The 131020-nt window shown below is 41.1% G+C and overlaps 2 protein-coding genes across 3 annotated transcripts; one reads left to right on the forward strand and one right to left on the reverse strand.

Moving 5' to 3' along the window:
* Positions 1–1708: 1708 nt before the first annotated feature.
* LOC125461088 (peptidyl-prolyl cis-trans isomerase FKBP4-like) lies at positions 1709–47409 on the reverse strand. Of its 2 annotated transcripts, none has more exons than XM_048549463.2 (11): positions 46819–47409; positions 35940–36040; positions 32966–33110; positions 31495–31637; positions 30882–31002; positions 25646–25802; positions 22885–22975; positions 22317–22400; positions 13090–13275; positions 11150–11386; positions 1709–4386 (listed from the first exon to the last, which is right to left on the reverse strand). In XM_048549463.2, exons 1-11 carry the CDS (start codon positions 46835–46837, stop codon positions 4234–4236), a joined length of 1437 nt encoding a protein of 478 aa, XP_048405420.1. In that variant the 5' UTR covers positions 46838–47409; the 3' UTR covers positions 1709–4233. The 2 variants fall into 2 exon arrangements, with proteins under 2 accessions (XP_048405420.1, XP_048405419.1); XM_048549462.2 differs by having other exon boundaries at positions 1709–4389.
* Positions 46718–113441, forward strand: itfg2 (integrin alpha FG-GAP repeat containing 2). Its single transcript, XM_048549464.2, has 12 exons — positions 46718–47106; positions 49143–49238; positions 50825–50866; positions 54340–54514; positions 55701–55828; positions 57398–57546; positions 68121–68215; positions 72076–72129; positions 83658–83749; positions 86459–86576; positions 94222–94392; positions 111301–113441. Exons 1-12 carry the CDS (start codon positions 46909–46911, stop codon positions 111408–111410), a joined length of 1428 nt encoding a protein of 475 aa, XP_048405421.1. The 5' UTR covers positions 46718–46908; the 3' UTR covers positions 111411–113441.
* The last annotated feature ends 17579 nt before the right edge of the window (positions 113442–131020 follow it).

Below are 131020 nucleotides of genomic sequence, written 5' to 3' on the forward strand. Positions count from 1 at the left end.
AGAGATGAGCTCCACAAGATGGATGCAGCCAGAAACAATGAGTCTACTTATACAGAGATAGTAAGCACTGCTGATGCTGGAGTCAGCAACAACAGTGTGGAGCTGGAGGAACCCAACAGGCCAGGCAGTCTCTGAACAGTAGTAAAGTTGATGTTTCAGGTTGGGCCCCTTCCCGACCTGAAACATCAACTTTACTACTTCTGAGGCTGCCTGGTCTGCTGTGTTCCTCCTGCAAAATGTTGTGCTGTTGTAGTCTACTTGTGTAGTTCTATTTGGGGATTTTGGGAAGAAGGTCAAGCTTGTAGGGTTGATTGGTATCTTGACAGCTGATGTTCAACTTCTGCAAAATAGTAGTCTGTACACCACACAACAGCACTACCTTATCAGCAGACTTGATTATACAATCAGGGTTGGATCTGAAAGCATCAGTCAGTTTAGAGGGAGATGGGTTTTAACGAATGAGGAAGGTAGCATGGTAGCTCAGTAGTTAGCACTGCTACCTCATAGCATCAAGAGCCTAGGTTTGATTCCAACCTTGAGCAACTGTGTGGAGTTTGTACATTCTCCCCTTGTCTGTGCAGGTTTCTTCCTCAGTCCAAAGATGTACAGGTTAGGTGAATTGGTCATGTTAAATTGCCCATACTGTCTAAGGATTTGCAGGCCTGGTGGATTAGTCATGGGAAATGCAAGATTACAGAGATAAGGCAGGAAGGCGAGTTTGGGCAGCATTCTCTCTGGAAGGTCACTGTGGGCACAATGGGCTGAATGGCCTGCTTCCATGCTGTAGACATTCAATTCTAAGGCAGAGAAATTAAGCCAACCAATGTCATATCAACAGGTCAAATGCAGGTAAAAGGATAGAGAGAAGGAATGTGGTGGAAGCTGGTGAAGGTGTCTGTAGGACAAGGAGAGGACTTATGTCTACGGAAACTGGCATGGAGCTGAAAGCAACAGAAGAAAGCTTTAACACTATATTTTGCCTGAAATTCAGAGGCAGGGCCACAGATGGATAACAACTAGCCTTACGTATAGTTGACCTCCCTACTGTGGGCATGAATTCTGATTGATGGGTAGTGTAACGCAATGAATGAGAAGCCAATCTGTGATGAATAAATAGACAACTTTGTGATGGTGCTTTGGAAAGTTTGGATAAATCATTGAAAGGCTGGGGTGATACCAGAAATTAGACAAAAGGAAAACAGACTCCTTGACTTGCTAGAAAGAGATGTTGATGAAGTAACTGATAGTTCCACCATATAAAAGGTTATTTGGAGATCTGGTGATGCACATACCAAGGCTTTTAAAAAGAAAATTGTTTTAGGGAATTGTCATTAACAGCCTAATCTGGATTAAAATATTTAGTCATCTGTCTTAAACATTTGAATACACAGCTAACGTTCGAGCTATAAAGTTATTCACTCCTCGCCAATAAAAATGTTCCCTTCCATTTTATGATTGTTTAAAATAATAATTCTATTAGTTTGTTTTAAGTATTAGTTAGCATTGAGTGACTCATTCCTGTTAAATTCAGATTTGTTCTCTGGGAATAAGCTTGTACCAGGGACACTCACCCTACTATGCAGTTTTTTTTTGGAATGTGGGAACAATGATCATCTTTGAAGGAAAGCCATCCTAGTCTGCAAAATTACATTTCAACATATCTATGCATGTATATAGAGACAAAACAAAATATTCTGCAACACGTGTGTAAATTCCTGAATTTTTATTTTTTTTTTACTCCTATGCTGCCCTCAAACAAAAAGTATTTACATACATACAGTCACCTTTTGGTTGGTAAAACAAGCTGGAAATCAAAGTAGTACTGGACACAAATCGTGCACAATATTATTCCACTGTAAGGTCAAGCACTTAAGACACATTACCGTATTGCATAGAACTGGAACCGCAGCCCCTTTCCTACAGATTTGAAAAAAAAAGGCCCATTAAAGAGTACCCCGAAGCAAAGCAAATAAGTCTTTTGTGCGTTTTAGCAGCAAGACAAGACCTGCAGTAGTTAACAATGCTAACTTGTGAATCTAAGAAATTCTAGAACTTACACTCATAGTTTGTGTATTTCTAGAAATGATTATTAAAGTTTTATTTTGAACTGTAAAAGGCCAAGCAATTAAATCAGTGAAATATTAATACTACCAAAAACCTCACTAAAAACGTTTTTACTCTTACTGGGATAATTTTAACCAGTGCAAACACTTTTACTCACTCTCTAATCCTGGTTTTTTAAATTTTAATGACATTTAGCTACATTAAAGTTCTATTTAATAATATAGAACTGAAGGGATACACACAGTCATTACTTGTGTCAACTGTCCATCCAAAAAAATTCGATCCAGGTGGTTTTGTGAGCACTAGTTTTGAATTAGATTGGGTGTGTTTAAACTAGACTGTTACTTACAACTAAGAAAAGATGGAGAGCCAAGCCAAGGGAGTCACAAAAGTCAGAAGGCAACAGTTCCAAGGGGTGTTAGTAATTGGATTAAAACACATCCTCCACTTTTTAAACTATCAAACCTTGGGAAAGAAATCAAATGCATTGTACAGGATCAATCTAGTATGGTGAAAGTATGCTCATTAGGTGGAAACTTGATCACCAAGCACCACACCAAGAAAATCATTCAGGTGACTTCAGTTCCTCAGTGCAAGGTGCTACGTATGTGGTTTACTGGCAAAATTTTTAACCCCATGTACGAACAGTGATAGAGGTATGGAGACCATCACCGCATTAGAGTTTGTCAAAACAAAGAATAATTTAATTTGGGTACGGTCAAGGCACGTGCCAAAGTGAGCAGAAATGGCAGAGGGGGAAGAAACAAAGCAGATCAAATCTACATAAACCAAAAATCATTAAAGTGATACTTTGTGCTAAACTCAGAATGGACTAGCTGAATGCACAAGTGCTCTGTTAGATTAAGCCATTTAAACCTTAATGAAAGATACAGTGATGATATAGGCCTACAAAGTGAATAGACTTTCTTGAATTAAATTCCACTAAAACAACCTCCTTTTTGGGCATTTTGAAATATATGGTAGATCTTCTTTCTCACCACATTATGGGGAATTTTGCGTGGAGCAAAGACTTGTTGGACATAATATAAAACAGAAAAAGGCACTGGAAAAATGCCGTAATGATGTCCAGGAATAAAGGGAGTGAGGAATTTTAGACCACAGTGGCAAAGTAAATGGGGCTTTCTTCTCTAGAAATGGTGGTTGAGGTGGTTCTCTCAGAACATTGATATTATAAAGAGTACCAAAGGATACAAAGATAGTGTTAGGGTTGAGTGTTAGTAGTAATTAATAAATCCAACACAAGGAACTTAAGTGAAGTTTCTTTACCCAGAGAGTGAAATAGCACACAGAATTGCTGCAATTAGGTGAAAGCTGGTAAATAACATGAGGGAAGTAAATATAAATGGAAAGTGAAGAAGCAGGTTGCAAGCACAAACAGTGGCATTGACCAGTTGACTAAAACGTGTTGCGGAATATTTCCAGTACAGAAACACAAGAGCCTTTTCTCTCCATATTTGACATATTGAAGAAGGATAAGGAGTAATCAAATGCAAGAACAAAATTGAGCCATTCCGTGGAATACAGTAATTCTACAATAAAGCTGCATTACCTGGTGATACTTATACACAAGTTACAAACAGCCAAACAAATTTCCTCAAAAAGTAAGAAATGTACCTCAGTCACACAGCAGTAACAACACCATCTATACATCTTGATCCAAGTTCCAAGAACATGTCACACTGATCTAACAATTCCCAGGCACAGCCTACAAAGCTGAAAAAATTTATTACTGTATGTCCATATACTGGGCAGGAGCAGGAAATGATACCACTTCTGCTAGGATGAGGAAATGTGTAGAATTAAAAATAAGAGATAAAAACTGTTTTTCAAGTCAAAATAATTCAGAGCTACCAACTGCTTATTCCAGTTTCTACTTCCTACATGCTGACAAGAGTGGGGTCATCTCATTCGTCATCTAATAATGCCATGGCAGTGCCATAGGCAGATCATAAAAACCCAGTGTGACTCAGACGCTCAGCAATTCCAGTATGTGTTATCATTTCTTTTTAAATAGCTTGTAACACTGAGGCAAGTAAGTAAGTAAAACTCTTTTACTGGTGCATTATTGATACACACAGAATACCGTACTATAACAAAGCTTTAAAAAAAAATCAAACAAGTAATGCAGCTTCAATCTCTACATCATCTTCATGCTGTAGCATCCAATTCCTGGGATTTGTGAATGGTTTCTGTTTCCATTGGCTCGCCTTTACCTCCTTCATCTAGGTTCTCCTTATTTGCTTCCTCCTCTGTTATCACCACAGCAGCTTCCTTTTCAGAAGGTGTTTTGAGTATCTCTTTCTGCTAAAAATATAGTTGTGGTTATAAAATACTTTGAGAAAATTATAATTAATTATTTTTAGTGCCAGATGCTGCCAGGTGCACTCAGCCCACACTGCAGTGCCTGGTGCATGTTTGGATACTCCCACCAAAATGGTGGATGCCCGCCATTTTGATATCTGCCAGTTTGATACTGCAAACCGCACAAATAGAATAAAATTAAAGATGGCTTTTCTTCTGACCTTCAGTATTCGCGTTTGAAAATTATTTCTTCCAACTTTAACAGTACAACTGCATCATCATGTTGGCTTTGAAATTTACTGAGCAATTCAAATCTTATTGTTTTGGAGAAACCAAAATGGGATGTGAAATAATACATTTGTAGGATGCGCAAAGTTTTACAAAATTAGAAAGGTGATGTTAGAGATGGTCCACGCAGCTCAGTCAGCTGCACTGGTGGAAAATTAGAGTCACAATTTCAAGTTAAAACTTTCCAGATGGAATTTTATTTTTCCTTCACATAAAATTAAAACATAAAGTAAATATGAAGCCGAACAGAATGACACTATTGTCTGCACATGCACTTGGTGCTCCACTTGGTGTTATATGAACAGCCACAGGTAAAATCTTTAAGAACATTGATAGGAAGTTTAAATATTACATGGTTTTTGAAAGATTTAGTTGTTGACAGCTGACAAGACTGCTTTGCAGGAAAAAGTTGTTTTGTAGCTGTATTTTTACAGCTCCATTTCTGCATTTCTTTTTGCCTTATATATTCTATGCACCTTACACTGGGGTGTAAATCCAGACAGACAGTTCTTAATATCCAACTGACCATTTTTATATGATTACATTTAGTGTTAAGTATCTGGTGTTCATATCATAGTAAAGCCCAGTTCTGACCTCTGTGTACCAACAAACATCCAGTTCCAAGTGTTGTGGGGGGTAGTAATATCACCGAACCGCATTCAGGATTGGGAACTCAGGCACAATTTGTTTCATTCCACATGGAAACCAACTGATGCAACTAAGCCAAGGGATTTAATAATTTAGTATTAACCAAAGATTAAACATGCAACTTCTTGGTCAAGACAGTTCACTATAAACAGTGCCAGGTATGGGGGTATAGGGGACAGAGTATAGCAAGACCTCAAGATTCAAACAAGCAAGGAGGGGAGACAGAGTGGTCTATTTACAGTTCAGAGAGAGCGAGAGAAAAAAAAAAATCAAATTATGACATCATAAATAGGCAAGTGATTGGTTGGTGAGTATTTTTCAAAACATGTGCAACTTACAAACTACTGTAAAGCTTTAGTGGCAAGGTTTACTTGAAGTAAAGCTTATTGAGGGGAACAATTCCTGATAAGCACCTAATAGATAAAAAGCAATAACATTTTTATTAACAATAATTAGGTAGTTGGTATTAGAGTAGGGCTCATAATTACTGCCAAAATGTGAAGTGTTAGTGGAATTAATCAGTATTTCTAAGCTTTATTAATAATATGCATTGCTGTTTATTAATGTGAAGTTATTCTTTTATTGGCAGGTTCAATTAATGAAGAAATGACAGGGCTATTCCAACCTAATGAAAGCTAATTGTCATTCCATGCAGTGACATAACCCCAGGTGTCGGAAGTCTTGTTCTGTTGCATCAGCCCAAGATCTAGGTTTTGGAACTTGAGAAGCAGCTGGCATCATATGGAACATCCATGAGGTTAACAGTTACATGGCAGGGCACTTGTGTGACCAACACGCCAGTAACACAGGTGCCCTCTAAACATTTCATTTCAAATGTTTAGCTTCACAGGCTGCCAAAAGTGATGTTACATCTCGTGAGTGTCTAATCACATCCATGTAACTTGCTGGAGCTTTTTGAAATGCTGAGAGGGTGATGAGGGGAAAGCTGGTGACATTTTGGAAGTCCACGTGCACAACGCATCTGAGCAGAGCTACTCAACAGACTTGACAACAAAGTTCTAGCTCACGGTATAAGAGGACTGTGGTAACATCGGCTCAGGGATGGGAAACAAATGTTTAACGTTCTAGGGACCGTATTGGGACTCTTGTGCAGGGTACAATTTCAAAGTTTGCAGACAAAAAATTTGGCAAAATTGTAAACTGTTGAAACACTGCAGAGTGTCATAAGGGCACTGACACATCATTGGAATGGGTGGACAGGGATTAGATGAGGTTCAAATGGGGAGAAATGTATAATGCAAAGAACATTGATGGTGAACATAAACTACAGGCTATTATTTGAGGCAAATGTGCACAAGCAGACAGACCTGAGTACATAAATACACAGGACATTAAAAAGCAGAAAAGGTACACAGAGTACTGTTAATAATGCAATAGTATTCTAGGCAAAATAGAGACATAAGGTACGACGAGGAAGTTACGCTGAACTTAAGTATAGGATACTGTTTGGACCTCAGCTGAGAATATGATATAGTTCTGGATGCCACAGTATGAGAGGATTTTGAATGCACCAAATAGCATGCAAAAATAGTTCAGAGGATAATTATACAGGCAAAATACTTTAATTTTCAATGAGGAGAGGAAGACACAGAGACATGCAGCCATTAGATTCTTGTGATATTGAGCTTTGATGGGTGCTGAACCTGTAAGAGGTCAGAAAGTATGCATCTTCCAAAGTCTCAGTCTTGGCAGGACCTTTGTGCCTGTGTCATTGAGGAGATTTTAAACTGCAATGGCAGGAGTGTTCCAACCAACAGAGAACAAAGCTCAACTATGTGTATGCAACTAGCTTATAAACAAAATCATGCTATATTTCATTAAACAGATGGACTTCAAATTAAGATAACTGGACCTGAAGCTGCTCAACTTCCGAAAGCATATGACTTTAGGACATCTGATCAAACACAAGGGGAAGTACAACATAATGAAGGTCTATAAACACTGACCTAAGTAGTTGTACTTTGCTTCAGTCTTCACAGAAGAAAACACGAAAAGCATTCCCAAATTAAATACTCAAGGGGCAAAAAAGGAGCAAACTGGAATAAACACAACTAGCTCTAAAGAAAAAAAGTGCTAGATAAGGTAATGTGGTGGGTGGGGGAGTGGCTTAAATTTCCTGTATCTAATGGGAAGCCTCCTAGAATGTTATAAGGAGGTACTTACTAGAGATACTGGATAGACTGGTAGTAATCTTACATGAATCCTTAGATTCTGAAAAAGTGCCAGAGGATTGGAAAATCTGGCAATGTAACAAAAACTAAAAGAACTGCAGATGCTGTAAATCAGGAACAAAAACAAAGTTGCTGGAAAAGTTCAGCAGGTCTGGAAACATCTATGAAGGGGAAAAAAAAAAAGTGTTAACGTTTTGGGAGTTCGGCGATCCTTCCTCAGAAGGGTCACTGGATCTGAGACATTAACTATTTTTTTCTTCACAGATGCTGCCAGACCTGCTGAGCTTTTCCAGCAACTGTTTTTGTTTCTGGTAATGTAACAGCCTTTATTTTGAAAAGCAGACAAAAAAAGGTCTCTATAGATAAGATTGCTTAATGTCTGTTATTGGGAAAATGTTAGTTTGTTATAAAGGGAGTTAAAACAAAATCATTTAGAAGTGTATAATATAAACAAGTATAGTCAGTGTGGCTTCTTGGGAGGTCAAGTCATGCCTGACATATTTACTGGAATTCTTTTAAAGGTGGTAACAAGCAGGATAGTAAGAGCAAAGTAACGGATGTTCCTTATTTAGATTTTTAAGTTGCTGTTTGATAAGATGCATTACACTACTTAAAGATAAGAGCCTACGGTGTTGGGGGCAGTACATTAAGAGGAATAGAGGACTGACTAACAAATGGAAGACACAGATGGGATAAGGGAGCCATTTTCAGGAAGGTGACCTGTTGCTGGTGGTCTGCCACACAGATCAATCCTGGGCCACAAATTATTTACAACATGTACTAATGATTTGGATGAGGAAGGTGAAAGTACTTCAGGCAGGTTTGCAGATGACAAAAATAGGCAGGAAGAAAAGTGACAAGGATTAATTGTCTGCAATGAGAGATAAACGGGTGAAGTGATTGGGCAAGAACTTGGCGAATAGACAAATGACAAAAAGCAAATGTTCAGAAGGTAGTAGGAAGGCAAATGGAATGTTGGATAAGGCGTACAGCTGGATGAACATAGCAGACCAAGCAGCAGAGGATCAGGAAAGCTGACGTTTCAGGCCTACACCCTTCTTCAGAAATGGGGGAGGGGAAGGGGGCTCTGAAATAAATAGTAGGGGGGGGGGGGGGGAGAGAAGCAGATAGAAGATAGATATAGAGGAGACAGGTGGAGGAGAAAGGAGGTGGAGAGAAGACAGACAAGTCAAGAAGAGGTGGGGGTGGAGCCAGTAAAAAAAAGGTGAGAGTGTAGGTGGCGAGTTAGGGAGGGGATAGGTCAGTCCATGAAGGATGGACAGTCAAGGGGGGGCAGGATGAGGCCAGTAGGTAGGGGCATACTGAGCTGTTTTGGGATGTGGTCAGGGACGGGAGAAATCACCTACACTCATCTTTACTGGCCAAGCTTCAAAAAAATCTCCAACCCCAACCACATCCCAAAAACCAGCCCAGCTTGTCCCCACCTCCCTAACCTGTCCTTCCTCCCATCTCAAGCCCCACCCCCATCCCCTACCTACTCACCTCATCCTGCCCCCTTGACCTGTCCATCCTTCCTGGACTGACCTATCCCCTCCCCAACTCCCCACCTACACATCTTTACTGGCTCTACCCCCATCTCTTTTGAGTTGTCTGTCTCCTCTCCACCTATCCTCTCCTTTATCATCTATCCGCCTCCCTGTCTCTCCCTATTTATTTCAGAATCCCTTTCCCCTTCAGAAATGGGGGAGAAGGGTACAGGCCCGAAACGTCAGCTTCCCTGATCGTCTGACGCTGCTTGGCCTGCTGTGTTCATCCAGCTCTACACGTGTTATCGCAGATTCTCCAACATCTGCAGTTCCTACTATCTCTGAAACAAATGAAATGTGGGCTTTTATTTCAAAAGCGGAGGGGAGTGCAAAACCAGGTTTTGCTAAAACAGTACAAGGTGCTAGTCAGAGCACAGTTGGAATACTGTAAAAAGCTTTGGTCCTCTTATCCAAGGGAAGATGAACTGTATTAGCAGGTTCATTAGTCTGGTATCAGGTATGGAGAGACTGCCTTTTATGTTCCAACGAGTACAGAATATATAAACGAGGTGCTACCTTAACAGAAACATTCAATGATCCTTAAGGGGCTTGACATGGTACAAATGGACAGTCATTTCCCTTGTAGGAGTGTCCTGGAACAGACTGCATAATCTGAATCATGGTCTCACATTTAAGACAGAGGAGGAGGAATTTCTTCTCTCAGAGGACAGTGAATCTGTGGAATTCTTTACCACAGATACTGTTGAGGCTGGATCAATTTAAGTGAAGGCTGAGACAGGCAAGATTTTTTTTAAAATCAGCAATAGAAAGGGAGGAAAAGCAGAGCTGAGCATTATCAAGTCAGCCATGATCTCACTGAATGGTTGAGCAGGCTCAGTGGGACTGATGGTCTAGCTTCTGATCCTGTGTCTTATGATAATTCAACACTTGAGTAGGTAATATATGGCTAATGACCCCAGATTAGGTTAAAAATAACCTTTCCTCTCATCCAGGAGAAGAAATTTGTAACTACTGCTTACTGATAAACACTAATCAAGGTTAATGATGTGCTCAATGCTGGATTGTTGATACATTTTTGTGCAAAACTTTCTGTGTTGAAAACAAGAAGTGTATGGAACGTAATTAAAATTTTAAAATGATCAGCTAAGAAAATAGAAGTTAACCGCCCATCTCAGGAGTCTGCTCCAAGGATCATGTGCATTAGCAATTCCCAAAGTGCACAATATGACAATTATATTTTCTCACTTTCATGTTTAGAAAAATATACAAAAAAAAACTTAAGGGTGCAAACTGAAGGCTGCTTAAGTTACCCAAAATCAAAATAAAAATCTACTTCAACTGATAATGTCAAATATTTCACTGGGAAATTAGCTCAGAAACTAAATGTCAAAAATGGGAGCTTTTTTTAAGTTGGATTAGGTTGTTAATTAAAGTGGGGCCACCCAGTAATAAACTGCAAATCTAAACTTCAAATCAATATATGTACATTAATGACTTGGAGTGAGAAAGTCAAGTTTGAAAGTTCACGAAATAGAGCAAAATAAGCGGAACAAAAAACAGACAACCAGATTCAGGAAGATTTCTAACTAAACCAGCAGGTGGCAGATTCAGAACAATGTGGACGGGAACCAAATGATTACTTATTTCAACACATGCGAAAAAAGGAATATATTTGCTGACTGGGAAACAAAATGAATACAAAATCAGATAGTAAGCATTTGTTTACCTGTAGCAGAAAAGGCAAAATCAGATGTGGTTTGGATTTCCAAAGAATTACAGCACTAAAAAGAATGTGTTGAACTATTGCGTAAGGTAGGAGTCAGGTCCTATTATTAAAGATTGCAAATGCAACACTGTGATTTGGACGAGTTGTTCACTATAGTGAAAATGAACAAGTTAAAAATTTAAGAAGTTTGGAGTTAGATGAATCTTCATTCCAGCCAAATAGTGATAATTTGTGTGATATTATTGATAGCCACTGCAACATACAGCACAAAATTAGTCGGAGCATATAAGGGTTTAAGAACAGACAGTTTTTTGGTTTAAATACTTGCCTGTTTTTAAAAATTTTCCTGTGCTTACCATATCACTTTACTCTTTCAAAGATGAATATTCACTAACACTTACCTTACTATCTGTATTTGCAAATTTTGGAAACATTTTAGCATAGATCTTTTTCTCTAAATCCAACTGTTCTCTTATTTTTTTCTGACATATTCCAATCTGGACTTTGGCTGCTTTATTCGGATAAAGTTGCACAAGCTTCTGGAAGTTTCCTTTTGCCAGCTCATAATCGTTCATAGCAAGTCTTGCCTCACCCATTCTGAAAAGAGCTTTTTCATTGTTTGGATCCAACTCTAATGCCTGAAATTAAAAAAAAAGCAGGAGCTTTAGTTGTCGTCCCAACAAGCAATCCCAAAGCCAGACACAGGATCAGCAATAGGACATTTAGCTAGCTTCTTGAGCTTATTACGTCATTTGCTGAAATAATTTAGATCGTTAACCTAACTCCATATATCCACCTCTTTCCTAGAAGAACTGTGGTGAGTTTTAAATCTAAGACTCAGAATTCTTACCAAATATTAGTCTGGCAATGATCATTTGCAGAAGAGAGTTTCAAGTTACTATTATTCCTTGCATGTATATGTATTACTAAACTTCATTTCTTAAAGATATGAACTGAAACTGAGAGACATGGCTTGAGGTTACTGAATCCTCAGCCAGCCGGAAATTAATTTTTATTTACCCTATCAATTTTCCACAGTATCTTAAAATCATTCAACTCATCCTTTTAATTTTCTAAATTCCAAGTTTGTGCAATCTCTTCTGGAGAACTCTTCAAATTCCAGTTATTGTTCTGATAAATCTACACCATACTTGCACACCTTCCTCAGATAATGTTGCCCAGAACTATACAGGCTCCAGGTGTAGTCTAACCAGAACTTTGTGCAGTTACTTTAGGAGCTGTAATCCCTATTTGTCCCCTAGGTATGAATGCAGCATTCATTTTTCCATTCTAATTAATTTTTCCACCAGTTCATTCCACTTCAGCCATCTACACACTTGGATTCTCAAGATACATTTAATGTCCAAAGCTTGGAGCTTTTCATATTTAGAGATATTCAGTCTCTCCTTTTTGGGCTAAAGAAAACAATAGCACACTTGCCTACACCAATTCATCTGCCAAAGTTCTGCTCTCCCATTTAATCAAGCATTATCATCTTTGTATGTGCTTGCACCTATATTGCTTATACGTAATACTACACATCAGGTCTCATTGCAAATGTGACTATGACAGTTTAATCCCAATCAAGTAAACTATCAATAAGCATACCAAACAGTTCAGATTCTCACCACAAATTGGTTTGGGACATTCTTAGTCACATATACCATGCATTACAAGATAATGACACTATAACTGCAAGTTATATTTGCTAAAGTAAATTGACAGTGTTATGGACAGGTTTGTTGGAATACCTGGATCATCTAAGTGCCATATATACAGTAAACCTTACAAATTCCCCTCCTGAATTCATGTAAGACAGTAACAGATAGGACCTCCATGGTTACCCTCCAGTATCAAGGTTTCAACATAGAGGAACAGGAGCAGACAAATCAGCCCAGTGAGCCTGCCATTTTCCCATACTACCTCCATGTCCTTGAATGCTGGCTGATTTCTGTTTTGAGCCTGTTCAAAGATGGAGCTTCCAGTGCTTCTAGCATAGAGAATTCCAAAGATTCCACACCCTCGAAGTGAAGAAATTCCTCAAATTAGTCTCAAAAAACCTGTTCCTTGTTCGGAAATTAAGTTCCTAGTTTTCATGTCACCAGCCAGGGGATACACCCTATCTACAGCTACCCTGACATAGAGAAGTATTTTTTAAATTTCAAGGAGATCACCCCTTATTCTTCAAAACTCCAAAATATAAGCCCAGTTTCCTCACTCGATTCAAAAAAATTCTGCCATCCAAAGGGATTGACCATAAAATGAAACATCAAATTGAAATCCCTTATCACTTACACTTACTGTTGGTTTTCACTGAGGTGACGTAAAGAAGTGTCCTCACCTTTTCACAATTCTCTACAGCTTGCAAGTTCTCATCCATTTTTATGTAGCACATAGCAAGGTTGAGATGAGCTGCTAGTCTCAGAGCACTAGATTGTTTTAGGTTTTCTTCAGACAATCCACTCTCATGTTCCAGCCAAGACACAATTTTCTTGTAATGGATGGTGGCCTGCTTGTACTTTCCCACCTGACAATTATAAAATTACAAAGTTACACAAATTATGCAGATACAAGGCAAGGAGGAACAAAGGTTATTTTCAATACTTGGGGACCGTAAGATTAAATCAACTCTCTTCTCTGTTGCATGCATCATATTGTTGCCAGTCCTTAGACAAAATTTCTACATTCCATAATTAGAAACTCGTTAACAGATGATAGCTATTAAGTTGCTTGTAAGGTACTAACATGTTAAACTGCACATGGAAATGAAAAAGGATGTCTATGCCAAGCATTATTGTTTTCTTTAGTACTCATGCCCATACAAGTTATGGAGCATCAACCTGAAAAGTTTTTTCACTCAAATTGCTAATAGACATATTTAGTTAGTTAATCAGGCATCTATTTCAGTGCCATTAACAAACTGTATCAGACCTGAGATCATATACAATTTTTTTGTGCACAAAAACTTATTCACATGGTCATGATTTTCAATCACTACTTTGAAAGTGAGTTATAATAATGTTTGCACCAGTTTTCAATTAAGTGGGTTTTACAAATATAGAAGTTTAAGTTAGCGAGTTGAGAAGATTTGTAGCTCAGGTTGAGGTTCTGGATGTGAGTTTGCTCGCTGAGCTGGAAGGTTAGTTTTCAGACATTTCGTCACTTGTTTTTTATTTGAAAAAATATACTTTATTCGTAAGATGTATGAAAAAAAATATTTACACACCTACCTAGTCATGCAAGCCGCTCTGGGTTACCCAGGGGGTACATACACCAACTAAAGGAAAAAAAACAAAGGAGGAAAAAAAACAAAGCAAAGAAAATACCCCGGCAGTCGTCACCCCGCACAGTCGCCCCGCTGGCCCCCTGACCAGTTGGGGAAGGCGCCAGCTGGGCTCAGTTACCAGATAGGGTTCTTTTTTCTATTCTGGACGAGGGGTTTCATACGGTGGTCTTTCCCCACCGCGCCTTGGCGGCGGCTGTCCCAAGCTTTAGCACGTCCCTCAACACGTAGTCCTGGACCTTGGAGTGCGCCAGTCTGCAACACTCGGTCGGGATCAGTTCTTTCAGCTGGCAGACCAGCAAGTTGCGGGCAGACCAAAGAGCGTCTTTCATCGCATTGATGGTCCTCCAGGCGCAGTTGATGTTGGTCTCGGTGTGCATCCCCGGAAACAGCCCGTAGAGCACAGAGTCCCGCGTCACGGAGCTGCTCGGGACAAACCTCGACAAATACCACTGCATCCCCCTCCAGACCTCCTGCGCAGAGGCACACTCCAGAAGGAGATGATCGACAGTCTTGTCCCCCCCCGCAGACACCTCGAGGGCAGCGTGCGGTGGCGCAGAGATTCCGGGCATGCATAAAGGATCTCACTGGCAGAGCCCCTCTCACCGCCAGCCAAGCAATGTCCTTGTGCTTGTTTGAAAGTTCTGGCGATGAGGTATTCTGCCAAACGACTTTGGCAGTCTGCGTGGAGAACCGCACGACGGGATCCACCCTCTACTTTTCCCGAAGGGTCCCGAGGATACTACGTGCTGACCACTGCCTGACGGCCTTGTGGTCAAAGGTGTTTCCTTTCAAAGATTTCTCCACGAAGGAGAGGTGGTACGGGACGGTCCAACTACTAGGAGCGTTCCGCGGCAACGAGGCCAGGCCCCTCCTTCGCAACACCGGGGACAGGTAGAACCTCAGTAAGTAGTGACACTTCGTGTTTGCGTACTGAGGATCTACGCACAGCTTGATGCAGCCGCACACAAAGGTAGCCATCAGGGCGAGGGATAGTCACGCCCTTCAGGCTCACGTCCTTCCTGATAGATGCGGCAAAGGGCTCCACACGAACAAGGCAGGAGAGAGCGGGCAGCCCTGCCTGACTCCAGATCTAACAGGAAAACAGTCTGACTCCCACCCGTTGATCGAGACTGCACTAACGATGTTGGCGTAGAGCAGCCGGATTCAATTGCGGATGCCCTCCCCGAACCCCAATTTGGAGAGGACGTCCCTCATGTAAGCATGAGAGACCCTGTCGAAGGCCTTCTCCTGGTCCAGGCTGACGAGGCAGGTGTCCACCCGCCTGTCCTGTACGTAGGCGATCGTATCCCTGATGAGCACGAGGCTCTCAGCGATTTTCCTGCCCGGCACAGCACAGGTTTGGTCAGGGTGAATCACCGACTCCAGGACAGACCTGATCCGGTTGGCTATGACCTTGGCCAGGATTTTTTAGTCCACATTCAATAGTGAAATGGGACGCCAATTCTTAATTTCTTCCCTCTCCCCCTTCCTCTTGTAAACGAGGGTGATGATGCCCTTCCTCATGGACTTGCACATTTCCCCTGCCCGAAGCGCACTATCGTACACCTCCAGCAGGTCCTGGCCGACCAGGCCCCACAGAGCGGAATACAGCTCGACCGGTAAGCTGTCGCTTCCGGGAGTCCTATTCCTCTGCAAGGACTTGAGGCCTCTGGTCAGCTCGTCCAGGGATATTGGCCGGTCCAGCCACTCTCTCGTGCCGTTGTCTAAGACCTCCGTGATAGACGACAGGAACAACTCGGAGGCTGTGCTGTCCACGGGCTTCGTGTCGTACAGTCCGGCATAGAAGGATCTGCTGATCCTCAAAATGTCGGGCCGAGATGATGTCACAGAGCCGTCGTCCTCCTTCAGCCGGCTAAGCACAGACGTCTCTTTGTGCACCTTCTGAAAGAAGAAACTCGAGCACGTCTCGTCCTGCTCCACGGAGCGGACCCTGGATCGGAAGATTATCCTGGAGGCCTCCGCGGCGAAGAGCGAGGCTTGCTGGCCCCTCACCTCGCGGAGGTCCTCCGTGACGTCGACCCCCATCAACTGCAGAAGGAGCAGGTTCTGCACCCTTTTCTGGAGTCGCAACAGCTTTCCCCGCCTTTCTCTTGCCTTCTGAACACCCTTGGAGGACAAAGAACCTCTTGATGTTCTCCTTCACCGTCTCCCACCAGTCGCCCGGAGACTCAAAGAGGGGTTTCATGGTTCTCCAACCGGCGTACTCCCTCTTAAGCTCCTCGACGTTCTCTGGGGTCAACAGAGTCATGTTGAGCTTCCACGTCCCCTTGCTGGTCGGCTGGTTGTCCTGTAAGTGACAGTCGGCCAGCAGGAGGCAGTGGTCAGAGAAGAACACCGGCTTGATGCCGGTGGACCTGACCGAGAACGCCCATGACACAAACAGGAAGTCTATCCTTGAGCGGATAGACCCGTCTGGCCGCGACCAGGTGTACCTCCGCTGCGCTCCGTCTGCAGGGGTGCTGAAGACGTCAAGCAGCTTGGCGTCCTTCACCGTGCCCATCAGGAATCTGGACGTGACATCCAGTTGACTCCCCCCACCCGCTGTCCCCACGCCGGATCTTCCATCTGCATCGATGATGCAGTTGAAGTCTCCGCCTAGCATGACCGGCCTGGACGTAGCCAGCAGGGGTGGAAGCCGCTGCAGGACGGCCAACCGCTCATTCCGTACCACTGGGACGTACACGTTGATCAGCCTCAGGGGAGCGCTCCTGTAGGTGACGTTAGCCACTAGGAGGCCCCCCCCCACCCCCCAACCACCTCCTGAACTTGAGATGGTGAAGCCGCGCCCCTGCAGAGTTGCCAGGCCCGAGAAGCGACAGTCATTACCCCCCGACCAGATCGAAGGCCCACAGGTCCAGGCGCCCGACCATTTCCTGTACCTGCTGAGGTGCGGTATCCCGCACTCCTGCAGAAACAGGAGGTCTGCCTTGATGGTGGTCAGGTAGGCCAACGTGGATACACATCTTGCGGTGGACCTGACACTGCGCATATTAATGCTCGCAACTCGTACCCCCATTGTGGGCAGTGACCGCAGTATCCCCCAAGTCCAAGGTCCAGCCCCTCCATCTGTTCCCTTCGTGCCCATTGCCCAGGCTAACTGTTGGACGCTCTCCGGGCTCAGGAAGCCATTCATGCTGCCTTACGGGTGGCATCCCCCCATCAGGGGTGCAGAGCAGGAGGGCCCGGCCCTGGGTCAGGCTGGGGACGCGCTGATTCCTCCTTCCCGCCTGTAAGTTCCGGGGGGCCCTCCAGTGCCCCAACAGCACTTGACTGGGTGTCGGAAGGAGCCTCAGGATGCCTCCCGTCACCTGGAAGTGTGGTGCTGCTTTCCTTCTCTCTCGAGATCTTTAACTTCTGCTTCGGGCGGGCCCTCTCCGAATCCCCCTCGTCAGAGGAGCTCTTATAGCCCCCCCTGCAGCTGCCTCTTCCCGCCTGACAGTTGCGGTTCCTGGGCCCGTCGACGCAGCTTCCTCCTCGCTTTCCGGACCGTTGTCCACTCCATCGACTCCGGGTTTTTTTTTGGGGGGGGCGGAGCCTGCAGGGGAGCTTTGCTGGCCTCGGGCCCATCCTGCGGGGCTGGGCCCTCCTGCACATTAGTGGGGTCCTTGCAGGGTCCTGGTGCCTTCCTCTCCTCCGGGGGGGGCTGGCCCCGCATTGCCCCTGCCGGCGACCTGGGCATAGGTGGTCCCCTGCCGCGGGCATGCCCTATAGAGGTGGCCCGCTTCCCCGCAAAGGTTGCAGCTTTTCTCTTGTGGGCAATCCTTTGCAAGGTGTCCCTCCTCCCTGCAGATGGTGGCTTTGCTGTCGGCCGCCACGTGACCTGACCTACCACAGGCATGGCAGACTTTAGGTTGCCCTGCATAGGTCAGGTAGCCCCTGCTCCCGCCGATCGCAAAGTTGGACGGTGGGTGTACGACATTCCCGTCCGCGCCCATCCTCAGCGTCACCTTGACCTGCCTCTTACTCGTTCAGATGCCAAAGGGGTCCATGAAGTCAGTTAGGTCCCCTTCCACCTTCACATACCTTCCGAGGAAGGTCAGGACATCAACTGCTGGCACATGCGGGTTGTACGTATGTACAGTCACCATACGGCTCTTCTGTGCTGGCATCACAAACAGCGGTTAATACAGAGAGGGGGCCCTCACCTCCTTTCTCCTTGAAAACCTCCAGGAAGCGCTCGCAAATCTTAGCACTCCTGAAGGTCACATTGTAAAAACCTCCTCCGGGGAAATCCTGCAGGCGGTAAATGTCCGCAGCAACGAACCCACAACAATCCAACAGGACCCTTTTCAGGAAGAAGGTGCGGTCCACAGGTGCACCTTCATCCACTTTCTTTACGGAAACACGGATGGTGTTCCGGACCCCCTGACCTGGGGCACGAGCACTTGCCGCAGCCATTGTTGCGGGTTGGCTGCTCCCCTGAACCAGCGTTAGGCCGAAGCCAGCATTAAGATCCAGTGGTCGCAAGGGCGCACAGCCAACCCGACGTCCTCCTTTCACCTCCAACACGGCACTCTCCTCCTCTCGGTCCACAAGAGAGTGGGTCTTTATATTGTTCCAGATGTAAGCTGGTTCACTGAGCTTGAAGGTTTGTTCCCAGATGTTTTGTCACCATTCTAGGTAACATCAACAGCAAATCTCCGACGAAGCACTGGTGTTATGTCCCGCTTTCTATTTATCTGTTTAGGTTTCCTTGGGTTGGTGATGTCATTTCCTGTGCTGGTGATGTCACTTCCTGTTCTTTTTGTCAGGGGATGTTAGATTGATTTGGAGACAAAGAACAGGAAATGACATCAGCAACCCAGGGAAACCTAAACAGATAAATAGAAAGCAAGACATAACACCAGTGCTTCATTGGAGTCTCACTGATGACGAAATGTCTGAAAACTAAACTTCCAGCTCTGTGAGCAAACTCACATCCAGAAGTTTAAGTTTGCTGTAAAAACCGAAAGATCTGCAGACGCTGTATCAGTTGAGGGGGAGGGTCACTGGACCCGAAAAGTTAACTCTGATCTTCTCTTCAGATGCTGCCAGACCTGCTGAGCTTTTCCAGCAACTTTGTGTGTTTTGGGACTCTCCCTTTGATTTAGGGTAAAATTGAGGAATGAATGAGACCTTGTGACCTGGCAATGGATCCGGCCTAACAAGCTTTGGTGGTTTGGTTGCTGAAAGAGGTTTCTCAATGGGAAGATGATGCAAAGGGTTCATACCTACAAAGAATGGCAAAAAAAAATCTAGAAGGGCTCTATTTTGCACAGGATGGTGCAATGTCAAATTTTCTAGGCAATTATAGTTAAATTGTCTATTTAGTTCTGAGATAGAGTGAAGTAGGGGGTTCCAGAGGACAGTTACTTGGCAGTTCTAGCTAAACTCAAGACCGATGAATTCGCATTGCCATGGTGTTGGACAGAGACAAAAAGTCCACTGTAAGCCAGAGTAATGTCTCAGGATTTTCTGTGAAAACAGATGGACATACACACAGTCTCCATTGCTCACAATTTGGGACTGAAGAGGTCAAGTTTGTGACGATTTACCTTGCTTTAGTTAGAAAGAGGAATCTCCCAGGTAACCCTCATTTTGAAAGCAAGTTTCAAAATTACAATAGGCTGGAAAAAGAAGAACGCTACCAGAAGCTGAGAAAGTTTACACAGGTTCTTGGAGAACCAAGTGTCTACTCAGACAGAGAGGAAGCAAAACTGTGAAGGGTGATTTCAAATTGCTTTTGAGTTAAATGGGGATTTGTTTTCTGTAGATTAGAGTATATAGAATGTCTTCTGAAATGGTGTTTCGTTATTGTTGCTTTGAGGTCACATTAAAAGTAAAATCTTGATATCTAAAACCTTGCGTGCTCCTATCAGTCGCTGAAAATTCAACGTCTTTCTAAAAGGTTAATGTTCTCTACATGAATCATAGCAAGGCACTAAATGAAATGAACATTAATCGGATGATCATTACGATTTCATTACAGACCAGTAGCATGTTCGAATTTGAGAACTCAGGTGTTTACTAATAGAATAAAACTACGGGTTTATGGCCCTCTGGGGTTGGTATCACATCCTTCAGCTCTTCTTGATGCACATTAATGACTAGATCTTGGGTGTACAGGGCATAGTTTCAGGAGGTGCAGCTGAGAGAAAATAAGGAAGCATCATGAACTGACAAGGAGAGAGTAAAACCTCAAAAGAGCATAGATAAGTTCATGAAATTGGGGGGCAGGGCTAGGGAACAAGTGGCAGATGAAATTTAATATAGAAAAGTAGGAATTGAATCAGTTTGGCAGCAAGAATGCAGAGAGACAATGTACGAGTTATCTACAAACTGTAAAGGAGATGGAAGTCCCTCTGCTCTTCAGTGTATGTATATGCATAAGTCATAAAAACAGGATACATCAAGAACAAGGTCAGAAGTGACTTCACCTGACAAAGGAACAGCACTCCAAAAGCTTATGATTTCAAATAAACCTGTTGGACTATAACCTGATATCATGTGACTTCTGAGCTTGTCATCCGTGGTCCAGCACTGGCACCTTCACATTATGGCTAGGTCAATAACAGTAATGGTTAATAGTGCATACAGAATTCTAAGCCTTATTATGAGGACCACAGATTATAAAAAGGAATGGGATATTAAATTTTCATAGAACACAGGTTTAGTCTAAACTGTTACAGTTTGTCTATCTTGGGGTACAACATTTTAGAAAAGAGAGTCAGTGGGGAAAAAAAAATCGTCTAGAACAACCCCACAGAAGAATTTCAATTCCACAGATAGTTTGGAAAAAGTAGGAATATTTTTTTCTCAGAAGATTGAGAGATCCAATACAAACATTTTAAATTATGAGGGGCTTGGAGAGAATAGATTGGGAAAGCTTCTCACTTATGAACCACCACAACTAGATGATTTAAAGTAATTGACAAAAGAAGCAAATGCAATAGAGTAAAATATTTCATGCAGAGAGCAGTTGAGATTTCTCCACTGATCTTAATGGCAGAATGAATTAGAACATAGCCTGAAGGAGGTTGGTAAAAAGGATTCCTCCACAAAGCAAGAAGTAAAAAAGATGAACAGGATGTTTTCAAGTTGGCAGGCTGTATCTAGTGGGGTACCACTAAGATTAATGCCAGGGCCTAAACAATTTATAATCTGTATTAATGACTTGGTGACTCTTGGTCTCTTCATCCAAGTATCTAAGTTTGTTGACTCATAAGCTGAAAAGACAGAAAAAGGCTGTAAAGAGACAGAGATTGGTTAAGTGAGTGGGCTACAAAGGTGGCAGTTGACTTACTGTTTAGGGAAGCATGAATTTATCCACTTTGATAATAAGAATGGAAAAGCAGAATTTTTTTTTAAAAAAGTGTGAAAGGTGTGAAATGTCAATGTTCAGAGTTGGTACACTGGTATAAGGAACAAAAATGTTGCCAGGCGGTTACAGCACAGAATTAAGAAAGCAAACGGTTTTTATCATAAGGGGACTGGACTATAAGTGTAGGGAAGTCTTTATTACACATGCATAGGGCTTTGAACAGATGATAGCTAGAATACTGTACAGTTTGTTCAAATGTCTTATTTTAAAGAAAGGCTGTCCATGCATCAGAGTTAGCACAGCAAAATTTCACTCCATCTACTCCATGGTAATTTCTTGTTATAAAACAACCGTGACTAAGCAGAACCTATACTCCAGAGGTTAGAAGAATAGTATTCACCAACCCAGAGAACTGAGACGTTCCACTGTTAAATATATTTTTGGTAGAGAAAGAGATTGTTGATTCATCAGGGAAATCACAAGACAGTGTGTGCAGATATGGAACTGAAACAGAATATTATCTGTGATCACGTTGAATGGTAGAGCAGGCTTAATTCAGCATACTGTCTATTCCAGCTCCTAATATTTGGTCAAATCATCCTGCAGACTCAATTTTCCTGCACAGATCTCCACCAGGATGTCACACAAATAGGGTGGGGGAAAAGACTGTACTTTCAGTTGTAAAAGGGTTATTAGTTGAAGTATGACCACTGCAAATGCAAAGTTATGAACATGAGACTATATCTACAGGGAAGGCTATTAAAGGCCTGAGTAACTAGTGCTCTGATAACAGCTGAGATCAAGAATTCAACAGATATGGGTAATGATTGTGTGAAAACGTGCAAGGGTCAGTTTATGTTCAGTAACATTTCTTTTCTAAGTTCTAGGCAAAACCTGCACACTATAATCCAGCAAATATAAGAAATGTGACTGGAAACCTGTTTAGTTTTGATTGTGTTACCTTGAAATACAACGTCCCCTTCTCTTTAACAATAGCAGACTGTTCCAATTTCTCATCTATGTTCATCTCCCAAGACTCTTTAGCCTGATAAAATGTAAAAAAAAAAATTACAAATGACTGCAGGCTAATCAGTCATAGACTTGCTCCAAATAGAATGAGGTATGGAAAGGAAAATAAATCAGAATTTCATTTTTTTTTGGCAGTTATCCAGTAATCTGTGCTAGGATCGCACATACATCAACTTTAAGCAAGAACAAAAATAATACTGATAGCCTGACAGTTTAAGAAGTGAACATTGACCATCCAGCACCATGAATCCCCAACCACCAGCTTGCTCAAATTAGTTGAATGCTTTCAAGGGTGGTTGTCTCCAAACTTTCCACAATATAGAGCTACTAGTGAATCATTTTCTTCACCTTGGCTCCCCAGAAGAACTTTGTTGTTACAAATCTAGAATTAATTTGATCACCACATGTCAGTTACTGTGGCTGACTTGAGTTACAAACCTGAAGATGTTTTGGAACAGTAGTAGAATCACAAGGCAATCATTAATCAGATCCTTTCTTACCTTTTCAAAGTTTTTCAATACAATTTCATATACCAGGTTTGCATTTGGAGGAATATTCAATTTTGGATTTCCTGCTTCTCCAAATCCATACCTATATGAACAGAGTCAAAACAATATTTGAAATAATCACCTATAAATCTGTTATTTTCTTTGTAAATACCTTTTATCTTTATACTTCACCCACCTCATCCTTATTTTCTATAAAATAATATGTAAAAATTGTCAAAATTATAACTCTACATTCTTATACTCAGCTTGGATTTATAATTGCAGTTTCAACGTATCAACACCCTTTTGAGCAAGACACATAACATTTATGCAGCATTATGGCTATACTTATTGAGTCTTACTCACATTATGGTTCCATTTGATGAATATGTTCAATTCTTTATAATCAGTTCCCTCAACTGTCTCACAGATCCAAAAAAATTTATTAATCTTTAATGAGATTCTGGGCAAGGCAACATCTCAATAAGAGGAGCACTTTTAGAGCACACATTGAGGCTGGCATGTCTCCAATTTTCTGAACTTTTTGTTATCCTGTACCCACCTGGATATCCCCCAACTTCTACTTTAAGTATCCTCAACGCCATGTCGTGTCAAAATGGCACCTTAATGTCAAAGGCAGTTATTTGTGCTACCAACTACAGTTATAGTAGCATATTTTCATGTATAACTGAACTAGCAATCCAGAGAGACAAGCAAAATTCCACGGGAATTTAAATTCAATTCACCAAATAAATTAACTAAGGCCTGCAAAATTGTGGCTGACTCATCTGTTCACTAACAAGTGGCCTAGCAAGACTGTTAGTTCCTTAAAATTAAGACAGAAAAACAAATCTAACAAGAAAACAACTGAAGGACAACCTAACAGCAACGCAAACACTGGGTATGACATACTTTGGTCGACCCTGCAAACTACAGAATTACATCTAAGGAACTGTGCCAAGATTAGGAGGATTGTCCTGTAATAGCAAAACAGTTATGCTCACCTAATGATATCTTACAGCCAATATTCTGACTCCATCATTGTCCCCCTATACATCATGTCCCACTGACAGATCCACTAATGATGGCACAGTAAGTGGCTCAGAGTACTCAGCATTAAGCTACATGGAGTCCAGACTCAATAGCCAAAGAAACTTGGAACTGATTATCACTTATCATTCTCCAACCATTTCTTGTAGGCCTCCACATTAAACTCTACTTGAGAAATCCAGGGAAGATAGCAAGGAAACCGTATATTCTGGCTAAGGTAAATTTATCAGCAGAAGTTGACAGCAACAGGTTCACTATTGACTAACTGGCTAAATCTGAAGGTTAATTCTCAGATGGTGCCTATAGCAGGTAGACAGACAGCAAACATGCTAAAAACAACAAACTACACTTTGTCCTTAATAAACTTACACATAAATCAATAACAGTATTGGTAGAGTCCTTATGGAAGGAATGAGAACCACCAGCATGGTGCTAAATAGCACTAATTCAGAACAGATCTTTCAGTACAAAAATGAGATATTGTTAGCCAGAGCTATATTATGCAATAACCTGTAAACTACTGGCACATTTCTTATTAGACCATCACCGTCAAGTAGGATTAATTAAACCTGTTTCAATTATCAAGGTAGAAATCAATGCTAGGAACAACACGAAGTATGCCAAAAAGCAAAATGAAGTCGTGGTAAACTACAAGACAGCATGCTTGCTAAAGTGGGCTAGCAGTGTGCTCGAGCTATACAAGTCCAAAACCAGAAGATCTTATCAAAGGTAATGGGAAGTGCAGATGCTGGAGAATCCAAAATAATAAAGTGTGGAGCTGGATGAACACAGCAGGCCAAGCAGCACCTAAGATGATGCTTGATCTGATCAAAGGTCTCTGGTTGTTATTTCTGGTCATAAATGATAGTAAACAATTAACCATCTAATGAAAGGATGAGACTCCATGAACAGCAATGATGACACATTCCAACCAGTTGTGAGCAAAAGGCTCCAAGTGTTTCAGTCTCCTCTTGACAAATCCCACCATCATAATGTCAAACTTCCAAGAAATTTCATCTCTTCACATGGTTGTCAGCAAATTGATGGGCACAAATCATACTGAAGTTGACCCAGACAATATTCCAGCTATAATGCACCAAGTTCTAGCCAAGCAATTCTAGTAGTTGCATCATTTGCTTCTAGCAGGTAAAAGGGAAAATTGTAAGCAGAGTAGGCCAGGCAAACAAGCAGTCCAAACACCACTCCAGTACACCTCTGATCAACAAAGAAGTGCGAGATATTATTCAAGTGCTGTCACATAGCACTTGCTCACCAATCCTCAAAAATTTCTCCAATCTGAACTGATGCTGCTCCAGACATTGTATCTATTTATTTAGTGACACTAATTGTATACTGAATCATCAATATTTCCTTGTCTCACTCCTCTTAAGTAGGAAATGTATTTTTCTGCATGCTTTCGCACCATCTGGCATCATCAGCAAATTAAATTCACTGAAACTGTCTCTTATCCTTACAGACTTCTCAGCAATATTTTTTCCCCAGTCTTCCTTCAACCAAAAAACTCAACAGGTTATTAAAACCACACCTGGGGTCACCACATTTAAATTAATTGGACTTACTTTGCCTACTCTCCTATCTCGATTAGCCAATATCTTGGCTATATCGATTAGCCAAACTTGGCTTCTTACCTGGGGTTTTCTAATAAAACCGCTCAGTTATTGTTTTGGGCAGGACAGCAAGTAAGTGCTATATTTAAACTTACTTTGATTTTAGCGATATAATAGCCTCTTCTCCCTTTTCCATTTCTTGCAACGCCTTCTCAATTCCTGGTGGAACATCATGTTCTTCACCATCTCCAATAATAAGTGACAGATCTCGACTATCAAAGACAGTACCCTGATATTTGCCTTCCAGATGTACTGAAATAAAGAAGAGATAGCAACTATTTAAAATATTGAATGAGCATTGGTCCAAAACAGAGACACTCATGCAGCTCCACAGCTTTACAAGATATTTCACGTTTTGCTTCATTCTTGTGATCTGTACTCAAATGTAATTCATTCAAGTTGGAGTTCAGTTCTAACAACTGATTAAAACATAATTCGTTTTTAAAACATCTTTTCCACATTTGCAAAGTGTTGGCTTTCTCAATACATCTGTCTACCAAAACATGCATTAATGCAATGATCTGAAAGCATTTTACACATAGGTGGCAAAGTCAGCAAGAAATTAAATAACCAAAAATGTTAGACTGACGAATACAAAAATAAACAACCATTCGTATACAGAAAATCTATGAAGGTGCTGGCTGAGCAATGATTTTACTTACAGTGAAAAGGTATTTTTATACTTAAAACAAACCATTTGGGTGTAACTGTGCTGCGTAATAAGTAATGAGAGTTTAATAAAATGAAAGGGATATTTAAACAAAAGCTTTATACAAAAAAAGAGTGCTAAAGGAAAACTTGAACAGGTTAGTCAATTGCAAGACCACAAGGATGAGAACTCAAACGCCTAGGGGTATTTAATATTTAGGAAGGACAGACAGAAATTGAAAGGAGGCAGGACAGCTTTGTTAGGAAAACATAATTAGTGCAATAACGAACAAGGAGAGGAAAGATGCCTCAACTGTGACTTACAAAAGAAATCAGGTATAGTATTTAGATCTAAAAGAGGAAACAAAAAATTGCCAGGAAGAGCAGCAAGACTGAAGACTGGATGCAGTTTAAAATTCAGCACAAAGAAAGGACAAAAGGTTTGGTCATGACGAACAAATACAGTACGGAAGTAAAACTGCAGGGGACGTAGAAATTGAAAACAAAACCTTCTAGTAATCTTACTTTATGTGTTTATAAAGACAAGTGCAGGTGACCTCCAGCAAGAAGCTGGTGAAGTCATAATATGGAGTAAAGAAATGGTCAAACAATTGACAGATTTTTCACAGAAGGAACAGATAGCTTGACAGAAATGTTGCAGATCCAAGGGTCTAGTGAGAGGAATTGAAAGAAGTGAAATATTAGCAAGAAAACATGGAGGTAAATCAACTGATTAAAACTGATGAAACAGCAGGATCTGCCAATCTATAACGCAGAATACTGGAGGAAGTGGCTCCGGAAATACTGGAAACATTAGACAACATCTTTCAAAGTTCTAGAGACTCTGGAAAAGTTCCAATGGCAAATGTAACTCCACTATTTAAAAAAGGGATAGAAAAGTGAGAGAATATAGACCAAATACCTAACATCAGTAATGGAGAAAATATTGTACCATTGTCAAAAGACACAACTGAACATTTGGAAAACTGATGCTGCTTGGCCTGCTGTGTTCATCCAGCTCCACACTGATCTCAGATTCTCCAGCATCTGCAGTTCCCATTATCTCTGATCATGACTTGGAGAACATGAACAGGATTGGACAAAGCCAGCACGGGTTTATGAAAGAAAATCAATCATTCTCAACAAATCACAGAAACCGTACAGGATGGAAGCAGGCCACTCAGCTGTTAAGTTGAGCTGAAGCTTGAGGTCTGCAGTCTGCGGCTAGGCCCGGGTGCCTGATGGCAGAGGCAGGTTTGGCCTTAATGATGGATCCCGCAGCACTAACAGAAGACACATCAGCAAGGCTGGCCTAGAGTGAACTCACGGCAGCAGTGTCAGTGGAGATGAGATGGTGCCGGACAATGGGAACTCTCTTCCAGTGATGGCACGGCAAAGCGCAGGTGACAGTTTAACAGCAGGGACTCAAGGCACTGAAGAGGAGGAGCCCGGATAAAAGGTGACTGGCTGACCTAGAAGCAGGAGCTGTTCAAAAGACCACCTAGCTTTGTTGAAGAAAGACTATAAACTTCATTCTTTTATTTTTCTGGCATTTTATTCTGTGTTTTGGTTTATTTTATACTTTAAAAGATGGTGTCAGAGAGTGATGACACTAAACAACACTTCCCACTGCATTCATAATAAAAACACGTGACAATCAAAAAACACAAGGGAAAAATCAGTCAATTGGGGGTATTCAGAATTTCAGTGAATTAGATTTTCAGAAGGCTTTTGCAAAGGTCTTTTTTTGTTATCTGTAGGACAGTTGCTGTTTGGCCAGCATTTATTAACTGTCCCTAGCTGCCTTTGAACCAAATGATTTGCAGTTGAGAGTCAACAACATTGCTGTGGGTCCAAAATCACATGGAGGCCAGACCAGGGGAGTACAATATATTTCCTACCTTGAAGGACATTAGTGAGCCACATGGATTCTTTGGACAATTACAAACAGTTTCATGGTCATCAGTGAATTCTCAATTCTAGATTTTTCATCTTATTGAACAAATACAATAATCAGCTGTGCTGGGAACTGAACCCAGGTCACCTGAGCATTATCTGTGTTTCTGGAATAATAGTCTAGCAATAATACCATTAGGCCATTCACTTCCTCATTAAAAGCTCAAAGTGCAGAATTAAAGCATATAGCATATAGGCTAATATTTTGGCATGGATCAAGAACTGGTTGACATTTGGGAAACAGTGGGAATGAACAAGACTCAACAGAAAGCTGAAGTCATTAATGAGTTAAGCATCATTTCACAGATTGAAACAGGTGGCTTAATTGATGGCAGAGATATCTGACACTTTGAAGACCCAGCCACCCACATGACATCAAAGCGGAGTTCAGTGGCTTCAGACTAGTTTGCACTTTGTTTTAAAACAAAAAAGATAATAAAAGTAATGGGACTAACAGATGAATTTCTAGAATCTCTTGGCCCCTGCCCTAAAACATCAAAAGTAGCAGATACAGAAATTACGTTAGGTGTTAGTCAATAATTTTTGAAGTTTTTAACCATTGTACATTTTTTGACAAGTTACAAATTTCACACCATTATTTAGAACAGAAGAGAGGGTTAAATCAGGTAATTACAGACGGTCACTTAACATTAGTTATGTTGAAATTAATGTCTCACTATTATAATATCCTTACATTGTAAATAGAAGCCATTTGGTCTAGTGAGGCTGTACCAACCCTCCAAAAGATCATGCCTCCACACTATCCCTGTAACCCACATTTAGCTAACCGACCAGTCTGCACAACCCTTGACACAACAGGGCAATTTAGCACGGCCAATCTACCTAAAGTGCACATCTCTGGGCTTCGGAAGGAAACCCGAGCACCTGAAGGACATCCATGGAGACACAGGGAGGGCATGAAAACTCCATACAGCAACCCAAGGAAAGAACCAAAGATAGGTCCCTGGTGGTGAGACACTGCACTGGTACCTTATCTGATATCTTCTGAAAATTCAAATATATTTCACCCACTGCTTCTTCACCTATTTATCCGTTCTGCTTGTAACCTCGTCGAAAGAATTCTAATAAATTTGTTAGGCATGATTTTCCTTTTGTGAAGGCATGGTTACTATGCTTGATCAAATGATTGATGTATTTTTAAATGCTCTGGTATTACATCCTTTATAGACTCCAACAATTTCCCAATAACATGTGGGATAGTTACCTGTTCGTGTTTTTGTTTAAAACTAAAAGAAAGCGTCACATTGGCATTTTCTATATCTATGGGTCTTGCCCGGAAACTAAGAATTCTTGGATGATTACTATGAGTGCATCCACTATCTCTGGAACAACTTTATTATCCTAAAATGTATTTCAGCAAGTCCAAACACTTCTTGGTCTTTGGGCCATTAGTTTCCTGGTAATCTAATCACAGTTATTATACTTATTTCCTCTCCTCAGTTTGCGTCCTGATTATTTAGCATTTTTGGAAAACTATTCAAGTATTCCGCTGTGAAGTCTGAAGTATTTGTGTAACTCCTCTACAACTTCCTGGTTTCCCATTATTTCCGCTGACTCATTCTCTCAATAGGCTATGTTAACTTCAACCTCTCTTTTCCCATATACAAGCTCTTGCTTTCCACATTGATAGTACTTGAAAATTTACCTTTGAAGTTTATCTTCTCCCCAATTTTTTGGTTGTCTTTCAATTAAAAAAAAACTTTCATCTGCCATACAACACTGCGCCTTTTCTTTCATTTCAATGCTATTCTGAACTTCCTTGGTTAACTATGGTTGTCTTATCACCTTCGTATCATGTCTCTCTCTTACTGGGATGCATCTACCTTTGTTGAGAGCCATTGTTCCTCAAAAATCTTTGTTGCTGAACTCCCATTCCAGTCCACCCAACTAGCTCTGCCCTCATTCTTTTGTAGGTACTCTTCAGTTTAACACCAATTATTTTCAACTCAAAAATTTCTCACTCAAACTAAACAACAAACTTTAACCACATTATGGTTGCTGTTTCCTAGGGGATTCTTAACACTATGATAGTTTATTGAACCTGCTCCATTACTATTCGCTAGATCAAAAAAAAAACCTGATAGCTGGTTTGATCCACAACATAGTGTTCTAGGAAACTGTCCCAAATAAACTATGAATCATTCCTCTGCTAATCCGAGTATGCCAGTCTACATCTTTCATGTTAACCCATAGTTCTCCCTATCCTGTATTCCTTTTAAAATTGTACCAATAAGTCTACATCATCTCTCATTGTCCCTATTTCCCTAACAAACCCCAAGTTCATTACCATCACCTCCCTTTCTGATGTCATGGCCTTCAGTGCTCTACCCCAAGAGTTCCAGGCCTCTTCCCAGTTTGACACCTGCATTCATCGCCACTCTGCCCTTTCAAGACAGAATTATGGGCTCTTTTTCTCTCTTCCACATTTCTCTTGCACCCATGTTTTTAAACCTTCCATACACACACACACATCCCCAAGTTCTAAGATTTCCCCTGGTTAATGGTGGCTGACCCAGGGTCAGAATGCAGGTTCTGGAGTGATCCATGCGCACCACCAAATGAGGTCAGCGTGGGAGCATGACATGACCTTCAGGCTTGGCACCTTCCACTAGGAAATATATACACAGCAGGATTGCTGATATGACTTGTAAATATGCTGGAAATATAAACAGGTGCAAGAAACAAGGGCATAAAGTAGTGCCTTACTCTCAACAGATGCTCCCTCATTGGGTTTAGAGTAACCTTCTCCCTTCTTTCGGATTTGGCGAATAATTCCACCATCTTCATCTTCTGTCAGATCTTCTGCTTTGATTTCAAAAAGCTCAATCTTAAAAAGTGACAACAACAGAAGCAAATGTAAAATATTATATGCTATGTCACCTTCATAAAGAATTTATAACAATTCAAGAATGTATTACATACTTTAAACACTCGTGATCCTCTCTATCATGGATCTGTTCCTTGTTGAATGTACGGGGCATTTCATTATGCACACAGTAAAATTCTCATCACTGATATATTATGGTACTGACAAGCCTTGCATAGTAGTAGAAATAAACTGCTAGGTGATTGACATAGTGACAATGAGACAAGCGTTTACTTGAAAATTAATATGGCATACATGGATTCTGCCAGTTCAACTTTCCTCAATTGTATTGTTATATAAAATCAAGACAGTTAACTTTTATCAATAAAATTACAATTTCAGACAAGAAAATAATTGAAGCTTCAATAATTTGAAACAAATAGATGGGGACAAAGATTTAGATACGACCACCAGTGAAAAGGGAGAGAAGCTTTGTAAAACAACAGTGGGTACCTCAAACACAAGTGTGGCATTGGGTGGAATTTTTGGTGGGCTGCCTGCAGAGCCATAAGCATATTCTGGTTTACAGATGATCTGACAGACTTCATTAATCTTCATGGTGGCCACTGCGATATCCCATGCTTTAATAACTTGCCCTGTTCAAAATAAGGAAAAGTCGATACTTCAGTCCTGTCAATAATGTGCAATTATAACATCAACAACAACAAAAAAATGAAGCACCCTCTTGATAAGATTAAGCCATGTTGCATAGAATTCCACATCAATGGAAGCTGGCTCCCAACTCACTTGTTCCAAAGACTACCATATGTGTCTAAAAATTAACTTTCATTGGGAAATCAGAGGGCTGTAACACAAATGGCACTTCCAGACTTCAGCATGAACACTGCCAGATTATGATGACAATATAAAGGTGCAAGGGTGCCATATGAATTAGTAAGGATGGCAGAGGGACCCCGTTTCAATCTAGCTCCCAGTATTTTGAGTTTAGTTGTTATTGCTGCTGATTCTTGGCTAATATGAAAAGAAATATTGGCACAACATTTCAAGCATTTCTGAGGACCGCTTATTAGACACTACTAGGTTTTCCATTAGTATAATTTGTGTTAAGTCTTGCTTGGGAGAACTTAAATCTTCCTGCAAATGAAGTTATTTTACATTGTGTGCACTGGTATCTGGGGATACTAAATGCGAAGATGATACTATATGTGGTTCTAACTCATGCTACGAAATTCTGCATTTGAAGTTCTAACTCCATTTCATCAAAAATGTCTTTCAGTAAGAAGTTCAATCATTCCACCAAATGCTGCATTGCTAAGATGTTATTATCCCCTCAAGAGCTTCTTGATCAACTGTGCCATATAGGTTCAATAACGAATACTCTAAGCGTATTGCACACAACCTATACCTAGTCTGCAACAATATACTGTTTGAGATTTCAAGGGAAAACAAAACAACATATGAATATTATGCAGACAATTCTCCCACCTAATTCTCCTTGATCTATGTGAAGATAGTACAGCTTCAGCATGGCAAATTCCTGCTTGTTGTAGTTTGGATTAAGAATCAGACAAGATTCAAGATATAACCAAAATCAACATTAATAATTTAAAACAGCAAAATCAAAATTGACGAAATTCCAGCACAGACAGTACAATAGCTCTGAAAAGCCATTACATAAAACCTCCTTCCCATAAACTGAAAAGATGCTCACCAAATTTCCAATAAAAACTAAGGGCTTGAGAAGCTCAGCAGGTCCAGAAGCACGTGGAGAGATCTATCGAGTCCATCGTGGCTGTTCTTTGGAATTTATTTTGATCTACCCCTCTTGTTCATTTCAAACACATGTATATGAGGTTTTCATTTGTGAAATTACAGCAATGGAGCAGAAATGGAGAAACTTGGAACACTTGTTGGTCTAGAGACAGAAAAATTCAAAGAGCACAAAGAATCAAAAGAATATTACCTTTGCCAAGGTCAAATGTGAAATAGTCATCTCGGTCTCTGCTAGAGTCAAATTTAGTTCCATCTAACAGCGTTCCAGTATAGTGGACAGAGACCTTATCACCAGTCATTGGGGTGTCTTCACCAGTGCCATCTTTTTTTATCAGCTGTAAAGAAGAAAGGGGCAGATTAACACTTCAAAATATTATGACTGAGGGTACAAGTCATCTGAAGTTTATAGATTACTGCAAGTCAAAGGTCACTGGAATTTTAAAATGTTTTAATACAATATGTGGGATATCCGGTTCTGTTTTTTGTCTTTCTCACGTTTTCGTGTATCACATAGGAAGTGGCTTTTAAAGACAATAGTTTTGATTGATTTGAGGTTGCCAAAGGAAGATGCTTATCCTCAGAAACAGAACACTGAAGACTACTGAGTACCCAAAACTAGTGTCTGATCATAACTACACTACCATTTCCAATGCTCTCACAAGCCACAACTAACTGTGCATTAATAACATTTATTTTGTGGGCATTAACTGGATATTCATTGTGCCCTTAAAAAACTAGATACCAAGGCCAAACTGATTAGAAATGCAAACTGAAGTTTAAAAAAGTTAGCTTAAGTGCTATCCTTCAGCTTTTTGAATTTATCGTATCAAAAGGTACTTTCCAAACCCACAACTACTTCCATCTAGAAGGAGAAGGGCAGCAGATACATAGGAATACCACCAGCTTCAAATTCCCCCTCCACACCACTCGCCATCCTGGCTTCAAAATATGTCACTGTTCTATCATGGTTGCTGGATCAGAATGCTGGAATTCCGTACCTAATGGCTCTGTGGGTCAACCCACAGCAGGTCAAGAAGAGAGCTCACCATCACTTTCTCAAGGGCAGCTATGGACAGGCAATAAATGCTGGCCAGCCAGCAACGCCTACATCCCACAAATACATAGAAAAGGATATCTGGTCAGTGTTGACAAGTTAGACAGAGGAGTCTGTTTCCAAGCTGTATATCTCTAGGACTTTGCCTATACCCCCGTAATGTTGACCTATTTACAATGTTTAGAAGAATGCTTGCACTTTGAGCTTTGGATATTTTTCTCTTTCCTGTTTCTTATAATAGAAGATTAGACATATTCAAAATGACTCTCCCTCATTCTCTTGGAGCAGGAGACTACAGACAAGGCCCACAAAAATAACGGAAAAAAGTTCAATGTAAATGCATCAGGATATTATGAAGGATTAGATTACAGCTGCGAATTGTTTTGAGTGGCTTCTCAACTTTTAGACAAAAAAAATCTTCAAGGCCTATAATGGTAGCTAGGGAAGCTGCAATGGGAACACATTAAAAGTAAAAAATAAAGCTAAGTCACTGAAGCAGTGTGACAAATTTTCTTAATAAAGGCAATTAGATAGGAAAATGAAAGAAAAACAATAGTGAAGCGTACCACATCAATTAAGAGTGGCAATACAATAGATGTATTACAAAGAACAAACTGGCTTTGACCGGAGAAGATTTTCAGATTCTACAAGAGAGCCCTTTCATCGCAACTTAACAGAGACAACTGAATAATGTAAAGTATGCTAAGGAAACAAAATTTTGAGTAACACTTGGTTATGCAAACTCCAGTGAGGAGAAAATGGCAAGTTTTGTTCCAAATTTGTTCAAGTATATGCCTTCTGTCTGTGATATTTAACTTTGGGACAGTACAAATGGAATTTTAGCTATAAATACCAATGTTCACTATGTTGGTTGAGCACATGGGGAAAACAGGAAATCTGAACTTCAATTTTCAAATTAAAATGTAGGAAAGCCAACAGATGTCAAGCTTGTCACAACTTGTGTAATTCTCACTCAACTACTGCAAATTTAACATCATCTGTGTACCAAGTTCTTCCAGATGAACTGGTTTTCACTATGCTTTATTCCTTCATAAACCACTATTATGCTAAAACATATTGTTTCATTATGATACAGTAAAATCTTTTTAGAGTCTGAAACGCAGAATCGAATTGATGGAAGCATACAACCCACGGCTTCAAATGCGGAGGAAAAAATACAAACCCCCAGGGGCCTGGGTTCGATTCCAGCCTCAGGCGACTGTCTGTGTGGAGTTTGCACATTCTCCCTGGGTCTGCGTGGGTTTCCTCCCACAGTCCAAAGATGTACAGGCTAGGTGGATTGGCCATGCTAATTTACCCGTAGTGTTCAGGTGTGTGTGTGTGTGAGAGATAGGGGAATGGGTCTGGGCGGGATGCTTCAAGGGGCGGTGAGGACTTCTTGGGCCAAAGGGCCTGTTTCCACACTGTAGGGAATCTAATGTAAAACCGTGGACGCCAGGGCCTGCATTCGATGCTGGCTGTTGTATGGACATTGTGGAGAAGTGTCGGGTGTTTGCAGTGTATAGCAGGAAGGGGGTCTGGGTGGAGTGGGGCCATTTGCACTGTACATACGGTGACCTCTGCAGTGGCGCCTTGTTACCATTTAACCAGTGATAATGGGAATTGCAGATGCTGGAGAATCCAAGATAATAAAGTTTGAAGCTGGATGAACACAGCAGGCCAAGCAGCATCTCAGGGGCACAAAAGCTGACGTTTCGGGCCTAGACTTACCATTTAACCAACCCAGTACCATATAAAATGCGTCCACCCAGGAGCCCGAGTGAATTGGAGCGCAAGGCAGGGAGTAATTAATCACAAATCACTGTCTGCATATAAGACACAACTCCACACCACGGAATTATTTGTTTCAGAACACCGGCAAATTCACCTCAAACACAGCACACGCTTTCATGTCTTAGATAAAAACACTAGAGGCACCTCGTGTTTTAGATAGCCTAGGATTAGTCTCATGTTTTGAGTGCTTTCCGAAACTAGTCACTACGTGTGAATATTTCCTTCGTCCAATGCTGACAGGAGTTAATGAATTAATATTGATTTCATTCGATTTTTCAAACAGGAGATTTTGCTGGCTGCTTAATCCGGCTCTTACCTTTAGAACTCCTCCATCTTTCTTAGGGCTGATATCTTCCCCTTCAATAGGGATCTGCTGCTCGGTTTTCTCTTCTCCTGCGGTCATTGTTCCGTTCAAAACTGTTTGTTTCGCAAAAATATAATAATCTATTTAGAAACGAGGGCGAGTACGATACTCTAAATGTCTGTAGACTTCCACAGCCAGAAGAAACGTGCCGAAACTCGACCGTTTGTGAATGTAATAAAGGGAGGCGGGTCACAGAACTTTCCAGAGAGAAAAAAAGCTGCAAATGATCCGCCTACTTTCCCGCCTCTAGCACATGGCTTTCTTCTGGCTCTCTAGAAATTTCTCCACTGCGGCTGGAACTGTATACACCTCATCACCGGAGGATGGCAGCTTGACGAATTGGTCATTACGCGCAGTCCCTATGACTTGGTTCAAAATATAAAGCCAACCCAAATCTTACACTCGAATAAATTAAAAACGAAAATACTGGAAATATTCAGCAGGTTTTAGTCATGCTGCATTCTCCAACCGGTCCCTAAGATACAGTTCTGAGACCTCCCTACTTAAGGGCATTTTATTAAGGGACTTTAGTTATTTTACTTTAGAGAAGCTGGGACTTGTTCACTCAGGAGAAGAGATGTGATAGACGCAGAGCAGATAGGGAGACGGTGGCAGGACGGAGAATCAGAAGGCACAGAATTTAAGTAATTAGCAAAAGAAGTAACACTGTTCTTTGAGTCAGGGTGGTGAACACGCTTAGGGTTGCAGGGCTCTTGTGGCACAGTGGTACTGTCTCTCCCTCTGAACTTGACAGCCCAGGTGGGTTCAAATTGTTATATCTCCAAGACAGGTTGATTACTCAAGGTTCCACATTTCTGTCACAGTTCATCATATCAGTGATTCTAAACTAATTTGGATCCTAGGACAGGATGGATTGGAAATGGTGGATTTCACTTCCTTTTGTTCCCTGCCACCACTCTCCATCATTGTGATTCAAAGCATGATGCAGCTCAATTAATGTTGCCATTTTGAAAAACTGGCAGCAAACTATTGCAGTCACTAATATGCTGCTGCACCTCAAGGAAAGTGTTGGACACTTGTTCTTTGCCCACGCCCCCAGGATACTGATAATTTGAGAGTTGAGAAAACAGGATTTGATGAAGCAAATGCTTTTCATCCATCCAGTCACAATATCCAGTCCAACGTAGTTTATTTTACAGGAGTTTTGACATACCACTTTTGGAGTAGATTTCAAGAAGGGCATTAGAAATTGTTAGACAGTTCTCCTATTGAATCCAGAGGTTTCATGACTCTCAATTTTTCTGGTACTCTTATGTTTTGCTGACCAGTCAATCTCACTGCAGGAGGGTGGTGGCAACAGCCGCTCTGTACATTTGTTCACTTGTGCACAAGTTTTGATTTTACTTCTAAAGAGAAGAGAGCATACCTTGCTTGGGACATTCTGTAGCATCAAGGAAAGACTGAAATTAAAACGGAACATGTCGGAAATGCTCAATAAGTCAAGCACATCTACAGGAGAACAACTCGCATTGACCAAGAGTCAGAGTAAGCAAAAGAGGTGCACAATATTTTAAGGAAGTACTGAGCAAGGAAAACAACTAATAAAATGGAAGGTCTGTAACAGGTTGAAAGCTACGAGTTGTTAAATGAGGAAAAAGAACAAATGGTGCAAGTAAACGTGAGTGATAATGGGATAAGTAGAGAAACAAGCCAAACATTACCCCTACCAACTGGTCATCTGCAAACTTACTAACCATGCCTTCTATATTCTGATCTAAATCATTTATATAAATGACAAACAAAAGTGGACCCAGCACTAATTCCCATAGGACACCACTGGTAACTGGCCTCCAGTCTGAAAAACAACCCTCCACCACCTGGAGGATGGAGAGGGTGAGAAACAGAAAATGGGAAACAGGTGGTGCAAAGCAGCTGGGCAGAAACCACCTGTCATTAAGCCAATTTTGTATCCAGTTGGCAAGTTCACCCTGAACACCATATGATCTAACTTTACAAATTAGTCTACCATGCAAAATCTTGTCAAAGGCTTGAGAACTAAAGAAAGAATGTCTACCACTCTGCCCTCATCAGTCTTCTTGGTGACTTCCTCAAAAAACTCAATCAAGCTTGTGAGACATGATTTCCCTTACACAAAACCGTGCCTATCCCTAATCACTCCTTAACTGTCCAAGTGCATATAAATCCTATCTTTCAGAATCACCTCCAACAGTTTACCCACCACTGACATCAGACACACCGGTCTACAGTTCCCAGATTTCTCCTTGACTGAGGAATGTGTTTCCATACTCTATGTTGCTGTGGGTCTGAAGTCATGTTTAGGCCAAACCAAGTAAGGATGGCCAATTTCCTTCCCTAAAGGATATCAGTAAACCAGATAGGTTTTTCCGACAAGAACATAGAACAGTACAGCACAGAACAGGCCATTCAGCCCACAATGTTGTGCCGACCATTATCCTCATGTATGCACCCTCAAATATCTGTGACCATATGCATGTCCAGCAGTCTCTTAAATGACCCCAAAGGATGAAGGTGACTCCTTTACTGAGGTCTGACCATTCGTCCTCAGTGAGGGGGAGGTCTGTGGGGGGGATAGTGAAAACCCAGCAGGGCTGGGTGCTACTGTATACTCTGGAGTTGCTGGCTGTGGGAGCAATGGGTGGAGCAACATCAGTGTCGGAGGTGGGTGGAGCGACGTCGGCGTTGGTAATGGGTGGAATGGAGTCAGTGGTGGGCAGATTAGCATTGCTGCTGGCGGTGGGTGGAGTGGAGTCAGCGGTGGGCAGAGTGGAGTTGGCATCAGCGATGGGCAGAGCAGTGTTGGTAGGTAAATTGTCGATGTTGGCAGCGACAGTGGTGTTGGCAGGTGTGTCTTTGATGTCAGTAGTTTTGGCCTTGCTAACAGAGGCGGCGGCATCAGCAGCGGTGTCGATGGCGTTCACTGCACTAGAAGTGGAGTACCCAGCAGCGGCGGATGTGATGCCATCCGTGGAATCGGAGGGTTCCCCAAAAGTAGCCACATGGCCAGTGGAGGTGGGCACATTATGAGGAAGATCCTGGGTAGGGTTGGGATTTAGGGGGTGGAAGAGGACTGTGTTGGGTGGGAGGCACCAGTAAGTTTAGTATACTTACAGTTTTTAGTGTCCAATAAAGCAGAGTAGAATCATGAGTTCAGGCTGTGGATCCAGTGAAGAATGAAAAACAGGAGAGGTCTTTTGCAGGCTTGGGAGAGGGAGTCTCTGAGCTGGGGTGGGCTTGATTGTCGTGCCAGCAGATGCCAATGCATTGCTGCGAGTGTGCATTTGAGGAATCACAGAGAAAAACGTTTTTGAAGAATCTGGATGTTCTGTATGTAGTGGTCATCATGGTTGGGGCCAGATTTGGAAGGTCTGAATGTAGACTGTAGTCTATTGGGGATGATCCAGTTCCATAGGCAGGTACTGAGAAAAGCAATGTGACTGTAGTACCAGGACGTGGTTGAGCACTTTCAGGGCCAAAGAGATTACAAGAGTGTTGCAGTGGGAGAGAGACCCACTGAGGTCTTTCCGGAGGGAGGAGGTTAACTTCTTCAAGGCAGGCATCCTTAGAAGAGGCTTTGCAGTTGGGTTAAAATTGATTCAGAGATAGTGGGAGCTGCCGATGCTGGAGAATCTGAGATGGCGGGGTGTGGGGCTGTATGGGCTCGGCGGGCCGGGCAGCGTCGGAGGAGCAGGAAGGCTGACGTTTTGGGCCTGGATCCTTCTTCAGAAATGGGGGAGGGTTAGGGGATTCTGAAATAAATAGAGAAAGAGGGGGAGGCAGATGGAAGATGAATAAAGGAGCAGATAGGTGGAGAGGAGACAGACAGGTCAAGGAGGCAGGGATAGAGCCAGTAAGTGGGGAGTTAGGGTGGGGGGTTGGTCAGCCAGGGACGACGGACAGGATCTGATCTAATTAACTTTTGGAAACTAGAGAATAGGGCCAGTAAGATTCAGAGGAAGAGCAGACAGGGTGTGGTTGGCAACCAAAGCAGGCCTGGTAGACTGAAGAGCATCTGTTTCAATGAAAAGTGTTACAGGTATGGCAGATGAACTTAGGGCTCGGATTAATACTTAGAACTATGATGTTGTTCTTGCTACTACAGAGACTTGGTTAAGGGAGGGACAGGATTGGCAGCTTAATGTTCCAGGATACAGATATTTCAGGTGGGATAGAGGGGGTGTAAAAGGGCTGGTGGCATTACACTACTTGTTTAGAAGGATATCACAGCTATACTGTGGAAGGACACCTCAGATGGGTCATCCGGTGAGGCAATATGGGTAGAACTCAGGAACAGGAAATGACACAAGCACAATGTTTGGGGGTTACTATAGGCCTCCCAACAGCCAGCAGGATTAGATGAGATTAGATATAGAAGAACAAATATCTAGACAGATTTTAGCAAGATGTAAAAGTAACAGGGTTGTTGTCATGGGTGATTTTAATTTCCCATATATCCACTGGTTCTCACTTAGTGCTCGGAGCATGGATGGGGCATCCAGGAGGCCTTCTTGAAACAGTATGTAGATAGTCTAACTGGGAAAGGGGCCGTACTGGACATAGTATTGGGGAACGAGCCTGGCTGGGTGGTCAACATCTCAACAGGGAAGCAGCTCAGGAATATTGATCACAATTCAGTAAGCTTTATGGTACGGATGGATAAAGATAAGTGTAGTTGTCAAATGAAAGTGATAAATTGGGGGCAAAGCCGATTATAACAATATGAGGCAGGAACTGAAGAATGTAGATTGGAGGCAGATATTTGAGGCCAAATCAAGATCTGGCATGCGGGAGGCTTTCAAGTGTAAGCTGATGGGAATTCAGGACTGGCATGTTCCTGTAAGGATCAAGGATAAGGAAGGCAAGTTTAGGAAACCTCGGATAACGAGAGATATTGTGATCCTAATCAAAAAGAAAAAAAGAAGCATTTATCAAGGTTCAGAGGCTGGGAACACATGAAGCAAGGGTGGAATACAAGGAAAGTTGAAAGAAACTTAAGCAAGGCATAAGGAGGGTTAAAAGAGGTCATGAAAAGTCATTGGCCAATAGGATTAAGGAAAATCTCAAGGCTTTTAAACATATATAAAGACCAAGAAGGTATCCAGGGAGAGGGTTGGCCCACTCAAGGACAGGGAAGGGAATTTCTGTGTGGAGCCAGAGAAAATGGGTGTGTTATTAAATGAATAATTTGCATCAGACTTCACCATAGAGAGGGACTTGGTGGATGATGAGTCTGGGAAGGTGTGTAGATAGTTTGTGTCATGTTGACATAAAAAGGAGGAAGTATTGGGGGTCTTGAAAAACATTAAGATGGATAAGTCCCCGGACCCTGATGGGATATACCCCAGAATACAGAGAGAGACAATGGGAGGAAATTGCTAGGGTAACAAGGTACGGAGCTAGATGACCGCAGCATGCCGGCAGCATCGGAGGAGCGGGAAATCTGACGTTTCGTGTCTGGACCCTTCTTCAGAATTTTATTTTTCTGAAGATGGGACCAGACTCGGGGCGTCGGCTTTCCCGCTCCTCTGGTGCTGCCTGGCCTGCCGTGTTCATCCGGCTCCGTACTTTGTTGTCTCGGACTCCAGCGTCAGCAGTTCCTACTGTCTCTGAGGGAATTGTTGGGGTCTTGAGAGAAATCTTTGCATCCTCACTGGCTACAGGGCAGGTCCCCAGATGATTGGAGAAGAGCCAATGTTGTTCTTTTGTTTATAAGGTACCCAAGGCTAATCCAACTAATTACAAGCCGGTGAGCCTTAATTCAGTGGTATGATAATTATTGGAGAGGATACTTCGAGACAAGGTTTACTCTCAATTGGAAATAATTGGGCATATTAGCGAGAGGCAACATAGTTTTGTGAAGGGGAGTTCATGTCTCACTAACTTGGTTGACTTTTTTTGAGGAAGTGACAACGATGATCAATGGGGGTAAGACAGTGGATGTTGTCTACATGGACTTTGGTAAGGCCTTTGACAAGGTCCTTCATAAGAGGATGATATAGAAGTTAAAGTCACATGGAGTCAGAGTTAAGCTTGCAAGATAGATTGAAAATTGCTGGCTTAGCCATAAAAGACGGAGGGTAGTAGTGGAAGGTTATGTTTCTGAATGGAGGGCTGAGACTAGTGGCGTTCCTCAGAGATCAGTGTTGTGACCTTTGATCTTTACAATATATATAAATGATTTGGAAGAAAATGTAACTGGTCTGATAAGTAAGTTTGCGGATGATATAAAAGTTGATGGAATTGTGGACTGCAATGAGGACCATCAAAGGATACAGCAGAATGCAGATCAGTTGGCGACTTGGGCAGAGAGATGGCAAATGGAGTTTAATCCAGAAAATGCATGCAGGTAATGCATTTTAAATGATCTAACCCAGATGGAAAATATATTGTAAATGGCAGAACCCTTAAGACTACTGACAGACAGATGGATCTGGGTGTACAGGTACACAGGTCACTGAAAGTGGCAATGCAGGTGGAGAAGGTATCAACAAGACCTATGACATGCTTGCTTTCATTGGCCAGGGCATTGAGTTTAAAACGTGGCAGGTAATTTTGCAGCTTTATAGAACCTTAGGTCGGCTACATTTGGAATATTATGTTCAATTCTGGTCGCCACTCTATCAGAAGGATGTGGTGGCTTTGGAGAGGGTACAGAAAAGATTTACCATGATGTGGTCTGGTATAGAGGGCATTAACTATGAGGAGAGGTTGGAGAATCTTGGGTTGTTCTCACTGGAACACCGGAGATTGAGGGGTGACCTGAAAGAGGTCTGCAAGATTATGAAGGACATGGGCGGAACGGACAGTCAGAAGCTTTTTTCCAGGGTGAACAAGTCAGTTACTAGGGGCCAAAGGTTTAATTGCGAGGGGCAAGGTTTAAAGTGATGTAGAAAGCAAGTTTTTTACACAGAGGGTGGTTGGTGCCTGAAACCCACTGCCATGAGAGGTAGTGGAAGCAGACATGGTAGTGACTTTTAAATGGCGTTTTGACAAATACATGAATAGGATGGGAGTAGAGGGATCAGCCCCGCAGAAGGGTCAGGAATTTTAGTTGTGATGGTAAGCATGTCGGTGCAGGCTTGAAGGGCCAAAGGGCCTATTCCTGTGCTGTAATTTTCTTTGTTTCTTTGTTTCATCCTTGGACTCTTAACTTCAGATTTTTATTGAATTTAAATTCCACTATCTACCATGGTAGGATTCAAATCCAGGCCCCAAGAACATTAGCTGGAACTCTGGGTTACTTGAAGCAATTTAGCTTTTCCTCTTCAGTACAAAGTAACATTTCAATTCAGATGCTCCATTACATCTTTTGATGATTTGAGTACAAAGACTGCTGATCTGCAGCGTGAAGTCAAAGGGACCCCTAGGGTAGGGAAGGGGAGAGTTAAGAGCTAAAGTGTCAGAGACTGGACAGAGAATCAAGGGTAGGTGTGGAATTTCAATTTAGGAAAAAGGAGGATGTATTGGAAGCATTCATGTGCCAGAATAGATGTGATAATGGAAGGCCAGTTTCTTCTTTCCTATGTGAAGTAGGATGAAGTGGAATCATGGTAGGTGTAGAAGTAATTGGCCTTGACAAAAGGTCATTGGCAAATCAGATTAGAAACATGAATGCATAGCTCAAAGACTGGTATGGGAGGACTGCTAGTTTAAGAGGTCTGGCTACCGGTACTGGGGAAAGTAGGATCTGTACAGATAGATCTGAACAGGCCAGTGTCAATCTGAAACAGGCTCAGGCTGATGCTCTTGCCAACTGCATAACTAGGCAAGTATAAAGGTGTAGTGATTGGAACCAGGTTCATCTTGTTGACTGAAGTCATCAATTGGTCAGGTTAACAAGTCCCATCAGGAAAGCCCCGGCTGACCAATTAAACCAGGAGATTAAATCTCCTCAGGTCAGGTGACTGACTCTGAACTGGCTGGCCACAAAAAGAAATCTATTAATATGGGAAATGACAAATATACTCTGTAGCCTATCCTGGCAAGGTCTGAACCTAAAACTGAACTAACAGATAAAACTACAAGTCACAAATAAAGGATAAAGCTAAAAGTACTAGAACTGAATGAACAGAGCATCGTGAACAAAACAGGTGAACTGGCATAACAAATTGAAATAAATAGGTATGGTCTGGCAGCCATTACAGAGAAATGGCTGCAAGATGACATTAACTGGAACAGAATCTTGTAGGGTAAAGGCTACGCAAGGACAGCAAGCTAAGAGAAGGTGAATGAATGGCTCTGTTAGCTAATTATGGTAATAGTACAATAGTGAGGGATAACCCAAGTTCAGGAGGAAACCGCTCAACAATTTTCTGGAATAGCTTCTTTAGAAGAGAATGTTCTGGAGCTGATCAGAGAACATGCTGTGATATTGTGCAACATAAGAATCTGAAACTACTTTAAAATAAAATTAAATAAGGATAATTATGAGGGCATGAAAGCTCAGCTTGTTAAAGAACTGGCAAATGAGATTAAAGTAAAGGTCAATACAGATATTGTAGCAGACATTTAAGGGGCTATTTAAGAACATACAGAATATATTCCAAAGAGTTGGGACTCTTGTGGTGCAGTGTTAGCATCTCTACCTCTAGGCCAGAGGTATATCATAGCATGTCTAAACAGGTTTATTTCCAGAAGACACTTGATAAATTGGCACAAAAATTAATTTGGAAAATAAGTGTTTTTTTTTTGCTGTAGGGATTGTCACACTATCATGGATAGAAAATTGCTTTCTATTAGCCAGCAAGTCAGTAAGCATAAATGGGTCTTTTTCAGGTCGGTAAGACATAGTGCCACAGAAATCAGTGCTGGAACCTCAACTGTTTACAAGTTATGCAAATAATTTGGATGCAGGTGTGTATGTATAATTGCAAAATTTCACATGACATAAAGTTAGATAGGAAAACACGTTTTTAACAGGACATACAGACACTACAAAAAGATAGATAAAGTGAGTGGGCAAAGATATGGCAAATGAAGCATAATGTGGTGAAAAGCAAAACTGCCTATTTTGGCAGGAGGCTTAACAAAGAAGCATCTTATTGAAACAGTGAAGGATTGCAGAGCTCTGCGATGCAAACGGATCTGGGTGTCCTGGAACATGAATCACAATGTTAGTATATAAATACAGCAAATTCTTAGTAAAGTAACAGTTATCATTTATCATGAGGGATACTGAATACAAAAGTAGGGAGATTATATTTCAATTATGCTGAGGGTTAGTGAGACAACAGATGGAGCACTGTGCATCCTATTTAAGGAAAGATGTAAAATGCTTTGGAAGCAATTTAGAGAAGTTTACTGGGAATAAAACATTGGATAAACTAGACATGTATCTGCTGGAGATTAGAAGAATAAGAGACAGCTTGATTGAAACAAATAAGTCCTGGGTGTCATGACTGGGTAGATGTGGAGAGAATGTGTTTATTCTTCAGGAGAATCTAGAACCAGGAGTCACCACTTAAAAATCAGGCATCACCCATTTAAAACAGGATATTAATTTGTTTCCGCGGGTCATATGCCTTTGGAACTTTCTGTTCCTGTAAAGGAGATGAAAACAGAGTCCTTAATTATTTTTAAGGCACAGATAGATACTTAATAATCAAAGTTTTCAGGGCAGACAGGAATGTAGATTTGATTTCACAATCAGATCAGCCATGATTTTGTTCAATGATGTAGCAGGCTTGAGGGTCTCGATATTTACTTGTGCTCCATGTTTTCATACCACATATGAAAATTGGCTGACTGTCCAGAAATGGAGATTAAAAAAAACTTAAGCAAGAGAAGGGAACAATCCAAGATGAACCATTGAAAGATGAGGGAAAGGTGGCAATCAGAAGGAAAGTCAATGAGATTTTCTAGTACAGAGTGACATTGATACAGTCAATGTGTGGGGAAAAGAGGTTATGGAGACAACTTTTTGAGAAAAGGACTTCGTGACAAAAATCATGTATACATGGGAGTCCTGCAGGATCTTAGTGAGACTTTCATTGAATGAACGTGATTGGAATCAAAGAAGTCATTTCAATGAGAGGAAGCTTTATATTCATACAAAGCCTCTTTTGACCTCCGTGTACTCCAAAACCCTTTACACATCACAAGATGTTAATTGGCAGAATGACTCTTACAATGTAGAATGTAGCAATTTACATAGCAAGCAGCAATATATCACAGGTAAACGGTTTGCTTTTTCAACTTATGTTGATCTGAGGGATAAATAGTGACCAGAACATCAGGTATAATGACACTGCTCCTCTTTCAGAATAGTGTAATGGCATTTTTATATCCACCAAACAACAGCAGAAATAGCCTGGATTTAAATATTTCATCCGAAAGACATCAACACCAACAGTGCAGGGTTTCCTCAATAATCCAAAGGAGAACTCATCCAATGCAGCAATCGGCTCGCAGACGATCCTGTTTTTGGGTGGAGCCTGGGAGGTGTAAAGTAGCTGAATATTAAAGGCAAAAAAGAGGCAGACAGAGCCAGGGAGCTGGAAACCGTAGTGTAGGGTGTCTGAATAGTCACAGACGTTGGTATGAGGAGATGGAACAAAAGGAAGAATTAAATCAATGGAAAACTAACTTCAAACTTTAAGACTAAAACAGAAAATCTAGATTTTTGAGGAAATATTTTAAAAATGTAGGACTCTGCTATGTATATCTTATACTCTTCTAAGCTTCAGGGAAGCTTTAAGCCTAGTACCCCAAAGCAGCCATACAGTAGCAGCAATTGTCATTTTACGTCCGCATTGTACACTCAGCCAACTCAATCAACGTTGTGTCATCTTCGTTATTATACATACAAACGTAACCATGTTGCCTCTCGTACCTATCAATCCACTTCTCATCAATTCTTAACGTTCAGAATCTCAGCTTCCCTTCCGCCTGCTTTGACGCCTGCCGTAATTCACACTGCCGGATGTGCTGCTGTAAAAACAAATGCCGGACCCTGTCGTGCGATTTCGCTGTTACCCTAGAGACAGCCAGAAACCATCGCGCTCGAGCCGGGTTGCGCCGTGGGATGAGGTCGGTCAGTTACGTGGAGAGAGTGGCACTGGACTTCAGCGGAAACCTGTTCACACAGGCCATCTGCTTGGGAGACACCGACAACGACGGGGTAGGTGGTGTGGTATATCCCTGCGTCCGTATTTCCAGACGATGGCCACGGCAGTTGTTATTTTGTTGTTAACACTCCAAAAACTGTGGTTAATCAGCCTGTTCAGCGATATTGTTACACACGTCTGGAACAGGTGGGACTTAAAGCACAACAAACGAGGCCAACGACACCCCGTTTAAAAGGAAATATGTCAGCGACAGACTGAACCCCCTTCCCCTCTCCTCTCTGTTAACGAGCATTGCACCAATGACCAGCTGGGAGCTCCTCTTATTAATGTGAATTGTATAGCGGTGGTATTATGAAATTGTGTCCGTTACAAGGCAGGTCCAACTATTTACAGAAATGGTTGCAGTTCCGGGTAGCGCCGCCTTTTGTAACAACTCAACAGGAACAAATTGGGTAACAAGGTGTGGAGCTGGATGAACACAGCAGGCCAAGCAGCATCTTAGGAGCAAGAAAGCTGACGTTTCGGGCCTAGACCCTTAAAGGTGCCTTCGCCCTGCAGTGTTCATCCGGCACTACTCCTTGTTATCTTGGATTCTCAGGCATCTGCAGTTCCCATTATCACTGGAACGAATTGGGAGTTTGGTTTAGTGGAGCTCCACTGTGATAGACGTGGACTTGTTGACCAGACTGTACTTGCTATGATAAAGTGTGGAGCTAGATGCAGGCGAAGCAGCATCTTAGGAGCACAAAAGCTGACGTTTCAGGAAGGGTCTCGGTCTGAAACGTCAGCTTTTGTGCTCCTAAGATGCTGCTTAGCCTGCTGTGTTCGTCCAGCTCCATACTTTGTCATCTCGGATTCTCCAGCATCTGCAGTTCCCATTATCTCTGTACTTGCCATAGGCTGGGATTCTGTTTTATAGGGAGTATGATAGTGACAAGCCTGAAGTTTTTCTGTTGACAGGAAGAGGACTAGTGATAGCCGTGAATGCAAGTTCACAGGGAATATTTCAGTGACTGGCTGACATCTCTTCCACTGACTGCTTCTGCAGCAGTGATAGGTATATCAGAGAAAACTCAATATGTGCATATTTTACAGGAATTGTACCTGTAATGTGCAGCAATCCCATCACTTTTCAGGATGCCAGGACAATTTGTGTTTGATAAAATATAAAAATGTCTCCCTAGTTTCGTCTTTTGTTTTTTCCATTTACGGGTGGAAGGCCAGCATTTATTGCTGATCCCTATTTGCCTAGAGGGCAGTTATGAGTCAACCACATTGCTGTGGATCTGCAGTCACATGTAGGCCAGACCAGGTAAGAGTGGCAGTTTCCTTCCCTACAGGGTATTAGTGAACCAGATGGGGTATTCTGATCATCAGCAATGGATTCACAGTCATCGTTAGACTCTTAATTCCAGGTATTTATTGAATTCAAATTCTACCATCTGCCATGGCAGGATTTGAACCCAGGCCCCCAGAACAATACCTGGGTCTCTGGATTAACAGTGCAGTGATAACACCACTAGGGGCACTTGCCTCCCAAAGGAAGTATTGAAAGCAACAGTGCCATTGATGGGCCAGACCCATAGCTGTATTTTGTGAAATTGGTCATGAGATGCTAGATCACTTTTATTTACCAGGGTTAGATCAGGCATACCTCCACTTGTAGGCTGGATGCATCTATAGGAACTGTACCATTGGGTGGTCTGTGCCACTGGTGAACCTATTTAAAGGAATAGTGCTAGGATGGGACCTCTTCTATTTACAAGAATTGTACTATTTATGAACTGAGGTTCTTTCAAGTGACAGGAGCTGTAGCAGTGACAAATGGGATGTATGGAAACATAATTTATAGAAACTTTTAAAATTGAGAGCCTCGATTGGCCAAGAAGCATAGCTTTAAACATTTTTCAAACACACTATCAAAAAAGACCTCATAGATTCAGTTCTAATTGAGACTGTCAGCATCTTGGCCTTTGTTTTCCAAGAACTTCATCCTAAAGTTTGAACCTAAAGCACAATCATTGTTAGGTGTAATTTAATGACAATAAATTATTCATTTTAAAAAAAATTCACCCTGATTTTGTTACAGTTGAATGAGCTTGTGGTAGGGGATACCAATGGGAAACTCTACGTGTATAAGAGTGATGACTGCAAGCCATGGCTTACCCGATCTTGTATAGGAATGGTATGTATTTAACCTTTGCTGTTGGATTTTCTTTTTTGTTACTAGAACAGGCTGATTCATTTTAATCTTTTCTTCTCTTTCTACTCATTTAAGTATAAAAAATGCAGAAATTTAGAAGTCTGAAATAAGAAAGATATCTGCATCAATTATTTACTTTACTGATTTTCTTTATGCTAAGCATGGTTGAATTTGCATTATTATCTATAAATTGCACATTGTCAGGATCAAATTGCAGTCCTGCTCTTATGGGGAGAATAAAGCAGAAGGCAATAATTTGTTCCAGGATATCTTTTTGACCTCCTGTTCCATGATAAATTTCACATTATTTGAAATATTTGCAGAGGGAAACCAAAGGTTAGTAAGATCAAAAATAGCTATAGGTGGATCAAAAGGAGTAAACTTCATTTCTTTTTCCTTTCTGAATACATGGTTCACCTCAGACCCATTAGCTGAGTCTTATGATTTTATTCCTTTTTTGGTTCTGATGTTTATTTTCTTACTTGTTACACACCATTTTTCAACACAAAATTAACCAGTTTGTTTCTGCCTTCCTTATCGAGGACCCACTCTTTCAGCGACAGACTTTGTTTGCTTATGGATGTAAAACATCTCATATCCCTCTTTGTTTCAATTGAACAGAGAGAAAACTTAAGAATTTAGAATGTACTGATCTTTAGAGGTGTTTCAATCATTAATAGAAGTTGTGTGATGCAGAAGGCAGCCATTTGGCCCATCATGTCTATACCAGCTTCTTAAATGAGCATTGTTACCTACTGTCAATCTCCTGTTTTTCTTCATACATTATTTTTATCCCAATAATCATCTAATTATGGTGGATGATAAATGCCCTTCTGAATTCCTCAATTGAAATGTGATCATTATTAGGTAATCGTTTAATTCCAGACTCTGTTGAATTCAATTTTCGTGATCTGCCATGGTGAGATTTGAATCCACATTCCCAGAACATGGAATTCTGGATTACTAGTCCAGTGGCAATATTATGGGGAAGTGACAGTGTCATGGTCAAGATACATGCTGAATAGTGTCTGCAGTGATGTTCTGAGACTGAAATGCTTGATTTGAGATTATTACATTAGGTATGATTCTAACCTGCAGTACATTGTCCCTTGATTCCCATTAACTTCAGTTTTACTAGAGCACCTTGCTGCGATACTTGTCAAATGCTGTTTTGATTTCAAGGTCGGTTACTTCCTCTCTGATGAAGGGTCTAGGCCCGAAACGTCAGCTTTTGTGCTCCTGAGATGCTGCTTGGCCTGCTGTGTTCATCCAGCTCCACATTTTGTTATCTACTTCCATCTCCTCTGTTTTAGCTCATTACAGCCCTTTTGCAAACATGAAGCAAATGAGGTCAAAGGCTGTGTGGTCCTGGTGGAACCAAATGAGCAGGTTATTGCTGAGCAAGTGCCACTTGATAACATTGTGAATGACTTCTCTTTGGATTTCCAATTACTTATAATGGAGAAATAATTTGAGCATACTAATTAAATGTGCAGTGCTTAATTAATATTGCTAGGTGAAAGTATAAGTGTGACTTGATCTGTTTAGCTTTTTTTTCTGTTTTGAAGGTTACTTGTGTTGGTGTAGGAGACATCTGCAACAAAGGGAAGGTATGATATCATTGCATTGATGTTTTAAATTGATTACCAATAGCTTTTCTACAAAAGATACAATTTTGAGATCTACAGTTTGATTTTAGAGATGAAGATAACTGGAGAATGCTTTCTGTCCACAAGATGAATTAAATTATGAACTTCTAAGATTAAAAACAAGAAGTGATGGAAACATTTAACAAATCAGGTATCTGTTGAGATGGAAGCAGTTAACATTTCAGGTCTACTTTTCATCTGAATGTTTATTCCTAGCTAAGGTGACTTTCGCTGGAAAAATGGTCTAAGAGTCTATATGTACAAGCCTTGCATATAGTTCACTCTGAAGAGTATTGCATTTGAATGGTAGTCATCACAATTTGAGATGCCACACCTCTGAATGTAATCATAGGAAATAAAAATCAAGATTAATCAAATCAAGTGTAATCAAAAGCCAAAATTTATTATGTGTTACTGTGTTGTGTTTTATTTACCAAGTTTTGGTTTTGTCATTATTGCAACAAACCCAAGATGAAGCAATACTTCCTTTGCTCAATATCTAATCACTCAATTGATTTTTAATAGTTTAATAGCCATGTAATTTTGAGATTCAGTCATAATTTATCCACCATCTGATTATTAACATTTATTATTTGTGCATAAAATTGTTTTGGTTAAGAATATTGATTTTTATCAGAGTGTATGTTACCATCACTAAAACAACTGCTGCTGTTCATCTGTGCAAATGCAGTTGCACCCAACACATCATGACAACACAACATTAAATTAGTTGTAAGATTTTGGTAAACACAATTATAATTAGTTTGTAAATTTCTTTGCTGGAAAAGAGTCTGCCTTCATTGAAGGGTATTTTATCATGTGGACTAATACCACTGAGTTTGGTTTCAAGAGCTATTGGTTGATGAGAAGGCAAAGTCAAGAACTGTCTTCAGGTATAGACTTCAAGCTAGCACCATTTATGGTGCATTACCAAGTATAGCAATATTTAGCATTAATAAAAGACATAGCAGGCTCTGACCTTATCTTATTTTAGGTACGGACCCTTCTGTATTCATTATGTTTCTATGTCCTAAATGCTGTCAAGGTACTCTCATTTCAGAATGTAGTGTAATTTAGTCTGGTGTAATAGAAATGTCGCTTTGCAAAGAAATTTATAGATAGTTGCTGTGTTTTTCCAGATTGAGCAATTACTTTAAATTGTAACTTAAGAAATGTTTGTGGTCTGGCTACTTTTTCCTGCTTGGAATGAATTTTGATGCAGCAGATTTATAGTATCCAGTCAGGTGCAACACTCTACCCTTTTGCGCTCATGAACAACAATGCTTCATTTAATGGTGGTATTGCCTCATAAGTATATAAATAAACATATTCATTAACTTGGAACTCCTGCATTAGCTATTCCCTAAACAGGAGAAGCCTGACCTTGAGTTTAATTTGGTCTCCAAACTGACTATTCACCTCTGCCTTAACTTGCTGTTGTTACCCTTGTGTACTGGCATGATGTCCAATAATGTGGCTACTTTGACTGGTATATGTACTATTTGTCAGTAGTTCTCAATGGTTTATTACACATAGTTGAGAGTCAAACCCCGTCTCTTTTTTCTCACTGAGTCTGATTGCTGGTGCTACCTCTGCCATCATTAGTGGGAGGATGTAGCATTGTGGTAATGCCATTGGACCAATAATCCAGAGGCTAATGCTGTGACATAATGGGATTGTATCTCACCTTGGCAAAATTAGTAAATATCAGGAATTGAGAACAATTCCTGTGGTGACCATGAAACTATTGTCAATTGTCATAAAAATATGTCTGGTTCACTCAAGCACTTGAGGGAAAAACATCTGCTGTCCTTAACTGCTCTGGTTTACATGTGGCTCCATTGCTGTGGTTGTCTCTTCACTTCGCCCAGTGAGTTACTCAGTGCTATCGAACTTTACAAAGAAAAAGACTTTGAACCAGATGGATTATCTGGCATTGGCATAGACACTAGAAACAACAAAGGCAAACCCGGCTCTGTCAACTTTGTAAAGTCCTGCTTGCCAATGTTTAAGGGCTTGTGTCAAAATTAACTGAGCTGTGTCATAATGAGGCAAGCACCATAGTCATACTCTGAATCATATCTAACTGACACTGTTAAATTTGCCTCATCACCTAGCTCTACCTGGTATTAAATCCACCTGCTGACCAGGCCAAAAATTTTCAACAGTGTACATTAATCAGAACTTCAGTGCAATATTGCAATATTTAACTAGAGTTAAATGAAGCCCAGTACAATTTTTTAGTCTTTCTTTGGAAAATATTATGTTGTGTGAATTTGTAATCTGTCTGGGTTAGGCTTCGTTTTAGAGATAATTACCTGGAAAACCAGTCAAGACAGTATAAACGGCTGATGTTTGTGTTCAAGGGCAGGACATTTTCTTGTTTTGCGAAAAGTTTGTTTGCTGAAAAACATTGACCAACTGATTGAGCTGCACTCTTGAAAAATATTTCAAAATGAGAATATAAACAAACCTTTCCCTCATTATTCAAGCCTTCTCCTGAGGTTTATTAAAACGTAGCTATCTATGCAGCAGAATACCAACCATCCTGGGAAAACACTGAGAAGAGATAAAGGTAGAGTGAATGTAGCACAATACTTGGGGGGGTGCCAAAGTAAATCTAATTGTTTTTGCATTAATTAATTTACTGTTAAGACACAGTTTTCATGAAATAAACCTGTGAACACAAGGACAGTAAATTTTGGGTGCTTAAAATTATGTAAGTTCAGAGCTGGGTAGATTTGTTTCTGGCAGCTGACTGGCCAAGTATGAAGGGCCATAGATATAGCGGGGGGGGGGAAAGTGACACTCTTTACGGGAGGTGGAGATTGAAACAAATAGTGTAGAGGCAGCTAAGATGAAACCAAACAAACATATGAAGAAGGGAATATAGAATGCTTTGAAGATGGATTTAGCTGTGAAAAGACAGGAGGAGGCTCCAGAGGAGCAGGAATACCAATGTGGGCTGCCTGGATTGTTTGGCCTGTTTCTCTTCTGTACATCTCTTGTAAATATCTATTTCACAATATATCCTTGCCAGCTTGGATGAAATGTGAGGTGAGGATGGTGGAGGGGGTGTGGATGGGGGTGGCGTAGCTGTGCAACAAAACTCACTTGGTATTATTTGCATTGCTGCCTAATCTCAATATGTTGGTGGAAATATGTATCAGTGGTTTCGGTGCAGTAATTTAACTTAGATCTCATGGACTTAGTCTGTAATGGCTACCCAAGTAGGCCTGACAATTACATATGTATGTCTGTTTGTTTTGGGAACCAGTGTATGGTGATTTTATAATTATAGTTTATTAAAATATATTACTTTTGACAAACCTTAAAATAGTAGCATTAATATTTGTGAACTTTTTAATAGTATATGGTTATGATAATTAACCACTGTATTTGTAAAAAGGAATATATCTTTCTTTATCATGTAGAATTTTGTTGTAGCTGTTGGTGCTGAGGGCTGGTTCCATATCTTTGATCTCAGTGGGATATCAACCAAATCAGAGACTTCCAGTCACCATGACTTCCTCTTTGGCGATGAACAGAAAGCATTTTTCACACAGCACATCCCCGCTAACACCAAAGTGATGCTCATCAGTGATATAGGTGAGTTGAAGGAATATGCAGTATGATGGGAAAACTGAGACAGGGGTGTGAAATTAGAGAGTAACAATGTGTTTGTTTGCTCAAGGTTGACACTTGAGCTTTTGATGTAAAGGAACAATATCTACCTGAAAATATGTGCAACTTATCCTAGTTGTGAAACTGTTAAGCTATTAAATAATTTTAAAATAACTGTGTCAGACTTCAGCATGCATTTCCAAAATTATCTTGCATCGCATAGAGCAAAAGGTATTGAGGTTTCTGATTTTAATTTTGTAGTTGCATTGGTTTTTATTTTGTGTAGGGTGTAGGGCTTAGATTAGTTCACAGGTCAGCACAATATCGAGGGCCGAAGGGCCTGTTCTGCGTTGTATTGTTCTATGTTCTATTTATCAATCATCCTTTAGATGACTTTGCCAACCGACACTTCCTGCCTTGACACTCAGCTGTTCCTGTTGCTACATTTACATTTTGTCTCTTCTAACCCTGCCACTTTAACTTTTCTTCTCTTCCCTGCCCACCACCCTTCAATTGGCCTTACTTGCCCTTGCCAGCCATTCTCACTAACTTACTGGTCTTCTACCCTTACCTCCAGCCCAAGCACCTGAGTCAACAATAACCTTCACCCTTTACTTTTTCATTGAAGCTATGTGACTAAAGTGTAGCTATCTACAAGTTATGGCATAGAATCAATCCCATGTAGTCTTCATGTGATTGATCAGAAATTACCATTCAACTCCATTCTCGTTGGGAACTGTGGGGTCACTTTATGCAGTCTTACAGTTCCAGGATGTAGATACACTGAATTATTATTGATTATTGATTTGATGAAATAGAGTTAATAATATGACATGTAGTACACAATGACCCTTTATAGCTCCAGTAGATGAACTATCATTTAATACTTGAAAATAGGACAGTAATGCACATGTTTGCTTAGATGTTTATTCACAATCTTTTCATATGTTTAGCTGCTGATGTCAATGGTTTTATTTAGGGAGGAGCCATGGGATGGAATTGAGCTACTTTGCTTAAGTCTTACGAGATGGGATCACTCAATCAAATTAATAAGAGCAGTGCACAGTGAAACTATTGTTTTCCAAGCCTCGACCAGAGAAGTAAAAAGATAATTTTTCTAAAAATTAACATTATCATTTTAGAATTTTTTTTCAATGACTTCTTCTTGCAGATGGAGATGGAAAATGTGAAATGGTAGTAGGTTACACGGACCGTGTTGTGAGAGCATTCCGTTGGGAAGATTCCTCTGATGGTTCTGGGCAGCTGGTGCTACTAAAAAAGTGGCTTCTGGAAGGACAGGTGTGCATGTGTAAAGCTGAATATGTTGATGATCTAATTTTTCATGGAGAATAAACATGATAATCCAAAAAAGATGAGTTGCAGGCAAAAGCTTAGCCAAAGAGGTAGGTTTTAATGAAGGTTATAAAAAGAAAGATTTGCATAGCCCAAAATGCTTTACAGCCATCAGAACACCTTTGAATTGCAGTCAGTGTTGTAATGTAAGAGACATGGTAGCTAATTTGCAAAGAGCTAGGTCCTACAATTAGCAAAAGGAAATAGCTGAGCAACAAATGGTTTGATGAGAGAATTCCAGCCAGTTGAAGACATGATCACCAATAGAGGAGTGCAAGTAAGTGGCAAATGAATGAAAGAAAGATGAGTAAGTTTTGAGCATGGCAAACTAAAGGTTGCAAAAGTTTTAAAAGTAGAAGACTGAAAAGATTTAAATACAATTACAAATTTGAGGAGAGTCATAAAATGATACAGAATGGAAACAGACTTGTCAATCCAACTAGTCCATGCTGAACATAATCCCAAACTAAACTAGTCCCACCAGCCTGGTCATGTTCCATATCCCTCCAGCCTTTCCTATTCATATATCTATCCAAATGTAACTGTACCTACATCCGCCACTTCACCAGGAAGTTCATTCCACATGCAAACCACCCTATGTGGAAAAAAAAATTGCCAGTTATGTATTTCTTAATCTCACTCCTCTCATCTTTAAAATGTGTCCCCTTGTCTTGAAATTCCCCATTTTAGGAAAAAGACAGTTACCATCAACACTGTCTATACCCCTCATTATGTTATAAGCTTCTATTAGATTACCTCTCAATCTCATACACTCCAGTGGAAAAGAGTTCCAGCCTATCCAGCCTTTCCTAACAACTCAAACCTTCTATACCCAGCAACATGCTGGCAAATCCCTTGATTATATTCTTCCTATAACTGGGTGACCAGAACTGGACACAGGATTTCTGAAGAGGTTTCACCGATGTTGTGTTCAACCTCAACATAACATCCCAGTCCTTATCCTCAAAGGACTCAGCAACGAAGGCAAGCATGTCAAATGCCTTTTTAACCATCCTGTCTATATGTGATGCAAACTTGAAAGAATTATGTATCTGCACCCCAGGCCCCTCTTCTACAATATTGCCTAAGGCCCTACCATTAATTGTATAAGCCCTACCCTTGTTTGTTGTACCAAAAGGTAATACCTCGCATTTGTCCAGATTGAATTCCATCTCCAATTTTTCAGCCCATTGACTCATTTGACCAAGATCCCTTTGTACCTTTAGAAAACTTTCTACATTGCCTACAATGCCACCAATTTTGATGTCATCCACAAACTTACTAACCATGCCTTCTATATCCTCATTCAAATCATTTATATAAATGAAAAACAATAAAGGATCCAGAACCGATCCCTATGTGGTACACTAATTTAGACAGTCTTGGGGCGAGATTACCTTGTGATTTGCTCTTCAAGCTGAGAGAGCAGCTGGGGAATAATGAGGATATTGGAAAAGTATGTTTGCACAGCAAATAGTTTTACTTGATTTTGTGATTCACGTTTTTTTGCAACAGGTAGATAGTCTTACTGTGAATCCAGGATCCGATGGGACCCCAGAACTAATGGTCTCACAGCCAGGCTGTGGATATGCAGTTCTGCTGTGTACCTGGCGATTGGATCAAGAGAGGATACCAGAAAGAGATCCATCTGGTGTCTCTAGCAGGTAAAATTTCAAATAAAATTTATATCACTACAAGAACAATTTCAACATTAAGTTCAGTGGTGCCTTTAATCTTGTTACATGTCCATTTTATTCACAAAGTATCAAAAAAGTATTTCATGGAGAATACTTTGAAATATCAAATAGGACATTCATCAGAAGTCGACTGCTACGCTAATTTATTGTTTTTTTTTCTTATTTGTTTTGTACTCCCACTAGGATTCTTTTCTGTGCTATTTTAATCCTAGCCTTGACAAACATTTAAAACCTATCTTCAAACTCGATAAGGGCTGTAATATTATGACTACCCAAGTAGCTGTAAGTTTCAAAGTGAACCTTCCGTTAGCATTCCCATTTCAGAGTCACAAGAGTTGGGTTTGAGCCCCAGTCCAAGGACCCAGTATCTAGAGACCCTATTTTGTTCTTCATTTATTGTCTCAAGTAATTCTAAAGTCCCTCATCTCTTGACTCTGAAACTCAAGAACCATGCTTGAGACTTGAGTCATGTGATGCTGTAGGATAAGACTCGATGGACAAAGCTTTAAGTGCCTGTACGCCATTAACGTGGACCTGCTGATTATACTACTTGCTTCTGTAATTAGCCTTGCTCTCTGCACAAGACTAAGGCTATAAATATTCGTTCAAACATATTATGGGGACAGCAGGATATACTGGTAATGTTATTTGATCATATATTATATTACATTGGACCAGGCTCTTGAGCAACACAATGCTAGTAATTCAGATACCTAGGCTAATGGTTTGGAAACATGGGTTCAAATCCTACCCTTTATTCCTGATGGAATTTAAATTTAATTAATAAGCCTGGAATATAAAGCTAGTCTCAGTAACGGTAAGCATGAAGTGGTCATTGATTGTTATAAAATCCAACCTCATTCACCAAAGTCCTTTTTGGAAGGAAATCTACCACCCTTGGCCTAATCTGTGTATGTGACTCCATACCCATGACACTGCAGTTGATTCAACTGTCCTCTGAAATAGCTGAACACACCAGAGTCAGTTAGGCAACAAATGCTGACTTTGCCAATAATGGCCACGTTCTATGAAATAAAGTAAAAAATCCTTGAGTTTGATTTATGTTGCAGTCTTGTTTTTACCAATCATTGTAGAATACAAGCTTTAATTGCAGTGGTATATGGAAGTTTCCCCAGTTGTTAGAAGAATGTTTTGGCTCTTTTAAATATAATTTTTGTTACTTGTTTGAAAACTCTTGAGCATTGTCACCACTAGGGTTATGGCCTTCAGTGGCCAAGCGAATAGAGAGTAACCCAATGTACGTGCATTGGAATTGATGGTAGCTGTAGATTTATACTGCACAGAGAATCAAACTGGAGGTGGCTAATTCAAGCTATTGGTTGGGGCTGCAGAGCACCCTGTTGATTACTAGGATTTTTTTTCTGGGATTATGCATCATTAAAACTAGGCCATGTCCATAACTTTTTATATTTACAATGCAGCATGAAACTTCGTTGGTACAATAGAGTCATATAGCATGGAAACAGACCCATTGGTCCAACCAGTCCATGCCAAACATAATCCCAAACTAAACTAGTCCCACCTGCCGGCTCCTGGCCCATTTCCCTCCAGACCTTTCCTATTAATCTACTTCTCTAAATATCTTTTAAATGTTATAATTATGCCTGCATCCACGACTTCCTCAGGAATTTCATTCCACAGGAACTGCCCAAGTGTAAAAAAAATTCCCCTTTTTTTTTAAATCTCTGACCTCTCACTTTAAAAATATGCCCCCAAGTCTTGAAATCCCTCATCCTGAGGAAAAGACACCGATCATTAACCCTATCTATACCCCCAGGATTTTTTAAACTTCTATAAGGTCACTGTTTCAACCTCCTTCACTCCAGTAAAAGAATTCTCAGCCTTTCTTTATAACTTAAACCTTCCATACCTGTCAACATCCTGGTAAATCTCTTCTGAACCTTCTCTAGCTTAATGCTATCCTTCCTATAACAGGGCAACTGTACCTGGATACTGTACTCCAGAAGACATCTCACCAATGTCATGTACAACCTCAACATGTCAAAAGACAGTCTATCAGGGAAATAACTCAAATTGTGAGACTTTGCAGTGCTAGAACTTAGTTTGGAAAAAAACATAGTTTTTGTGGTCAGGTAAAACCATTTCCTTTGTGCATTATTTGCAACATCTATGAACACATTTAAAGTCTTACTTTATGTCTCCCAGGTCTTTTGTCTCTGTTAAATGGGTGATTGTTTTGAGTTAAAAATTGAACAATAAAACACATTTTAAGCTTTTTTTGCCCTCAAGTAAACAAACATAAAAAGCTCAGTTTTCTTTGGTTGTTAATTCTCAACTGAGCAAGATCTGGCACAAGTTCTGCTCTGGCTGTGAGTGTTACTGGCTGGCCAGCATTTATTGCCTGTCCCTAGTTGTTCTTGAGAAGGTGGTGGTGACCCGCCATCTTGCAGTGCTGCTGTCTGTAATTTGCATAATTATTCACTGTGCCAGATAGAGAATCAGACAGACCTATTGAGTACGTTTAGTAGGAGAAAGGAATATTACTTATTTATAAAATATAAAAGGTTACGGAAGTTAGGATTGTAATATTATAACAGGAGACAAAAATTTAGTGAGTTTTTGAAGTGCTCCAAAGAATGTTAACTTTTTTAGTAGATTTTATTAAAACAGGAGATTGGAAGTACCAGGCAATAAAATGAAAGGAAAAGAAACTCAGGTATTGGCACAAATCTGCATGCGAGTGACAAAGCACTGAATTCCCTGTTACTTGTAAGAAGTTTAACACTTTGCACGACTTAATTATATTGTACCAACCATCTAAGTTAGTACTGTACATGCCTACAGGGTAGGACAATCAAATTTCAGGCCAGACTAATTGTCTTGCCCTTTATTGGTGCTGTGTGCTTACTATGTGTTCTTTTAGCAGAAGGCACAATATTTGACCCTAAGGTATGACTCACATCCAGAGCAGATCAGATTTTAACCCAGGCTTTCTCGCTCAGAGGTAGCAACACTACCAGTCTGCCAACAGAGCCCCTTTTTCAAGCAATACAGTATTGTAGTTGTCTTTGAAATCTATTGGTACTGCTTCTTGAGGCCCCTTTACCATCATTTCATCTGCAGATGATGTCTAATTTCACGTTCCCTTCCTGATACAAGTTTATAGATGCTGACAAAAGGACTAAAAGGACAATTCACATATCAGTACCGCGCTAGTTTGGTTTTCCTCTTCAAAACACACTTGTCCAGCAAATTTTTGTTGGTGCTAGAGACAAAGTAATTATGGAAGACACCCACCAGAAAATCTGATGGGGCAAGGGCATGGGGTTTAACCAAAACAAAACAGATTGTGTATAAATAGCCTAAAAATGCTTGCTATCAGCATTTGTGCCATCTAAAATGATCTTTCATCTGAAATATCCTGGATTCCAGGTTAATATGTAATGTTTTTGAGACCTTCATCCACTCATGTCTTTCATGCTTGTGTTGAAAAATAAATCTTGGATTCATGTTAGAATAGTTAATTAGTGTTGACCTGCATTAGGATTTCTTGACGGATTCATTGGTGCCGAAAAGAAAAGCTTTTTCACTTGTAAATCCTGTACCTAATCTGACTTTGAAGCAGGAATGAAAGTGGGCAAATATCAGATGGAACTGAAGAGTCTGGGGACTAACAGTAGGTGAAGAATACATTCAGCACCTTTTACGCTGTAATATTTAAATCACAGATTCTCCTTCCTACTATTAAAGTTTTTATCTCCTCACTGTGTGCTCCTGTTATGTTGAACTGAATCTCACTTAAAATTGACAGTGGGAGTCTGTTGAGAATCATGAAAGTTGATCTTTACACATCACAATTTCCTCCATCCTGTGCACACAACTTGGATATCAACAGTAACTATTAAATTGCAGTAGCATTCAGAAGCCGCAACATGTCGTCAAAGTGCTGTTACTATCATGAGTTGTTTTGGGTCGGACTATGGCTGTCTGTGAGAAAGACAAAAAGGTTGCTTTTAAAGTGTATTTTGGCTAGTGCTACTCCTGCCATACTGGCAGGTATGGTATAAACTTGGGATTAAGCCAGGAAAGATCTCTCATTGGGGATTGGATATGCAGTATTTTAAAAGATGTAAAGGACAAAACCAGGCACTTAATTGTACACGTTGAGTATGTTTGTTAAAGGAGTAATTCTCAGAATATTTTGAATGTATTGTACTGGTTTGTTGAAGTAGGGGATGATTTGGTCAGTTGAATGTGTGAAATTGCCCTTTCATCTATTTCCAGTTGCCTAGAATGAAATTCCCCACAGTTGTGAAATGGTCTAGTGGTTTTAGTATTAGTTTTATTGCAGAACAGAATTAGAAATAGAATCCCAACAGTGTGGAAACAGGCCCTTCGGCCCAACAAGTCCACACGAACCTCAGTGCATCCCACCCAGGCCCATTCCCCCGTAACCCACCTAAGCTACACATCCTGAATACTACAGGCAATTTAGCACAGCAAATCCACCTAATCTGGACATCTTTGGACTGTGGGAGGAATCTGGAGCACCCAGAGGAAATCCACATAGACATGGGGAGAATGTGCAAACTCCACACAGACAGACACCCAAGGCCAGAATCGAACCTCAGTCCCTGGTGCTGTGAGGTAGCAGTGCTAACCACTGTGCCACCGTGCTGCCCAAATAAATGAATGATTTGGAAAAAAATCTACTGAAGTATGTAGGATTAGGAAACAGATTTGTATTTGTGATTCTCTCCATGTGAAAATTTTGAAGTGATGAATTTTATCAGAGGAAGCTGGACAGTTCCCCCGGGGACTGTTCATACAGAGCTGCTTACAGTCAGTCTTCAAAAAAGGCTTGTGTTTATGTAGCATGTTTCATGGTTTTAGATTTAGAGAAGTGCATTATAATCAATAAAATACTTTTAAAGTTTTAGTGACTGTTGTAATGTAGGAAGACAAGCTGAATGTTTGGAATTATCTCAGACAGACTCAAGAATTTGTAGCTGAGGGTACAAGAGGCAAAGAAAATATATAAAAGAAAAACCACTCGGGTATAAATATTGTGAATTGTTAATGCCTGTGTATTCAGTGGCCATGTTCATTTAGCTATGTACATTTTAAAAAAACCATTTGAGTCCGTTTTCAGTTGAAATATTTTAGAACTGGAAAGTAGAGCTGAGTTGGAGGCTGAGGACATGGGAAGTTGGGGCATAGTAACATGTTGGAGGAGAGTGTGAAGATAATTGAATGTAGATGGATAGAACATACAGATTCTCAGCAGATCAGGGATGAGAGATTCGCAGCACTAGTGTCTAGGTTAAACATTAAATAGAAGAAGAAAGAATGCCAGAGGCTTGCTAAACCAGTTATGTAATTCTTATCATCAAAAGTGAAGATAGAGTCATAAAATCATTCAGCACTGTCTCTGCCTGTCAAAAACCTAACTATCCAGATCCAATTTTCCAGCATTTGGACCACAACTTTGTTTATTGCCTTGACATCGCAAGTGCACATCTGAATGCTACTCACTTATTATGAGGGTTTCTGCCTCTGCCACCCTTACAGGCAACAAGTTCTAGATTCCCACCACACTCTAGGTAGAAAAACATTTTCCTCACATCTTCTCTAATCCTACTGACCTTGTGTTAATCTTTGTCCCTGTCTTTGACCCTCCATCAAGAGGAAATTTGCCTTTGCTGTGAGAAACCCTTTCCCAGTCTGTTCAATCTTTCTACATAACTGAAATTCTCCAGCCCGGGGTACAAACTGAATCCCTGGGAAATCTCCCTGCTGTGGTTGTACAAGGTCAGTCAGCTGGATCGCATGAACTGAGTTCCCTGATTGGGGCTGTTTATCTGGTCCTGTCAAGAGACTTGGCTGAAATCAATTAAATGCAGTTGGGTGTGTCAAGGTATTGGGACTAAATGCCTGTCTCAGTGAAAGGCAGTGCTCTTCTCAAAGGCTCTGTATTTGTGAATAAAGGATGATTGGAGATGGGATGCTGGCCTCTGAAGAGTTATTTCAGTAAATGAGAGTAAAGCATGATTCTGAAGAAACTTGCTTGCAACTGTTGTTTTGAAGTTGGGAGTAAGCATTTTCTTGCATCATGCCTCTGGTTGGGAAGCTTGACTCGTTTGACCTGCTCTCGAGGACAAGACCCAGTGTGTGGAAGTGATGAGTTACTTTTCTGGGCAAACAACGTTGTGACAATTTTTTTTAGAAATCAGAGTAATTCTCCTGACAGTTTGTGGAACTGTAGCTTTCCTTTCATTAGGAGTTTCCTGAGGTACCAGATACTGAAACCTTTCAAGAATTGATTGACTTAGCTAAGGAATATTATGAACCAAAGCCCTTTACTTCTAAGATGCTAATGTTTTCTCTTGGCAATTTGAGAATTAGGGGGTTTTTAACTAGGTTAAGATGACTGGCAGAACACTGTGAATTTGGTTTAACCTTTAATGTGATGCTTAGAGACCATCTAGTATGCAGGATTACTGATGTAAGCATGCAAAGAATGCCTACTGGCTGAAACTCCACTGGACTTCAAACAAGCGCTATAACTGGCTTTATCATTGGAAATGCAGCAAGTAGAACTTGAGTTGCAAGGTATTCCAGTGGAAGTGGACAGTTTCGCCAGCCCGCCTGAGCTTGGAGTATACCATTTGAGTGCCAGCAACTGCATAGCCTCATTCAGGAAATATCTTGATAAGAATAACTGTAGGTCGGCACACAGCAAAATCCAAAACCAAGCCAAGTCTCTGTCAAACAGTTACAATTTTCCTTGACACCTGGTAAGACATGGTAATTGTTATTGATATGCAGATTTAGGAAGCAACAAAGCCCTAATACACTGAAGTTACCTTGCTCCATTTGTAGACCAATATCCAGGATGGTGACCAGGGGAGTTCATACACTGCAAACGCCACCTTCTTCTGGTTTGGGGCAGATAAATTGCCTAGCAACATCCAAATCAGACTCCATCAAGATAAACATCTGGTTAAATATCAGAGGAGCCAAAGCAACTTTGCATGTTGACCACAAATGATTCCATGATTCTGCAAAGCTTGTCCAGTGCCATTTGCCTTAACGGAAAAGTGGAAGCAGAAGTTAGACTGGAAAGTGAAAAAAGTCTTCAAACCAGTCCAATTCACAGAATGCGCACCGGTCATAACAATTTTGAAGCCCAAAGGATCAGTTTGCCTTTGAAGGGAATTTGAACAAATAGTAAATTGTTTCTTGCAGTTGGATAAATACTCAATCCTTCATGTAGAGGATTTGTACAGCAGGAGGTTTGTGCTTCATGAAACTTCACATGAGCCACCCTTACTTGCAATTGCATTTTTGCCAGGGTTCTCAGAAGTATACTACAATTAATACCTATGCCAGCTTGTACTAATAAACAAGACTGCCATTCAGCGTATCGTCAGCCTGTTCAATTTTTTCAGTGGATGACGGAGAACATTTTGCAAGATTTGCCTCAGGTCACCATTTACTTAAATTTCAATATGAATTTGCCTAGCTGCAGATTCCCTCCTACAGGGTGGATTCCAGGACTGCACACTGTACAGTATCTGAGGCTCAAGCAATGTTTTATCCAGCATAACCACCTTACTATTAAACTCTATGACTCGACTATTGAAGGCAAATATCTCATATGCCCCCTTAATCACTCCTAAGGGACAGGTGGGCAATTAGACGAAGGTCTTCTTGCTCCAACCTGTGCTTACCAGGGTCCTGTCATTCATCATGTATTCCCTTGCCTTGTTCATCCTGCCCAAGTACATGACCTCCCATTTATCCAGAGTAAATTCCATTTGCCACTGATCATTCCACCTATATCCTCTTGTAGTCCAAGGTTATCCCCCTCACTATTTACTACCCTACCAATTTTTGTATCATCTGTGAACTGTTAACTTTCCTGCGCTCAAGTAAAAATCATTTATATAACTACAAACGTCAAGGGGCCCAACACTGATTCCTTTCAGACCCCACTGGACAAAGATTTTGAATCAGAAAACCATCCTTCAAACATCACCCTCTAGCTCCAGCTTGTCCAATTTGCAAAATGCCCTTATATCCCATGGGCTCTTACCTTTGTAGGACCTTGGCAAAAGCCTTGCTCAAGTCCAAGTGGACTAAATCAACAGGATTGTCCTCATCTACACGCCTGGTCCCCTCTTGAAAAAATTCAGTCTCGATGGTCAAATATGACCTCCCCTTAACAAAACCATGTTGATTGTTCTTGATTAATCTGTCCTTCTCCAAATGCAAAATAGTTCTGTCAGAATTGCTTCCCATAGTTGTCTTACTATGGAGCTAATCCATGGAGATGTAGCCAATTAACGTCATACCAATTAAAAAGTGGAATATTGCAGATGTTGGCAACCTGAAATAAAACAAAATCCTGGGAAAAGCTCTGCAGATCAAATAGTGTTTGTGGAGAGAGAGAAAAACAGATAATGTTTGTGGACTTTCAGTTTTTTTTCCATTATTTCACAATTTTATTTTTGCTTCATATCAGTGTTTGAAAATACTCTTACATTTTTGTTGAAGGATGAGAAAGCAAAATACCAAACAACAGAATATAACTCTAAAATGATCAGCACAAATTTTGAAAAGGCTGACCATGTTAAACCATTCTTACTGAATTATTTGAAAAGAAGACAGTATACAAGGGTAGTGAGTATGATATGTGTGGACTTTCAGAAGGCCTTTGAAAGAGTTTCATGATAAATTTTGTACCTGAAGTTGGGAATAGGCAGATACTGAATGGCTTGAAAGATGGCTACATAATAAGAAATGTAACGGAGGAGTTAAGAGAAGTTTTCCACAGAGAAAACAGCTAATAATGGGGTGCAACTCTCCCAAAACACACAGACATAACTGGCTTACTTGAGGAGGAGAACAAACAACTGAAATTCAATATAGCACAGTGTGAGAGGGTTCATTTTGCTAGAGGAATAAGGAGATCACTTCTTCTTTGGAAGGTGCAGAGGCATCTACGTGTTCTAATGCATGAATCACACGACAGTTGTTTGCAGATACTGCTAGTCATTAAGAAGGCTAATGCAGGACTGTTCTTTATTACCAGAGGAACTGAATGTAAAGTAAGGAAGTTACACTTAAAATCAAAGAACAGAATGTTTTCCCATAGTTAGGTAATTAAGTAGCTGAACGACATTGTCAAAAGAAAGTTAAAATTCAATTCCCAAGAGGCTCTGAATAACAGAAGCCAAGAGAGATGAAACAGTAACACTAGCTTCTGTACTACTGGCTAAGGAAGAGAAATCAACTAAGCTCCTATTTCAGATCACCATGAAAGCTTCTTTTACGATGCACACACATTAGGTAGAGAAAGGTTTAGACTTAGATGAAGCATGTCCAATTGTCCAGTAAATTCCTGAAACTCATAATTCTATACTTGTATGAAGATGATCACCAGGCCCCATTGTTGAAACAAAAAAGTCGACCTATGTCTTAAAAATATTCCGTGGCCCATCTTTCACTGCCTTCTGAATCAAAACGATCCAAATTCACAGTTACACTTCTTTATACGAGGCATTGGTGAGGGTACATTTCAAATATTGTGTAGTTTTTGTCCTTATTTAGGGAAGGATGTAAATGCAGGTCATTCAGAGGAAGTTCACTCGGTCAATACCTGGAATGAATGGGTGGTCCTATGAGTACGGTTGGACAGGCTGGGCTAGTTTTCACTGGAGTTTAGAAATATGAGAGGTGAATGATTTTCACAAGGTAGTCATAGGATGTTTCCTTTTGTGGGTGAGTACAGAACTCCAAGGACATTTTGAATTCAGGCTTCATTCTTTTCAGACAGAGATGAGGGGATTTTTTTTCCCCTCAAGGGCTGTGTGAATTTGGATCGTTTTGATTCAGAAGGCAGTGAAAGATGGGTCATAGAATATTTTTAAGACATAGGTAGACTTTTTTGTTTCAACAATGGGGCCTGGTGATCGTCTTGATATAAGTATAGAATAATGAGTTTCAGGAATTTACTGGCCAATTGGACATGCTTCATCTAAGTCTAAACCTTTCTCTATCTAATGTGTATGCATCGTAAAAGAAGCTTTCATGGTGATCTGAAATAGGAGCTTAGTTGATTTCTTTTCCTTAGCAAGTAGTACAGAAGCTAGTGTTACTGTTTCATCTCTCTTGGCTTCTGTTATTCAGAGCCTCTTGGGAATTGAATTTTAACTTTCTTTTGACAATGTAGTTCAGCTACTTAATTACCTAACTATGGGAAGACATTCTGTTCTTTGATTTTAAGAAGTTAGCTCTAGCATACCTTTAACTTTGATACACTGAGACTGTTCAAATTTTGTCATCTCTAATGAGACTGCTGCCTGATTGAAGGACAAGTGGATGTTGTTGATATTGGAAAATTAAAATATATTTAGCAAATATTATTTTAATTGTGCATAAATACATAATGTGCTAATTTCCTCCTTTTGGCAACATTGCTTTTTCCAGAACCATGTTTATACAATTAATTCTCTATTCAGCTCCCACATTTTCTCTTTTCCTTCTCTGTGTAGTGAGGGTCTCATTCGGGATGTTGTCCTTCACCAGACTTCGGGCAGAATTCACAATAAAAATGTTTCCACTCATTTAATTGGTAGCATCAACAGAGGTATGTGGATCTATCCTTGAATGCCTTCATCAGTAATTGAGCTAAAATTGTAATGAAGAGATTCCAAGTTAACTTACCTTCTAATTTGTGCAGTTATTGTACAGCTATTAGCACAGTCATCTACTTCATTGGAACATAAGAAAAAGGCAAAATTATGGTAAAATGTCAGCCACAGTAAAATTAAATGGCAGAGTAGATGGAAAAGTTGAATGTCTGACTGTGGTTCCTATTCCTTAAGTTCTTCACAAATCTTGAGTAGTAATGAATGATCTTTTGAGCAGGCAAATGACTACCTTTTATCTGTATGCATCTATAATATGGGTGGAATGCTTTGATTTGAAGTTAGCACATTTTTATATTAATTGACTTCATACTTTTAGTAGTTCAGGCATGTGATTTATTAAAAAAAAAACTAAAACCTTTGTGACAATATAAAGTGACAAGATGTACCTTTTTGAGAAAGATGTTTGGTGTGCGGTAACTAGTGTACTCTCACAGTTATGCAAATCCAGAAATTTAGCAGCTATTTAACCCTAAAATTTCCAAAAATGTGCTGTGATATTAAGCATGATCTCTGAAATTTATGAAAAATTCTTCGAATAATCACATCCATGCAACTTAATTGAATTTGTCTGGAGAATGAGTTATTGGAATCAAATAGAACATTAGAGCAACATTCTAAATCACTAGAGAGGTTTTGAGCATTTTGTAATAGTTATTTGAATCACTTTTACGTAGAGGCTGCTTTGTCTTGATTGTTACCAAAATCTTCAGGCTGTCACATTGCTGCATAATAATGAAATTAATTATTTTGCTTGTGCAATCATCATGTTTTATAGGTAAATAGCTAAACCAGTTTTGCATTCACCAATTGTCACTATCAGCAGTTGAAAAAGAGTCAGTTAATCTATTTTACTTGTGCTAGCTGTAGGATGAAAATCCGTATTTTGGAAGAAATCTTTGCTTTGCTTCAATTTGTGCTGTTGAACCATTTACCATAATTTGAACATAAACCTGAGCACCTCATGTAATGTCTATTTTGAAAAATGACACTTTGAACAACAGTGCTCCTTAAATTTGTTTTGTCATATTGAGCATGGTGCTCAGAAAAGTAGATAAAGTGCAAAGCAGGGCAAGATACTTGAAGAAAAGAGTGGAATTGAAATATTTAACATGGGCAGCTGCTGGCTTGTTATATGTGATTAATGGTTTTATAGAAATATAAAGCCAATAAGTTAAGAAGATGGGTCAGGATTATTGATTTGTGAATGGGTGATATAAATTGGCAGAGATATATTTAACTTTTATTGTGCTGTTTAAGATTGAGTTGTGCAAAACAGCATCCACTTGATTTTGATTTCATATTTCAAAACTAGTTATATTCTGAGCTGTATATTGATTGATTTATTTATTGTCTCATGTACTTGTTGTATGTATTTGTAACACACACAGTGAAATGTGTGGTATAATGTTGCCACTCTCAGGCAACATCTTAAAAACACAGACAAAAGAGCCAAGGCATAGAATATAAAGGTAAAATATAAAAACAAAAATTAAAAGTGCAACATTACAGTCCTTCTTGTTACTTGTTTTAATATGTGCATTATTGGGCAAGCAATGTAGTTAGAAAGGATCTTATAATTCAGGGAATTAAGTCCTGCAACTATCAGGGTGTGGAAATTTTGGTTTTTACTACTTTAACTCCGATCTTATACGAACTGCACTGAAGTGATATGCACTTTAGGAAATATTTATGTGAATTGATAGATCGGCCACAGCTCTGTTCATGAATAGTCTGCAGTTTGAAGTGCTATTGTGATATTTGTCAGCTAACAAGCTGCTGCTATATTTAAAATACTTTGGACAATCATGTATACAGGTGTATTTATTTTTGATCTGAATCATTTCCTAGATTAGGTTCAGAAAGGAAAATATATTGTGAAGAATCACACTGAAGAAATCCTCCCCTCTTCTATTCAAATTAATGAACAAGAAACCTAGCAGGCACAATAGGACACATGTAACATGCCCCTGCTGGATTTATGCTGAAGTTTCATTCTGTTGAGGAATAGATCTATAATGTTACCCAATGTTTAACGATATTATTTTTTCTAAGTAATAATGGATATCCTAAAGAGGGTATAAGTTCAAGAAGACAAAAAGAACTGTCTTCAGTTGAAGATTTCATAATCTTTATTTGTTAAGTCCTGAAGCAGGTAAATCCAATTGAGATTTTAAATATACTCTGTAACCAATCAATACACATGATTATAATGTGGATAGTTGGTTAATTACTTAATAGGTTTGCATGCTTTAACATGAACTTTGATTATAGTTATGACCTGACTTCAGTGTTACTAACTTTAGGAGTCTTAAAATGAACCAACAGATTATCTGCAGAGGGAAAAGTATCCAGACTGAGTAATGGTTGTAATTTTGAGCTTGGTTGTGTGTAATAGCAATGTTTAGCAGAAGCAAATCTTTTAAAACACCTTTTTTAATTTTATCATTTGGATGTGTACATTGCTGGCTAGGCCATTATTTATTGCTGATGCTTAATTACCAGTGAAAGAATGTTGGAAAGCCACCTTCTTGAACCACTACAGCACACTGAGGTTAGGTAAACCCAAAGTGTTAACCCAGAGGTTATGTTCCTTAGAGGTGTTGTTGCCGTGTATTGGCTGGACTTGTCCTTCCTGGTGGTAGAGATCATGAGTTTAGAATGAATTGTTTTAGGAGCCTTGAACAGTTGTTGCCATGCATCTTATAGGTGGTACACAATGCAACCAATATATGTTGGTGGTTGGGGGAGTGAATGTTGAAGCTGTAAGAGAGGGTGCCAACAAATAGCTGCTTTGTCCAGGATAGTGTCAAGCCTTTTGCGCTACACTCAGTCTGTCAAGTGTTGAATATTCTATCACACTCCTGACTTGTTTCTTGTAGATGGTTAACTTGCTTTGTGGTGTTGGAGTTGACTGTGACTTGCTCTTAGAGCCACAGCATTTGTCTGGTGAGTCCAATTCAGTTTATGATCAATGGTAACCCCTTAGATGTGTAGAGTTAGGGAGCTAGCAATGGTAATGTCACTGAATGCCAAGACAAGATAGTTGAATTCTCCCTGGTTGGAGATGGACATTTCCTACCACATGCGTGGCGCTTATCAACTTGAGCCTGGACTAGAGCCTGTTGCTTTTGGATGCAAATTGCTTCAGTATCTTAGTAATCATACTTCAGCATCTTAGGTCTTGAACATTATGCAATCAGTAAACTTTACCTGGCAGTGGGTGATGGATGAGTTGTTAATTTTACATCTGAGATAGATAAACTTTTGTTAAGCAAGGTATTAGGGATATGGGCCAAAGGCAGCCATATGAAGTTAGGAGTTTGGAGCCACAGATCAACTATGATTTCATTGAATGGAAGAACAGGCTTGAAGGGCTGAATGATCTATATCTGTTCCTATGTTCCTTACTTTTGTATATTACTATTCCACCATCTTTGGTGGGTCTGCTTTGTCAGGGGGACAGAAGATACCTAGGAATGGTGATGATAGTGTCTGGGTCATGGTCTTTCTCTTGGAATCATACTTTCCAGATGATGTCAAGCTGTTGCTTGAATTGTGGGAGAACGCTCCCAATTTTGTTTCAGGCTCCCAGATATTAGCAAGAACATTTTTTGAAGGTCAATAGAGTTGTTTGTGCCTAGACTGTTTCTGTTGCCTTCGTAAATGTGATGTGAGCCATTCAGTTTCTTTCCCCTTACCAGACTTTGTACTAGTTAGGTACAACTGAATGGCTTGCTATTGTAATCAAATGTTCAATATAAACAAGTAAAAAATCATTTTCTAATTTTTTCTACAGGATCCAGTGATGATTCATCCAAGTCTGGCTTGTTTGCTCTTTGCACATTGGATGGTAAGGACTTGTAATTATTTCAAAGCTAAACAGTTAATGGTTTTTGGGTTCAACAAAGTATATAGCTATTCAGCCATAACCAAATAAAATGTAATTTAAATTTACATGGTAAATTATTAATGCATTCCAGAAAACCTGTTGGTCTAGGACAGAGCTGGAGCTAATTTATTTTATGAAGTTACATAGTACAAGTATGCATCTCATAACAACTAGATGCCCCAAAACGTTTTACAACCATTGAAGTATTCTGCAGTCCAGTCACTGTTGCAGTATAGGAAACATGGCAGCAATCAACACACAGAAAACTTCCACAAACTCCCACAACCATAGTTTTAATCTGTATTAGTTTACAGGGCTCAAGTGAACCCTTAGTTAATGCCCATACCTGCCTATGATTACTATACAATTAATAGAATCTCTTCCCTCTCTCTAAAATGTAGATTTCATGTGCACCACCAAATTTTGAAACAAATTAAGTCAAAAACTTCCATATTTCATATTGGGATGCTTAACAAATTTTCATACATTCTTTATTTTAAAGCAATAAATTGATTTGCAATGATCCTTTTAAGAAATTTTATTTTTTTCTCCTGTACTTGTTTCAAATCAGCAAGGTCAATCGTTACATTTTCTCACCTCCCTTTTCTAAGAGATTGCATTATTCTACAATGAGTGGAATGTAGATAACTATTCAATGTGTCTACTATCTTCAGGATGCCTTTGTACAGTGTTTCACTTAATGGATATTTCCATAAGAGCTGGTATGTCAGCAGCTAAAGTACTTTAAATGTATTCTTTGTTTTCTTCACTTGTCAAGCAATAGGACAGCTTTTCCCATTTTACCCATGAGAAATAAATTGAAAGCAGCCGCCCTAGACAACATGCAGGAGCCCGCTATTCCTGTAAACTGTTTGGCAGTGCATGTGTCTAGCCGCTGTATGGTGCTGTGCATGTTGACAGTTTGATTGCAGTACTGACTCCTGGTTCCAGACGTTGCTGCCATACATGGACCTCAGAGGCCCACACAGCCAGAAAGTAAATTGGAGGAAATGCTCTTTTGACCCATGATGCATCATTGTCTTGCAATTCTTAATGTATTTTATTATCTAATTAATTAATCAATATATTTTTTATAAATATATTTTATTGACCTTACCACCAGTTCCTAAACCTTAGGAATAAAGTCAACCTTAATTCCCTATTAGAGACTCAACTCAATGCTGACTTCTTTCCCTGTGATAAGATATGATTCCTGGAAAGTGAATAAGTTAGAAAACGCAAAGAAAAGAACACTTCCATCCCCTCCTTCCCTCACTCATCCAACTGCCAATGCACTGTGCTAAGGTACACAGAAATTTCTCTATTTATAATTTCTGAGTTAGCAAAGCCCCAGGTACAGAAAAACCAGTGTTGCCTGATTTCCTTGATGAACTATCCTCGGCTTTGTCTGAGTGGTGAGCTCGTAAAAGTGTGGAGAGTGGTAAATAAAGTTTCTGAGCTACAGATACGCACTGATGATGTAGTTGCAGTAAGAGTCTTAGCTCAAAAGGCAAAAAAATGAGAAATTCATAAACCTACTGGCAATGTATTCAGGAAAGATAGATGAGGGAAAATAGGAAAGGGTAACATCATTGATCTCTGGATGGTCAAAGACCAGCTGCATCCTGGAAATGCATGCTTGGATCTCTTAGAAGTTCCAACGTATTGATTCATTGGGAGTTTCCTTAGAAGTTTGATGTTCCAATGCGTAATTTACCTGCTCCCCTACATCTTTGAAAAAAAGGTCCCTGGCTGTGAGGTAGAGTTGGAGACGTCTGACAGGGAGTTTCAAGACTGGGGGGTCATTTTTAAGGTGAGAGGAGAGAGATTTAAAAAAAGACATAGAGACAAATTTTCTTCCACAGAGGATGATTTGCGTTTGGAATGAATGTCCTGATAAAGTAATGGATGCGGGTTCAATTACAACGTTTAAAAGACATTTGGATGGATATATGGATAGGAAAGGTTTGGTGGGATTTGGACGTGGAGCAGGCATGTGGGACTAATTTAGTTTGGGATTATGTTAAGTATGGCATGGTTGGACCGAAGGGTCAATTTTCATGCAGTATGACTGTATGACTATGACTCTATAATAGCTTCTAACATTTTCCGTAAGACAGATGTTCTGCTATAGATACCTGATTTCTGCCTTCCTGCCTTTTTGAATAGGAGTTATGTTAGTTATTTTCCAAGCTAAAGTACCATTCCCAAATCTAAAATCAATGCATCAACTATCTCACCCAGCTAGGTGTTAGAATAGCTTATTGTAGGGTACTGATGATGATTATTGTTATAGGAATCATTCCAAATTTTTGTTTGTACAAGGTAGCCATCAATTACTAAATTTTATATTTAATTTTTTTCAAGAATTGAGATCATCAATGGTGGAAAAATGAGAATAAGTTTTATAGTCAAGTGTTTTCTAGTTGTTGTGGAATTTATTTTGGGCGAAGTTCGGGACCTAATTGCTTTTCCAATATATTCTGTTGATTCTGATAAGATAATTGATGCTGTCTACTCAGCCTCTATTCAGGGAAGTTTGCACTGCTAAAAATAACATTCCAGGGCTCTGTAATATTTATATATTTCATGCCCCCCAGAAGCACCTGCTGGTGGAGTACAACAAATGAATAAGGGAAATGAAACCTGAGATCTTACAAATAAAGTTTTAGCACTTAAACTTCAGACAACAAATGCGTGCAGTATTCAAAAGTATCCTTGAAACAGAGAAGAATTTCTAAAATCCAAATCAGTACTTGAAGAAATTCAAACAATAGCTTTAATTCTTGAGAGAAAATTGAATTGGGAATTCAGATGTAATTGGTATCCATTTAAGATTTGTATATCTTTTGTTTTGCAATAAAAACTGGAATTTTGGGGTTTTTTTTTGGATGAAAGAGTTAGGCCTATAGAAAGTAAATTTTAATGATTCAGTTTTACTTTATAATTTAACAAATTATAAGGTAAAATTGTTCTTGCTTATATATTTCAGTTCAAGTAACATTTTGAAACCCTGAAATCTCTCTTTTGTGTGTACAGTTTTAGCTAACTGCAGATATGTTTTTAACTTCTTTAAAAGGCTTTTTTTTCCCTCCACATATCAACCAAAGTCTGCTTGTATAGCTTTTGAATAATTAGAGGTGTTAGAACAGCGGGGGCAAGCGCCTTTCTCTGATGACACAGCAGGCTGCAAGCTTATTTTGACATTGTCCTCCCATATCAATGAGCTGTTTCGTTGATCACTTCCTGGCTTTACACAGTTCTCTTCTTTCATATGAACACTAGTATTACGGCCTGTAATTCATTGCTCAATTTAAGCACCTCAATTAGTTCAATTACGTCTTTTGTAGTCAGGAGCCAATGGAACAATAATTACATAGATGATGATGTGCCACATCTTCTAAATAGAAGAAAAATTGCTGTTTGTAGATACTTCTAATCAACCTGTACACACATGATGTGTTATGGTGATGGGCAAAGCTGTAAGCAGAATATATCCCACTTTATGCTCAGCAATTGCTACTTTGTGTTAGACATAATTCAAGTGATCAGAGTGAAAATAAAAGGCACGGACACCATGTATGCACTATTGTTCTGACCTCAACATGCAGGTACCCGTGGAAACAAAGCTAAGTGATGAGTTGTGTTTTTGCGTTACATCTCCAGTGTTTGAGCTCCAATATCAAAGAACCAAAATGGAAGCTGCCACAGAAGTGCACGAGGGTAAAAGCACAATGATAACTTTGGCCTCTGTGCTCTGGTTGTTATACTGAATATGTATTTCAAATCTAATTGTGCCATAACCTAACTGCCACAACAAAATTGTTCCAGTAATATTACAATACTACCATTGACATGAAATATGGGAAAATTTCCCAGACACTTAAAGGTAAGACAAATATGATCTGCTAATTACTGCTTCATCTATCAATATACCCTTAATTATTAGCAAACTAATGGAAGGTGGCATTGCCAGGTAAACGTATTCCACATTAACATGCTCACTGAAGCTCACTGTATTCCATCAGGATCAGTCTGCTCCAGATTTCATTGCAGAATTTGTCCAAACGCACACAGTCCTCTGATTTTACTTAACTTTCAAACCAAGATTGATTGAAAGCACAGACCAAGTTTCTCAATACTAATTATTATTTATTATAAGTAAGTAGATTATAGCTACAAGTAAATTTATTTAAACTGTTGGCATGTAACACTAATAGCTAAAACTCGAATCCACCTATCAACAGCTCACTCATACATGCTCTCACTCATGCGTGGGTGCATGTGCACACACACCCACCCTGTCCTAAAACAAAAACAAATGAGAAAGTTAGACTTGAAGGTAAGAAAACTGGAAAGTCAACATTAGAACCAGGAAGCAAGGACCACAACTGAGTCTTCGTTTTTGGCCTGGCCAAACCCCATGTTGTTCATTTGCCTTTCTCTGAATGATTCAAAAGTTTTTAAGAAGTACAGAGTATCTGATTCACTTGGAAAATGTACCTGACTTGTAATTTAAAAACCACAGCAAGTGCTGCAGGAAAGGCAACTGGCCTCCTTCAGATTAAAGTGAGTTTTTGACTGCAGAGAACAGACAGCTTCTGGGCTGGGAAAAGTTATGCATACTTATTTTTCTGTCTTTTTTTGTGTCTCTGTAGTTTGTTCCCAAGCTGCTCAGTCACCTGGGTGGCATACACTGTTATTGATAAGTAAAAGGCATCTGTGATCAAAAATTGTCACTAGTCCAAAGACCAATCAATTATTATAAGTAAGTAGATTATAGCTACAAGTAAATTTATTTAAACTGTTGGCATGTAACACTAATAGCTAAAACTCTTGTTGCCAACAAGAACTGTATCACCACTCATCCTGGATTCCACACCATCTGCAATCTGAACTTTAGTTACTGCTTGTTCCTGGAAGCTGCCATAATATCTATACACAGGAAAACTCTTAAGGGGCCATATACCTTATAAGGGTAAATTGTAAAAGGAGAATTTTGCATTTATTGCAGTAGGCTGAAATCAGGAAAAGAGAGACAAATTTCTGAAGCATTTAATCTAACACTCACTGGGACAAAAGGGGAAAAATAATCTGACAAATTTCAAATATTCACATTGATTTATATGACATGAATAAAATGTATAGATTGCTTGACAACTTGATTCTGATTGCTACATTCTCCATGCCATTCAATGACTTAACAGCTCTCCAAGTTCCTGAGAATTCAGAAAAGACACAAAGCTCGAACCCATTCCTTTTGGTTGCAGAGATCGGATTCTTGCATATGAATATATGCTCACTTCTACCAAATCTAAATGACCAATGTTACAAGCAATGTTCTTTGTAAGATACACTTGCAACTCTTCTGTAGGTCTGCACATGGCAGCTGTCATGCTGACGCCATTCACAGCATTGACTTATGATTCTAAAAGTCACTGCGCAGACAGAAGAAAAATTAGCAGGGGCACTGCCTGATTGTCTTAAGTAGATTATTGTCGGGAGTTGAATGAACAAACTTCTGAAAGTGATATTGGGGTTGAAAATCTGCAGCAGCTATAACGTGTATAAATCACATTTCCTTCCAGGAATAACATATTTTTGATGTCACATAACTCACCTGCAGTAATTTTAAATTGAAGAATATGTTGTTCAGAAATTGGTGGAATAATACATATTTGGCTTTGGTTACTATTAGATTATTGGGTGTGTCATAACTTCAGAGATGATTCGATGGCCGTAATTTATTAGAGAGTTGCTCTTTGAGTAGGCCACAGCTAGGACTATGATTCAAAAGCATGCAGCCAGTGGCAATTGACAACTGCTTATTATTAATTCCAATTTCAATCACTTGAACAGTAATACATTATTCATTCCTTCTTCTTTGCTCATTTTTAAATGTGTAAATTTGGGTCAAGTTTTTGTTTTCAAGAATTTGTCACATCAATCGGATTATTTATTCTGTTGTCCCAACGTGTTTTCAGGTGTAATGTAAGCAGTGTGCACTGCTGCAGATACTTGAACCAATTGATAGTTTCCAAATTACAAAACTGTTGATGACCATTTTTAATTTTAAAGCACATATTCTGTGTTTTGAAGGAGAAATGCAGGAGTGGCTGTAGCATGCTCACTTACAGTCATCTTAATTCTTTAAATGGACCAATTTTATATTTATTTCCTCAACAAAATTGTTAGTACTATATTCAATTGATGTGGAATTAAATGTGTCAAGGAGAATTTTAAAGGACGTGTCTTTTTATTGACACTCCATGTGAAAATTGGTGATTGATGCTTTAACAGACATGAGGTCATTCAGTTTATCCAAACATTAAATAATTTTCAAAAATTCAGTTCTATTTAAATAGAAACATGCTGGCCAGCTAGTACGTTCAAATGAAAATTATTTTTCTGTGAACTAAATAAATCAACAAACCTCAGTTGTACATTTCTGAAAGGAAATCGACCTCAAAACACTTGAAGATCTTTTCTGCCAGATCACTATTGCCATTGTGGTTTTGTTTAAGTTGCTGCATTGATCAAAGCAAATCAGTTTTGCCATTGATTTGGCCGTGTTTATGGCAAAGCTTTTCAGCAAATTTTCCAATGGCCCCAGTAAAGGCCTGACTCACTCTTGGCATAACTTTTTGCAAATGGTAATGGTGTGCGCAATAAGTACACTTTTTTACTTCAAGGCAAGTGTCCAGTCAATTCTGACCTAATGTTCTAGAACAACGTGGCTGTTTTAAATGATAATGCATGCATGGGCTGTAAGGTATTCCAAGAACCCTTAAGTTTACAAAATAGCAGATTCCACAAATTAATTAATCCACTGATGCTAATGATTATATAAATATTGTTAGAACCTGTGAGTTATGTTTTTCAAAAAGGAGTCTAGAATCATGTAATAAATAGAAAATACTTAGATAATCCAGACTCCACTTGTGGAAAGAGAGAGAGAGAGGCACTTACAGATAGAGGTTATCAAGGCCCTTGGAGGTGGGGCCAGACACACAATCTTGCATTGAGGAACCAGCACCAGCTACCTGCCCAACAGAGTTGGGTAGCTAATCGGTTCAATAAGTCCTTACTTGCAGCCAAATTGGTCTGTTGCTTGAATCTTTTGGATAGCAGACTGGTGTCCTATTGAAGACTGGGAGTATTTAAATACCTTGAGAGACTTCTGTGAATGGTACCCTCCACACTGATGACTTGACAACTTGAGCAACATTTGTTACATTTATGTCAATTCACAGGGCACTTCCACCTGTTTGTACCTACGTTGGCATTGTCCACTCCATGCTGAGAGCATGATATAGAACATAGAACAGTACAGCACAGAACAGGCCCTTCAGCCCACAATGTTGTGCTGACCATTGATCCTCATGTATGCACCCTCAAATGTCTGTGACCATATACATGTCCAGCAGTCTCTTAAATGACCCCAATGACCTTGCTTCCACAACTGCTGCTGGCAACGCATTCCATGCTCTCACAACTCTCTGCGTAAAGAACCTGCCTCTGACATCCCCTCTATACTTTTCACCAACCAGCTTAAAACTATGACCCCTCGTGTTAGCCATTTCTGCCCTGGGAAATAGTCTTTGGCTATCAACTCTATCTATGCCTCTCATTATCTTGTATACCTCAATTAGGTCCCCTCTCCTCCTCCTTTTCTCCAATGAAAAGAGACCGAGCTCAGTCAACCTCTCTTCATAAGATAAGCCCTCCAGTCCAGACAGCATCCTGGTAAACCTCCTCTGAACCCTCTCCAAAGCATCCACATCTTTCCTGTAATAGGGCAACCAGAACTGGACGCAGTATTCCAAGTGCGGTCTAACCAAAGTTTTATAGAGCTGCAGCAAGATCTCACGACTCTTAAACTCAATCCCCCTGTTAATGAAAGCCAAAACACCATATGCTTTCTTAACAACCCTGTCCACTTGTGTGGCCATTTTAAGTGATCTATGTATCTGCACACCAAGATCCCTCTGTTCCTCCACGCTGCCAAGAATCCTATCCTTAATCCTGTACTCAGCTTTCAAATTCGACCTTCCAAAATGCATCACCTCGCATTTATCCAGGTTGAACTCCATCTGCCACCTCTCAGCCCATCTCTGCATCCTGTCAATGTCCCGCTGCAGCCTACAACAGCCCTCTACACTGTCAACGACACCTCCGACCTTTGTGTCGTCTGCAAACTTGCTGACCCATCCTTCAATTCCCTCATCCAAGTCATTAATAAAAATTACAAACAGTAGAGGCCCAAGGACAGAGCCCTGTGGAACCCCACTCACCACTGACTTCCAGGCAGAATATTTTCCTTCTACTACCACTCGCTGTCTTCTGTTGGCCAGCCAATTCTGTATCCAAGCAGCTAAGTTCCCCTGTATCCCATTCCTTCTGACCTTCTGAATGAGCCTACCATGGGGAACCTTATCAAATGCCTTACTGAAGTCCATATACACCACATCCACAGCTCGACCCTCATCAACTTTTCTAGTCACATCCTCAAAAAACTCGATAAGGTTTGTAAGGCATGACCTACCCCTCACAAAGCCATGTTGACTGTATTTGATCAAGCCATGCTCTTCCAGATGGTCATAAATCTTATCCCTCAGAATCCTTTCTAACACCTTGCAGACGACAAACGTGAGACTTACTGGTCTATAATTGCCGGGGATTTCCCTATTTCCTTTCTTGAAGAGAGGAATTACATTTGCCTCTCTCCAGTCCTCAGGTACGACTCCAGTGGAGAGCGAGGATGCAAAGATCTTCGCAAGTGGCGAAGCAATTGCATTTCTCGCTTCCCAAAGCAGCCGAGGACAAATCTGGTCCGGGCCTGGCGACTTGTCAATCTTAATGTTTGACAAAATTTTCAGCACATCAGCTTCCTCTATCTCTATCCATTCCAGCATGCACACCTGCTGTTCAAAGGTTTCATTCACTACAAAGTTTGTTTCTTTCGTAAAGACAGAAGCAAAAAACTCATTAAGGGCTTCCCCTACCTCCTCAGGCTCCACACACAAGTTCCCTATGCTATCCCTGATCGGCCCTACTCTTTCTTTGATCATTCTCTTATTCCTCACGTAAGTGTAAAATGCCTTTGTGTTTTCCCTGATTCCTTCTGCCAAGCCTTTCTCGTGCCCCCTCCTGGCTCTCCTCAGACCATTTTTGAGCTCCTTCCTTGCCTGCATGTAATCCTCTCTAGCTGAACTTGACCCTAGCTTCCTTCACCTTATGTAAGCTACCTTCTTCCTTTTCACAAGAAGCTCCACCACTCTCGTCATCCAAGGTTCCTTTATCTTACCCCTTCTTGCCTGTCTCAGAGGGACATATTTACTCATCACTCCCAACAACTGTTCCTTAAACCGTCTCCACATGTCTATAGTTCCCTTACCATGGAACAACTGCTCCCAGTCCATGCTTCCTAACTCATGTCTAATCGCATCATAGTTTCCTCTTCCCCAATTAAATATCCTCCCATTTTGCCTAATCCTCTCCTTCTCCATAGCTATGTAGAATGTGAGGCAGTTATGGTCACTATCACCAAAATGCTCTCCCACCATAAGATCTGATACCTGCCCCGGCTCGTTTCCGAGCACCAAGTCTAGAATGGCCTCTCCCCTCGTCGGCCTGTCAATGTACTGCGTTAGGAAACCCTCCTGAACACACCTTACAAAAACAGCTCCATTCAAATCTTCTGCTCGAAGGAGGTTCCAATCAATATTAGGAAAGTTAAAGTCACCCATTACAACAACCCTACTGCGTCCACACTTTTCCAAAATCTGCCGACCTATGCTTTCTTCAATCTTCCTGCTGCTATTGGGGGGCCTGTAGTAAACCCCTAACGAGGTGACTACTCCCTTGCTGTTCCTAATTTCCACCCATACTGACTCAGTAGGCAGATCTTCCTCGACAATGGAAGCTTCTGTAGCTGTGATACCCTCTCTGATTAGTAGTGCTACACCCCCTCCTCTTTTTTCCCCCCTCCCTATTCTTTTTAAATGTTCTAAACCCTGGAAGATCCAGCAACCATTCCTGCCCATGAGAAACCCATGTCTCTGTTATGGCCACAACATCATAGCACCAGGTACTGATCCATGCTCTAAGTTCATCACTTTTATTCCTGATACTCCTTGCATTAAAGCAAACACACTTTAACCGATCCCTTGGTTCCTTCCCAGGAAAATACTTCCCACTAGCTGGTCTACCTCTTGCTACTGCCTCACCTGCATCAACGCTCACCTCTGGTATACAGCTCAGGTTCCCACCCCCCTGCCATACTAGTTTAAACCCTCTCGAACTACTCGAGCAAACCTTCCACCCAGGACATTGGTCCCCTTCCAGTTCAGATGCAACCCGTCCCACCTTCCCCAGAAGGCATCCCAATTATCTACATATCTGAAGCCCTCCCTCCTACACCAGCTGCGTAGCCACGTGTTCAGCTGCGCCCGCTCCCTGTTCCTCACCTCGCTATCTCGTGGCACCGGTAGTAAACCAGAGAACACTACTCTGTTCGTCCTGCTCTGCAGCTTCCATCCTAACTCCCTGAAATCACTTTTTATATCCTCAATCTTATTTCTGGCTATATCATTTGTGCCAATATGTAACACGATTTCTGGCTATTTGCCCTCCCCTTTTAGAACCTTATTTCCGATCGGAGACGTCCCGGACCCTGGCACCAGGGAGGCAACATACCTTCCGGGAATCCCGATCTTGACCACAAAATCTCCTGTCGTTTCCCCTAACTATCGAGTCCCCTACCACGAGTACTTTTCTATTCTGCCCCCTTCCCTTCTTTGCCACAGTGTCAGGCTCAGTGCCAGAGAACTGACTACTATGGCTTTCCTCTGGTAGGTCATCCCCCCCAGCAGTATCCAAAACGGTATACTTATTGCTGAGGGGAATGCCCACAGGGGATCTCTGCACTGTCTGTCTGTCCCCTTTCCTCCCCCTAACTGTAACCCATCTATCCTCGTTCTGAGCCTTAGGAGTGACCAACTCCCGATAACTCCTCTCAATTACCCCCTCTGCCTCCCGAATGATCCGTAGTTCATCCAGCTCCAGCTCCATTTCCCTAACACGGTTTTCAAGGAGCTGTAGTTGGGTGCACTTCCCGCAGATGTAGCCAGCGGAGACGTGTGCCACATCTCCCAACTGCCACATTCTGCAGGAGGAGCAAGCAAATAAAGGGAATGGAGAGGGGAAAGGATGCATTGTACTGAAATAATGAAGTTACCATAACTCAGTTACCCCCTATCAAAAAATGTTGTAGGAAAGATAAATTGAAATCTATGTATGTCAAATTGACAGCAAATGAAGAAAATTAATTCTGTCTTAAGGGTTGTGAGAATATTTTCCTTTCTCCTGTTGGTTTCTTGATTAGTTTACTAAGCCTTTTTTTCCACCAAAGGCTGTATATGTAGTTAGTTGGAATCTTATAGAAATTTACTCAATCTTATTAATCGATTTATTATCTGTTTGCACAGGTACCCTGAAGTTGATGGATGGGTCAGACAAACTCCTGTGGTCTGTTCAAGTGGATCATCAGCTATTTGCTTTGGAAAAGTTGGATGTAACAGTGAGTGTTACTGTGGTAGTCACTGAAATCTCTGCATGACACTGTTTCTATGTTGCTTTCTTTTAACATCTGTCACAAACTACCAAGTCTTAAATCTATTCATGTAAATTGAGTTTGAATATTAGATGATATCAATTCCACAAACCTTAAAAGATTGAGGTCAAAAATACAGTGGTGCTAAATAGGGGTGTGAGCCTTCATGCAGTAGGCAGAGATAATGTTATGGACCTAGGTATGCACATGGCCTATTAGTATAGGCAAAAATGGCTGTCAAGTCTGCGCTGTGCAAAAAAGTGATGTTATCACTAATACAATATTGGTTAGGCCTGATAATTTTCAGAGGAAACAATATTAGGCATACTTTGACCTGTCAATTCAGGTCCTATGCCTGTTTTCGAATGCAATTAAGTATTCTGAGCATCACTAGTACGATCCACATTCAAATAAAACTCATAAGGGTATCAGTTTTAAAAAAGAGGATTACTTGTTTTGGGAATATTGCTTTAATTATAAATCATCTCTTCATTATTTTATGCAGGATTTTTTGAGTATTTTTCTCCTACGGTGATTCTTGTAACAGAGAGCCAGTGTGATAACAGGTTGCAAGCACATGAAGGAACAGCTTTATTTCCAGCTCAACTCCACAAATCAGGACTTGCTGAATACGTTTATTTACAAGCTGCCGTGTACTGGTGTAGCATTTTGAAATCCAATTTCACAGTTTAACGAAGCAACATTCAAAATTGACTTTGGGAAAACTTATGATGATGTATACCAATAGGTCTTTAAAACTCTGGTTGATGGAAGAGATAATGAACAAAGGAATCACTGAAAGCAAAGATGCAGTAAGTTTCAAGAATAATAGGGAGTTGGGAGTGGAGCCCAGCAATCTTATCATTTATCAAATAGAATTATAGACACAAATTAATGTTTGTTCATATTGCTGATTTGTTTCAACTATTGTAAAATAGAAGAAATTCAGTAGGGAGGAAAGTACAACTTTCTAAAAGGCGAGGTAAATTTGAGGAAAATCAGCAAAGACTTTTTTGAAATTTAAATGATGATACTTAAATACTTTAAAGCTTTAATTGTAGTATACAATTTTTCCAAAATTCACAGCCACCCATAGGTTTCACAGTCTGACTCCTGCAGTAAGTTGTTTTTCTTAACTTAGATTGTTGATTTGTATTTATAATTGCTACAGCTATTTTTCTATCACTATTACGATGGGAAATTTAAAAAATTAAATATTATCCATTAGTGAAATCCTGCATTTGGAGGAAGATAGGGTCATTTGGATCGTTGTAATGAGAAAACATTTGACTGGAACCTCAATGCACCCTTTTGAAGAATGCCAAGAAATGTATAGACAATACGGGCTGATTCAACTCTGATTCACATTTGTATTGCAAACAAAAACTAAGAAGGCTCTTCCAGGAGCGATAAAAGGTTCAGGTAATTCGCTTAGATCAGAGCAGAAACCAAAAGGAATTTTTTAAAAGAGGGGCTTCAATTTAATCATTCTGGCAATTAATCAGAGACTGATCTAATCATGGAGGACAGGGACCAGATTAAAACAGCTACATTTAAGACCTAACGCCTAGTAGTAGGATAATAACAAGTTGAAGTCGTTACTTCATCCATGTCCTCAAAAGATATGTGAAATACAATGGCTTAGAAATTCAATTACATGTGAAAATATGCACAAGATTGGTGCTGTGCAAGTTATACATGCCAATTGACACTCATGCAGGCAGTGCACAAATTTCAAAATTAATGTGTTGGTTTAACTTTAACGTTGACGAGGATGAAAATTGGACTGGAATAATTAAGTAGGACCAGAGAAATAAATACAGATTGAAGCGCAAGCATTGGACTGGTGGCAGAGACACTTCATCAAATACCATGTAGTTTTTGTCTGGAATGTCTTCAGGATAAGTAGTGAAATTAAGAATCCTGAAATATTTGAGGGTCAGTTAAATGCTGGAGGTGGAAGATTAGTATGTTTTGAAGAAAAGATTGGGTTTATTTAAACTGAGAGGGTTTGAACAGAAAGCCACAGGCAATTTCACATAAAATCCAGCCTGATACAGATACTCTTGTCTGCCTTTAGAAAATTTACTTCAGTGGTGTGATTAGAAATCTGGTTGCTACCATATCAGGTGCAGCTTATATATGGCTTTGAGAATGAGATGAGAAAGTTAAAAGTGATAGACAGAGGGAGAATTGTAAAGTTTTACATTTTTGAAAAAAGTGTGCGTTAAACTTAACATTGTTAACAGGGAAAAATTCATGCAAACTCTACCAGGGTAAATCATTAAAAAGGAGTGCTGTGAATAGACTTGTTCTATTTAACAGAGTTGTCAATGAGGTAATATTTATGATTAAAGTCTTCTTGGGTTAATCTTACTAGACCAAATCTGAGCCTATGGTAAAGCTACACAGGCATCAATATTGCCAGCAATGTGAGGCGTAGTTTAGTGGCATGTGTCATTCAAACCACTAGTTAAATTAATAGTCGACTTTGTAATAAACAATTATCTAAAATGGATAGTGCTGTGGGGGCCACATTTTGCATGATTTCAGGCCAGATCTTCCCATTAAAAAGTAATATTTCTGTGAAATGTGACCAGATGTAGCACAGAAAATAGCCATTTGGTGATGTATGTGTCATGAGATGAGCATAATTGAGTTGTGCATTTTCTTCAGGGTGATGGACGAGAGGAAGTAGTGGCCTGTGCTTGGGATGGTCAAACCTATATCATTGACCAAAATAGATCTGTTGTCCGGTTTCAGTTTGATGAGAACGTCAGTGCGTTTTGTGCTGGTAAGTGTCAAACTAAGTAATTATTAAATTGTTCATAGACTTCTGTGAAAGTGAAATAGAATCAGTTTTAGAAACAAGCCATTATTAACTTTAATAAAGGTAAATACTGGAACCTGTCTGTAGGCTAGTCAGTATCAACCAAGAGGGCAGATAAGTTAACGTTTCAGCTATGGACTATTGTCTGAGAATCAACATCACAGACTGCCTTGAATTATCTGCACTATTGCTCACTGTGGGGTATGTTGGCTGAGAAAAATACTTTTAGGGTAGGGATCTTGAGGGCCAGTTTGGTCTGGCGTGGCAGAGGTAAACCACTTTTTAGTCAAATGAGAAGAGGTATATTCAAGACTGAGAGGAATTTTTAATCAGGAAGGGAATGAAGGATTATGAGAAAAAGACAGGAAAATGGTGTACAGGATTATCAGACCACCATGATCTAATTGAATGGTGAAGTAGACTCAATAGGCTGATGGCCTATGTCTGCTGCTGTGTCTTATGGGCTTTGGTCTTAAACAAGATGTTGTCTGTTGTATGTTGGCAACTAAATATAAGTTATACTGATATGGTAGACATCATTATAGATACCATGAGGAGGGCCTATAAGGTACATTGTTATGGTAGATCCTTACTCTTTCCACATCATGTCATTTTTCTCTCCAGTCATTTGCCATCATAATAGTGGGTTGTCTCAAACATACTCATCAGTATTAGCCCTTTTAGACACGTGCAGTCTTAAACAATATATCCCCCCCAGAAGCTTTCTTCTCATTATTAATATTTTACATTTGTGCATACAGTTACAATTGCCACTGCCCCATCGTTCCTCAAATCTTGGAAATCATAAATTCAGGTAGTCTGTATTTTACTGTTCTCCCAGAACCCATTCTCTGGCACCCTTGGAAGATTGGTAGATCTTAGAGTTGAAATCTGTTGACTTTGATTCCATTCCTTACAGTGTGAGGTCTTGGAGTTTTATGACAACATTCTTTATTGGGTTCATTGCAGTCAAGTAGTGGCGGAATGAGCTTCCTATGATTCTTCATACAACTCCACTTGCTGGATGTACAATATTGGATTGCCATACAGTGGTCAGCCAGAGATGATGGTCCACATCGGTACCAACCACATGAATAGGAAGATGGATGTGGTCCTGCATTCAGAAGGCATTTGATAGTATTGCACAGTAGACATGTGACAAAAGTTAAAGATCATGAAATAGACAGGACAATACAAACATGGATACAGAATTAACACAGTGTGGAGCTGGAGGAACATAGCAGGCCAGGCAGCATCAGAGGAGCAGGAAAGCTGATGTTTCAGGTTAGGACCCTTCTTCAGAAATGGGGGAGGGGAAGGGGGCTCTGAAATAAATGGGGAGGGGTGGTCAGGCTGGAGAAGGTAGGTGCGATGGCGATAAGTGAGTGCAGGTAGGTAGTGGCGGGAATTGGTCAGGTGAGGTGGGAGGAATGGATAGGTGGAAGAGAAGATGGACAGGTCATGGAGGCGGGATGAGAGGGAGGGTTGGTCTTGGGATGAGGCCAGGGGTGGGGACATTTTGAAGCTAGTAAAGTCTGCATCGAGACCATTGGATTGTAGGCTCCCAAGGCGGAATATGAGGTGCTGCTGTTCCAGTTTCTGGTGGCATTGTTGTGACACTGGAGGAAGCCTAGGATGGACATGTTGCCTAGGGAGTGGGAGGGGAAGTTGAAGTGGTTCGTGACTGGGAGGTGTGGTCGTTTGTCACAAACCGAGTGCAGGTGCTCTACAAAGTGGTCTCTAAGCTTCCACTTGGTCTCGCTGATGTAGAGGAGGCCACATTGGGGACAGCGGATACAGTAGACCACATTAGCGGATGTGCAGGTGATCATCAGTCCAATGTGGAAGGTTTTCTTGGGGCCTGGGATGAGAGTGACGGGGGCGGGGGGGGGGGGGGGGGGGGGTGTGGGGGGAGGTGTAGCGGCAGGTGTATCACCTCCTGCGGTTGCAGGGAAAGGTGCTGGGATGGTGGGACTAGTGAGGAGTGTGGAGCGGATGAGGGAGTCGCAGAAAGAGCGGTCTCTCCAGAAGGCAAATAAGGGTGGGGAGGGAAATATATCCTTCATAATGGGGTCAGATTGCATGTAGCGCACATGGCAAAGAATGATGCATCGAATCTGGAGGTTAATGGGGTGAAACATGTGGACAAGGAGGGGGTTCAGTCTTTGTTTTTTGTTGCGGGAAGTCTGTGAGGGCAGAAGTGCAGGGAACACAAGAGATGCGGTTGAGGGCACTTTCGACTTCTGAAGCAGTGTAGTTGTGGTCCTTGAAATAAGAGGACATCTGGGATGTTCGGGAGTGGAATGCCTCATTTTGGGAGCAGATGTGGCAGAGGCGAGGGATTGGGAGTAGGGGATCGCGTTCTTGCAGGAAGGTGATGAGATGAGGTGTAGTCTAGGTAGCTATAGGAGTTGGTGGGCTTGAAATAGATATCAGCTTCGAGGTGGTCGACAGAGAGGACGGAGAGAGAAGTATCAGAGGTGGCCCTGGTGAACTTGAGTCATTGATGTAGCGGAGGAAGAGGTGGGGGATAGTGTCAGTGTAGCTGTGCAAGAGGGACTGTTCTTGACCTCTTGAACGATGGCACCTTTCCTACTAAGATCGTCTAGCCACATTTGTTGCCCCAGGCACAGATATGTCAACCATTCATCACAGTAATGCTGAATGTAGTGTGTGGCCTGCTGCTTATTGTAGGACTATTCTTCCCTATGTACATCTTGATTAGTCTGGTATATTTGCATAAATGTAGATTCTGTCTTGATAAGAAAGAAAGCTGAGTCTACAGCGTTCTTGCCCATCAATAATTTCAGTTGATCTCCTTTTATTGGATTCAAGTTGCTCTTAAAGAGCCAAGTCAGCTGCTGCTGTCCATCTCTTCAACATTTGCCTTAAGGCTGGATTGAACCGGACCTATAGCTAGGCTTTTTTAGTTTCTGTTTGTCTCCACTTCTGGGTCAGAAATCCAGCCCTTAACCTCATGTGGTGAGTCACTGATATAAAACCTTTTGGATTATCTGAGTCTAACTATTTGTGCGATTAAATTAATATCTGCCGTGAACTACTTGGGAGCAGATTTGTTGCATTGCTGGAATTTATTAGATGTTTTAAGCTGTCTCCTTTCATTCAAAGTAGAATAGAATAGTTTGGTGAAGGGATGTAATCTCATCTGAACTCTGCCTGGAGACATGTCCTTGTGACCTGCTTGTTTCAAAACATTTTAAAATTAATGTGCAAAGTTTAACACTTGAATAGAAAGGCCAGTCCAACAGACCATTGGAGTCACTCAGAGATTTTTAGGGAAGAATCCCTATAACAAGTGCTGTGTTGACATGCAGAAGTAAATAATTTTTTGGTTTAACAGTCAGCAAAGAACAGATTCTAAAATAACAAAGCTAGTAGAGAGTTACAGATTGAGGAGATGTTTCGTTACTCACGCTCAGAGATTGAATAAACTAAACCTTACTTGATAGGACAATAGAAGATTCACTCAACAACCTGTTAAAGCTGGGAGGAGATTGAAACTTTAAACTCAACTTTAAACCTCGTGACATTGGGTTTACGGTTGTGTTGATAAGTTAATGGGGTGTATCTTTTCCATACCTTTAGCTTATTACTTGTTTATTAGGTATTATTTAGACATGGTTGATTTTAGTTTGATTGCTACAATAAAAACCTTAAAACATGAAATCAGTCACTGGGAAATTCATTTCTCTTTTTAAAACTTGTATCTCTCTCTAGATTATAACAAGATCCAAATCCCAACACTTTGATATGGCTGAATCAATGAGTAAAATCATGAAATGAGCATTTCTTCAAAAAATTTATTGTTTCACTAGGGTAGCCTTTAAACTTTGTGTGACAGTACTAAATAAATGGTTGTGAACTGACAGCTGATTTTACATCTCTGGACATTTATTTCCATTGACGGTTCTGTTTGTTTAAATTTCTGTTGTATTTCATCGCTTGTTACACATTTTAAGGGACTGCAGATATTGAAATGAAAATCATCTTGAGTAATGCTTCAGTAATTTTCAGTCTTTCTTTTCTACTTAAAAATCCCGATTCCTAACATATAAGCAACAGTTTATCCAAGGTAGTAAATGTAATGTCTGGGTTTCTGAGATAGGGCAGTTCATTAGTGGATAATGTGTTTATTCTCTGATCATTGCTTATATTACCACCATATGAAGAACTTAATCCAATTTACTTTACCAGATTATTTACAAAATATAAAGGATAGCAGGCATCAGCATGCCACATAATTGACAGTATTAAAATGTGTGTTCTCACTATGTTACGGTAACAGTTATATTGGTGACATCTATGGCGCTATGTTACTTTGTCTGTAGCAACAAAAATGGAGCAAAACTAAACTGGCACTGAGAAAGTCTGATTGAATTATATGGTTTGTACATGAGGCCACTCCTACACCACAAGTCATGACAGTACCATGCCAAAAAATCTAATAACTTTGTGACCTTGGTGAAGGTCCTTTTTTTATTTTGGCTAGGACAAGGGTTTCCAAATTATGCATTGCAGTGGTCCCATTTAAAGTCATGAACTGCCCCTCATCTGAGCAGCAATGATGATGGTGGAAAGAAGACCTTCCAGTCTGGTGGCTCACATGGACAACTCTAAACATTCTAGATCATTGCACTAAATAACAAGAGGTGGAGAGTAAACCCAATGTGCCCTTTAGTTTCACTCAGTGATGAATTCAAGTAGACCTAGTATGTTTGTGAGCACCTTGATGTAGACAGAGGCCCGCAGGCACTGAATATGTCCAGAGTGGAGAAAAAATAGGAGATCATGTGGCTGAGCTGGGTAGCTCAGTGGTGGTTTCACTCATTACTGTGTGTTTGCTCAGCTGTCCCAGTTAGAAACATGGAGCAAAAACAGTACATTCAGTCATTGAAACTGCTCCACCATTCTAGATCATGGCTGAACATCTGCCTCAACAGTTTCGCCGTGCTATCTCCATATCCTTTGATGTCATTAATATCTTGAAATTATTTTTTTCTCTACCTTGAACTTAGGCCATAACTAAACATCCACAAAACTCTAAAACAGAATTGATTCAGGGAAGAGGGGCTGGTGAATGAATGAGTGGGCTGGGTGCCTGGGAGAAAGATTGCTGAATCAATGTTTGTGAGGGGAAGGGTGTTTAGAAAGAGGGACTGTTGAGTAAATGGAGGGCTGGTTTGAGGAGAGAGACTGCTGATTGAGTGGGTTAACAAAGCTGGGAAGAGGGGCTACTATGTGCACTTGGTGAAGGTGACGCACAAGAAATTGGGAAGATTTGTGTAATGTGGTGGGGGGAGAAGTGTGTATGTGCATTTGTGTATAATGGGAAGGGGGAAGGGTTGATTACAATATCTGTTTGGGAATGGGGAAAGTGGGTCTCCTGTCACCAGAGAATAAGGAAAGATTTGTTGAAATCTACATGAGTACATAAAATAATAAACTTATAATATTTTTCCAAAGTACTTTTTAAAGCTTGGCTTTTTTTTAAAAAAAAGCTCTTTGTATTTGTGATTTATTTAAGTGGGAAAATGCTGTTGAAGTAGCAGATTGGTTGCGATCAGATTGAATAGCGAGCAGGCTCAAAGTGCTGAATTGTGTACTTTTGCTCCTGGTTTCTGTGTTTCACTGCATATTATATATTGACTGTAACAAGCAAACTTTAGTAATTGTATATGGCATGTCTCTATGCAGCTTTATTGCTTTTTTTTTGGTGTCTTGGGTCACATTAGTGTTTGTGTTAAAATGGGGTCATGTGGGGAAAAGTTGAGAACCTCTAGCATGGAGAACTCGTGATAAACCCACCACAGACTTTTCCAAGAATCCTGATATGATTGTGTATAAGTCAGGTACTCAAATGCCGGTTGTCAAGGTTCATGGGGCCTCCATGCAAGAGTCAGAGGCCTGCAGCCCTTCGGTACCAGCAGTGCTACTGGGATGATATCTGCTGCTAGAAGAGAGGTCCTTTACTGGTACTGCGGGAGGCCCTGGACACAGCTGAGTGGAGTTGTGTTATCCCCGCTGTTCAGGTGGAGAGGGTGTTAACTTGGAGGGTCTGGGCGTTTTTATCACCCTATGAATGGGCCATGCCACCATCAAAACTCCTCATTGGGCACAGAGGGAAGGTTTCATGTCTAGTAAGGTATCATCAGTAGTGGTGGTGTTGGATCTTTAAGTGGCCATTAATTGTCTGTTTGTGTCTGAAATATCTTGAGGCTGACTTTAACCTTCCATGTCCCAAACCTCATGTGGATGACACAGGAAGGCAACGTGCTGTCTATCTCATGCCTTCTCATGTTCTTCCCTGCCTCCCAGCCAACTCCTGGAGTCATACAGATGGGTAATATTTTGCTAATATTGACATTGATGGTGTGGTTTCTCATGCTGTGATTCAGATGTAGAACAGTGCTAATCTCTGTAAACCCTGCCTTGGGGGAGTAGCATCCTAAATGGGTGGGAGTACTGGATTAATGTTTATTAGGAACTTACGGCCTGTTTCAGACGGATGTCTTAGATGCTTGGACTGGTGTCACTTAGCATGACAGTGTGAGGAACTTAATGACCAATTTGGTAAAGCCCCATTCTGGTGAAGGGTTGTAATTGTTGATGTTAATCTCCTAAGTATAGTAACTTCTCCAGATGAGAAGTTATTCAAAAGTTAAAGAAAGTATGCAATAATAATTTATTATTTGTTATTCTTGATTCTTACATTTAATTTTTTGAGCTATACAGCTTCAAAATATATGTATTTGATTCAAACCAATTCATTTGAAATGATTGGTAGTTTTACTGAAATATATGCAATATATAACCATATAAAAAATCCTATTGGTTACAATCTGGTCTAAACTTAGACTGTACCAGACTTTTGTTTGGGACCAGTGGCTCAATGATGATTCATGACAGTAATTATGGCCAGATGCATGGAGAACTTTCCCAGGATAGCAACCTTTGCAAAGCCATCCAGATGTGCTGTTCTGAAGTTTAAGCTCCTGGAAATTCTGTTTGAGAGCCTTAACTTCTACTTCACATTCCTTTAGATTTTCACTGTCTGTTAACCTCCAAAGAAGATTTAGCTTCAAAATGTAAGTACAAAAGCCTTCTCAAAATCTGCCCCTGGAGTCATTTAGTCAGTCTTGTTGAATGAAAAATGCCACACAGATAAAAATTGTTCTTGTTAATAAAATCCAAAATAGCTTTGACGTTGGAGACAGTAAGGACTGTAGAGGCTGGAAGCCAGAGTCTATAGGTGTGAGGCTGGAAAAGCACAGCAGGTCAGAAAGCATCCGAGGAGCAGGAAAGTCAACATTTCAGCCCAAAACGGTGACTTTCCTGCCCCTCGGATACTGTCTGACCTGCTGTGCTTTTCTAGCCTCTCACTTGTGGCTTTGACGTAAGTTTGATAGAATTGACTTTTACTGTGACAGTTGGAAGCTATTAACACACACTAACAGTAACTGAAGATTCTAGTAAGCCTAGAAATAGATTTGACTGACTGGAAAGAGACAGACTGTTCATGCACCATGAAGTGGGTTTCTTAAGCTTAACAGTGCTCCATTGCTTAATGTGTCTTTTTCTCACCTTCCAGGCATTTATGCATGTAAAAATGATCGAAATAGTCCCTGTCTGGTGTATGTCAGCTTCAACCACAAAATCTATGTCTACTGGAGGGTAGAGTTGGAGAGAATGGAATCTACCAATATGTTAAAGGTGTTGGAGACCAATGAGTTCCATAACCTACTACAAGGAACATCAGTGGGTTAGTATTTTCATGTTCATCTTTGACTTTGGTGGGAAGGACTGTTTTGCTTTGATGATGCGCATAAGAAAATTTGAACAGTGCAAAAAAAAAAGGTTTGGAATGAGCTGAATGAGCTTGGAATGTCTGAAATATTTTTGTTCTCTTACACTTATCCTACCATATAAAGCATTTTAATTTCTGTCCCATAGTAAGGCTGCATGATATGTATCATTCTCCAGCCAACAACAAATGATTACTGCATATAACTTTGCTCTTCATTTGCTAAAAGAATATCCCAGGACACATTCCAAGGCAAATATTAATGAGAATACATACTTGATTATTTTTGTTTTGTCAGTGATGTTCTTCCCCATGACATTTCTTTACTCATTCCCTAAAATGTTTTCTCTAGCGCCACCCCTTTTTTAATCTTCTGTTTTCCTTTCTCGTTAATGAACTTTTCTGGGCATTGTGTATCTTTAGAATTTTCTCACTGAAAAGATAGTAGAAGTAGAGTCCTTGAATACTTTTAAGGCAGAGTTGGATAGATTCTTGTTAAGCAAGGGATTGAAAAGTTGTTGGAGTAGACAGGATTGTGGATTTCATGTTATAATCAGATCAGCCATGACCTTATTGAATGTTGGAGCAAGTTCAAGTGGCTAGGTGGCCTACTGCACCTGTTCTTGTATAAAACATTTGTATATACTCTTTCAAAGCTGTTTCCAATGTCTTCCAGAGATAACTGGATAATTCTAATGTCAAACTTTTTTATAATGCCAAAAATAACTAAAGTGAAAAGAATATCAAAGCAAGATCAAAAATGCGTACAATTACAGTCGTTACTAAGTTTACCACTTCCTTACGTATGAGAAAATAGCATGATTCAGTGCTTCTAACTAATGAGCACATGTTTATATCCTTGCCTTCCAAGCTACAGAAATTGGCTGTTTGGTGATTTATAATAGGCCCTCTATAAATAACCTTCAACCAAACAATCCAAATCAAACATATTTACTTCAATAAAACAAAAACAGAAATAGCACAAGAAACTCAGCGGGTCTGACAGCATCTAAGGAGAGAAAGCAGGGTTAACATCAGTTCTGAGGATAGGTTACTGGACTTGAAACATTAACTCTGCCTTCTCTGCTAGATGCTGCTAGATCTATTGAGTTTCTACACTTATTAATATCTGTTTAAAAAAAACTACGTGAGCAAATCATCTAAGAACTGTAAAATGCATGTAAACAAGGAATACCATTCATGTTATGAAAATGAGTCAGCAATTTGTGATAAGGAGGAGATACCCTGTGGATCAGCAAGTTTTATTCACTCCACATGTTATCAAGAAACGGTTCCAGATGTTGCCACTGCCAACATTATGGGTACTGAAGACTTGTGCTTCACAATTACCTCTAGCAAAGCTTTTTATAGTACAGCTACAATACTTAAATCTAGCCTGCAACATGGAGAATTATCTAAGTATATCTTGTGCACAATAGACAGGACAACTCCAACCAAGCTCATTACCTCCTCATTGATCTTTGTTCAATCATGAGTAAAGTAGTCAAAGGGGTGTCGATGGTGCTATCAAACAGCATTTGCTTTGTAATAAGCTGCCCAGGTTTGCCTTGGCCACTCAGTCCCTGACCTTGTTACAGCTTTGGTTCAAATATAGAGAAAATAACTGAACTCCGGAGGTGGGGTGAGAGTAAATGTCGTGACATCAAAGCTGCATTTAACGGAGTGTGGCATCAAGGAGTTCTCACAAAGAAGTGTAGATGGTAATCAGCAGGGACACTCACCACTGATTTAGAATCATAGCTTGCACAAAGGAAGATGGTTATGGTTGTTGAAGGTCTTTCATCTCACTCCAAGAAAATCTCTGCCAGAGCTTGTCAAGGTCGTGTCCTGGGCCCAATGATCAGCTGCTTCATCGGTGACTTTCTCTTCACCATAATGTCAGAAGTGGAAGTGATCAATAATAGGACAATGTTCAGCATCATTTGCAACTCCTTAGATTAGATTAGATTCCCTACAGTGTGGAAACAGGCCATTTGGCCCAACAAGTCCACATCGGCCCTTGAAGCATCCCACCCAGACCCAACCCCCTGTAACCCACACAGCCCTGAACACTACGGCAATTTAGCATGGCCAATCCACTTACCCTGCACATCTTTGGTCTGTGGGAGGAAACCAGAGCACCCGGAGAAAACCCATGCAGACATGGGAAGAACGTGCAAACTCCACACAGACAGTCGCCCGAGGCTGGAATCGAACCTGGGTCCCTTGTGCTGTGAGGCTACAGTGCTAACCACTGATCCGCCGTGCCACCTGTTAGATACTGAAGCAGACCATGCCCGTATATAGCAAGACCTGAACAATATCCAATGGCAAGTTGCACTCATTCCATCCAAGGACCAGCAATTAACACATTCAATTGGGGAGAATCTAACCATCTCTGACATTTAATGGGATTAGCATTTGTTGAGTCTCCCACTATCGACAAATTGGTGTTTATCATTGACTGAAAACTGATCTGGACCTATGAATGCTGGCTACCAGGGCAGAGTTTAGGAATTCTGAGATAATTAAGTCATAACCTACTCCCAAAGCCTGTCTGTCATCTAGAAAGCACAGCTCTGTGTAGCTTGAATACTCACTTGCCTGTATGAATGCCGTTCCAACATTGCTCAAGACTTTTGATAGTGCCTAGGGAAACCTGGTCCACCAAGTTGGCACCCTAGTTTAAACATTTATTGCTTCACCACTGACACACACTGGCAGCAATGTGTGCCATCTACTAGGTCTATTGCAGCAACTCCCCAGGATACTGAATAACACCTTCTAAATCCTTGACCTCTGACATCCAGAAGAAGGGTGATGGATACATGGGTACACCACTACTTGAAGTTTCTTTCCAAGTCATACTACATGCTGATTTGGAACTACATTGACATTGTTTCACTATTGCTGGGTCAAAATTCCAGAACACCCATCATAGCAATACTGTGACCATAAGGCAGAAGAGTAGAAGTAGCTCTTGTTGGCTCATTAAGTCTGTGCCACCATTTAATAAGATAACGGATGATATGATAATCCTTAACTCCACTTTCCTCTCTTTTTTCCCCCATACGCTTGATTACCTTAGTGATTAAAAATTTGTAATTCTGAGCTGTGAATATACTTCATGATCCAGCTGCAGTAAAGAATTCCACAGATTCTCTTCTGTTTGAGAGAAGAGTTTCCTTCTCATCTCTATGTTAAAAAGATGGCCCAATGCTCTGAGGCCTAGTCTCTTTCTCAAGAAAAAAACAACCTCTCCACATTTTGTCGAGACCCCAAAGAATCAAATATGTTTCTATAAGGCTGTCTCTTGATTATCTAAATTTCACTAAATACAGGCCCAATCTACTCAATCTCTTTTCATAAGAAAATTTCTCCATACTCAGGATCAACCTAGTGAACCTTCTTGGAATAATGCAATGCTAGTACACCTTCCCTTAGATGATGGGGGCAAAAATGTTCACAGTATTCTGGGTATGATCTAACTGGTACCTTATATAGTTTCACAAGATTTCCCTATTTTTATATTTCATTCCCTTTGAAACAAAAGTCTATGTTCCACCTGTCTTCCCTACTACTTACTGATCTCTCTCTCCAGAATCCTTCTGAATATACCTATCCTCCGATGACTGCAGTGGTTCACGAAGGCAGCTCACTACCATTTTCTGCAGAGCAATTAGGAATGGACAATAAATGCTAATCAAGCCAGCAGAAGCCACTTCCTATAAATGGATTGCAAAAATGTCTTCTAGTTTAACTCAAGTGAAATCAGCATCTTAGGTCCTACCATCTGGGTTAGAACTCTCTTGGCATTCATAGTCTTTAACTCTGGCCTCTTAATGGTATGTTGGCCTTCATTGCGAGAGGCTTTGTGTACAGGAGCAGAGATGTGTTGTTACAGTTGTACAGGGCATTGGCGAGATCAAATATTGTGTGCAGTTTTGGCCTGCTTTTCTGAGGAAGAATGCTGTTGCTCTCGAGGGAGTGTGACAAAGGTTTACCAGGCTGAATCCGGGGATGGCGGGTCTGACGTATGAGGACAGATTGAGTAGGTTGGTATTGTTTTTGCTAGAGTTCAGACGTATGGGGGGGGAATCTCATTAGGGACTTTTAAAATTCTAACAGGACTGGACAGGGCAGATGCAGGGAGGATGTTCCTGATGGTAGCTGTGTCCAGAACCAGGGGTTACAGTATGAGGGCGCAGGGTGGACTATTTAGGATGGAGATGAGACTTCTTTCATCCAAAGAGAGGTGAGCCTGTGGAATTCATTATCACAGGAAGTAGTTGATGCCAAAACATTGAAGAGTGACTAGACATAGCAGTTGGGGTGAACGGGACTAAAGGTTATGGAAAAAAGCAGGATTAGGCTATTGAGTTGGATGAGCAGCCATGAGAATGAAAGAATGACTAAACAGGCTCAAAGCGGGTAATGGCCTCCTCCTGCTCTTATCTTCTGTGTTTCTATGTTCTCTCTCACTCTCTTCTTCTCTCTCTCTCAAGCTCTGTCACTCTGTCATACTAATTCACGCTTGGTCACTGTTGCTTGCTATCTCTAATGCTTCCTCTCTTCCTTTCAGTCACACTCTTGCTGTTGTGTTTTCTTGAGTGTATGCTATTTCTCCCTTTCTCATGCTCTCATGTTCTGTCTCCCTTTCTCTTCTCTTTCTTTCTCTCGCGTGCTCTCTCGCTCTCTCTCCATCCTTTCCTGCCTCCCCATGCTCACCTGCCCTCGCTTTCCAGCCCTCGCTCTCCAATAACCATGCTTGTGGCCACCCTTGCCGTTACTCTTATTCACACTCGCTCTTGCCTGCCCTCGCTGTCACCTGCCCTTGCTTTCCCGCATCCTCACTCTCCCTTTTGCCCTCTCTCTCCCCCATGTGCCCGTTTCTCTCTGTCTCTCTTTTCACCTGTATAAACATGAGATTCTCCACTTTGGTCGGAGGAGGAGAAAGGCAGCTAGTTATCCAGATATAAAGAAACTTCAGAGTGCTTCAGTGTTGAGTGATCTGGGTGTCCTTGTGCACAAATCATGAAATCTAATATGTAGGTATTAAGGAAACAAATAGAAATTTGCCATTATTGTGAAGTAAACAAGAGTATAAAAGCAGAGAAGTGTTGTAGCAACTGTACAAGACACTAGTGAGACCTCAGCTGGAATATTGCATACAAATTTGGTTCCTTCACTCGAGGAGAGATGTACTTGCTTTGGAGACAGTTTAGAGGATGTTCAGTGGATTGATTTCAGAGACGAATGGTCTGTCTTACAAGGAGAGATTGAGCAAATTAGGTCTATGCTCAGTGAAATTTAGAAGAATGAGAGAAAATCTAATTGAGGTATACAAGATGCTAAAGGTGTTGACAAAGTAGACTTAGTGAAGATGTTTCCTCATGGGGTAATCTAGGACAAGAAGTCATAAGTTTAGGATAAGTAGCAGATTTAAAACAGTGATGAGGAATTACCTCTCTCAAATGTTGGTGAATCTGTAGAATATTGTTGGAATATTAAGCAAATTTAAGGAACAGGTAGACAGATTTTTAATTAGTAACAGTTGAAGGGTTATGGCGAGCAGGTAAGAAAGTGGATTTGAGGTGTATGAAATCAGCCATGATCGTATTAAATGGTGGAGCAGGTTCAAGGGGCTAAATTACCAACTTGTGACCTTAGTTCTGTGTTCTCCTTGCCTGTTACCTGTGATAGTGATGAAATGTTTTTAAACAAACTTAACCAGCTTGGCGAGAAAATCAACAACCTGAGCAACAAGTCTTCTCAAAAACTTCGAATTTATCTATGGCAAAATATTTGCAAGCTGTATGTGTGAATAGGGTTCATTTGATCAAATACTTCCACCTTATTAGAATCATTCTTGGAAACCTACATTTTTTAAACAGGGATGAATATTCTCCAGGGCAAAGGGGAACAATTGAGGAATTTAGGAGGGTGATGGTGCCCTCTCTGAGCCTGCCATTTGTGTTTGGCCACTCCAGTGAGGCACTTGGGAAAAGCTAGGGGAGGTTTTGGCATAATGTTTCAGTACACCATGAAACCTAAGTAAAATTTTTGCAGAGCAACTTTGCAGTAAATCCCAGTTTTTATAGGTGCCCACCAGAAACTCCTGACTACGTAGCCTTAACGTCTAACTTACCACTTACCAGGACTGTCTTCACTATTTTGCTGCTCCCGAATTATCTGCATCCAGTTACCTATGTAAAGAATTAAACTGGTCAGAGTGATGTAATTACAGATGTATAGCAAAGATAAATTTGAAATAATTGTTTTGTGGGGTCCGAATGGTAGAACAGACTATGTAAGGTTAATATTTGTGAATTTATTCAGGGAATATGGGTGTCACTGGTTGGGTTAGCATTTATTGCTTGTCTGTAGTTGCCCTTGCGAAAAGACCTGGTGATCTGCTTTATTGAACTGCTGCAGTCCATTTGACGTCAGTAGACGCACTATTCCATTAGGTGTCAGTTCCAGGATTTTGACCCAGCAATGGTGAAGGAACGGCAACATATTTCTAAGTGAGGATGATGAATGACTTTAAGGGGAACTTACGGTGTTTCCATCTATCTGCTACTCTAGTCTTTGTAGGTGAAAGTAAGCGTGGGTTTGGAAGGTGCTGTCTAAGGAACTTTAGTGAATTTCTATAGTGTACCTTGTAGATGATATACAATACTGCTATTGAGCATCACTGGTGGAGGGAGTGGATGTTCGTGGATGTGGTGGCAATCAAGCGCCCTGTTTTATCCTGAGTGGTGTCAAGCTTCTTGAGTTTTGTTGGAGCTACACTCAGTCAGGCACCTGTGAAGCATTCCATCATATTGGAGACAATAGTTCTGCAAATGCAAGGAGGTAGTGTCAAAAAATGTGGAGCTGGAAAAGCACAGCAGGTCAGACAGCATCTGAGGAGCACGGAAGTCAATGTTTCAGGCCAAAACGTGACTTCCCTGCTCCTTGGATGCTGTCTGACCTACTGTGCTTTTCCAGCTCCAAATTTATTCCGTCGTACTCCTGACATGTGCCTTGTAAATTGTGGACAGGCTTTCTGGAGTCACAAGGTGAATTACTTGTGGTAGGACACCTAGTCTCTGAGATACCAAGGTGTAGAGCTGGATGAACACAGCAGGCCAAGCAGCATCAGGGGAGCAGGAAGGCTGATGTTTTGGGCCTAGACCCTTCTTGGGAAAAGGGTCTTTTCTGAAGAAGAGTCTAGGAAAAACAGCTTCCTCTGATGCTGCTTGGCCTGGATTGGACATGTCCAGCTTTTGTGTGCAGGACATACCTGGGCAATTTTCCACATTGTTGGGCAGATATTAGGTTGGACTGGAATAGCTTGTGCAGTAGTGCAGCAATTTCTGAAACACACTTCTTCAATACCATTGCTGGAATGTTATCAGGACCCATATTCAGTGCCTTCAACAGTTTCTTGCTATCGTGGAGTGAATTGAATTAGCTGAAGGCTGACAATGGGTGATGCTGGAGACCTCTGGAAGAGGTCAAGTTAGATCATCCACTCAGCATTTCTGGTTGAAGATTGTTATAAATGCTTTACCCTGACATAGCCTGAGCCACAACCAATCTGGAAGCCCTTTCCAAAGAAACGATGATTTACTTTGCTTTTAGATAGGGAACCTAGAATTTGGACGGGAGTAGTCAGATGACCTGAACCTGGAATGTTAGATATACACCTCACTTTCCAGCTCAAAGTAAATGAGGCTGAGAGTTCAAAATTACCCCCACAGCCCCTTCTCAGCAACTGACAGATGAATTATGTTGGAAAAGCACTTAGTGTCAAAATTGACTCTCTTTCAGCTGAAAATAACATTCGTCAATATCCAAAATGTTCATAAATGTTTTTGTAACTGTATATTTTAAAAGGTACTGAGTTCAGAACAGAAATGGTTGGCACAGGGTTATATTAAGGGCACATAGTTCTTTCAGGCAGTCCCTAGATGTTTTACTAATTTGGTAGAATTGCAGTAACGTGAGAGATTCCTATTTCATCTAAAAATATTGACTGTGGGAACAAGTTTGTTGTTTGACATTTACCTCTTTAAATTCAGAACCCAGCTGTGCCCATGATTGTTTCCCTTGAGAGCCTTCAAATTATATTTTTAATGTAAACAGTGTTAGAGGGAGAAAGACAAAATAACATTTTAAAATAGCATTGACGTAGATGATTAGCCATGATCTAATTGAGTGGCTAAGCAAGCTCGATGGACTGAATAGCTACTGCTGCTCCTAGGATCCTTGCACACATTAACTTGTCAAAAGGGCCATATTTTGAAGTTTTCATTTTTGCTAATATTGATTCTGTGAACTAATGTCCTATTTACATAAAACTAAATGGATAGGTCAGTTCTAATTGAGCTCACCTTTCTTTAATTACGTTTTTCCACTGGTTTGTTTTTGAAATATTTCATTTGTTGCCATAATTATAGCTACGCAATGAAAACTTTACACTAGGCCTTGTAATCATCGTTGTTTTGATACCTAAATTCCATTTTAAGTCACTTGGAATTGAATAGTTTTATCATGAAGTCGTCAACAAATTACTACCCATTTATTCTTTGGATATCCTAGGTGCCCTAGCTCAGAACAGGATATACAACTGTTTTTGTATCTGACTGCATTGTTTCTGCTGCATCCTCATTCTCTGAAACTTTCAGCTTAGGATTTGGGCTCATCCCATCCCATCCCATTATTGGAACATTCTGTCAGCTGTAATTGTCCTTGTACTGTAATAATTTGTCTCCCTCCCTTCCCTGGGATCATTCCTGACCCTGAGCCTGCAATAGGACTTCAGGCTGGGGACCTTCCAGCCAAGAACACATTCTACCATACCTATCATGGAGGCTGTACATATTCCACAGCATTGGTGGCACTGACAGAGGAGCATCACATGGCCAGGTTGTTAATTAGATGACTTGCACATCTCCAAGTTGGAGAACAGAGCTCAGAGTTTGAACAGGGCTCACCAACCTTAACCACTACCACCACTGTGCCTGGATCACTTCAAGCTTGCTGAGGAGCTCTGTGACTTCCAGCATGATGTTGAAGTAGGGTGCCATGAGAAAGCTGGTGCTGACAAGGATCATTGGCTGTATAAGAAGAAGAGGGCTGAGAAGCTGTCCACCAATGGAGGAGGTAATCAGTAACCTGGTCAGCAAAACATACATTGATCCCTTCTAGCATGTTGTCAATTCTTTGCTGTACTACTGGGAATGTAGAAGTATTCCTGATATTGTTTTACCTATGTTGTTTGCATTTTTGTTACATATTGCAATCAAAAATCTCAGGTTGTGAATGCATCTCTTGATGTTACATACATAAAGAATGGATAATTTGTTCCATGTAAGTGGAGGTCTCCAGGAACATATCTACTATTTAAAATTGAGAGATTCCTGTGGAATCACAGTAGCACGCAAGCTGACAGCCACACTACAACAAACACTCTCAAGGATTAAAGACCTTATACCCACAACATGCAGAACCAATGTAGTTTACAAAATACCATGCATCGACTGCCAGAAACATTACAGCGGACAGACAGGAAGGAAATTAGCCATCAGAACACACAAACATCAGCCAGCAGCAGAACGACACAAAGCACTAATATCAGTACTCCCAGACAGTAAGGCCATCTATTTAACTGGACAATGTAACTTTAGTAGTCCAAGCCAAACATAGACATACACGAGAACTCCTAGAGGCATGGTTCTCAACCTATAATGCAATCAACAAACATAGAATTGGACTCCATATACAAGCCTATACAGAACAGAACTGGAAATGATACAGCTCGCCAAAACAGACTGGACAGTATAAATTTCAAGTGGAGTAGAAGGACATCAGAGACCTTACTGATGATGTTGCCTAGCATGGTGATGAAACGTCTGAACGAAAACAAGCCAGCTCAGCAAGCAATTCAACAACCTCAGTATTAGCTATTACTTGTGGATTTGGCAAAAAGAAAAATCTTTATTGTAAGTGGTTATAACCTGAAACTCTAATGGAACACTCTGTGGTTCTATATTCTGATCTTTTCTAAGAACACAAGTGGGTTGTGGTCTTTGGAGACTACTAACTTCCCCTAACGATTGGTTGCAAATGCTTCAAACTGTTGAAAAGTCAGCAGCAAGCTTATGTTCTCCCTTTCAACAGCCAGGCAATTTCTTCAAGTTATATTAAGCCTCCTAGAGAAATAGCTAACTGGCTGTTCCACATCTGGATGTTCATCTTTCGCGGCATTGTTCCTATCACTGTGTCATTGGTGCCATTAGTCACTTTGAATGATTTACTAAAACTGGCTCATTTATCAAAATGTCCTTCAACTTCTTGAGTGCCATTTGGTAAGACTCTAATTGTTTGGAAGTCATGTTTTTCTTCAACAAATTTGTCACAACTATTGCTAACATTGGGGACTGGTTACCTGTAGAAGCCATACATACACCAAAATCTCAGTCTTATTCCTTTGTCTTGAGTTTACAAAAGTTTATTGTTGCCTGAACCCAGGCATCTCATGGCTTCAGAGTATGTTCTAAGGAAGTGACATTGTTCTAGGCCACATTCATGATGAGGTTAGCTTTGGCTAGCTTATCAAGCGGTGGCCTTAAAAGCCAGGCATGATCTGTCCAGGTGTCACTGTACCTCACTGTGCACAACTCAGTTATTAAACTGGGCAGTCTCTCTTGCTTGGACAACCTTCAAAATACAGAAGTGTAATTCAATGAGCTCACCTCTCTTTCTTCTAAAATCCGAAGTATGGAGTCTCAACCTGTTTAACCTTTGCTCATAAAGACAATTTCTTCAGTTTATCCAGTGAATGATGTAGCACCTTATTCAAACCCACCAATGCTTCTGCATTCGCCAGCTTCACGGATTAGTCTCAATCTGAGAAGGGATACAACTTATCAGTATTAACACCAAGACCAGTTACATGTTCTAGAAAATATACAGACATAAATCATGAGCATATCTAGATAATGAAGATGGTTTACACTAGGTGTTTAATTTGTGTCCCTCTTCTGTGTCCTTTCTCTTGCTTTTTTTTCCACAGAGTGGTTCATCTGTGGAATGAACCTCCAGAGGAAGTGGTGGATGTGGGTACAATTACGATGTTTAACAGACATTTGGAGAAGTACATGAGTAGGAAAGGTTTGGTGGGATATGGGCCAGGAGAACGCAGGTGGGACTTGTTTGGTTTGGGATTATGTTCAGCATGGACTGGTTGGACCGAAGAGTCTGTTTCCGTGCTATGTGACTATCTGACAATAAAATAAGAAAAAAAAGAATTCACATCTCACATCATGCATTGACGTGGTAATTGGAAATAAGTAAAAGTGAATTTCGTAGTAGAGGGGAAAAAAATTCAGAAAGCCTTTGGAGAGCATTTACAACATGTGTACACTCAGCCCTTCAAGCCTTCACTACCATTAAATAATAGCATGGTTGATCTAATTTTAATCTCAACCGTCCATTCCGGCATACTCCCAATAATTTTTCAGCCCTTGGTAATCAAGAATGTATCTCCCTCTCTCTCAAAAATATTTAAAAATTCTGCAACCGCTGCCTTTTGAGAAAGTGAATTCCAAACTATGATATTTTTTCCCCTCTCTGTGCTAGATGGGTCTCACCAATTTGCTGTTTAACTGAAGTTTACATTCCCTATTCTTGCATTCAATTCTCCTCCTAAAATTTGTTTTTAATTTGCAAGTGGAATGTGAGCACCACTGGCTTGCCATTTATTGCCTGTCCCCAATTGCTTTTGAGAAGATATTGGTGTGCTGCCTTGAACAACTGTAGTCCCATGTGCTGTGTAGGGAGAATGAATACAAAAGCCTGGCCAATAAAACATACCATTCCATTAACTTCTCCTGATTACTTGCTGTACCCACAAACAAACCTTCTTTGACTCCTGCAGGAGTATTCCCGAATCTCTCCGCATCTGAGTTCTGCAGCCTCTTGCCATTTAGATAATGTGCATTTTAAAAAATTTGTTTCTGCCAAAATGGACAATTTCACACTTTCCCACATTATACTCCTTTTGCCAGATCTTTGCCCACTCACTTAACCTATGCACATCTTTTTGTCAGCTCTTTATGTCCTCTTCACAATTCATGTTCCTTAACGTATCTTTGTGTCATCAGCAAATTTACCCACCACACCTTTGGTGCTTTACAATTTATGTAAATGATTTGAATTAAACAGTTGAGGCCTGAGCGCCAATCCCTATAAGACAGCTCTAGTTATCACCTGCAAGTCTGAAAACATTTATTTACTCCTATTCTCTGCATCCTGTTGGCCAGCCATTCGTCTATCCACGTTGAATATATGTTAATACCATCAGTTTTTATTTTCTGCAAAAACCCTTGATCTAGCGCCTTATCAAATTCCTTTGGAAATCTAATTACAGTAAATCCACTGTTTCCCTTTTATCCAAAGCACTTCAGAGAAGTCCATTAAATTATTTAGACATGGTTTCTCTTTGTCAAAACCATATTGGCCCTGTCTGATTACTTAAACTGCTTTGCCATGTTATAATGTCTTATATAACAGCTTTTAACATTTTAACAGGTTCATAGTTCCTTGAAAGTAGAGTCACAGGTAGTTAGGATAGTGAAGGACGCATTTGATATGCTTGCCTTTATTGGTCAGTGCATTGAGTATAAGAGCCGGGAGGTCATGTTGCAGCTGTACAAGACATTGGTTAGGCCACTTTTGGAATCCTGCATGCAATTCTGGTCTCCCTGCTATAGGAAGGTTGTTGTGAAAACTAGAAAGGGTTCAGAAAAGATTTACAAGGATGTTGCCAGTTTTGGGGCCTTACAGCTATAGGGAGAAGCTGAAGAGGCTGGGGCTTTTTTCCCTGGATCATCAGGGGCTGAAATCTTATCAAGGTTTACAAAATCATGAGGGGGCGTGGGTAGGGTTGATAGAACATAGAACAGTACAGCACAAAACAAGCCCTTCAGCCCACGATGTTGTGCCAACCATTGATCCTCATGTATGCACCCTCAAATTTCTGTGACCATATGCATGTCCAGCAGTCTCTTAAATGACCCCAATGACCTTGCTTCCACAACTGCTGCTGGCAACGCATTCCATGCTCCCACAACTCTCTGTGCAAAGAGCCCGCCTCTGACATCCCCTCTATACTTTCCTCCAACCAGCTTAAAACTATGACCCCTCGTGTTAGCCATTTCTGCCCTGGGAAATAGTCTCTGGCTATCAACTCTATCTGTGCCTCTCATTATCTTGTATACCTCCAAGGCAAGGGCTTTTCAGGTTGGGGGAGACCAAAACTAGAGAGCTTGAGGTGAGAGGGGAAAGATATAAAAGGGACCTAAGGAGCAACTTTTTCATGCAGAGGGTGGTGAGTATATGGAATGAGCTGCCAGAGGAAGTGATGGAGGCTGGTACAACTACAACATGTAAAAGGTGTCCAGATGGTTATATGAATAGGAACGGTTTAGAGGGATAGGGGCCAAATGCTGGCAAATGGGATTAGATTTATTTAGGATATCCGGTCGACATGGACGAGTTGGACCAAAGGGTCTGTTTCCATGTAGTATGTCTCTAAGACTCTGAGTTATGTTAGTTACTTTCCAATTCAAAGAAACCTTCTCTGAACCTCCATGAGTTTTAGGAAATTTAAACCAACGCATCAACTATCTCACTATTTTTGAAATCCACCAGGACCTGGGGACTTGTCAACTTGCAGTTCCAACAAGTTATTCATTACTTTAATTTACTTTACTAGTTCCCTGGCAGTTGTAATTTTCTTAAGTTTCCTCCCATTCAATTCAATTTACAGCTATTTCCAGGATGCTACTTATATGCTTTCTAGTGTGGACCAACATACAATATCTGTCCGTTTTGTCTGCCATCTCCTCACCATCTATTACTAGTTCTCCAGACTCTCTTCCTATTGAACCTACACGTGCTTTGTTAACTTTTTTTTCCTTTTCTTTTTGAAAAAATCCGAAGCAATTTTCCTACCTGTTGTTATAGTTTTGGATAATTTTCTCTCATACTCTAATTTTTCACACAATATTAATTATTTAGTAAATCTTTGCTCTTGTTTTCATGTTCTGTCCAATATGCTGACCTGTTGCTTATCTTTGAAGATATATATATCTTTTCTTTGAGTTTGATACTGACTTTGCCTTTTTTAGTTAACCATGCATAATGGGACCAACCCTCAGAATTTTTCTCATTTGTTTAATGCATTTATACTACACCTTCTGAAATTTCCCTTCAGATGTTTGCCACTGCATCTGCATTGACTATTCCTTAACCTAAATTGGTGGTTTGCTTTTGCTAGCTCTGCTTTCATGCCTCCATAATTGTCCTTTTTAAATCCAAAATAGTCGTCGTGGACCCACATTTCTCTCCCTCAAACAGTATGTCAAATTCAAACGTATTATGACTGCTGCTACCCTGCAGTGTATTCACTATGAAGTCAGTAATCAATCATATCTTGTTGATGGAAACCCAGTCTAGTATAGCATGCTAACAAAGTGTGGAGCTGGATGAATGCAGCAGGCCAAGCAGCATCTCAGGAGCACAAAAGCTGACGTTTCGGGCCTAGACCCTTCATCTGATGAAGGGTCTAGGCCCGAAACGTCAGCTTTGTGCTCCTGAGATGCTGCTTAGCCTGCTGTGTTCATCCAGCTTCACACTTTGTTATGTTCGATTCTCCAGCATCTGCAGTTCCCATTATCACTAGTATAGCATGCTCTCTGTTTGATGCATAAACATGCTGATTTAAGAAAATGTCCTGAAAAGATTTGATTAATTCATCTAGATTACATTTTTCTGTCTGATTTCTTCTCTACTAGTCTTTTTTACATTAAAATCTGCTGTGATAATCATTTCTGACAACCTTCTATTGTTTCTTCCTTGACATCCTGTCCTACATGTGTTCATTGTTAGTTTATTTGAAGGCATTTCAATCCATGGACAGCCATATTGAAGGTTGACAAGACTGAAAGGGTTAAGCAGCAAATAGAAATAGATAGAAAGGTCAAACAAATCGTGGAAAAGACAAATAATTGACTCCTGCCTTGAAATGAAGGGGTCTGAATGAAATGATTGCAATTTATCATCCTTTTAAAGGAACTAAAACTTAATGCCCATTCTAGAGTTAAGATTTCTAGCTAGCAGGATAAGTCTGATCATTTTTCTGAGTCTGAAACTGGTGATCAAATTCAAGGTGTCAGTTGTAGGAATGCCCAAATAAGGTCAATGTTAAAGTAATTAATGTTGTTTATTGGGAGCCAGAAAAAAAACCAAACCCAATTAGGCATTGGGTAAGGAACGTGGTATTGTCTGATTTGAAATAAGAACTGGGAAAATTCAAGCAATCATTTAGTAAATATGGTAACAGCTTCTGAGACTACTTGCAAAACAAGCTGTGGAGCAATTTACTGGAAAATTCCAGGCATGCTGCCGTCAACTTACATCAAGACATGGGAGATTTTCCAAAAAGCTGACTGGTGTGCCACTAAGCTCAAAAGATCATTCTCTTGTTTTGACCCTATAGAAAGTAATTTGATTTAATTTTGAGTGACCAAATGGAGAGTATAAATGTAGATGATTTCTTTTAAAGTGCAAAATTCAGATGTGTGGCTCCTGCATTTTGAGCTCAAAACAGTGCCCACAATATGCGCACACAATTTTTGCAGTGAGTTAGGCTGGACATCTTTTGCTGAGGATGTTATGCATGTCCACCAGAGGTACACACAGTAGGCAGATCATAACAATGTTTCAAACTTACATCACCTCAGTTTTAAAAATCTTTAATGGAATGTGAGTGTCACTGATGAGACCAGAATTTGTTGTCTATTCCACCTGTCCTCATCCTGAGATACTTACTAGGCCTTTTCGTAGGGTAGTTAAGAGTCAACTATTTTACTGTGAGCGTGGCATCATAATTAGGTCAGAACTTCCCTAAACAACATTAGTGAGCCAAATGCATTTTTACAAAAGCATTTTGTAGTCTCTGAAGTTGAAAACGTGTATAGGGTCTGGGGTGACAGATGCTGAAGGATTTGTCTCAGCTTCCACACAAACCATTTTAGTCCAGCCGTTCCTGATGTAATAGGATCCTCCTTTGGAATAAAACATAGCCAGAAGAATTAGCAGCACAAATTTAGTGAAGATGGAGGGGAGAATGAGCCTTGGCAGGAGATCATAACCACCCAGGGTGCTCTGCAGGCAGTTCTTCAACCTACCTAAACCTCAGCAAGGAATAGTGTGTGAAGTGACTTTGCTATAGTAAGGACATTATGTTCCCAGCTGATGTTATTACTGGATAGTTTAGATATCAGACTGAAACCTAGCTGGTAGATCATATTTTTTTGTTTGGTTTTAAGGAAGTGGTCTTTCAGTGAAACACAAGCTAGTAATCCTGCAGATTTGATTTTAATAATAAAACAGTATTTTATTACACAAAAAGAAGATAAAATAGAATTAAACATAACACAAAAAGACCAGAGAGGATTCTATTCCCTAACAACAACAAAACATTTCAATGAACCTTATAAAGTGAAGCTTCTCATATTATTTATAAAGGTCAACTAATCGCATTGCTCATTGTGCATTGCTTATTCTGTGCACTTTTAATAAATTCTGCTTCTGGGACTTTTGGTTCCAGAAATCTATTTGCGGCCTTACAGTTTTGGGGTGGGATTTAGATGGTATCAGATTTTAATCTTTAACTGTCTAATTATGTTAAAAAGATGTTTTATTCTGTTATTGAAACTGTAACCTTCTTAAACTGGCTGTCTTCCTGAAAGCATGATAAGCAAATTAAAGGAATTATTTAAGAACTGTTTTTGTCTCTATGTATTTCAGATGTAAATAACAGCAGTGCTGTTCAAGCCATGCTACACCAGACACTCTACTTTCCTGACCAAATTTCAGGACATGCCAACAAGGAGGATAAGCTGCACAAACCATGTTAGTTTGGACTGTCTGTTGAATCTTAAACTATTGAGGTGAAAAGTGGCAATTAACTGCCGATGTATTAACTACATCGATAAACTAACAGGACTGGCTTCTGATTCCTCCATGTCACAATGCTGAGACCTATGGATAAACAGTTAAGGACAATTTTAACCAAAGGAGAAGTACATTATGGTTATGCAACAAGTAAATAAAACTGAATTCTACATCAATGTCAATATTTGCAGAGGAATAGCAGCCTGAACTAATGTTTCTCTTGTTATAAATAGATTCATAAAAGTGAATAGCATGTTTTATCGTTTTATTTCCCAATTTAAAACATCTGAGTGCCATGAATTGTGTATGTCCTAGCAGAGAGCATGTGACAGGAGAAAGAAACAAGGCTTGCAATGCAGTTTTAATGAACCACAAAGCCTTAAGGTGCTCTGCGAAATGCAATGCTCTGTTTCCAAGTCTTGACCTTGTTCAGATATTGCCAACTGTTGGAATCTTCCAAAAGACAACTTCTGTGTTCATCATTCAAAATAAAGACGGTGGCTAGGTTCCTGAGCTGGAAGGCCCAGGGCACTGGACAAAGACTTGGCCCACTAACAGAGGTATTAACTGCCAAGACCGACAGTGGAACCCAATGGCCTCTAATATGAAGGTGCCTTGAGAAACTGAATTAGTGTTTAAAATTTCAGAATTCCGGTAACCTGTAGAGCTGTGGAAGGGAAAACCCCTTATACAGGAAAGGTTGAGAATGAAGCTGTATCTTTATCCTTCTGCATGTTCATGTGACCATTGACAGAGGCTGATTGCTGCCAGCCTCTCAACTGAATGGGGGAGTTAATCTGACATCAGGAAGATCCTGGCAATGTCAGTAATTTGCCTCCATTAATCTAATTGTTCCGTTGACACCACCTCCAGCATTACTGCATGGAAGCAGGAACTCTAGAGAACCCATTTGATGCATAAGTTTCCAATTTTGCTTCCAGTTCCATCTCTTTGTGATTGTGAAATTTCTGATCTAAGGATTGTTAAATGAATGTCCAGACCAAGATGGGTTTAGCAATAAATGGAGTGCAAAGGAGAGTAGGTTGTAGATCTAACACTTAAGATGTCAAGTTACTCTAGAGTAACAACATATGAAGGGCCAAAGTTTTCAGTATTCTGCCATTGTAATACATCCCCAACTTCTTTTCAGTCTTATCTGATCTCGTTACAGTATGAATACATCTTTTGGAGAACAATCAAATATTGAAAATAGCATTTGAGAATATGCAGAGTGCAGAATTTCCATTAGTGAACAAATGGAATGATATCTGCAGGGGAGAAAATTTATTAGAAAATAGGAACATGAGTAGGCCCTTTGAGCCTGCTCCACTATTCAGTCTGATCATGGCTGAACATCCAATGCAATACCCTTTCTTCCTATATCCTTTTATCCTTAAGAACTCCAAATATAACTACTTTTTTAGGACATTCAATGATCTAGCCTCACCTGCTTTCTGTGGTAGAGAATTCCATAGGCTCGCCACTCTCTGGCTGAAGAAATTTCTCCTCATCTCAGCCCTAAATGGCCTAACTTCTATCCTTAAAATTGATTCCTGACTCTGGACGCCTTCTTATCAGGAACATCCTGTATCTGCTCTGTTTAGCCCTCTTAGAATTCTGTAGATCTCTGAGATTTGATGACAAGTAAGGCCTGCTAGAAAAAGATGGTTTATCTTAAGATGGATGATTTTTCCAAATGTGGTCAGGGGAGAAAACCATCACTTGAAGTATATATAGAGAAAATTGGCCTGAGAGGTAACCTTAACCCTAACACACACAATTCCTGGGCAAGTTACTCAGGTGAATCTCAATTCAAACATTATCAAACTAAAACAGCCCCAGCTTCTCCAAACAGATCAGTTATGATCCTATCAAATGGCAAAGTAGACCTCCTCTGCTGCTAATTTGCATGTTTATATAAAAAGTGAAGGAAATGAACATGTTAATGTGTAATGTTACATAAAATAAAATTTAAAGAATGGGTCAAATTGAAACCTGTATTTGGTAAATTTAAAGTGATATGAGGACGTTCCTCCTACAATGAGTAATCAATGCTTTATTCAAGTTCCCTTTCTGGTCAAGTAAAATAGTAATAAAGTAGATGCAGGTACAGTTACATTTAAAGGACCTTTTGACAGATACATGTATAGGAAAGGTTTAGAGGTTTGTAAATACCTCTCATGCTCTCTTAACCAAGATAATTTTGTTAGTTTAGTTTTACACTACACTAGGTATAATACATGAATGCGACCTGAGTATATCTGACATCCAACCTCTCCATGAACCTAAATGGCATAGAGACCACATCTTTTTCATTATTCTTTATTTTGGATTGTAAATGAAAATGAGGATAGGATGCTGCTTTAAATCTGTGGAAGGAGTTTCTGCACTTTTGAAAACAAGTCATTGGAACTCATTGTAAGTTGTGTTTCCATTGTTTAAGAGGTGGGAGAAGGGGTTCAAGGCACTACGGTGTGTGCAAAGCAAAACTTGTCCAAGTCCCGATTGCTGAATATTTTGTGCAATTGAGACCAGTCATGGAAGCCAGAAATCATCAGCATGACAACTGTCTCTGGACAGGTGGACAGAAAGTGTGTAAAGAATTAGAAAAGGGAGTAACCTCCAAACTGCAACAGGGAATATGTTTTTTTTTCTCCATCACACTCTGCATTGAAGTAATCAAACATGGAATATAGCTAACTACTTTGTCCTACCAGTTGCTGTAAGTTGTTGCCTTGAACCAGTAATTGAAAGACAGAACAAATGGTGTGCCAATTACCTTATGTCTGCAGCAAAGAACTGAAAGAACTTGGAAAGAAGCTGCTAGGAAGTCAAAAGGATTTCTTTTATTCACTTGTGAGAAATGGGTATCACTGCCTGGGTCAACATTTATTGCCTGTCCCTAGTTGCCCTTGAGAAGGTGGTGGTGAGCTGCCTTCCTGAACTGATGCAGTCATCTGATATAGGGAGATCCATTATGATGTTTGTGAGGGAATTCTAGGATTTTGATCAACTGACACTGAAGAAATGGAGACATGTTTCCAAGTGAGGATGGTGAGAAGCTTGGTGAGGAACTTGCAGGTAATGGTGTTCCTATGTATCTGCTATCCTTGTCCCTCTGGATGGAAGTGGCCATGGGTTTGGAAGGTACTATCTAAGGATCTTTAGTGAATTACTGTAGCGGATTATTTAAGTTGTAAGCACTGAGCATTAGTGATAGAGGAAGTGGATGTTTGTGGATATGCCTTAGAGATAATCTTAATCTGAATGGACGCAATTCTTGGACAAATTACTCAGATGAATCATAGTCCACATATTCTCAAAATAAAACAGCCTCAGCTTCTCCAAACGGATCAGCTATGATCTTATCTACTGGTGCAGTACATCTTCTCATCCAATTAGTATGTATGTATAAAATAGTAAATACGTAAAATAAAATTTAAAGAATAGGTTAAATTGAAACCTCTATTTAGTAAATGTACGAGTGAACCGAAGGGTCAGTTTCCATGCTGTATGGCAGACTCCATGGCACCAATAAAGCAGGATGATGTCAAGCTTTTTGAGTGTTGTTGGATCCACACCTGTTCAGGGATTGGGGTATCTTCTAACACACTCCCCACTTGATCCTTTTACGGCAGGCCTAGAGAATCAGGAAGTGAGTTATTTGCTATATTATTCTTAGCTTCTAACCTGCTTTTGTAGACACTGTATTTACATGGATAGTCCAGTTCAGTTTCTGGGTCAATGGTGACCTCCAGTATGTTAATAGTGGGGGTTTTCGGTGAAAATAATGCCATTGAATGTCAAGGAGCAATGGTTATATTGTCTGTATGTTATTTGGAGATGGTCATTACTTGGTATTTGTGTGGTGCAAATGTTATGTTCCACTTAGAACACAAGCCTGGATATTGTCCAGATCTTGCTACATTTGGATATGTACTGCTTCAGTATCTGAGGAGTCATAAATGGTGTGGAACATTGTGCAATCATCAGTGAGCACCTACAGCCTGACCTTACGATGGAGGGAATGTATTGATGAAGCAATTGAAGATGGTTGTGCCTTGGACCCAATCTTGAGGTACTCCAGCAGAATTGTCCTCGAACTGGATGACTGACCTCCGACAACCACAACTGTCATTCTACGTGCCAAGTATGATTCCATCTAGCAGAGAACTTCTCCATTGATTTACATTGATTCCAGTTTTGCTAGGTTACCTTGACTCACCACTCAGTCAAATACGGCCTCGATGTCAAGGACTGTCACTCTTGCCTCACCTCAGAACTTTGCTCATTTGGCCATGTTTGAACCAAGGCTGTAATGAGATCAGGAGTGACCCAGGCTGAACCCAGAACGGATATCGTTGACCAGGTTATTGATGAGCAGGTGTTGCTTGATAGCACTGTTGATGACTCCTTCATTGCTTTACTGCTAATCGAGAACAGACTAATGGGGCAATAATTGGCAGCATTAGATTTGTCCTCCTTTTTGTGCATGACATTGTTGGGTAATTTACCACATTATTGAGTAGATTACAATGTTGCTGCTTTAGTGGAACAGCTTAGGATGTGGCAAATTCTGGAGCAGAGCTCTTCAGTGTTATTTTCAGAAGCTGTCAGGACCCGTAGCCTTTTATGGTATCCAGTGCCCCCCCCACCGACTATTTCTTGATATCATGTAAAGTGAAACAAATTTGTTGAAGACTGGCACCTGTGATGCAGTGGACCTTTGAAAGGGGCCAAGATAGATTATCCGTGTGGCACTTCACTGAAAGATTGTCATGAAAGTTTCAGCCTTATCTTTTGCACTGATGTGCTGGGCTGTTCCATTGTTGAGGACGGGAATGGGAATAACTTGGGAAGCAAAAGGACGTCTCATCAAATCTTGTTGACTGGTGCTTTTGAACTGTGTCCCCATACCTTTTCTTCATCCATAAAACCCTTATTTGGTTGTCTGTCTATCTGTGGGTGTGTGCAGCAATTTAAGAAGGAGTTTAGAGTGTCAGTCGGTCACGTTAATGCTGATAATTCATATGTTTGTTTGCCTGTAGTTATAGTTTATTTATTTGTAATAAACAGTAGTTTCTTGTTAAGTACAGAAGCCTGGTGAATGTTTAATGCTAACTGAGTTCATTAGACAGAAACATTGAGGACTTTATGTAATTTGATAAAATCATTATTGTGTGATGACAAGTGGGATTCAAGTATCAATGCATTTTTCGATGTGGGCCATGATAATGGCAACCAATCTAAACTTTCACCAAAGCCACAAAGCATGCAAAAATGATTTGTTGGGAGGCCCTGAGTATAAAATCTTGTAGATAACTATACTCTTTATACTTAAACAGCAGAGCTGTGCTGCAAGGTAACAAGACCCAGATTGGAAGCTGATTTTCAAAGTCTCGCTCATAATGCTAAATTCATCGTCATGTATTTCAATAACTTGAATAGCTGCCAGTATCCTGAAATCCTCTTCATTGACTGTGTTTTGCCCTTCAGCAATCTGAGATGCCCCTGCCTCTAGTGGCTGTTGCTATCCACTGGTCCTCAGTCTTTTATCGTATATAAACCTCTGTAGCACTTTGGCATATTGCACAGTATCGATACTTCAATGTTGGAGCTAGTGCATAGGAGACTTTAATATGTACAGTGGGTGTATTCTCAGCAGAATGGTTCTGCTTTGGTGTATTTTGCCAGGCAAGATCTTCTTGCTATTGAGAAAATGATCGAGAATTAACATGATATATGAACATGATGGGTTGATATTTTCAGGTAAAAGGCTGGGAAAGGGTATTTAATATTGAAGCTTGATACATAATTTACTGAGATAAATGATTGGATGAAAGTGTTGGCTGTGCTTTGACTTTTTTTTTGCTCATTCACGGAATGAAGCCATCACTGGCTATAACGGTATGTATTGCCCATCTCAGAAGGCAGTTAAGAGTCAACCAAATTGCTGTGGGTCTAGAGTCACATGTAGTCCATACCAAGTAAGGATAGCAGTTTTCTGCATTAGTGAAACTGATGGGCTTTTCCTAATAATCAATAATAGACTCAATTAGACTGTTAATTCCAGATTTCTATTGAATTCAGATTCCAACATCTGACATATTAGGATTTGAACCCAAGTCCCCAGCACACTACTCGGGTTTCTGGATTAACAGTCCAGCAATAATACCATTAGGCCATCACCTCCCTGTAAAGGATTCAAGGGTGATATCTATTTAATGTTGTAAGATGTGGCCATGGATCGTTTGCGATTGAACAGGCTGATTCTTGAACTGCAGAACTAAGGGATGATGGCTCATGAACAGTGAGATTTGGTGTACGTGATTTTATCAATTTACTCCACTTCTGCCATTGTTCCTCAAATTGAAGTATTTGGATTGGAAACATAATGAAGTTTGTTGGACAAGTTATTGCCATTTTAAACAATATATAGCAAGTTCTGTAATTAAGGTCAGTACTGCTACATTTTAAGAATAGCTTCAGAGTGTCGTCATATCGTTTTATTGTTCTCCCTGGAACACTTGGCATTTGAGAGTAGTTTTTTTAAAAAATTTTGGTAGGGGAAATGTTTTTCACCATCCAGGCGCAGTATCTTGTTGATTGTAGTTAGTTTTGCAGGACTGTTTGTACATATGGCTTCAAGAACAATGTTAACATTTGTTTGATGGTTCTTCCATAGAATGCAGTCACGGCTTTGCTGATGGAACTTCTCTAGTGTGTTTACGTATCACTGATAGAGTCTAGGTCTCGCTCTAATACAGGAACACGAAGATGAAAATGCTCTGGACTCAAGGCCTTTTGCTGACTTGTGGATGTCTTTGTTGTCAACTAATTTCCTGGCATAGTTTATAGAAGGCTGAGCTAGCACAGTTAATACTGCATTTGGCCTCCTTGTTAATGATGGCCTTGTGAGATAGTTGGCTGCTAATATATGGAAAATGCTGAACATATTCAAAAATCTCTCCTTCGATATATGAAGGTGAAACATTTGGCTAACTAGGACTGTTTTGATATAGTGTTTTGCCAACATTCAGGGACAAATCTCTTGTACGCAGAATTAAAAATTGTATGCAGAATTAAAAATTTTGTGAGTAGCTTGTAAATCTGGCGCAGAATCGGCAATACACAGTCATTGGCATAATGTTGTTAATTTATATCTATGGAAACATAGAAGATAAAAGCAGGAGTAGGCCATTCAGCTTTTGAACCTACTTGATCAGTCAATGTGGTGGTCAGCTTAGGTTTGGCAAGGAGGTATCTCGGGTTAGAGTTTCAATCTAACCAACATTTAATACTCTCACCAGAGGATAAATGATATTTTTTGAGGTGAATAACCACAGTCAGTTAGATTGAAAATAGTATAGAGGCTGTCATGTAGTATTGATTGATACTAGTTCTGGATTTTGAAGGTGTCTGTTTCGGAACTTCCACTCAAGACAGTTGCAGTTATGACATCATACTGCAGGATTGTGATGAAGTTCCTTGAACATCCAAAAATCTCTGGAGGATAATCCACACTGCTTCACAGCTTATTAAATTGATAGCTTTTGAGTCTTTAATGCTGTTACCAAAAAATAAGTCAAGTTTTGAAAACATTGCATATATATTTATATTTTCTGACATTTATAGATTTTAGTTTTGTGGTAATTTTTCTATTCCGTATTCTATTTGGAACACCAAACTCTGACAGGATGTAGTCTTCAAGTTTTGACAATTCCCCCATCCATCTTGTAAGCCTGATTCTACTTGTTGTTTTGCTGTACCATAGGCCATAATTTTTTCAGCTGTTTCACTAATCCATTTTGAATTCTTTTTCTAATGAAGCCTTTCCATGAATAAATATTGTGGCTTTATTTTGTTGATCAATGAACGCTCTGCTACATTCATAAATAGTTACTTAATACTGGACCATGTGAAAGTTTACTTTGTCAAAAGTAGAATTTTTGTGTTCATTTTGAAAAGATAAAAGAAAAATCAATAACAATTTTCATTTCTGTGTCAATATCCAAAGTAACTGTGCAGAAGTGTTCTTGGATGAAAATTATTTGTTCTTAGTCTGATTATGTCCTTAAATGAAAGAACTGTTTCTAGAAAAATCCATGATTGAGTCTAGAGCTCCCTTCCAACCTCTGGCTGCCACATCTTATTCATATGACCAAGAAGAACAGTTGATCAGAACAAAAATTCAGAATACAGCATTTGCTTCCATCTATCTTTTTCAGGAATCGAAAATAGTGTGCTGTCACTGAGATTTATTACGGAGACCTTTTCCTTTTCTTTTCAGACCCTGCCCTTTCTCCATACTTCGATTTTGTTTTTAGTTAAAAGCTCTGAACTTCTTGACATTAGAAATGCTATAAAAAGGTATCACACTGCTGCATAAAAAATATATTAGAAGTAACTTATTGGTATGATTATGATGATAATTAGCATTGTAATTAGCAATTCATTTCAGCAAACAATTTAAACTTGTAAACAACGAGGGGGAAAAAGCAGAGCATAAATCAAAATTCAGGCTATAATATTGCTGTTTAATGGCCAAGTCTGATAATCCTACACACATAAAAATGCCAGAGCATGCAAGAAAATTAAAGCTTGGTTAGTGGGGGTAGAGTCAGTGCCCAATGGCAAAACTTTTCTAAAAATATGTTTTGTCTGTATCTGGATTATCCAACTCATTCTTTTCAATAGTAGAAATTCTGATCCTAATATAATCATTATCATAATAATGCATATTTTACAATATTGAAACCAAAAGTACCCCTTCTTCATTGATAACAAAGTGTGAAGCTGGATGAACACAGCAGGCCAAGCAGCATCTTAGGAGCACACAAGCTGACGTTTCGTTTGCTTAATGTGAAAGATACAGTTAATTAGTCTCATCACAATGGCATCAAAGTTCAATGTCACTCTTTTTCTCTGGCCACTGCTGTCTGATCTGCCAAATGTTTCCAGCATTTTCTTTTTTTTAATTTTCAGCAAATAGTGTTTGGAACCAGGATGACCTTGTTGACTATAAGATCCTTGATTAGCATTGTTAACCTGGGCCAATCAGGAAGCCCTAGCTGGCCAAGATAAACAGGGGATTCAGAATCCCCTCAGTTCGGGGATTGACTCTGAGCTGACTGGCCATAGTTAGTGCATTGCGCACATGTGAATAAGGGGTGACTTGATGACAGGATACTGTCCTCTGTGCAGTTATTTCATTGCAATATCTCACTTTTCTCTTACCAAAATAGATGTTGATTTGGAGTGATCTACAATATGGTGTTACAAGATTGTCCAAGATAAGTGTAGCATCAGGTAATTAACTTAGCCATATGGTTCAGATCACTGCAAGTAAAACTTTTCAGCTCAATCAGCAAATCTGCTGCCATGTAAACAAACAATTATTTTAATATGTTGACTGTTAACAGGATCATTCTATTGTTCAATGGCTCAATCAATAAAAAGTGTCCAGTTTGGGGCTGAGTCCAATACCGCTAATGTTTCAAGTTCAGTTTCACTTTTTGAAATTTTCTTTTGTGTGTCAGACTCAATTTCAGTTTGTGCGGAGGTAGTTGAATGCAGCTGAGGGACGACTGTAAGTCTGAAATTGGCCTCAATGTGCTAAAAATTACCTTTTTTTAATCCATTTTATATTACCCATTTTACATGGATGTGAGTTTGCTCGCTGAGCTGGAAGGTTAGTTTTCAGACGTTTCGTCACCATTCTAGGTAACATCATCAGTGAGCTTCTGACGAAGCGCTGGTGTTATGTCCCGCTTTCTATTTATCTGTTTAGGTTTCCTTGGGTTGGTGATGTCATTTCCTGTGTTAGTGATGTCATTTCCTGTTCTTTTTCCTGTTCCGGAACTCCATCAACAAACATATTGATTTGGAGCCAATCTACCATCATCTGAGAAAAAGAACAGAAAATGACATCACCAACCCAAGGAAACCTAAACAGATAAATAGAAAGCGGGACATAACACCAGCGCTTCACCAGAGGCTCACTGATGATGTTACCTAGAATGGTGATGAAACGTCTGGGAACAAACCTTACAGCTCAGTGAACCAGCTTACATCTGGAACAAAATAAAGACCCACCCTTCTGTGGACCGAGAGGAGGAGAGTGCTGTGTTGGAGGTGGAAGGAAGACGTCGGGTTGGCTGTGCACCTTTGCAACCGGTGGATCTTAATGTTGGCTTCGGCCTAACGCTGGTTCAGGGGAGCAGCCAACCTGCAACGATAGCTGCGGCGAGTGCTCGTGCCCCGGGTCAGGGGGTCCGGAACACCATCCGTGTTTCCGTGAAGAAGGTGGATGAAGGTGCACCTGTGGACCGCACCTTCTTCGTGAAGAGGGTCCTATTGGACTGTTATGGGTTCACTGCGGACATTTACTGCCTGCAGGATTTCCCCGAAGGAGGTTTTTACGATGTAACCTTCAGGAGTGCCAAGCTTTGCGAGCGCTTCCTAGAGGTTTTCAAGGAGAAAGGAGGTGAGGACCCCCTTTCTGTATTGACCGCTGTCCCGCTGTTCGTGATGCCAGCACAGAGGAGCCGTATGGTGACTGTACATATGTACAACCCGCATGTGCCAGCAGTTGATGTCCTGACCTTCCTTGGAAGGTACGTGAAGGTGGAAGGGGACCTAACTGACATCATGGACCCCTTTGGCATCTGGACTAGTAAGAGGCAGGTCAAGGTGACGCTGAGGATGGGCGCGGACGGGAACATTGTACACCCACGGTCCAACTTTGCGATCGGCGGGAGCAAGGGCTACCTGACATACACAGGGCAACCTAAAGTCTGCCATGCCTGTGGTACGTCAGGTCACGTGGCGGCCGACTGCAAAGCCGCCATCTGCAGGAACTGCAGGGAGGAGGGACACCTTGCAAAGGATTGCCCACAAGAAAAAAGCTGCAACCTTTGTGGGGAAGCGGGCCACCTCTATAGGGCATGCCCGCGGCGGGGGACCACCTACGCCCAGGTCGCCAGCAGGGGCAATGTGGGGCCAGCCCCCCCCCCCTCGGAGGAGAGGAAGGCACCAGGACCCTGCAAGGACCCCACTAATGTGCAGGAGGGCCAGGTCGTGCAGGAGGCCCTGGCCCCGCAGGATGGGCCCAAGGACAGCAAAGCGCCCCTCCAGGTCCGCTCCCCCGCCCCCCCCCCCCACCCCCCGACAACCCGGAGTTGATGGAGGCGGCGACAGGTGACCCAGGGGAGTGGACGACAGTCCGGAAAGCGAGGAGGAAGGCGCGCCGGCGGGCCCAGGCACCACAACCATCAGGCGGGAAGAGGCAGCTACAGGGGGGCTATAAGAGCTCCTCTGACGAGGGAGATTCGGAGGAGGCCCGCCCAAAGCAGAAGCTAAAGATCTCAAGAGAGAAGGAAAGCAGAACCCCGCTTCCAGGTGATGGGGGGTGTCCTGAGGCTCCCTCCGACATCCAGCCATGTGCCGCTGGGGCCCTGGAGGGCCCCCCGCAACTTTCAGGTGGGAAGGATGAAACAGCGTGTCCCCAGCCTGATCCAGAGCCGGACTCTCCTGCCTCCGTATCCCCGACAGGGGGATGCCACCCGGAAGGCAGCACGGACGGTTTCCTGAGCCCGGAGAGCGTCCAGCAGTTAGTCCGGGCAATGGGCATGAAGGGACAGATAGAGGGGCTGGACCTTGGACTTGGGGAGGGTACTGCGGTCACTGCCCACAATGTGGGTACGGGTTGCAAGCATTAATGTGCGCAGCGTCAAGTCCACCGCATGATGTGTGTCCACATTGGCCTACCTGACCACCGTCAAGACCTCCTGTTTCTGCAGGAGTGCGGGATACCGCACCTCTGCAGGTACGGGAAATGGTCGGGCACCTGGACCTGTGGGCCTTCGATCTGGTCGGGGGGTAACGACTGTTGCTCCTCAGGCCTGGCTATTCTGCTGCGGGGGCGCAACTTCACCATCTCTCAAGTTCAGGAGGTGGTGGGGGGACGCCTGCTAGTGGCTGATGTCACCTACAGGAACGCTCCCCTGAGGCTGATCAACGTGTACGCCCCAGCGGTACGGAGTGAGCGGTTGGCTGTCCTGCAGCGGCTTCCACCCCTGCTGGCTACATCCAGGCCGGTCATCCTAGGCGGAGACTTCAACTGCATCATCGATGCAGATGGAAGATCCGGCGTGGGGACAGTGGATCGGGGGAGTCAACTGGACGTCACGTCGAGATTCCTGATGGGCACGGTGAAGGACGCCAAGCTGCTCGACGTCTTCAGCGCCCCTGCAGATGGAGTGCAGCAGAGATACACCTGGTCGCGGCCAGACGGGTCTATCCGCTCAAGGATAGACTTCCTGTTTGTGTCATGGGCGTTCTCGGTCAGGTCCACCGGCATCGAGCCGGTGTTCTTCTCTGACCGCGGCCTCCTGCTGACCAGCTGTCACTTACAGGACGACCAGCAGGCCGGCAAGGGGACGTGGAAGCTCAACACAACTCTGTTGACCCCAGAGAATGTTGGGGATCTTAAGAGGGAGTACGCTGGTTGGAGAACCGTGAAACCCCTCTTTGAGTCTCCGGGCGACTGGTGGGAGACAGTGAAGGAGAACATCAAGAGGTTCTTTGTCCTCAAGGGTATTCGGAAGGCGAGAGAGAGGCGGAAAGGTGTCATGACTCCAGAAAAGGGTGCAGAACCTGCTCCTTCTGCAGTTGATGGGAGTCGATGTCGCAGAGGACCTCCGCGAGGTGAGGGGCTAGCAAGCCTCGCTCTTCGCCGCGGAGGCCTCCAGGATAATCTTCCGGTCCAGGGTCCGGTCTGTGGAGCAGGACAAGACGTGCTCGCGTTTCTTCTTTCAGAAGGTGCACAAAGTGAGCTCTGTGCTTAGCCGGCTGAAGGAGGACGACGGCTCGGTGACGTCATCTCAGCCTGACATTTTGAGGATCAGCAGATCCTTCTATGCCGGACAGTACGACGTGAAGCCGACGGACAGCACAGCCTCCGAGTCATTCCTGTCGTCTATCACGGAGGTCTTAGACGACGGCACGAGGGAGTGGCTGGACTGGCCGATATCCCTGGACGAGCTGACCAGAGCTCTCAAGTCCTTGGAGAGGAATAAGACTCCCGGGAGCGATGGCTTACCCGTCGAGCTGTATTCCGCTCTGTGGGAGCTGGTCGTCCAGGATCTGCTGGAGGTGTACGATAGTGCACTTCGGGCAGGGGGAATGTGCAAGTCCATGAGGAAGGGCATCATCACCCTAATTTACAAGACGAAGGGGGAGAGGGAAGAAATTAAGAATTGGCGTCCCATTTCACTATTGAACGTGGACTACAAAATCCTGGCCAAGGTCATAGCCAACCGGGTTAGGTCTGTCCTGGAGTCGGTGATTCACCCTGACCAAACCTGTGCTGTGCTGGGCAGGAAGATCGCTGAGAGCCTCGCGCTCATCAGGGATACGATCGCCTACATGTGGGACAGGCGGGTGGACACCTGCCTCGTCAGCCTGGACCAGGAGAAGGCCTTCGACAGGGTCTCTCATGCTTACGTGAGGGACGTCGTCTCCAAATTGGGGTTCGGGGAGGGCATCCGCAATTGGATCCGGCTGCTCTACACCAACATCATTAGCGCAGTCTCGATCACCAGGTGGGAATCGGACAGTTTTCCCGTCAGATCTGGAGTCAGGCAGGGCTGCCCGCTCTCTCCTGCCTTGTTTGTGTGCTGTGTGGAGCCCTTCACCGCGTCCATCAGGAAGGACGTGAGCCTGAGGGTGTGACTATCCCAGGCAGCGGAGGCCTCAGGTCAAGACCTCCGTGTACATGGACGACGTCGTCGTCTTCTGCACCAATCGTCGGTCGGTGAGTAGGCTGTTGGACATCTGCGGCCAGTTTGAACTGGCCTCGGGTGCCGAAGCCAGTAGGGGTAAGAGTGAGGCCATGTTCTTCAGGAACTGGGATGACCGCTCCTTCATCCCCTTCACCGTCAGGACAGACTACCTGAAGGTGCTGGGTGTTTGCTTTGGTGGAGTTGGGGCGTGCACCAAGACTTGGGAGGAGCGTATCACCAAAGTGAAGCAGAAGCTGGGCAGGTGGACGCTCCGGTCCCCGTCCATCGCGGGTAAGAACCTGGTTGTCAGGTGCGAGGGGCTTTCGGTACTGTTGTATGTGGCGCAAGCCTGGCCTATTCCCTGGACCTGCACCGCTGCGGTCACCTGGGCCATCTTTCACTTCATTTGGGGGTCGAGGATGGACCGGGTCCGCAGGGACACCATGTACAAAGACCTGGAAAATGGGGGAAAGGGCGTACCGAACGCCACCCTCGCCCTGACGGCTACCTTTTGTGTGCGGCTGCATGAAGCTGTGTGTAGATCCTCAGTACGCAAACACCAAATGTCACTACTTACTGAGGTTCTACCTGTCCCCGGTGTTGTGAAGGATGGGCCTGGCCTCGTTGCCGCGGAACGCTCCGAGTAGTTGGACCGTCCCGTACCACCTGTCCTTCGTGGAGAAATGTTTGGAAGGAAACACCTTTGACCACAAGGCCGTCAGGCAGTGGTCAGCACGTAGTATCCTCGAGACCCTTCGGGAAAAGAAGAGGGTGGATCCCATCGTGTGGTTCCCCACGCAGACTGCCAAAGTCGTTTGGCAGAATGCCTCATCGCCAGAACTTTCAAACAAGCACAAGGACATTGCTTGGCTGGCGGTGAGAGGGGCTCTGCCAGTGAGATCCTTTATGCATGCCCGGAATCGCTGCGTCACTGTACGCTGCCCTCGAGGTGGCTGCGGGGGGGAGGCGACTGTCGATCACCTCCTTCTGGAGTGTGCCTATGCGCAGGAGGTCTGGAGGGGGATGCAGTGGTATTTGTCGAGGTTCGTCCTGAGCAGCTCCATGACGCGGGACTCCGTGCTCTATGGGCTGTTTCCCGGGACGCACACCGAGACCAACATCAACTGCGCCTGGAGGACCATCAATGCGTTGAAAGACGCTCTTTGGTCTGCCAGCTGAAAGAACTGACCCCGACCGAATGTTGCAGACTGGCGCACTCCAAGGTCCAGGACTACGTGCTGAGGGACGTGCTAAAGCTTGGTGTAGCCGCCGCCAAGGCGCGGTGGGGAAAGACCACCGTATGAACCCCCCCGTCCAGAATAGAAAAAAAGGGCCCTATCCGGTAACTGGGCCCAGCTGGCGCCTTCCCCAACTGGTCAGGGGGCCAACAGGGACTGTGCGGGGAGACGACTGCCGGGGTATATTCTTTACTTTTTTTTCTTCTTTGCTTTGTTTTTTTCCTTTTAGTTGGTGTACGTACCCCCTGGGTAACCCGGAGCGGCTTGCATGACTGGGTAGGTGTATAAATGTGTTTTATTTTTTGTACATCTTATGAATAAAGTGTATTTTTTCAAATAAAAAAAAGTGACGAAACGTCTGAAAACTAACCTTCCAGCTCAGCGAGCAAACTTACATCCAGAACCTCAACCTAGCTACAAATCTTCTCAAAACTCGCTACCCATTTTACATCTATAAGATGTAAAATCTTGTTTCAATATCTTGAAGTGGGAATCTCAGTGATTTGTTTATGCTTTTCTAAATATTAAAGTTGGTAAAAGCCATCTTCTGTACCCGCCAGAGTTACAGCTGAGGATTAGAATTCTAGAATGACTGACATTGAATGTAGTAGAAAGTGAATATAATTAGTTTTAATGCAAGGTCTTTGTATTTTTTAAAAAAACTTAAAATTGGGAATTATGCCCTGACAGTTGTAGAACAGATTACAGGTACATTTGGTAGTAGCCTTTTTAAAATGTGCCCTGAGATCACTAAATCCCAGCCCTAGGACTGTGTGGAAGGGCATGTTGAAGAACAAAGAACAAAGAAAATTACAGCACAGGAACGTGCCCCTTGGCGCTCTAAGCCTGCACCGATCGAGATCGTCTGTCCAAACCTGTCATCTATTTTCTAAGGGTCTGTATGTCTTTTCTCCCTGCACATCCACATATCTGTCCAGATACATCTTAAAAGACACTATCGTGTCTGCGCCTACCACCTCCGCTGGCAACGCGTTCCAGGCACCCACCACCCTCTGCGTAAGGAACTTTCCACGCATATCTCCCATAAACTTTCCTTCTCAGTGAACTTCAGTGAATTGCTGCAATCATTCTTGAATTTGGTGCACATTGCTACCACTGTACATTGGTAGTAGTGGGAGTGAATTTCTAACACAATGAGGGAAACGCCAATCATGCAGATGGCTTTGATTTGAATGATATTGAGCTTGAGGTTGTAGATGTGCTTGCCAAGCCGGTGGGATTCATTGTAAACATTTTGTCGCTCTGCTAGGTAATGTGGTCATTGCGCCTCCGGTGAAAGGTCAGTGTTCCGTCCTGCTTGTTCTTTATATTGTCTTGGTTTGCTGGGGTTGTTGGTATGACTTCTGGTTTTCAGTGATTTATACACAGGGTGTAGTTCAATGTGTTTGTTGGTTGTGTTCCGGTTGGAATACCAGGTCTATGGGAATTCCCTGGCACACCTCTGTTTGGCTTGTGCGATTATCAACGTGTTCTCCCAGTCGAATTCATGTCCCTCGTTGTACATGTGTAGTGAGGCGAGTAAGAATTAGTCTTCCCCAGCCCATCCCCTCCCCTCTCTCTCTTTATTTCTGAGCTCCCTTCTCCTTTGCCATTTCTGAGGAAGGGTCCTGACCGGCAGCGTCGGCTTTCCTATTCCTCTGCTGCTTCCCGGCCTGCTGTGTTCCTCCACGCTTTGTTACCTCTGACTCCAGCAACTGCAGTTCTTGCTATCTCTCTGAGAATTGGCCATGCCTTTTGGTGGCTAGTTGGTGTTCATGTATCTCTATATTCCTCAGAAACTGCAGCATGACATTCCTTGCACCCTGCACAAGTGCAGGTACTCTTGCATTTCTGGAAATGTTTTGGTTTGTAGAATCAGGGTGATAAGCTAGTTAGCATAACACAAATGCACCTGAGTAACTGGTGGAAGCTGAGACAACTGATGCTGGACAATGGATGGAAACCCCAGCTTCAACAAGCCAATTGCTGTCACTGCAGCAGGACATGAGGACCATTTGGTGGTGCTTTCACAACCCACCAACTTGTTGTCAAAATCCGATCCTCCTCTTGTTCCTGCTATTGGTAAAATCTGAAGTGACATTACTGTGTCTTCCTTCCAGCCAAACAACATCCACTGTCATTTGACAGCTGGTCACTCCCCATTCCACTAGAACTCATAGCTCCACCAATATTGCCATTGTGGTAAAGATACACTTTTTGAATTAGTTTTGAATATGCAATAACTTCAATGACTGAATTGTTGAAACTTGTAAAACAAATTGCAGTTATCAGGCCACCAGTTAACAAAGTGATAATGGGAACTGCAGATGCTGGAGAATTCACGATAATAAAATGTGAGGCTGGATGAACACAGCAGGCCCAGCAGCATCTCAGGAGCACAAAAGCTGACGTTTTGGGCCTAGACCCTTCATCAGAGAGGGGGATGGGGTGAGGGTTCTGGAATAAATAGGGAGAGAGGGGGAGGCGGACCGAAGATGGAGAGAAAAGAAGATAGGTGGAGAGGAGAGTATAGGTGGGGAGGTAGGGAGGGGATAGGTCATTCCAGGGAAGACGGACAGGTCAAGGAGGTGGAATGAGGTTAGTAGGTAGGAGATGGAGGTGCGGCTTGGGGTGGGAGGAAGGGATGGGTGAGAGGAAGAACAGGTTAGGGAGGCAGAGACAGGCTGGACTGGTTTTGGGATGCAGTGGGTGGAGGGGAAGAGCTGGGCTGGTTGTGTCGTGCAGTGGGGGGAGGGGACGAACTGGGCTGGTTTTGGGATGCGGTGGGGGAAGGGGAGATTTTGAAGCTGGTGAAGTCCACATTGATACCATTGGGCTGCAGGGTTCCCAAGCGGAATATGAGTTGCTGTTCCTGAAACCTTCGGGTGGCATCATTGTGGCACTGCAGGAGGCCCATGATGGACATGTCATCTAAAGAATGGGAGGGGGAGTGGAAATGGTTTGTGACTGGGAGGTGCAGTTGTTTATTGCGAACTGAGCGGAGGTGTTCTGCAAAGCCTCCGCTTGGTTTCCCCAATGTAGAGGAAGCCACACTGGGTACAGTGGATGCAGTATACCACATTGGCAGATGTGCAGGTGAACCTCTGCTTAATATGGAAAGTCATCTTGGGGCCTGGGATAGGGGTGAGGGAGGAGGTGTGGGGGCAAGTGTAGCATTTCCTGCGGTTGCAGGGGAAGGTGGTGGGGTTGGAGGGCAGTGTGGAGCGAACAAGGGAGTCACGGAGAGAGTGGTCTCTCCGGAAAGCAGACAAGGGTGGGGATGGAAAAATGTCTTGGGTGGTAGGGTCGATTTGTAGATGGCGGAAGTGTCGGAGGATGATGCGTTGTATCCGGAGGTTGGTGGGGTGGTGTGTGAGAAAGAGGGGGATCCTCTTTGGGCGGTTGTGGCGGGGGTGGGGTGTGAGGGATGTGTTGCGGGAGACGCGGTCAAGGGCATTCTCGACCACTGTGGGGGGAAAGTTGCGGTCCTTGAAGAACTTGGACGTCTGGGATGTGCGGGAGTGGAATGCCTCATCGTGGGAGCAGATGCGGCGGAGGCGGAGGAATTGGGAATAGGGGATGGAATTTTTGCAGGAGGGTGGGTGGGAGGAGGTGTATTCTAGGTAGCTGTGGGAGTCGGTGGGCTTGAAATGGACATCAGTTACAAGTTGGTTGCCTGAGATGGAGACTGAGAGGTCCAGGAAGGTGAGGGATGTGCTGGAGATGGCCCAGGTGAACTGAAGGTTGGGGTGGAAGGTGTTGGTGAAGTGGATGAACTGTTCGAGCTCCTCTGGGGAGCAAGAGGTGGCGCCGATACAGTCATCACTGTACCGGAGGAAGAGGTGGGGTTTGGGGCCTGTGTAGGTGCGGGAGAGGGACTGTTCCACGTAACCTACAAAGAGGCAGGCATAGCTGGGGTCCATGCGGGTGCCCATGGCCACCCCCTTAGTCTGTAGGAAGTGGGAGGAATTGAAAGAGAAGTTGTTGAGGGTGAGGACGAGTTCGGCTAGGCGGATGAGGGTGTCGGTGGATTCTTGTTTCAGGGAAGCTTGTGATTTAGGAATCCAATTATCCTTCCAGCCAAATGCATTTGAATTCAATGCACTAATGCCGGAGATAACAGACTTCTCTCCATCAATCGTGGTCTTTTCTTGCCTTACTTTCCTTTTATTTGTCTTCCTCTATTGTTGTAATAATTTAAACACCTCTAACACATTCTCCAGCTGATAGTCATTCCTCTTTTGTATATTACTCACTCATAGCCATTCAAAATGTGTTCAAAAGTTTCAATGCTGCTGGTTCTAGCCGAAGCATTTGCACAACCACAACTGATCTCCATGCTGTTAAAATGTCTAGGTCTTAAAAGTCAATGATAGATCTTTTTACATTTTTTTTTCTGCACTTGGGTCTATTGGATCATTTGAGTGATTACAGTAAGGGTGGAAGCGATGCCAGTGGAGCCCACCAATATTTTGATTTTTTTTCTTTAAATTAATGGATTATGGATACTCTTATGTACATGTGCTCTATTTTCTTCAGTCAGTGCCACAT

Source organism: Stegostoma tigrinum, chromosome 18 (genome assembly GCF_030684315.1).
Source record: "Stegostoma tigrinum isolate sSteTig4 chromosome 18, sSteTig4.hap1, whole genome shotgun sequence".
NCBI lineage: Eukaryota > Metazoa > Chordata > Chondrichthyes > Orectolobiformes > Stegostomatidae > Stegostoma > Stegostoma tigrinum.

Bases quoted from the DNA above. Each gene is read 5' to 3' on its own strand.
- LOC125461088 (XM_048549462.2), bottom strand. The intron at 33,111-35,939 runs GTAAGAGCCGGA...TCTTCTTTACAG, and splicing joins AAGATGGAGGAGTTCTAAAG to CTGATAAAAAAAGATGGCAC. The intron at 13,276-22,316 runs GTAACACAATCA...TATAATTGTCAG, and splicing joins AGGGGACGTTGTATTTCAAG to GTGGGAAAGTACAAGCAGGC.
- itfg2 (XM_048549464.2), top strand. From the start codon at position 46,909: ATGTGCTGCTGTAAAAACAAATGCCGGACCCTGTCGTGCGATTTCGCT. The intron at 50,867-54,339 runs GTATGATATCAT...TTTATCATGTAG, and splicing joins ACATCTGCAACAAAGGGAAG to AATTTTGTTGTAGCTGTTGG. The intron at 72,130-83,657 runs GTAAGGACTTGT...CTGTTTGCACAG, and splicing joins TGCTCTTTGCACATTGGATG to GTACCCTGAAGTTGATGGAT.